General features: G+C 39.0%; 1 protein-coding gene and 1 long non-coding RNA gene across 3 annotated transcripts; both read right to left on the bottom strand.

The window, feature by feature from the left end:
• Window positions 1-49,312: 49,312 nt before the first annotated feature.
• On the bottom strand, window positions 49,313-56,126 carry LOC140251900 (uncharacterized). The gene is made up of 4 exons (XR_011903487.1): window positions 56,100-56,126; window positions 52,138-52,201; window positions 51,063-51,163; window positions 49,313-50,943 (listed from the first exon to the last, which is right to left on the bottom strand). It is a non-coding gene; the product is annotated as an uncharacterized lncRNA (long non-coding RNA).
• Window positions 56,127-66,687: 10,561 nt separating this feature from the next.
• SNCA (synuclein alpha) lies at window positions 66,688-126,613 on the bottom strand. 2 transcript variants are annotated; one of them, XM_072334829.1, is made up of 6 exons: window positions 125,893-126,613; window positions 124,392-124,537; window positions 117,969-118,010; window positions 111,847-111,992; window positions 68,756-68,845; window positions 66,688-67,308 (listed from the first exon to the last, which is right to left on the bottom strand). In XM_072334829.1, the coding sequence occupies exons 2-6, from the start codon at window positions 124,510-124,512 to the stop codon at window positions 67,276-67,278; spliced, it is 432 nt and encodes a 143-aa protein (XP_072190930.1). In that variant the 5' UTR covers window positions 124,513-124,537; window positions 125,893-126,613; the 3' UTR covers window positions 66,688-67,275. The 2 variants fall into 2 exon arrangements, with proteins under 2 accessions (XP_072190930.1, XP_072190931.1); XM_072334830.1 differs by having other exon boundaries at window positions 125,818-125,908.
• Between the last annotated feature and the right edge of the window lie 17,566 nt (window positions 126,614-144,179).

The following is a 144,179-nucleotide window of genomic DNA, read 5'->3' as shown; positions in this document are numbered from 1 at the left end:
CCATTTTTCATTTAACATTAATTGCATGCTTATGTTTTTGGGCAAGGGCCCAAACAGCAAAATAACAGCTTCTACCAAAAGCATGACTAGGGCTGAGCAGCAGCATCCAGGGCCATCTTGTTCTTACTGTTTGTGGCAATGAAAACCCCTAACTAGTTCAGATCCTCTCTCATCATCTTGGGCAGGTATTACAGAATAACCATATATTTCTCAAACTGCAATGTGAAGCAAGGGTGCAGCCACCTGTACTGCTTGAGAATATTAAACTGTTCAACAAGTTATGAGTGGCATTCAGCAGGTGTCAGTATAGGGGCCTGTCCTGTTTAATATCTTTATTGGTGACCTGGATGAGGGGATTGAGTGCACCCTCAGTAAGTCTGCAGATTAACACCAAGTTGAGAGGAAATGTCAGTCTACCTAGGAGCAGAAAGGCCCTTCAGAAAGATCTGGCCAGGCTGGATTGCTGGGCTGAGGTGAATAGGATGAGGTTCAACAAGGCCAAGTGCTGAGTCTTGCACTTTGGCCACAACAAAACTAGGCAATGCTACAGGCTTGGGGCAGAGTAGTTAAAGACTGTGCAGAGGAAACAGACCTGGGGGTTGCTGGTTGATGCTTGGCTGAACATGAGCCAACAACATGCTCAGGTGGCCAAGGAAGGCAACAGCATCCTGGCTTTTATCTGAAATAGCACTGCCAACAGGAGCGGAGAAGCAATTATCCCTCTGCACTCAGGCTGGTGAGGCCACATCTCAAGTACTGTAATCAGTTTTGGGCCCCTCACTACAAGAAAGACAGGGAAGCACTGGAGCATGTTCAAAGAAAGGCAACTAAGGTGATGAAGGGTCTGGAGCACAGGCCTCATGAAGAATGGCTGAGGGAACTGGGATTGCTTAGTCTGGAGAAGAGGCTCAGGAGGAGGGGGGAACATTATTGCTCTTCACAACTACCTGAAAGGAGGTTGCAGTGAGGCAGGGGTCAGCCTCTTCTCCCACATAACTAGTGACTGGACTAGAGGGAATGGCCTCAAGTTGTGCCAGGGAGGCTCAGGTTGGACATTAGGAAAAATTTCTCCCCTGAAGGAGTGATCAGGAGCTAGAATGGGCTGCCAAGGGTGGTGGTTGAGTCACCATCCCTGGAGGTGCTCAATAAATGTTTAGATGTTGGTCTAAGGTTCACGGTTTAGTGAAGAAATATTAATGGTATGTGGATGGTTGGACTGGATGATATTGGAAGTTTTTTTTTCCAACCATGGTGATGATGATGATTCTTTCTAAGGAAATATACCTGCAGATGCTGCAGTTTACCCTAACTGCATCTGTAGTTCTGCCATCTTCCTTTTGTTTTGCACCTCAGGTGCACCAAAAACATCCCATTGCCCCCAGGCAGACCAGGTGGACACTGTGCCTCTGCGTCTTCAAAACAGGCTGCAGGAGGATGATGGTCACAGTATCTGAGCACACCATGCTGTGCCACAAACACAGTCTTCTCAGCTTACTTTGGGTATGTTTATTACAGGATAAGCTCTTTCTTCTACCACAAACATTACAATAATTTATTCAGCAGTTATCTAATTTCCTTCTTTCCACTGATATTAACATCCTTAGTTCTGAAGTCATTAGAGAAGCAATTAACACATTTTTGTGTAGCTAACAAAAATAGGAAGAAATTTATTTGTTTGTATGTCTTACCTCAACATTAATAAGCAACAACTTAAGGAAAAAGATTAGTTCTTTCAAACATGTAATAAACACACAGAGAAAAATAACAGTAATTACCAGTTAAATGGCAAATAAGTACAAACTCTCCATTACTCTATTTCTCATTCCTGAGCTGTTTCTGTATATATATAAAAAAACATTTTAAAAATAAATATGGATAAGTGGTTCCTAGAAAATACAGTATTTGATAGCAGTGTTCCTTTTCCTTCCCTGTTTTTATGGCCTAAGGATTACTGTTGAGTTTTTAGCTGTCTAAGCAAACATAAAGGCATCCCAACCTATAGTTTGAATGTGTGCTATTTACTCCGCCTGCTGTGTTTGCATGATGGGATTCAGTCCCCTCTATTTAAATTCCCCGGTCATTTGGCAAAAACACTGAGAAGTGAAGAAGAATGATTTTGAGATAGCTAAATATCCCTTCTCCTAGTTAAATATGCAGGTCAATCCAAAAGTGTTTCATCAGTTGGTTTACCAGCACCAACACAGAGAATGTATTGAAACAGCACTAAACATCTTGAACAGAACAGCGAACGCATCTCTAGCACTCCTGGCATATCTATTTGAATTATGGAGACCTCAGTCACTTTGGAGAATTTGTCTTGGGAAAGAGAGCCTGCTTATTTGAGACACTCTACACTTGATCCACAATAGAGCTGTGCAATCAATAAAAACACATGCAAATTGCTATAAATGACAGTTACTTGGAAGCGTAAATTAAATCTGGATACATATGTTGTCAGACTGGTAGGCTGCTATGGGACAAAAAGTCTTTTCCCCCTAGTGTGATATTTGCTTATAAGTCTGCTTTGTAGCACAGCCTCTCTCTGCCAGATATCTTGTGAAGTGAGCCTTTAAAACCCGCAATTCTTCACCTTTCTGGGGAGCAACAAGCTTGGTCCAGTACTGCTGCAGTAACAGGGAAGGAGATAGCCAGGTTGTCCTGGGCAAGCAGTATGGAGCAACCCAGCTGAGCAGTGCCAAGTCACACACCGTACTTGGTACTTTACAGCCAGAAGTACAGCTAGCTGTTGCCAGCAACCCATCTCATCTTGACCATCTATCTGTATATTATGCAGTGTGCACTCAGCCCAGTGCCTGCTTCTCACACCATTTTACAGTGGTTTGCTTCTCACACTCCATGTGGTAGGGAGAGCAAATGACTCCAGAATGTCCCAGTCTGCTTTGTCCAAGCAACGTGGACAAGCTACTGTTTGTCAGTGACTCTGAAAATGGTGAGACAAGCATGAGGCAAAGCAAAAAGCATTTCCTCATAGTTGTGTAGGGCTGACAGTCCTCTGCTTCCCCCAGTGCTTCAAGCTACTGGTGTCTCAGCCATCTGGTGTGTGTTCAGGACTTTCAGCAGATAACTCCAGCCAGCCCTGGCAGCGCTACACACTTGGCCTTTGAAGCTGAAACAGGCTTTGAAGTGTTTATATAAAGCTGAGAAAGCAGAGGAAAGGCTACAGGAAAATGAGGGGGAAGGTGTGAGGCAGGAAGATGGCATGCTGGTGATGCAGAAGGCTCTGTACACATCTCCCTTTTCTAGGAAGTAGAAGATGGGGCTTTGCTCTTTGGCTTTATCTGTTGCAATCCCTCGTGGCACTCAGCCACAGGAGAATAAGGTGGTAGTAGTCATGGCTGCTCCTTATTCCCTGCTTGGGAACGGAAATGCAGATTTTCAGAGAAACATGACATGAAGCCCTTTCGATGAAGGAAGGTCTGAGCAGCCTTGGTTTCCTCCATCTCACCATCCCATAGCACTCATGCATGGCAGTGGGAAAGCTAAAGAAATCTTTGTGTTATGTTTAGATTAGTGTGCCAGCAACCAGCATTAGAACCAGGCTGTGCCTATGTAGTTCACATAGAGGAAGTTGCTGCTGTGTCAGCTCTCCCATGTGGCTTTCTATGCTGCAACCTGCTCTGACCTCACCTTACACTGATCTCCTAATGCAAGAAGCTGTAAATTAAGCATTAGGCTACTTTGTTTATACACTTCTATATATGACTGGCAGACATGAACCTATCATGGTAAATAAATGATTAATTCGGCCTTGTCAGAAGATGTAATTTTGTCTACAGATACAGTGCTAGTGTTAGGTTATCCATACCAACATGAATATCATCTTGGGTGATACATCGGCAAGACTTCCTTCTCAGAATTCCTGCTTAAGAGCTTCAGCAGTCATACTGAACTGACTCGACTTTTTTTCTAATGGGAATAACAGGATGCCAAACACTGATAGCATCTGAATTTGAGTACAAGTTGCTAGTTCAGCATCAAGTCAGAAGTACCTCAGAGATAAAAGAAAGTTTAAGCTGTTAGTTTTTATCAGCCCCTCAAGTATTTCCTGTAATATTTGTACTGAATGTAATAGAACTTCCACAAGACCCCAAAGAAGTTTCCCATCTTTTCACAAGCCATCATGCAAGTGCTTCAAAGCAACCAGCTGGAAATATTTTCTATTTCACAATGAAACATTGATGAAATTACTGCCTTCTCATAGTTCTAGTTACTCCCTGTGTGTTCTTCACCAGTTCTTTCCATGGGAGGTCTTTTCTTCTTGCATCTTCACATAGACATAAGAGCTTGTTGGCACAAGGTGGTTTAGCCTTGACTCCTTATCTGCAGTGTTCACAGCAGCTGAAGATGCATACTGTGCCACATGCCTCCTTGTTAAATACCATCTAAAACACCACCAAAATGAATGCCCTTGCAAACCAAAGCATGCTCATTCATTTGAATGCTATTTCAGTAAGGCTCTAGCAAACCTACAGCTTCAAATCTATTCAGGCAACAATGCATGGACGTCACAGTATAAATGCATTTCCTATATAAGAATCAAATATCTGCCCCATTAGAGCTGCAGTAACAGCAGCTCTGGATAGTACATATCAACATCAAATATTAGGGCTGCATAAGGTGACAAGGCCATATATAAAAAGTCTCCTCAGGCATAAATCAGGCTTATGACTTGATCAGCCCAAGCCTTTTTGCACACTAGCCCCTTTACACTGCAAAAGCAAGACAGGGTTACTTTTAAAGGTACCCTTGCAAAACCATGAAAGGAAAAGTGGAGAAAAAAGAAAAAAAAGTATGTTTTGCCTTTCTTTGCAGCCATTCTATTCACATTCTCCTTTTAAAACTCTGTCAGCTGCTGATGAAAAAAAACAGAACAAAACACCAGCACCTAAAGCCAACAGCATACTGTCCTTCCCATCTTCAACTCATCTTGTGGAATCCTGCTGGTCAAGGCCAGAGGATGGAGCCATGCACATTTGAACAGATTCAGATACACACCACTGAGCTGGTTTTGGAGGCACAAGTATCCACCACAGACCTGCACTGACTCATTAGTCAGTAGTTACACGCAGAATATAAACATGTTAGACTGAGGGAAAAAATAAACTTCCTCCCTTCCCCCCTCGCCCTCCCCCCCCCCCCCAAAAAAAAAAAAAAAGAACAAAAAAATCCCAACATCTGCCTCTTGCCTCTTAGGTTTTGGCCTGAAACACAAACAAGTTTTACACTAAAAACATGCAGGAAGAATCAGCTCCATAGAGAGGATACCAAGACATCCTTTCTCCAAATGAAACTTTTTATTACTCCCTACAGTCAACATATAAGTTAACATACCTATCATAGCATCAAAGAGTAAATTCAGAGGAACATTTTTCTGTAAGTGAAATCTGCAGATCAATAAACACAACCTTTCTGTTAGCCTCCTTTTCTCTGTAGCCTTCTGCCAATTTGGCCAGCAAGTTAAAAGAACCAGCTGCACATTCAGCACCTTTAGAAGCTAGTTACCTGCCTAGCAGAACAAAACAGAGGGTTGCAACTGTTCCAGTCACACCAGTAACACCATAGAAAGAGCGTGAGTTTTATCATCAGCTAGAGAAGCATATGAAATTACACCAAATCTTTCAGATCTTACAGAATAATACAAAGGTAACTTACAGGTGTGTTTCAGGAGATTAATTTATATTAAAAGCTCTATGATTTATCTAGAATAAAGAGAAATCTGGTGATTTCAACTCATTCTGGCTGAGAGTTCTACATAAATAATATTTTTGATTTCAGAAGGGACAGGATCTCATTAACTGATAATTTATATTTCTTGAAATTGAAAGCCCAGTCTGACTGCTGGGATTAGAGCCCATGGAATTTAGGGTCAGTGATAAAATGAGACTGCTGGTTCCAGCTTTTACTCCTAAGTGGTCTCCAACATGGTGGCCGATCAAACCTTGACCCAAAAATTCTTACTAACACACAGTTTAGATATACTACTGTTTTTTCCCCTCCAACAGCTGGAAACTGGTCTCGACCTACATATCCATTTTCTTTCACAACTGTTTTTGGCACCTGGCTATACTTAATTTGAGGGCAGTAAGAACATCAGGAAGTACCTGCACAATGAAGAAAAACCTAGTATTTCTCAACAATTCATGGAGGATGTACTTTTACAAACATGACATTAGGTCAGCACATCCTTACTCCATCTCATTCTTCATCTTCCTGTGATTATAAGAACTCACAGCTTGACCTGCAGCTCAGTATCTATAAATGGCTATTTCTAGAGAGCGATTATTAGTTGTTATGAGATGACTATGGAGCACCTGGACCCCCATAAAGCACACAGGCAGCTCTGCTCCTTTGGGACATAACCAATGCATAAGGGGACATATTCCACTTCAGGTTCCTTATTATTACAGCTCTGGAGGCAACCAATAATTGAGGACTGGAGAAGCCAGGCAGCACATAGAGAGAAAGATAATGAGAGGTTAACTTATCCTAAAGGGAATGGGAAATCAGACTTAATTTCTGAGTTTTCCATGGATTTAGTACAACCAATGTGAGAAAGTCCTTCTTGCAGAAGAGATGTGAGAAGAAAGCTGCAAGCAATACTGACCCTACTGGGAAACCGCAAAAATAAAACATTCATGTGAATAGATTAGGAGGATGTAACGTGTTCATTTAGCTTATAATCCTCCTTAGCATCAGACAGAGAAATTTATCCAGCAATTTCCACATCAGACCCAACAATGTTTATGTTATCCATGGTAGAACTTTTAGAAGGCCATCTGACCTTGTTTAAACATCCATTTGACAGTGACACTGTCAAGTGTCCTGTGCAAATTTTCCCTTGCAAGAATTTCCTTATTTCAGTATACATCCATCTGCTCTTCCCATTTGTTTTAGCATGTGCATTTAACCACAGTATTACCAGGTCTCATTATCTGTGATCCTTCTCTGGATTTCCCTCCAGGTGCTTGTATCCTTTCAAAATGATTCCAGGGTACACCCACAGAAATATCTCCATCCTCCACTTTGCTACTGATTTTTTCTCCTTGTGCTCAGGGCAGCTGTCTTAGATTTTTATATTGTATTGCTGAGGTTAAAAAAAATAAATGATGATATGATTTTGTAATGGCACAAGAGAGATAAAACTCCTATTTTGAAACAGGAAGGTCAGGAATACAAGGAAGGGGTAAAAAATCCTGAAATAAGATTTGCCAAAAAAAAATCTCTGGATGAAGTAAACTTATGTGCCTTTATGCACCTCAGTTGCCACAATTCTCTTAGCCTCATTTTTCCACTGACAGTCCCATAGGCAGACACACATTTTTATAAACAGCAAAAGTAGCACAAAGTAAAGAAGAACAAGGGAAATCAGAACTGACTACTATTGATTTTGTGATAAAGGCTCCATGGAGACCAACTGTTAATTACCTTTCCAGAGAAGAATCTTGTTTGCTTGGAGCCAGTGTTGTTTTTCCTTTCTTCTTCCCTATCACGTACAATAGTTTGTACTGCTAGAATTAGCACAGGATTTAAAAAGTAAATGTGCATTATGAATGAATTATTATTATTCATCAGCTTTATAACAGCACTGCTAAAGTCCAGGAAGAAAGAAGCAACACAAAATATGTACTCCTCATCCCAGCCCCTGTGGTAAAGAATAACAACTTTCCTAAGCAGAACTTAGTATCAGTCTGGACCTTTTCCAGCCAAATTAACACACATCTGTCCATCTTGTTTACCTTCCCCTACTGCACTTGCATCACATTTCCATTAATGACCTACTCTGCCAGATAAAGGGTTAGGCTTTCAGCATGGGGGAGAGGACACAACACAGTGTCACCATGCTCTGCTCCCTTCCCAATAAAGCCACTAAGCCCAGGCTGCACAAGCTGAGCTGTGCGTGGCTGAAGACTAGCTAGCTGGGACAAATGAGGCTTGAAAGCCATCTGTTCTCTCACCAGAGCCTGACATGGGCTGATTCAGCCCAGGGCATGGCTGCTGCAGCTATGCTGGCCTGCCCGTGTGATGTGAGCTGTTAACTTATGGCAATAACAGGCGCAAAGCCTCCTGACAGAAGTGCTGTTTTTTAAGACCTGATTCTCTTTAATAACCCAGAGAGGTGGTAGGCTGAGCTCTCCTGAGCAGCAGCCTTTGTACATGCTACCTAGGCAATTACAGATGCAAAATAACACGTGCAAGCAGCATTGCGCTGTTCCACAGTTCTCAGAATTACTAGGGATCATGCACAGAAAGCAGGAGTACACACAGCAGCAGGATGACATTGTTAAGCTTTGCAAACACACATGCTTTTCCCTGAAAACCTCCCTGCTGTTGCTGATGCAGTTTTGCTGGAAGCCCTGCTGCAGGGACCTTACCAGTTTGTTTTTTTTTTTAAACCTATATTGAGGAAGAAGATCAAAGAGCAAGGACTTCAGCAGCCACACAGCACAAACAAGCTGAGCACCTGAATGACTCCTTTTAACCAAAGTCTCCATTACAAGATTTAAAGCAGGTGGTGCTTCCAAATACTTTCTAATTTCCAACGCTCTCCCAGTTGCTGTCTGTGAGGAAAAAAAAGCTATTAAAAAAACCCAAAAACTCTGTAAAACTGGTCAGTAGTGGAGACCATACAGGTCACCATTTGAAGTTACAATCTGTAAGAGTGAACGGAAATGTGATTTTGACCCAAAGGGAGGACTGAGTGCAATAAAACTTAGAAATCTTCAAAGAGTGCATCTGCTCAGACTAAACAGTCACTCTCTTTCTGCCTAGCATGCATTTCTTTAGGTTTTCTTTGGACCTGTATAGATAAGTTAGTGTGGAAATAAGTAAACTGTGTATACTAGAAGCATTATGATCTCAGTTAACACAAACTGCCTCTCTACCTTAGCAAGGTGCCACTTACAAACAAGTAGGTGCAACCACAAGTTAATGATCTCTGCTGGCTTTTGATTCCAGATCTATTGTGCCTTGAAAAATATTACATCTAAAAATACCCTGTGTTAAGATCCCCAATGGGCTTTGAGCACAGTGTTCTGGAAATGATCTGTAATATTTCACACATTAAAAAACCAGCAGTGGCCTTGGTGAAGAACAGTTTTGCTCATTTGTATTTATACCCGTTCCCAGCCTTGTAAGGCAGCCAAGGTGACTTTGGGGGAAACACTGCTTGAGTACAGCTGGTGCAATCTGGACCCACAACTTTCCATGCCTGTCAGAAGTAGTTTGTATATTCATTATCTTGTGATGAGCACTGTGTTGTCAAGGGAAACGTACCAAGGGAAAACATACCCCTTTGGTGTATATCTCAATTTGCTCAGCCTTCTGTAAATCTCCTGTGTGCTATGTCAGTCTTAGGATAATCTGGCCTGTTTACTGTAAGGATTAGGCCCTTCTCCTAGATTACTGCTGTTTTAACTGTATACAGAATAACTGAGGAGACAGAGAGCCTGGTGGGAACTTTGCTGGGGGCAAGGAAGTACAAATGTTCTAATTGTTAACCACTTAATCAGGACCAGTCCCTAGGACAAGAGGCAAGAGAAGGTTCTTATTCATTGGGGTGCAGTGGCATAGTTGCCAGCAGGGCAAATAAACCCAAGAAAGTCTAGCATCAGCATCTGTCCTCAGCTGAAGTTAAAAAGCACAGGTCTTCTGTCCTCACAAAGAAGGAGAGCAGTGTATGAAGGAGAGAGTTGCAGCAGTTTGTGATCTGATCCTACAGACAAAAGAGAATCAGCAGCAGAAAGAGCTGAGACTTACCAGAGGTGCAGAACTACTGCAGGTTCATTTGGCCCCTGAAAGTTGGGCATACTTGGTCACATTGCATACTTGAAATAAATTCAAGGAGCTCCCTGGCTTATAGCTCTGTAGAAACAGCCCTGTAGCTCTTTCACAGGGCACAGGACAGCAATGCCACTTAGAGGCATTAAAAATATCTGTCTGCATTAGCAAAGGAACCAAGTGGATAGCAGCTCACCATGGAATCTTGACCTTACAGTTGCTTGCTTGCAAAGTGAAGCACCCCCCCAAAATGCTGCAGAATAAGAAGGATCAGACACCACTCACGTTTTCCTGCTCCAGCTCTCCTGTGAGGCTTGCACTCCGTTGGGACATGCTCCATCCCCGGGTGAACACCCGGAGCAGACATCATGCAGCCCTTGGCATCAGCAGGTGAGGCAAGGCTTCAGACACAACAGCCCACCCTGCCTCAAGAAGGAGCTTCATTAGGGCTGTTGAACTTGAGTGATTAACTACAGATAAGCAGGAGACGAATTATCAGAAAACATCACCCTGTCCTGATGGGCTTTTTTTCAGTGTTGGAAGAGACCTCCAAGATCATCTAGTCCAAGCATCCATCTGTCACCAGTATTTCCCACTAAAGCACATTCCTCTGTGTAACATCTCCACATTTCCTGAACGCCTCCATGGACTGTGACTCCACCACATCCCTTCCAGCATGTCCATTTCTTGACATGAAATCCTGAAACTTCAGTGGAGCTGTTCTGGTCTGCATTGATGGAGGGCCACTCAAGACACTTATATTTAACAAGTCTCACGTATTCTTATTACATAAAACGATAACACAAACAAACCTGAACTGAATAGTTCAAATGAATTTTGTCAATAATTCTGGAGTAAAAAGATATTGGCAAAACTTTTCAGAGATTGTATGTATTTTGATACCTAAGGAAGAAAAAAGCTAGTTTTATCTTTGCCTCGCTCTCAGTTTCCTGGAGTTTTTATACTATTTGTCATCACATCAGAGAGAAGAAGCCACACAGGCTGCTCTTCTTTTCTGGTCCTTCCCTGTCTGGTTAACTGTTTGAATATCAAGTTTCATAGCAAATCTAGACAGATTTTCCATGCCACACTTACAACTTGAAAGATAATCTTTTGGAGCAGAAATAAATGCAGAAAATTTCTTTTCTCCTGGCTGTCCAGCAGGAGAGGCCAAGGTCTCACAAGCTTGCACTTGAGGAATCAGATGGACCCTTCTGTGCCCAAGGGCTTCTAGATATATTTCTGACCATCACTAACTTGTTCAGTAACCTCTAGGGAAGTCACTCTCCTTTTCAATCCCTGTCCTGAGTATGTAGGGATATACAGTAGGGCAGGGTGGAAGTGTTCTCCTGCAGCATTTCCTTTCCTGCCAGGACTAAATATACTCAGAATGAATGTTTGTTTTTGGCAATAAGTAATGCAAACCCTGTTCCTCTCTCCCTGCACAGTTCCTGATCTCAACCTTTGCAGGAGAACAGAATTATTCCAAGGTATGTGTGATGACTTTAGAAACAGTGCATAAGCACCAGAGCTCTTCATGTTTCATTCTAATCCCATAGTATCTGAGGCTTTCAGAACAAAGTGGAGAATGTTTTAAGGCATAAAGGATTATACTAGGCAAGTACTGCAACTACAATCATTTCAGAATCAAAGAGCAGATAGTCTATGCACGTTCAGCTAGATTCAGCCCTGAAAAAGCTTAGTAATCTCCTCTGACTGTAGCTATTCCTGCTTTCCCCAAGCCACATACAGCCGTGCTTATTAGCTATAGCAGACTAGCGAAGTAGGTTCAGGCAGTGCTTAGTAAGAAGCAGCAACACTGAACTTGGAAGTCAAATTAGAAGAATAATATATATACACACAATATATATAAATATATGTGTGTATTAGCCCATGCTTTAAAGCATCATACACTAAATGACTTCAGTGACTCTAAAAGAGAATGAGAAATGTTTCTGCTCTGATATTCAGACCTTACTTGGAGGCCCTGTCTTGCAGTGTTAGACATAAGCAGGGATTTCCCCAGCTCTGCCACAGCTCCCTGTGCAGCCATACACAGCACTTGGATGCAGCTCTTGTTTTTCTGGGCTGGAGAGGACACTGGGGGGAACCTGTTTTCAGCTAGTGTATTTTCAGGAAAGATGTTTCATAAGAAGTAGTTACCTGTAGATTAACTGCTTTTAGGTGAGGGTTAAGCAGAAAAATTGATAATAGAGGCAAGCTTTAGCTGGAGGTACCATTCTAAATGGCCCTCTGCTTCACTTACTGGTGTGCATTGTGCACCTCTTTGCTGACCACTGTATTTAATTCTTCTCTGCAAGCAGTGTTTAAGAGAAGTTTGGCTAAATGTATACTTCTAGAAGGTGTAAGATTCCAGTTGAATAGTGATTTATATAAATTAGACTGTTTCCCCTCTAGTAAAATTCAGTAATTCTTGCCAAGACTTTGGTCACTGTTGGCCACAGTTTCCAAAGCTGTGATACCTGTAGCATCCTGCAGTTCAGCCTGTCTGATGATTCACACTTTCTGTTTATTGCGTGACTCTAAGTATGAACTATTTCTGCTACTGATTAACAGTTCCTATAACTTCTACACCTGCCATCCAAACCCAGAAATTCCCTCCCTACAACAACACGTGTGCTATTCCCCTACAAGGACTGTTGCCATGTGCCTTGTATTTGCCTGTTCTCTTTTTAGATTATTATTCCTGCTAATCATTTGTTTGCACCTAGAAGCCCAGATGGAGATAAGGGCTGCAGTATGCTGCATGCTGTACAAACATGCAAAGCAGCATTGAACATGAGGGCTTTCAGGCTGAAAGGACAGTAGAGATAAGTGGTAGAGCAAGCAGCAAGGAAAAAGGCATTACTCAGTGCCACTCACAATTTCTGCGAAAGCCAGGGATAGTGACAGGCTTCCCAAATCCTCACCCATAACCACATCCCGTTGGCTAAACTTCCTTCAACTGATACAGAGTTGAAGAGTCTTTCCTGTTTTGTGACTTGCTGTAACATGATGGAAAGCACAACAGCGACAGCAGAGCTGCAAGACCCCAGGCTACAGCAAGGGAGGATTCACTCAAACACACAGGTACAAAAATAACAGAAAGAAGCTACTTACCTTTGGAAGGTCACAGATCTCCAGACAAATACCCTTGCCTCCATTGTGAACCCTTAAATGAGGTCTGGGAAGGGGAGGATCCTGGCTCCACCCCTCCTAGTCACTCAGGTACATTGCATGCACCTGAGCTCCCCTGGGTTAGCCCTGCCTTCCCACCAGGTGCTCCATCAGTGGTCCCAGCCATGACTTAGCATTTACACTACACTTGCCTTGTGAATGAAAATAATAGGAAGGAATGAAACCAGTAACTACATGAATCATGATCACAGAGCAAGACCATCTTGCTTTGAGAAATATGGGCAACTGCATGATGTATGTTGCTTGTTCCAGCCTGGAACATCTGTTCTTGTGCCCTGATATTTCCTGAACACCTTAGGATTTTTATTTCTGTGTTTCACTTGTCTTTATGCACTGTTTTGTGGTCCTCCAGTGAAGGGATACCCAGATTTTCTCCTACGCAGATTTGCTGTTTAAACCAATTAACATGGCTAGAATATAATTCATACACACACAGCCTCAACCATTGCTCAGTTACTACTCCAAACTCTTTTCCTTTTTCAGACTGTAGCTGAGCACCAACAGCATCTGGAGGAATGACAAAAGAGAAATAGGACAGAGTTTACTTCAGCTAAAAAGAACAGAAGTCTTCTCTAGCATGACTTTGCAGTTGAAGCAATCCAACTGCTTCCATAAAGGGTATGCATTTTTTAACTCTATTGCTTTGTAGTTGTTTTCTTACATGCATTTCTCTTTGCATTCATGTAATTAACCTGTGAAGTGAGGAGAAATTAGTGTGCCACGTAGACAGATCCTTTGCAGACAGCTGAGAAAAGTGAGGCTATCCTGTTGTGACCATCTCTACACAGAGGGCTGATCAATGCAACAAGGAAGAGTTTTGAAGAAGGTGGCTAACAAGCTTAAAGTCGCAGCACAGGCACTGTAAAAGGAAACCATTCCTTTATAGAGGTGATCAGAGAAGAAAATGGAAGAAAACAAGAGATAAAATGGGTTGTTTATGAATTATTTGTGTCCCCAGAGATATCAGTGTCCACACACACCTGTGACTTTCCCAGGGCTCTGAGGCAGTCATGAAGATGAGGGCAGTATTTTTACTGTCCACAGGCTGTCCATGCACCAGAATCATTAAAGTTGGAAAAGACCTCTGAGATCATCTTGTCCCAATCCCTACCATACCCACTTAACCATGTCCCTCAGTGCCACATTCATGCATTTCTTGAGCACCTCCAGGGACGGTGACTCCTACACTTCCCTGGGCAGCCCATTCCAATGCCTCACCACTCTTTCAGAGAAGAAACTTTTCCTAAAATCCAACTTGAACCTTCAGTTGCACAACTCAAGGTCACTACCTTGTGTCCTAGGTTCTTAATAGCTGCTTATTTTCACCGTCTTTCACTCACACACCATCTTATTTAATGAAATAGGAACCACATGTATCCATAATTAAAGATCTAAATGATGAAATCCAAGGAAGCCTTGGAAGTAACCACTGCAGGGAGTAGAGAAGAGAAATTCTAGCTTGCTTTGCAGCACTGAGCAAACAGTGCTTGCCCTTTATCTAACCCAAAGCTCAGCTGTATGGCTCCTGGAAGACTAGTGCTCCTTGGAAAGCAACTTGCAGATTTTATCACATGTGCTGGCTTCTCATTCTGCCCTCAAAGTGAATCAGCACCTTGTGTCCTACCACCATAGAGCTGAAATGTATTGCTTTTTCCATTGCCATTTTCCCCTTAACACTGCAGGTGTCACTGTGAAATAGAAAATCTGTATTTAACAACTGCTGCAGTTGCTTTGTATGGAGAGAAATACAGCCAGGATTTATGGTGAGCTGGCTGTGAAAACATTTGATGATTTTTTCCTGTAATGATAGATTAGAAGCTACCCTCTATTCTAATACAGCTGGTTGAATTGTATATGGAGGTCATGGTTCTCATAGAACATACTGATGTTGTAAAGGCAGACTTTTCCCTTTCTCATGTTGTTGCCACTTGTGAGAAGAATGCATAGTATTCCTGGTCTGAAAATCTAAAGTGCTGCTTTGTATAAGCATAGTAGAGCTGTGACAGTTCAGTGATGTAAAAGAGCAATTTTGTTCTGTCTCCATGGGGACACAGGGTTGTCCATGGAGCTGTAGTTTTCAGGGATGCCTCAGTGATTCCGTGCAGAAGGAAGTTCAAGGGCTTTAATTAGGAGGGGATATCCAGTCCACAAAGTTATTAGAACCATAGAAATGATGTGATTTATCTCCAATAAGCCTGATGGGTCCTGTAGTATTATTGTTCCCTAGAGTCCCAGACCTGCCATGCAGAATTAAATTACAAGCCATAACCCACAGAAGCGGGTTATTCCAAGTGTGGATTGATAACAGCCAGAGATGCAAACTTGGGCAATTTCCTTCTCTCTTAGTATAATCACCTCTCTCACATTTGCCTTCCCTGTTCTAAATGGCTCTTGCTTTTTGTTTCTGCTCACAAATCAATAAAGAAGCATGGCTGCTAGCGATAGCCAGCAGCAGGTTCATCCCCAGCTTATTATGCCATTTTGGGAAATACTCAATTAATGATATACATTTCTGGAGCCTAAATAGCCTTGAAAAACCCAGTCCAGGACTTTGTACTCTGCCCCCCAAATCTCTGTCAGCACAGGTGTTTATAAAAGAATAAAAGACAAGCCTTGGTGGTGGGTAGTTATTTTTTTTATTATTTTTTTATTTATTTCACTTGTAATCATCTCTGCCTTTGAGACATCCCTAGGGACATTTTGTTAACATGGATTTTGCTACATAAATGGCTTAGTTCCTTTAAATGTTTTGTGTAACTTTAAATCCTAGCGTCAGCTTCTGACAGCAGGTGGCTCAAAGAGATAATATTAGGAGCATTTATGTTTGCAGTTAAAATGCCTTTATTCCATTTGTTCATTTTCTTTTAACGTGAACATGTTCTTTGCAGCATTATGGGTTACAAATGCTACAGGAGGTATTAAAGCAGTAGTGACATGTCCTAGTGTTTTTCTTTCTCCATCACTGCAAAGCCTCCGTTCTGTCTAATACAAAGTTTCTAGCTGCACTTCAGCCCCGCTATTTTCTGCCTGCTTCCCCCTTTTTGCCTTTTCCAAACTCAAAAATGACTTCTAAAACCTTTTCTCCTTGCATGACATATTTTCTAAACCTTTGCTCTTTCTCACAACGTGCTCTGGATTATACTCAATTGCCCTGTGTCTATCTGCATCTAAAAACTGGACCCACGCTTCATTTACTGTATTGCTCTAAATAGAATGGCAGAATTATAGAATCACAAAATGTCTTGGGTTGGAAGAGGTGTCTTAAAGACACCTCCAGGGGTGAGACATCCACGACCTGCTCCTATGCTTCACCATGGTCTGAGCAAAGAATTTCCTTTCCCTAGCCAGCCACAGAAGATGTCACAGGAAGCAAAGTAAAAGACATTGCCTGTGAGCCCTCTCTGTGGGAAGTCAATTGCAGCAGTAGATAAAGCAGAAGCTATAGATGAGCCATAGTAATTTGTTTCCATCTACTCTGCATCACCTGTGAAAACTTCACATCTCCTAAATATAACCAAGGTAAGCAAGTAGAAGACATCTAGGTTTTTCCTGGGCACTGCCATCCAGAAGGGAGCTGGTGGGTTTTCCTTCTCCGCAATTCTTTAGTGAGATAACTCGCTAAAATTGCAAGGTGATGGACTGTGAGCTCTTGCAGCATCTTTAAATATTGAGGGTTTCCTCCTCCTTTTAATTTTTTTTAAACTTTCTGTAGGCATAGGGAAGTTCTAGGAATTCATGGATCTCCTTAAGCAATTCTGATTAAGCACTCAAAGACAGGGAAATAAGAGTAGCCTACGTGCTAAGTGGTCCCAGGTTCCCACAGAGAACATAACCTGGCTTTAGGCATCAACCTACATGAAATAAAATGTAGAACTGTTGTCCCATAAGTGGAATTTTGTGCTTGCAGCAGGGAAAACATCTAGCTCAGCCCACTGCACAGAGATCTTTTCCCTGTGATTAAATTACAGCATTTCACTGCATCCTCATCTCTGGAAAGAAATCTAACTGCTGCAGCTGGGGCTACCTTAGCAGCTGATTAGTCCTTACAACCTAGGATGGGCTGCAGTCAGGTCTTATGCACCTGTGGGGTCCTCAGAATCACTGCTTCTCTCTCAGACATTCACATTTTTTTTCAGATCATTTCCCAGATGTCCCCTTCAGTTCCAAGTTCCAAGTGTCTTTTCCTTTTATTTTTTTTTCTCCTTTCTTTTTTTTCTTTCTTTCTTCTTCTTATTTTTTTTTTTTTAAACAGCAATTCTTGTTTCACAGCCAAGAAGAAAAAATCAAAAGCATTAATTACTAGTTCTACACACACAGTTTAAATGGTGAGCTGCTGTGCCATGTCCATCCCTCCAGCAAGTAGATGATGTTGATAGCGATCTATGCTGGGTTTGGAGACCCAGCACAGGAGCCCAGCTTTTGGTGGTTCTAGAGTCAAATGAGTCTACATTAATCAGAATAAGGATGAAAGACATGCAATACTACCTCAGATGTGGCAAATATCTTCATGTACCAGTAGATGGTGATCCTACCATTAGCTGCCAGCATTACACAGGGATACCTCAAATAGCATCTCTTTCCCTCTGTGCTCTGTAACAAGGTGAGCCCAGCCAATGTTCCAGCCCAGGTCCTGGCAGCACAGGGCAGAGGCAGGGTGTTTCCTTAGCAGCACAAAGGCTTGCTCAGTAGCACTAGTCACTTGGAAACTGCCCACTTAACCTCAGTTTTGTGACTCAAAAAGGGCTCTATTAATTCAGCTGCTCACCAGTAACCATTTTACAAATTTTGTGGTTGACCTCCATGGTCTGGCTTAAATGAAAATGGAGAACCCTATTTAGCACTTCCATAAGGCTGACCTACAGGAGTCCATCATTTGATATAAGAAGGTGTGAGCTAAAATGGAAAAAGCGAGAGGCTGTCAGAGTAGTCTCTGTTTTTCAGCATTTCCTTTACTGCAATTACAAGGCCTCCTTACTTAGCCATTAACAGACCAAGCTGAGCTAATGCTGAACAGCTGGTGTTTCAGACAATTCCTTCCTGCTCTTTCTACTACACTTTTGTTTTCTCTGTAAGCCACCTTTTGCATACCGTGTAGTAGTTTCACTGTTTCCCTTCTCACTTTGCAAAAAGATCAACTGCTGAACCATGGCAGGAAGCAAACTGTGCCAAGTTTGCTACAGGGTACTATCCAGGTAGCAGACAGAACCAGTTAGAGAATGGCAATTTAAAGATGTGCAGATATGCTTGCTGAAAATATGTACATATGTAGAATCCTGAGCACAGGATAGAGGTTAAAGGGGACTGGTCAGGAATAGAGCAAAAGACATCCTAGGATCAGGAAATTCAAAGACTTATGGCCGCAATAGTCAGAAACTGCCTTACAGATCCAAATTGAACACTTGTGTTTAAGCATTTAAGACAAGATTTTAAAGGTGTGTGTGTTTTTTTGTTTGGCTGGTTTTGTTTTGCCTGTTTATGTAATTGTGTGAACAGTCAGTCAGGGCAAGCTGGCTGATCAATGCACGAAGACAGGACAAAGCTATGCCACAACATACTTCTGCTTGATGTGTGTCTATGCATGTTTTCCTGAAGTCAACTGGGGACTGGAGCCTCTGAGATACGGTACTGTAAAAAGAGCATCACTCATATCAACTACTTTCCTACTATCCAAGGGTTCTCACAGCATTTTAAGCAGCATTTTTTAAGGATAAAGTAAGGACAAGCAGTTTTAAGTTAAACACTATTAGAAACTTGTTGTTTCCAGTTCCTGGCAAAGAGCAAGCTCCTGGCAATACATATGTGTTTATACTACATATATTTGATGGAATATCTTCTAAAAAGTTCTTGAAGCCTCTTTTAAGAGTGATGAAGAAATCTCCAGAAAAAGGTGACCTTTTCAAATGACATAAGCCAACATTTTAATTTTTTATTGGGACTGATAACTGAAGCTGTGAGCCATAATGGAGTCTTCCAAAAGGCTGCAGTCCTTGTCTTTAATAACTTTCTGTTCTGGGTGTATGCAGTTCCAGCACTGTGCTCCTTAAGTTGTGAACATCTTCATAGACATTACATTGCTAAAACTACCTACACTTCCTCTGGTTACACCAGCAAATGCTTCACAGAATCATTCAGTCATACTCTTGCCAAGATGCCACAAGGATAGCTCAAGTTCTCGGCAACTGTAGTGATAATAAGAAGAATGAAACCTTTTTATGAACAAAATCCATTAAATGGTTTCCAAATGTTTCTTCCTCTTTTTAATGGTCTGTTACTGTCAGAAGGGAGCTAATGCCTCCTACTCCATTTTAACAGGCTTTGCTCAGCATGTAGGTTCTCAGTTCACTCTGGGTTCTGCCCTGCTGGCACAGAGGGAAGGCTTGTGTACACTTAATTTCCTGTCTGTCTGACTCCTATCCAAGCATTGCTGCTGTTCTTGCTAAAATATTTTAAGGGCTTTGGTAGCTTTAATAGGAGAAACTTTTTTTTTTTCTTTTTCTTTTCCCTAAAAAAATGAGTCTTAGTACATACAACACATGAGATGAGGTATCCTGGAGGTGTAAGATCCTAACTTGCTTACCCAGGTGATACTGCATGCATTTAAATATCTTTCTAGGAAAATCTAAAAATGTATTTGCTAGAATAAGGGAATATCAATAGTTCCATGCTTTCTACTTCTCAGGCTGGGCAGTGTGTATCAACAGATATGCAGTCAACATTATCTTCTATTAGCTTCTGTAGAGTGAATTGTTGCTGTGCTACGCTATAATCTTGACCTCTACCATTCAGCTCATTTCTGCTTAGCACTCAGTGCAACACAGATGTTAGCGCACTAGAGTATATGCATCATTTTACTCACTTTTCAACAGCATGTGGAAGTAACAATGGTTTGAACAGAATCTGGAAAACACATCCTTACAGACCTGCAGGAAAAGAGACAATGTGCAGGCACTCTTCAGCCAAAAACTTCTGTGCCAGTATTTAAATAATACGGCGATGCAGGACAAAAGCTCCCACCTGCTGGTATTTCATGTTATTCTATTGCTATAACCATGAATGCTTTGCTTTTCTCCTGAAACAGAATTAGCATTCCCTTTCCAGTAGACATTCTACAATGCAACTTCCAAGTAGAAGAAAAGTTTTGGCATGTGTAAGGAGCTCAAAATAACTCAAGCTGGGAAGTTAAGTATTTCCTTAATGAAATAGTGGGAATGATAACTCATTGAGCTCATTTCTCCTAACTAGCTTTTGGATATAATTACATTTACTTTCCTCTAAGTAGCTTAAAAAAATAAAAATAAAAATCAGAACTCTGCACATTGTTTTCCTATGTGGCAAGTGATGGTAAACACTGATTTTAGGTTCAGTGAATTGTAAGTCAAGACTGATTTTATTCCTTTATCATTTGACTAAGTCTCCAGTAAGCCATACCTTGGTGGCCATTTCTTCATTACTGTTTCTGAGAAGTAGTCTCTTTTTCTTTCCTGTAGTTTAAGTATCGGATCACGTGTTCACCTGAGTTGAATTTGGTATGCCTTTTTTTTTCTTGTTCTTAACTGCTAGAAAAGATAATGGGTACTCAGTTTTTAAATGGTGAGGTAGTAGAAAATGTTTTCCTCCTGTTTTCAGCTCTGATTAAGCTACCACTTGAGCACTGTGTTCAGGCTAGGGCCCTTTGCTACAAGTAAGACACTGAGGCTCTTGACTGTGTCCAGAGAACGTTAACAAAGCTGGTAAGGGATCTGGAGCACAAGTCATGGGAGAAGCAGCTAAGGGAATTGGGATTGCTCAGCCAGGAGAAGAGGACACTGTATAGCTCTCTACAACTACCTAAGAGGAGGCTGTGATGCAGTGGGGGTTTGCCTCCTCTCCTAGGTAATAGCAATAGGATGAATGGGAATGGCCTAAAGTTGTACAAGGGGAAGTTTGGGTTGAATATTAGGAAAAACTTCTCTAATAGACTGGTCAGGCACTGGAACAGGCTGCCCAGGAAGACAGTTGAGTCATCATCCCTGGAGGCATTCAAGAAACACGTAGATGTGGTACTTGGTGGGATACCATTAATTGGGCAATATTGGTGGTAGGTGGTCAGTTGAACTAGACAATCTTAGAGGTCTTTTACAACCTTAATGACTCTATTCTATGTTCACCTTACCAGTGGCAAAATATATATAATGTTAAAATAATTTATTATGTTCTAAATCAAAAAAGGCAACCTAAGTCACAGTTTGTATTCTTTAGCACATAGAAGAAAAGAATGCAAAACTAAATGTTAAATGAGAGCATATATGTTATGCAATTCCCTTCAGGTCACAGACTTCAAAACTAATTATTTTCACAATGCTTTTTTCCCTCCCAGTAGCCCAAAATGACACACTTGGTTCATAACCAGGATTTTCAAACAAGCAAATAGATTGTAGGGGTATGAGATAAGTAAATATTTTGTATTCCTGAATCACTTTTGATCCCTACAGTTAGCAAGAATTATAGATTCTTCAACGAGTGCAGCAAGATCTCTGTAGTCTGCAGAAGGTTTTCTATTCCTATCTCAGAAATATTCTAAGAAATATTAGCACAAAATCTATGGAACAAAAAAGTGGAATCCAGAAACTGCAGATGACAGCCATTCTTGAGTGCTTATATTAGAATGATTGATTTATAGTGAATAGTTCTGAAAGAAGGAGAAAAGGAGAACAGGCTTTTGTAAGAGCCTTAAGGTGTCTGAATTATCTTCACGAAGAACAGAAAGCTCATATTTATCTTTCAAATAGTCCATAAAAATAAATGCATAAATTGTAACAATTCAAAACACATAGTATGCACATAATAATTTAATAATTCTAATGAAGCCTAATAAAATTTAAATTTTTAATAAATCTTATTTTTATATACAATATACTAAATATATATTTGTATATAATTTGTATTAAAAAAAATGGTCTCAAGAAAAGTTCTCCCCTGTTCTGGAAAACATACCTATTAAAAGAATGGAACTCACTAGCCATTCCTATTCCATCTGAGACAGCAGAGACTTCTACAACACACTGCTTTGAACATCTTCAGTGCTGGAGAATGAGTTGCAAAACTCAAAGGGATTTTGTTTTTTCTTTGTGTGTGTCTCATAAGCTCACAGAATAAAAATCCTGAAGTCTGGGAGAACATATAGGGCTTCTTAATAAATGCACATCAACTCCTTAAAATTGTAGGGGGTTGTATAAGCTGAATAAAATCCAGTTCCTCTGAAAATTCAGGTTTAGGAACTTCAGTCAAGAGCTCAAGTCAAGAGTCAGTGCTCTTCTGGGGACATTTTTATTTGTGCAGCAAAATGTTGCTAACTGCAGCTCTGGTTCTGCAAAACAATTAAATGCATGCTTAAACCACTGTCTGCACATGTGTTTAGCTGAAACAGTGTCAGGCAGTTTTCAGGTCCATTGCCCAGTAGATTGATGGTTTTAAAATATTCCATGAAAACTGCAGAAAATAACGTTCCTCCAAGCAGACCAAAAAAAAGAGGAAGATTTTTTTGTTTTTTTTTTTGTTTTTTTTTTTGGTTTTTTTTTTTTTTTTTGTTTATTTGTTTTCCTTTCCTAGGCAGGAAGGAAAACAAGAGTAGAAAAGCAATAACTGGGGCTGCTGGACTTGGATGGTGCGTCACAGCTGTGGGCCTGTTTTCTGTGTTAGCAGAGATTACAAATGACTTGCTGAAAGAAGAGTGGCTGCTGCAAAACAGTGGAGCAAATATAATTCAGGCGTTTTCTTCACTTTTCATTAGCACATTACTGAATTCACACTGGAATGGGAATGATCAACAAGCATGACAATAACATGAGCTGAAGAGGAAGTACATCACTCTGCCATGGCTTGTAATTACTCTACAGGACATGCACCACATCCAGACCTTGGTTGCTGTCTAGCTTTGTCCAGCCAATTCAAGCTCAACAGGCAGTGAATGAATCATTCCCACTCCTGCTGATCAACTGGCACTGCAGGAGGAGAGTACTTGGTACCATCTTTAGCTCCATGCACCAAGTCCATAAAAATAGAGTTACCTTAGTTGATTTTTATTACTCTGAAATCACAGAGCAGTTTTAATATATATGCACATTAGTTTATACTAGCCTGCCTAGAATCTCTGCATTGCTACAGGATCTGCAAGTGCTGATCCTTTTCAGCACAGCAAACTAACACAGGTTCAGGTAGTAAGGTGTCCCTGCACTATCATCTTCTCTTTCTCTGTACATCAACATTCAATCCACTGTTGTTTGAAAAACGGGGAACTGGACAAGTAGTAGAAAAGGGGACTTCAAAACAAGTTTGTTTTGAAAACAAGGAAGACTTCATAACAGGTCTGCATAGTTATTTCAGAAGTACTGAGAGATATGAGTCTTTCCTCATGACATATATATATATATATATATATACACACACACACACACACACACACACACAGACAAAACTAAAATACTGGTCAGCCTGGTATATGGGGAAGTATTACAAGAATAAAGAATACATGGGGAAAAAAAATAAATGGAGAAATACTGCTAGAACATTGTTTAGAAATGCACTAATTCACTGTCCTAGAAAATTTAGTTCAATAAGAAAGACACTTTTTTCTGCCTCTGCCTTTTATCCACAGTGAGTAGAAATATATAATTTTGTCTAGTTTCATTATGGGATGTAATCACTCTCCCTTTCATACACAGAGGCGTGCACCAGCAGAATGTCACATTAATCTCTGCCTCTCTTTTCTGCCGAAGTAGACCTATTAAATGTGAGATTTACTTTTGGTCTTTTTTAAACAAAGTAGAGGCTGTCTTACCCAATTTATAGAGAAGTGCATGTGTTTATTTTCCCATGTAGTAGCCATGTTTTAAAAACACCTAAGAATTTTATTTCCACACCTTCCTAAATTAGCTGGAGTTGAGGTATCAGTTTGAAGGTCTTAGTGTTACATGCAGTGGAAGACTGTTTATTATTAAAGGTTGTAGTTTCCCTAAATAAATCATAATATCACTATGATTTGAATATGAATAAGAAACCACATTTAAGAAGTTAAATGTTATTATTATTAAATATTTTATTAATTATATTTTAATGTTAATATAAATAATGTTTACTTAAGAACTATATCTACAAAACATTTAGAATTTTTAGTACTGCCTAAAGGCCCAGCATTAACTTAAAAAATAAACTCCTCATTGTCCTATTTGTTTACCACATGCCTCCTGGAGGTTTGTAAAGTTTCTGCACATTAAAGCTTCCACCAGCAAAACCCAAGTGAAATAAAGATGAAGGGCAAAACCTTGAGTTGCCCAGAGCCCACAGCTAGACTTCACATTTCCATGTCCCCGGTCTTTAGTGTACTAATGGGCATGTATTCTGGCAAGGTAAGTTTCATATTAAGGCAGTATGCCGTTCCTTCTGCAATACATTTCTCTTTTAACTACTAATTTAACAGTTGGGGGCTGCCAGAAGCCCAAGTTCTTCTCCTTCCCCTTTTTGAAACACTTTCACAGTACTGCACTGTTCCCGATCATCATCTACAACAGAATTTCCTTGACTTCTCTTGGTGTTGTTGGTAATTACACAGTCCCTAGACTGTAACAGTCACTTATTTAAGCATTAGGCAAGACATAGGAACCACATGGTGACAGCAAGTGACCGTGTCAAGAACAAGTCACATTTCCTAGTAACTCTGCTTCAACAAGGAATCAAACCTATAACACTTCCTTTTCATTCCACCTTAGTATAAGTGCAAAAAATAGTCAGCTGTCATCATTCTTGCCCTCCTGATCCAATAAATAAATCAGTGCTTTGCAGCATCTTCAGAAGTTGCTGAAGACCTTGAAAGTTCAGCACCTGAAATACTGTATTAAATATAAATATTTGCATCTTCAACTGTATTGGCACAACTTCATTCAGTTTTCTCACTATTAAATGTCACTGTTATCAAACAAGCTTTATTAAAACTTTTAGTTAATTCAACTGCTTACCAAAAGTAGCAAGAAGGATAAAGGACTTCTCAAAGTGAGTGCTGCCAGGGATTTGTTCATTTTAACTGTAAATAAACTAGTGGAGGGATAGCAGGGCTAAATCATAGTCCTTCATACTTTCTTACCATTACATACAAAAGAACAGCTATTGACCTTTTGCATGTAACTAAATATATTGGCATGTTTAGCTCTCTGTTTATACATACAGAGAGATGAAGTGGCCTATTAGATGTACCCAGAGTCCATCCATTGGATTAGCATTGCGGAATTTTGCCTTTAAATGCTAAGATTCTACAAAGTCAATACAGTATTAGAGCTACCACTAACTTCAGAATGGAGCAGGCATTTATGATTTTATGCATTTATGCCTAAGTAGATTAATACCCAATTTCTAGGATTTAGATTTGCAGCACTAGAGACTGTTGCAGTGTTAGAGAACAGCATTCTCACTGCATGAATCTAAAAGCATCTTATAAAATGCAGAGATGAAGTTACTGTCACTCTTTAGTAGATAGACAATTAGCCCTAGGATAGTTTGAACTTATTTACCTAAGTTAATAATCACACAATAATAGAGAAATAAACATAGTTTGGAATACACATTTTTTTCAAGTAGTCAACAAAGCATTAGATAATAAAACCACATGTAATACTGTAATGTGATGGGAAGTACAGCAATAATAGTGAAGTGGCACAATCCCAGGCTGCAGTAAATAAGAACAAGCCCAAACACAACAACCATAGATTCAAAAACAAAGGCAAAAAAATTACTCACCTTCAGAAAATCTCTGGTAGGCAGGGATCTCCAGCAAGAAAATCTTTCCTCCACTGGCAACCTTTAAATGAGGTCTGGGAAGTGGAAGATCTTGGCTCCACCCCTTCTGATCACTCAGCTTCATTGCATGCACCTGAGCACCCCTGGGTTATCTCTGCTTTCCAGCAAGTGCTCTATCACTGCTTCAGGCTGTGACTGAGTACTTCTGCTACACCAGAATAGAACAAATGTGAGTTCAAAAAATTAAGCACTGGTATTTGGAGATATTAGCACACACACACACATATTTTTTTTTCTTCATTATCCTGTTTTATACCCTTAGTCTTGAAGTACTAATGGTGTCAAACCACATTCATCAGCATTCTTCAGTATTTTTTAAATTACCGTTTGTTTTCTTTCTTCCTCCTTTCTCTTTGCTATCCTGTTAGCTCTGTGAGCTACATCCTGCTTCCAGCTCCATTCTTGTAGTTCTGCAGCTGTCTGCTGAAGTCACTGCTACAAATTCATTTGTGCTGCTTGTCCTTGTTTGGTTATAAAGAGCACTGCAAAATCTTAAATGAATATTTTGAGTTTTCCATGGGCTTCAGCCCAGGTTGTAGCACCTTAATAGAGGCATCTGTTGGCCCTAGCTCATGCCAGTTGTACACCACTGGTCTACTATAAGCCTATGTGGAAGGAAGGCCTGAACATCATTGAAAATGGAAACTATGTTTTAAGCTGCTTAAAAACAGAATTGCTAAACATTGACAAAATTGTCATTAAAGTCTTTCCTTCATTCTTTCTCATAGGGGTAATAATGGCAATTTTGCTTCTTAGTCTCAGCTGCCACTGAGCCATTTCAAAGCTCTAACATACTGTTACCATTTGTATGAACAATTCTGTCAGCAGCCAAGAACATGGAAACACCAGAGATTTCCAGTGACTTCGAGGCTTGAAGCTGCAGTGACAAAAGAACCATCAAACTGTCCATCAGGATGGCTCCTTGCAGGGTACGTTTATAGTTACTGAAGACATCCTACAGAGAAACAAATTTTCCCTTTCCTGCCCACCTCCAATAGATTATAGCATTGCTGAAATATCTTGTGTACATGAAGCCACAATATGTTTTCTCACATTATTAACTCCTGGGCTCTGTTTTTTCCATGCTGATTGGCAGCTTTTGCAGTAAGGCAGATCCACTCTTCCTTTTGCTTAAATCAGAAATTCCTGTTGTGCTGAATACCTGTAAAGTGCTTCCAAAGCATTTCTGTCAGTTCACCACCTCTGGCTGTACCAGGAAACTCAGAAATCCTGACCTGGCTGGAGGGCTGTCTCTCATCCATTACATGAGCCTTCATTTGACTGAAAGATGCTGAGTAAAAGACTCTTCATGCCTTATCACAAGCTGGGACTGTTGAACTGATTATCTGGTAGAGTCTTCATCCTGTTATCTGTCCATCATGCTGAAGAAGTACATACAGAGATCTCAGCATTGACTTCTAGCCAAGGAGAGTCTGCTCCTTGTTATCAAAAGGAAAGAAATGAGGATTATGAGGAAGTAGCCAACTCTGTCATGCTACCCTGCCCTTGGATGACCTCGTGTGGGTCTGTCCTTTCATTGCAGCCCATCTGCCTAGAGGAAATGAAACCAGATCTCAGATATTTCATCTTCACACTGGCTCAACAAGATGGAAGAGGCACAAACTGCCTCACCGGTATTAAACTTTTAGAGCAACGATCCCACCAGTTCAAGCATACAGCAGTTTAACTCACTGTGCTTCTGAATGCTGAGAGAAGGTAGTGCTACAAAAGAATTATACAGTTATTACTAAATCCTGGAAAGTTTCAGGTATTCTTATATACCATATTTTGCTCATTTCAAAAGAAAGGCATATAATTCGCTTCCAGTTTGCCATACTTGACTGTATTACTGATGGTGTTTGAACACGTTTAAGATCTTTCCCCAGCTGCCCTTTCCAAATATAAACCTTTTGCTGTTCTTTTTCTTTCCCCACTGTAAATCTTATTGTTTGGTTGTCTGCATGTCTTGCTCTGACTAAAACATCCTTAGCAGTAGCTTCCTCAGACAGTTAAATTTTATTTAAAGACACCAAGATATAAGTTATGAAAATAATCCAAATCCACTGACTCTAATTAACATATGGTGATCTTAAGAAAATCTTGTTCCTGTCATGTTTTATTGTGATATTAAGGGCATTTACCTCTCCCTTGTTAAGACTAAACAGAAAAGATATTCTGTTTTACCGTGCTGGGTACTCAGTCTAGTCTAAATACCAAGCTATAATAATTAATTAATACTGCTACAGAAACACAAATTACCTGTCAATTTTGGGCATAAGCTACATTGTCTTTGATTCATTTAATATGAGACAGTTCCATCTCAGCCCAAAGATATTCCCTCATTGTGCAAAACTGATCCTCTCCTTCTTTTGACTAAGAATTATACATATTCTTTGGATGATCTTCTGTGTGTGTACAGTACCCTTCTAAATACCAGGGCTTCTGTGGGAAGAGAATGAGAAATGTTCTCTGTACCAGGACAAGTGCTGCTCCACTCCTGCAATAAGACCTGCTGTAGGAAGTGCTTCTGCCAGGAAGAGCAGATAAACTGGAATACTTCCAGGAACTCTGGCAGGTCAGTATTATTGTAAGATGTTGGATACAGCAGGTTATCAGTATATATCCCAGTATACCACCATTATTCATTAATCTTTGACCTGTGTTTTCCTTTGGCTATTGTTACTAGGAAATTTCTTGTCTTTTGTTTATTTATTTTACTTTCATGGAGGGAGGATTCAGCTGAGAAACTGTAAGCCAAAAAGGAATATAACTCATTAATATTTTCAATAAAATGAAGATTTTATCGACCCTCCTGGAGATAATGCTGGCTTGGCACAGAATTAGCTGGGGAAATTATGAGGTCAAACATTTTGCCTGGAAAAAACTGGAATTAATCATGACAGAAATCTTGCCACCATCTCAACCAGTGCTTGGCTTTATTCCTGTTTTTAGTCACCTGTGTGGTATGAATCATTAACCAGGCTTTCACCCACATATGCAGTGCAACAGTCTTTCAATAGATCATAATTAGCATGGAAAGAAAGTTCTCTTGCCTCTACTTTTATGGCATGCAAACAAGTTTTGGAATGGAGCCAGCCTGCCTCAATGAGAAAATATCCTCATCTGCAGAAATGAGAGGAAAGTCAGAAGGGACTGTATGAATAGATATTTTCCTCCTATCCTAACAACTGAATCAATCAGTCCTAGCATCTTCTCTTCCAACTTACACTTCAGACACTTATCTCCAAGTCTGTGTTTCATTACTGGATTTTTTTTTTTTAATCTTGTAATGCCACTGACATTTTGTTTTCCTTGTATCTACCTCTGTTTACATTAACTCCTCTCCTTCAGTCTTTTCAGTTGATTTCCTACCTCACTTTTCTCTTTCTTGTGTGTTCTTATTACATCTTTTATACTTAATGAACATTATCATCACGTTATAGACCCCCTGGTAATGGGGATTTGAATCTCTTCAGGAAGAGACCAAATAACTAGTTTTAGCAAAGCGGAACAAACTTGCTTTTGTTACCCTGCTTCTCTAGCTTTCCTTGAGGGAAAATTCCAAGCACTGCAGTACAAAGATTGTGGCTGCTCTTTCCATCAATGAGACAAATCTGCTTGCAGAGGTCTCAGTCTGAGCCTTGAATACAACTGAGGCCAAAAGCATATACCAATGCCAGCCTGAAAAGTCTTCCAAAAAGCTTTAGTTTGACAGGAGCCCATCTCCCTCCCTGGATGACAAATCTTATATCTAAGTATTTCTACACTAACATCTTGTTGCCTTAACTCAAACCACAAAAATGTACAGGTCAGCTTCCAGGTGTTCTGGCGAGCACTATTTAAAATCTAATTAATGTCATAGAGGCCTTTGCTCTGATATGAACTAGTCAACTGTGAAAATGCATCCTTCTTGCTAGCTCTTTCTGACAGGTGTCACATTTGCTTGGCTAGAGTGTGGCACAAAGGTTTGCAGGATTGTTGAGAATATGTTAATTTATGAAGAATAGGAAATAAGCAAATAACAATAATGCACTTAAAAAAAAATCATATTACAAATCTGTAATGACTCCTTTTTTGACCCCCCTTTTTAAGTTAAATATCAACCAACTTCTTGGTTGGAAATGCTATCTGAACAACTATTATAGCTCACAATACCTGTATGAATTATAAAGTAGTAGCTACAGTATTATTTATCACATGTATTTTAAGACTCTAGCCATTCATCTCTGAGGATGCTGTATTTAAAACTTCAAAGGATGGCTGGGATCCATTGTGTTACAAAATTACATTTAACAACAGAATAGCATACCTATTAACTGCACACTTTTCTGTTACTCATTACTAAGTTTTCCTTTAACAGTTGTAACAACTGGCAGGCACAAATTGTTCATTTAACAGTGGGCAAGCATCACATGAATTATGAACACATTAGAATTACGAACATCTTCCCCTTCTAAGCCCCTAAAAGTATTGACTATTGCAGTCCTCGTCGAGGGCTCTGAGCAGTCTCTCTATAGCCACATCTTTGTCCCTCTTCTATCCCCTTTTTCATTCCTTTTCTATGTCCTTCTTCTTCCCTCTTCACATTTCCATGACTCTGCTCTACATTTTGTCACAACAGAAATCCTTACAGGGATTACTTCTACTGTTAAGCAGAAAGCCATCCAGTGGGTGAAGCATTCATTAAAATCAGTCTCGTTTTTGTCAGCTCTGTTGTGTGGATACACTTGCAGAGAGATCGAATGGTGGTATTTAGACTGGAGTTAAATTTGTTATGGATACCCATCCTAAACATTAATAGTGGTTGTCCTATGTAAACTAAAGACACTTTGAATACAGAGCCCTGTTGTTAGTCAAGAGACTTTCTGAAAAGTTAGAAAATGATCTAAATGTTTTGTGAGTACCTGAAAAAATAATGAATTATATTCACAGATCTTGGGATACACTGTAAGTGGTAATTTCAGAGATTTCTTCCATATTTACTATTCCAGGATATTAGATGATCTTGGCTGTACCCAGTTCATGAAGGTATCACAAATAATACACATTAATTTTTGTTTCCGCCTAGTAGCAGGACTTCCAGCAGACTACTATATTTTTATCTTTTAGTGACACTGATTTCCTTTCATGGAGCATATTTCCAATATAACAGAAAATATAAAACTACCTAATAACAGCACAGGAAAAACTCTCTGGGCTGACAAAGGAGCATTGCAGCAGCTGACCACGCAATCCTCATTTTTTTTGCTGTAACTGAGGAAATTCATCATGATGACAGACACACTTGAGAGAAGAGCCATAGTTTCTCTCCCAGTCACGTATCCATGGAGCACGTATCAGACACAAAGCTCCCCCAGCCCTCTTCCATACAAATGTATGGTTATTATCTGGCATTCAAAGCATAGGAAGCCAAACAGACTGTGGATTTGACAGAATACATACTATTATCTTTCTTCTGCTTTCTGTTCTGGATGAACACTCTGAATTGGTTTCTTCTAAAGCAAAATGTTTTCACTAGCAACTGATGTGTTTCCTCCACTGATATTTGACAAAGAGAAATGCTCCAGGCTTTGCATGGATGCATTTTCCCAGTTCTGGAAATGGTTCAATATTTTACTATTCTGAGGAATGCCTTTATGCTTCTCAGCAAGTACTGACCAATCAATTATTCCACCTTCTCTGCAGATATTCAGTCACTCACAAGCCTACCTCTTATTTACATTAGAAGCACTGCATCTCCTGAGTTAAATACATAAATACTTTAGGAATTGAAATAATTCAATATTGTGTTCTGATAGTGTTTTGTAGTCAAAGCCTTGAAAATGTGAGCAAAGTGAGTAAACATTACTGAAAAAAAAAAACAAAACAAAAACAAACCCAAAAATAAAGAACACAAAAGTTCTGTGACTGCTTGAGTGATCTGTGCAATAACAGCATATAAAATACCTTTTTCCTCAGAGTTATTTACAGATGTGCTGGGATTAATACACACAGATATGTGGACATCCAGCAGAATAAGCATAACTAAACTGAAATCTGGTCATTGAGATTCTGCTTTTCTTTATTTCAGCTCTGAAACACCTCTCAGAGACTAAACCTTGCCTGAATGTAATCTGAAGATGGAAGGAAATAAGGAATAGGAGACCTCATGAGTACATGCAAAACACAAGTGCTACAAATCTTCATTCATTACACAATGCAAAAAATAAAAGGTGAGCCAATAAAGGTGATAAGAACGGTGAGTTAAACTTGATAGAAAAAAACACTTTACTATATGTGGATGAAGAGTAGCTCTCTCTTCCACAGGAAAACCAGGCGTTGGAGACCTTTCAGAGACTACAAAGGACATACTTAAATTTCAGCAATATCTGTGTTCACACCAATACCCCTAGAAAGCCTTAAGTTTTCACCTAGAGTATATCTCATCTCTGACCTCTAGAGAACAGGATGGAAATCAATTATGTTGTATATGTTTGCTTTGAGGATTTCTATTTTCCTGTTTTTGTTGTTGTTGGAAAACTTCCAGATAGGAGTTGCTGGCCAACTTTAGCCTCATGGCTGCTCTGCTGAAGAAATCTCATGTTGTCTCCCTATGTTTTATTCTGAGCATTTCTAGAGATGAGTTTTTTTACAGAAAGAAGGAGATGTCCATATTGCACAGTGACTATACTGAAAGATGAGTGTTTACAAGGCTGGAGCTTCAACAGGTCCCAGAGGGAGGATTCAGTTCATATTTTCATTGGAATCCCAGAGAAAATCCTTAAACATGGTAAGCTCACAAAAAACATTTCCTCAGGTGAAATTCTGTTGACAATTATTATTATTAATATATATACATATATTTTGTTAGAGGAAAACACAAGTTATAAAAATTCCAGCAATATTGAAACATGCCATTTTTCATGATAACCCATTTTTCAGAACACTTTAGTTCTAGACACTTTATTTAGCAGTTTTCAATTATATAACAAAAAGCTAACTGTTCCAGAGTTATTTTTTCTGTCTAATGTGAATCTTAGTTAAGAAATCTCAAAACCCATAGCTGTCTGCACTGTTTGTTCTTTGCCTCATACTCAGACGATTTGTGTAATGTTTTTCCAGGCTACCAACTTTGGTGAAAATAAGGATTTGTGGAGAAAATCCTTGTCATAGTTCATTGAAATGATTGTGAATAAGTTGCTTAAAAACCTTTGAAAGTCCAACTCTAAGTCTCTGAGGGGTAATGTTAAGGTATGCATAGATATTATTAATGAACACAAGTTGAGTAGTGAGAAATGCATAATTAGGCTGTTTCTGATGTTTATCAGAGCGGAAGGAGCCATGAATAAAAAGCAGGTGTTTAATCAACATGTTGAGGCATGCATGCTTGTTGCAAGCTGACTTTCTCTAGCTCATTTAGACTGTTAATGTGAAGATGGAGCAGTGTGTGGAATGGCATGATGAAAGGAGGCAAGTGTGGAGCACATTTATCCCTGGGGGGACGTAAAGGTGCACAGCATTTCAGTGCCGAGACTGTCACAAGCCAGCAAATGAAAATGGAAGTATATTTCTGCTTACACTCCTCATGGAGCATGCTTGGAAAGAAAATATGTGAGCTGTGGTAAGGTCATGTACACTGCTGTCCTTTTGTCTTACTAGGGGCATGCTTGGGACTTAGCATGAAGCTGGATATTGGGTTAGTTGATTTCCAGAGAAGGCACTACAGAATGCCACGTAGAGTGATGGCTTTCAAGATAGTTTTCAAGAATGCATAGGAGGAGGAATGAAAACATTTAAGATTTCTTCCACTCTGAAAACACCCATCCACCTTGTCAGTCAGGGCAACTGGTAAAACAAAGAGGAGTGAATCTGAAAAGGCACAATTCAGTGTAGAAAAGTGAGACAACTTTTCAGCACAGAATAGCAGAAAGAACTGTGGACTATTGTCTAGAAGGATAGTTCCAGTTAAATGCCTGACCTAGGAGCTACATTTAATTTTTCATTCAACCAGACTAATCCTACTATAATTGTGTCTACATGCCTCTGTTAATAGAATGGCAGAAGCTCTGTGCTGCACATTTACATCTAAAGCTTCCCCCAAGACAGGGAGAATCTCTGGGTCAGGGAGGTTATCATGAAGCACTGACCTCAAAGACAGCTTTTAAGCTAATACCATACTACTTGGTAGATACTACTTGTATTTGATTTAAAAGTCTTCTGACTCATAGGAAAAGACAGTATTTTCACTGCATAGCTACAAAAACAAAACTTAGATAGAACTAGACAGAACTGCTAAAGAAGGCTGATTACTGTAGTTCAAGCAAATTTCATATGAAGCAGACGAGAAAAACCAGTTATCACTCTCCTGCCATGCATCCTTTTCTACTGTTGCACACAAAATACCAACAACTGAATGTCTCTCCCAGTGGGGAGTGTTTTTATACTCTCACCTTTTGAAACAGACTGTCAGGATGTGACATGGCCCTTCCATCATAGCCCTGTCCCACACCAGACAAGCAAGGCATTCCACAGACAGCAGCTGGGTCTGGCCTCTCCTTTCCATCAACGCGATGCCTATAAACTAAAGGTAAAAGTAGCCTGAGGTAGCTCACAGAGATATGTTTTCTGATAAGGCCTATGCTTTAGCTATGAGATAAGCAAGCATTCAAGCAGTTTTATATCTTTTAGGTCCACTTCTACATTTATACCATTTTATCAACAAATGTAAGATTCCTTCGCTTCGTGGTCAAGCTCATCTCGATAGAGGGGAAAAAAAAAGTCAGATATGTGTACAAGAACCCCAGGAACTGCCACAGAAAACATGACTATAAACACCTGGGCAGTGAACATCTGAAAAATATATACCAGAATCTCTGATCTTCACTGCAAGGCTCCAGATTTATAGCACTGATCCTCCCAGCAGAGAGAGTCTGAGTTCCTTCTGGATAAGGTAGAGTAGAAGTGTTTCCTTCCAAGGTGTAGGAAAGTGAAATGGACAGCTAGTGAGGAGGACAGCAGAAAAATAAGCTGTTCACCCTCCCAGCTTTCTGAGATATTAACTACTGAACACTTGGATAAATAAAAGCTCGTTCAGCTAATGAATCTTCTAATGAATACACTGAATAGTTAACACTTTTCACTCTTCCTAGATACAGATTATCTCTTTAAAATCATCATAGACCAATTCAGCTCTGGTGTGATTTCAGTGGCTTCAGTAGGGTTGCAGCATCCTTACAACAAGGCTGAAATTGTTTCTTTGTTCCATTTCCTTTTTCCTGACCAACCATAATTCCATTGTCCTGGATTTAACTCTTCTAACAAAACAATAATTACTGCATGAAATGTTTTTGTTGTCCATTTGCAAAGGGTGACCTTCCTTTTCCCTTGTAGAAGTTCCCAGATGGAAGTATAAGTTTTCACAGCTGAATGACTTTCAATACACAAACAAGAGCAGAGTGAAAACCTTGGCATTGCTATTATTGCTGATCTCTATAAACAATTACTTATCTTAATAGGGATTAATATAAGAACTAATCGGTTACAGAAATAAACTGAAACTGCCGCAAAGCCTGTCTTGGAGCTGTAATTTCCTCCAGCAAATAGAGCTGTGGAGCTACTCATCAAGTTGGGCACTTTTCATCAAGGTTACCAACAGCATGAAAGCGGAAAAACAGGGTATGCCAGTATTAGCTGGGAAGAAAGTCCTCTCAAAATCAGCAAAAAAGAAAAAAAAACAGCATAAGAAGACTGCAACATAAGACGACACAAAACACATGCTACATGTATCTTGTTAACAATACAGGCTTTACAAATGATTTCAAATACAGGAAAAATGACCAAGGCATGCAGACAACTAGAAAGCAACAGAATGAGGTAGGTAATCATTTTTACATGCTGAATTTTAATGGACAGACAGTTCATTATGAGCAGCAATAATACGGAACCAACTACTTAGAGATGCTGTGCACTAGCACAATCAGATTAAATGTAACCTTGTGAACCACTAATCAGATTACGTTTCAGTGAGCTAATCAACGCAATGTTGTGATTATGTGGAGTTTATATAGATTTTTAGAATAGAAGTAAAAGCTGTCAACTCAATAGAATTGATAATCTGACTTTTCTCATTTCTAAGATTCAACCTCAGTAGTGGGAGCTTAACTCAATCTTTTGTTATGTTCTGTTTATTTGCCATTCACTAGGATAACTTCATTCAGCCAAGCAAAGGGATCAGGAGAAATCTCTTCCCTGTCAAACTAGCATCATACTTTGTTGTGATGTGTGAAAAAAACAAAAAATAAATGACGACACATAGAAGGATCCATGTCTTATTTTTCTAAGGAGCAGCAGCTTTACAAAGATGCTAATAACAGCATCTCAGTCAGAGCTCCTTTTATCTGCTGGATTCGGGGCCCTGCAAAGTGTTCATCCTGTTCTGATGACAGTTAAGAGCCTACTCTATTTCAGCGTTGCCTCCATCTCAGCTACCTCCTCAGCTTCTCAATGGAGCTCAAAAGGTGGCTCTGATCTTCTTCTGCGATTTGTGGCTCAGTGTGGGATTTGCTCTTGACTCAGCCAGCAAATTGTGCTGAGCTGTGTGATTCTTCTGAAGCTCATATGTGCGGCCAGCCATAGCATGGCTGTTGTAGATGCAGAAATTTTCCATTCACACAATCCCTTTTATTACAGAAATGCCTTTGCATGGTGAGCATCTCAAACAAGCAAATACACAACACATGATGCATTAGTAATAATTCCTTGGATATGTGATAAAAGCTGTACTCCCACAAAGGGGAGCAGACAAACAACACTGATTGTGTTGTAAGCCCAGCCAATACCCTACCCTGGCTACTCCTAGACACAGTGTGGGGAGACAGCAGCCACCAGCACACCTCCACAAGCCTAGAAGAGCAAAGGGACAGAATGACAGACAGTGACCCAAACAACAGGTTCCTAAGGAATGAATAACCAGTCCAGGCCCCTGCCATTGCTCTTCCTGCAGACCCTCAGCCCCCTCTCCGGGTGTGTCCTTAAGCTGACATCAGCTTTTAATATACAACTTTAATTATATACGTATGTATATTGGTTGTTAATATACAGATGGTAGCAAAGATGGTAGCAAACGTACAGAAGTAATAAGCAAAGGGAAACTCACCAGTGGTGATGCCTTAACCAAAGAAGCTGGGGCAACCCTCACTGGAGAACAATCTCCAAGAGATGCTGCCTCAGTGGGAGTCAGCCCTTAAATGAGGTCTCAGAGGAGTTGGAGTCGAGCTCCACCCCTTCCGGGAGCACAGCTACATCACTCTCACCTGTGCTCCCACAGCTGACCCCACACTTGCCTCAGCTGATTAATCAGAGGTTCAGGCTGTGATTACCAATCTCCCATACAGTATGCATATTTTATTATATAATCCCTTGCAATATGTCTGTTGGTAGAAAACCTGTGCAAAGGGCTCTGAAAAGTGAACTCATCTCTTGTCTACTCTCATAATAATTTCACAGATCATTCCCTCTCAAGCCTCCCTTGTCTATGACAGTAGTCTTCTGAAACACCCCTTCTAGTATTTCTTGGTTGTCTGTTCATGTATGAACATTCAGACACCTCTCTTCTGACTCCTGTGTGCAGTTACTACTTCTTTTTATCCACTGGAAATTTCTCTTGATGCTTCCTGGGATCACATTTGCCTTTTTCACATCATTTAACTTTTGGTGACTCTGTGACCAACTAATACACTCAGGTTTTTCTAGTCTCTCCTCCTTAAGTCTCTCATCTTAACCTAGTTTCTCTGCCTGTTATTTCTACAGGCCAGACCAGATATTTCTGCAACCTTTGTGATCACTGATGCAAACTTATCCCATTCTCTCCACTGGCCCATTTATTCTTATCTTTTTCTCTCCACAAGACTATGTTCTAATTTCCTTAGCACGATCAGTATCTGCCTAAGCAGCATCAATTGTTACTTTATCATTGTTTTACAATCTTCTAATAACCTTTTTAATATCCCACAACTGCAAGGTTTTATCCTTTCTACTAAAATATTGTAATATTACTGCTACATTTTAATACTTAAAAAGAATAAGCAGACAAATACTACTGAAAGAAAATCTAAATGTTATATTCAAAGCAGGCCAGACGGTCTTTTCCATATTTTTTGAAGTTTTGAAGGCTAATCTACAAAACCAAAATTTCAAGTAAGGAAAGTTCTCCCTTGTTTCTAAAAGCAGAATTTGTTTTAGGATCTTTTGAGTTGGAAGGGATCTTTGAAGGTCAACTAGTCCAAGAGGGCTAATATTCTAAAGGGAGGATAGTTGGCATGGCTATCTTTGCTCTGTTTGACATATATTTAAATGTATGTTAAGCAAAGGAAGTTGCCAGAACTTCTGGAAAACTACAGAAGCTGAACATATATTGTAAGGAAAATACGCACTTCACCATCTCTATCTAGATAGCACCTTCATGGTGGGACAGGACACTGAATAACAGGGGCATATTCAGATCATCTGTGTGTTCTCTGGTGAACTGTGCATAATCACTGTGGAGGAAAATAGCATATTTATAGAAAATAATGGTGTTAAATTAATACTGTCTGAAGGGCTACAAATGATCTGACAATGGTGACTAAGACATTGTTTTGCCATTGGATGGGGTAAGCACAAGGTCACAGACACCAAGTCAAGGAAGGCTTTTTATCTTTACTTAAGTTTGAAGCAGTGAGATAATAAATGAAATGATACAGCAAGAATAATACAGAACAAGGCAATGCACCTAAGCATTACTACATGATGACAGTGACAGTGATTAAGAAAGTCACATTCCCAATTGCCATAATTGACAATTAAACTTTACTATCATCCACCAGATCCCACAGTTGCTGGGGAGCCTCGGTTGCAGTGAGGATTTGGACAGTCTTTCCCAGCAATTGGAAAGTCCTATGTAGTGCGTCCATTCATAATTGAGGTCTCCAGATTCACTGCAAGAGGGTCCAGCTTTCATGTTGTTGAATAAATAAGTTTACATGACAATTAAGCGGAAACATCTGGTTTCATTCTCCCTTTGTATTCCACCTCAAGCTCGGTCAGGGCTCAAGGAGGAACCAAGGAAATTTGCATAATACTAGACCTTGAAACTATGCTTCTAAACAAGGAAAGGTTAATACATACTCATAATGCTTTATCTAAGCTACGTCTCTTGCTAATGAGATGTTTTGTCCAAGATACATATTTTGCTAATGATCAGATACTGATGATGAATAATTCTGGGGTGCAAGTTTCATCTAAAGGTCAACTTTGGTTCATGACCTACTGTTCAGGCCTACTATTTCAGCCATTGAAATACAATCTTTCCTTTTATCGGTTCAAAATGTAAATTGCACATTTTTTTTTCATTTTCACTTTTGTGACATACTTTTCTCAGGAATACAGTTTTCTTTAGATGTATTTAACTTCTGCTAAAAACAGAAATGTTAAGTCCCTTGCTCAAACGTTTTAGGTATTCTTGGTATCTGTCTAAAGATAAGTTACAGACCCATTTTACTATTCACTTAAGCTTTATTCCAGTTCTATTTTGATCTATTTTATGGTCAGAAGAACCACTGTAACAATCACTGCTTAATCAAAATACGCTGGAGAATAAAAATGCCTAGTGATCACCTCATTCCTTCCTGTTTTTCAAGCAATGTTAAACATTCCCTGTAGATCCCTTGTTGATTCAACTATAACATAGCAATAAGGGTGTATGACCTAAACCTTGTTGTCTTTCCTAGCCCTCCTCTCAAAAAAGGGGAAAAAAAGAAAAAAAGACCACAAATTAAACTAATAGACTCAACTACAACAGACTGTAGAATTTTCAATGCGTAGATTTTTTCAACAAAGTCAAAATGCTGTCATCAATTACTTTGGAATTTCTGTTTCTTTTTGAAGAGCTCAGAACATCTGTGCATCACTTACTAACAGAAGAGAATTAGCTCCTAATTAACACACCTGCCACTGCAATTTTTTATCATTTTACATTTTATATTTTTTCCCAGCTTAATCTGGACTAAGCTATTCTAATGAATGAAGAGCTTTGCCTGATTCTTTTCCACTGTCAAGTTTTGTGTTGGCTAATATTAGTCTGCTATCTAGAAAACTAAATTCTTGGCAAGATTTTGAGCACCGATGCTCATGTACAGCTCTGCCTGTTAGACACCACATCCTGTTACACTGTTCTGGATACCAAAATGACTCTTGGTATTGTTTCATTTCTCCAGATACTCAGGGAAGACAAAAACACTTTTTTGTAATATATTTTGAGTGAAATTCAGATTAAGACAGAGCAACAGCAGAGATTTCTGAATACAACAGGAGCTTGACTGACCCTAAGGGAGGGAGCTAGTGTTTTATTTAACAGCACATAACACAGCAGGAAAAAAAAAAAAAAAAAAAAGGAAAAAAAAAAAAAAAGTATTAGTTCATAGCTGCATACACCTCACAACTGAGGGGTGTTTCTTTTTAGCTCTGTATACCCAAGTACAGTACATCTTGAGCTTCTCAAATATCAAATATACGCCAAGTAGAAAGCACTTGCAAAGTGAAAATACACTCACCTCGTAGGGTTAGAAGAATGGAAATTCCCTTTCTTTTCACCACCCACCATTTCATCCAGCAACAGCTGAACACATATTTTCACTGAATTTATATTCATACTGAAATTACTCCTTAGTAGGTTGCTTAGTAGACGACTGAAGGTTGTATATGTTGTTTGATGACTGGAACATGCTAGAAGAGTCATGTGGTAAGTGTCAAAGCAGACTCTGAAACACATTTAGCTTTAGCATTTGCTGTTTGTTGAGAACATATGCTTGTGAAGAAACCTCGAGGCTAAACCCTATCCTATCTTTAGGTTTGTATGCTTACATACATTCAAACAAATGAACAACAGATTCTCTAAGATAAGGAAAAACATTGCCATTGGACTACAATATTAAACATAAATCATTGTTAGCCCCTAAATAAGGATGTGGCTCAAGGTTAGTCTTAGCAGTGTCTACATATTTCCAGCTATTGTCTCATCTTCTTTGTGCATGTTCTACTTCCCACTAGTCCCACTAGTCCACAGTCCCTCATTTTTGCCCAGACTTCCTCTGGCCTGACCATCTTTATTATGTTCTTAAGGTCATAAGGGTTTGCTTTTCTCTTTCCATACTCTACTTTCCATAGTACAGTTTCCCATTTGTTCCCCAGAGAAAGAAAGATTTACTGTGGCTCTTTCTAGTTCACTCTCTTACAGACATGAGAAGAAAGCTCTTCTGAGCTGAAGTCATCCAATATTTCCTTCAACAAGAGGATTCAACACCATTCTCTCTGCCTAATACCTGTGTGGTATATTCATCCAGTTTCTTGTGCAAAGTAATAAGTGTCATGTAACCTAGAGTACCACCTAGTTCATCCACCAGGCAGTGTTTTCCATGTCCTGCATTTGCACACCCAGTGTAATCCCCTCAAGCAAGGAGAAGCAAGGGAAGCAGTGTTATTCTTTCTATTTTAACTGGGTATTTGCAAGCTGAATAATTTCCAGTCCATTAGTAATGTCTGAATATGAAATGAAGTGTGAAGAATTAGAGGTTAAACGATTTAACAGAAATTGCACTACAGATACAATAGATGGCTCTTCCTTTTCACTGAAGGGGTGAACAATAAAAGAAAAAAAAAAAAGAAAAAAAAGAAAGAAAACAAAAAGCAGAGCTGAGACTACATGAAGACTTTGCACGTTGCTATGAGTTCATGTTCCCTCCAGGCTGTTTGCTTGCTGGGCCTTAGCCCAGGATCTGAGCCAAATCTTGTTTTCTCTGCCCCTGTTCAGGTACATGCTGAATGTCTGCAAGGACCTGGGTGATGGTAAGCAAGTCAGTGATGACACTGTAGTGAACTGGACCCTGAAAGAATCTGGAAAGTCCAACTGTATCCCAGAACTTCAGGGTGCTGGTTCCCCTTTTGCATCCAAAAGGAGTTCCTAATCACAGGATCTTTTAGACAGGTAGTGCTTCTTGAAATCAAATTGTTGTCCTTGTCAGTAATGCCTGAGTAGTGGTTGTCTGGACTACCTTGCCTAATTGAGAGCAATGCAGAACAACTCAAGCACTTCTTTGCAATGATCTCTCCTGTTTGCTCAGGCTTATGAAATGCTCACCCACTGATCAGGTTTTGGAGACTGAGCCCTTGTCTTTTTCTCATCTTGTTGAATCATCGTAAGTTGTCAGGTTTAAAGTATTTCTATTAAATCATGGCTTTGAAATGTGTGTTCTGTGACTATTATGGAGTAGCAGAATGACAGACAGTTTTTGTGTCGACAGTAGTCTCATTTGATCATTCCTAAAAGTGCAAACAGAAAAAGGAATGTAAATGTTAGCTGATACGTCCTCGATTAGGCATGCTAGCTATTAGCCCTAACAAATATTAATTACAACTTTTAACAGTTGGCAAAGTGGTCTTGACATTTCAAAGGTGAATTTACACATTAAAGACACTCATCTCTGCTGTGGAGGAGGAATATGGCAAAAGATGAAAATGCATGCATAGAACTGGTGTGGCAGGACTGCTGCACATCTTGAAGACTAAGATGAATCTTAGTAAAGAAGGTAGTAGGTGAAATTATGTTGGACAGGGACAGAGCTAACTTGTATCTTGGGTACCAGCCCAAGAGCCAACAAAGTCCTCTTTTCGTGGCAAATGAGGATGCTGTGTCCATGGCAAGAAGAACTGGTTCGTGATTGTGTGCTCTTCTAGATCTTGCAGAGGTGAAACCAAAGATAGTAATGACTGTGTATGTCTGCTTACTGGACAGAGGGATGAAGAAAGTATGAAGGGGCTGATCCACATAAAAAAAATTAAGCAAACAAACAAAATGCAACAGAAGTTCACCTTCCCACCACGGGTCCATGAGTAGCAGACCAGCTGTGTCCATGCTGAAATGCTTTTGGCCTAGGAACTGATGGAGCTCAAAGATGCTATGCTTTGCAAGACAAACCGGTATGAGGAGAGAGGAGTTTTAACCAACAAACATGCTCTTTTCCCACAGGAAAATTTCTCGAGAGCTCACATGAATGCATTAGTAACAGACCAGCATTTGCAGTGCTGCTCTGGAGCAGTTTTCACCTCATTATTTCCCCAACACATGGTCTGTGGTTTTATGCTGTGTTTTGTTTGTATGTTTTTCCCCTGAGAGCTATGAGGTAGTGGGTATGAGCTGTATTGGGAATTAATCTTATTTCTATCCTCAGTCCATTAAATTGCTGTCATTTGGTCCACGGTTTGACCATTTCCTTTACCCTTGCAAGCAAAGCAGCCAGAACAGGCTGAGACTTGCGCCCCCTGCTGGTGGGGGTGTGTATGTGTGAGTGTGTGAGGGGCGCTGGGTGGAAAGAGCGCCCGGCACAGCCCGCTCCCCGGCCGCCATGCCTGGCACAGTCACCAGGTGGCGCTGCGACGTCGGCGAAGCGCAATTTCTAAAGCCGCAAGAAATTGTTCAACGCTGAGTACAACCCTTTGCTAAAATAAACCCCAACCGAACACTATCAACCTAACAAACAACCCTCCCCTCCCCCAGCAACAACAACCTTGCTTTTAGTACACCAGTGGTGGAAAGGGCACGTGTAACTTTTTTCCTGGCCTGTCAAACCCTTCACTGAATACTCCCTAATGCTGCAGAAGGGAAGTGAAAAGGCACAAATTGTTCTCCCGGAGCAAGCTGGAGGGTTGGTTCACGGCCCTCTCAAACACGATAACAAGAAAAAAATGTGGGTAGATTTTACTGAGGGAGGAAGAAGCAGTGACTAACCACGCAGAAAAGAGACTTCTATGAATGGGAGTCTGAGGTGCTGGTAAGAAGTGAAAGAGCATCGCCAGGAGATGCATTCAAGTGGACTTACGTTTTCCTGTGCGGCTGGGATTCCCTCCATGGTGCCTGTGTCTATGCTGGCAATACTCATCAAATGCAGAAGTTGCCATGATGGGATTTCAGGCAAACACCTATTCTGAAATCAAACAAAGTTAAAAGGAAAATGAGCAGAGAGGTACATAACATTACATAACCTTACATGCTGTGAGAGAAAGGATGGAAAGGGAGAATTTCACCCAGAGCTGCAGTCTCTCAGAATACAAACGTTAGCCAGAATACATGAGCTCAGTGAGTCTGTAACCAACCTGACCATGAAAGCCATCACGCATCTGAGGAAACAAAAGGCAAAATGCACCTGTTTGGGTCCTGCCACCTGCAGCCTGAGCAGTGTGCAGCTTTCATTTGACTGAAGAGGTGGAGAAGGGAAACAAGTCCATTATCTGCTACACCTGCAGACAGAGCTGCATTCTCAGTTACACTTCTATTTAAAAGAAAGTACAAACTGTTCTTTAGGTTAAAGTCAAAACAAGCAGCAAGAATTCCGTAGTATCCCTGAATTCCTTCTGAAATCTTACCATGAGAACACCCAGGAAACCAACAGGCAAACCCAGCTCATGGGCACTGAAGGTGCCATCATGAAGCCCTTATGAAGACTCAGACAGATCATGGCAAGCATTTACCTCCTCAAGCTGTGCCCTCTAGGCAGGTCTTTACATTTAGCTTCTGACTTAGAAGTAGGTTTTTGTTTGCCTAACACATTGTGCTGTTACATGTCATACAGAGGACAATTACAATAGCTGAGTTAAATTTAGTTTAAACAAACAAGTAAGTTAGTAATGAGAGGCTGGTAGGACTTCTCTAAGCGTAGGAGGGCCTGGAGAAGATCCAGCAGTTTTACAAATCTGAGAATTCCAACAGGATGAGAGAAATTAAATGTTGTGTTACTACAAATAAGTGTTCCCAAATTTGAAGCCAAGTTTAATACCACCTTTGCCATGGCCCAGAGTAAGGAGTGATACGTGACTTTGCTACTGCAACATGTTGCACAGTTTCAGCTTCTCATTTCTTTCCAGCCCTGAGGCTTCCCCTCCCACTCTTCCTCTCTGCACTAACCCAACCCTGCTGCCTGACATGTGATGGGAAAGGAAGGGGAGGTCAAGTTCACATCCTTTGCTTGCCATCTCCAGCTCCAAAAAGACTGGGTGCTTAGTTCTCTCTGCTACCAATGGCACAATCTGCTTCTTCATCTTCCTTTACATCAGCTTGCAGTTGTACTTTTCCTCCCTTTTCCTTCAGACATGTTTGGAATGTAGGCTCCTAGGCCATTCATACACAAAGGGAACACTACAACACTTTTGCCAAGAACCAAAAAATTCTGTAAGTTGTTATGAGTTACATCCTCTCTGTATGCCTGAAAAGCATCACATTGCTTCAGTGTTGTGCCATTTTCAGGCTAATGCATCTTGCCTCTCTGATGAATTTGCATATGGTAATGGCACAATTTTATATTCTAGTTTACTCTGGGCATCAGCTAGAAGAAGATGTTCAGCAATATCTTACCAGTATAATGTAGACTTCCTCTCAGTGTAAAGTGAATAATTTGCAGTGGGAACACAGGGACCATGAGCAGTAACACTGACCTTTGGATATTTTTAATCAGGATCTTACAAACTAGGCACTGCAAAATGAAACTAAAATTATCTTTAAAGATAATTCTTCAGAATTATCTTGAAAATCAGTGCAACCTCTACTAGGGCTGAGTTGGAGTTAATCAGAGAAGAGGAGTTAATGCCCCCATGCTATGTCTGGAGATAAGCCTTTTGTCATTGGAAATAAAAAGCTATGCATGATGTATTTAAGCTGTATAAAAACTCCCAGTTGGTAATGTGGATTCTGTTTTGAATTAAATAATTAAAAATGTTCTGTCCATAAAGCCCACAGCAAGAAATGTAGTAACATAAAATAACATGACATTTTAAGGTTTTGATTTTTTCAGGACATTTCTGGATTTCTAAGTACTGTATTAGCAAATCAAAGGTGTTTCAAGAGAACAAGGAATTCAGCAAGCCCCAAATATATCATCAGAAGCTCTTCAAGTTCAGGAAGCAAAGCCTGGAGTATTATGCATGAAGACTTAGTTTGACCACCTCATGGCTAGGGCCCAGTGCAGGTAATGCACTTTCCAACACCCTTGCAGTCTCCAGACTTACTGGACCTCACATCCCACACCACAGGTCCTTAAACTCTTGCCTTGCACCATGCTTTCACTGTACAGTAAGCATAGGGCTGCCCTGCAGTGCTTGTCTGTCATCACAAAACCAGAACCTGTCCACAGTCTGCTTCAGTTTTCAGAGAAATACCCTGAAATCCCTAAACCAGAGATGTTTGAGGGCTCTCAGAAACGCCATCATTTTCATAGCAGAGTTGAGATGGAAGAGCTGGAAGTTTGGGGCTGTTAAACTGTGTACAGCAGGGATGCCCTGGGGCTCCCTTGATGCTTTGTGGACCTCATTACTGGTGTAGAGAATATCCCTGTCCCCTGGAGCAGCTGCTATGTGAGGGAAATATTTTGGTTCAAATACACTGAGTACAAGTGCTTCTGAAATCAGATTTTCTTTGATTTCTGGTTCACAGATTTCTGCTTGAAATAGAACAAATTGAATTAAAAGAATTAAATAATGTCTCATAAGCTGTGGACCCTGGCTCTACAGTCATCTCTGCTTGGCGCTGTACAGTAGAATAAAAGTTGATTTGAGGACATCTCTGACTGCTTTCCTGCTAGTGGATAAAACAGTAACATGGTTACTGGGTTTAGCTGTATAGCTGCTTGTTTAGTTTCATGGATAGCATGAGGTATCTACAGCCTTAACATTCGTTCTCAAAACAGACATGCATGGTTTTGCCAGCATCAGTCAATTCAGGAATCTTTAATACAATGTGTGAAGTGGGAGTAGGAAATACTCCAGTTCTGATCCATTACCGTACTCACTAATAATATACTCTTTTCAGAAACATTACCTGCAGCAACCTCTAGCAGAGCAAAGAAGGAGGGAGAGCAATGAATTAACATTAATGCCTGTTAGTTGCTCCTTATGAAGTGACTAGAATGGTGAGATTGCTAAAAAGCATGATGCTTTCCTTCGCATTTTTTTCTGAATCATCCCATATCCCTCCAGGATTTCAGCTTCCTTCTCATTAACGACTTGGTGAAACAATTGCTGTACAAGCAGAGGTGGATGGGGAATTGAGTAGCAAATACTCACCTTCCTGTCTTCCTTGAGCAGCGTGCTGCAACCTGCTGCTTTGTTAACAGCCTGCTGGTATTCATCCTCTTTTTCCAAGTGGTATCTAAGATAGGCAAATATTTGTTTGTTGTTTGCAGCTTCTGAGAATGAGGTCAAGGTATATGAAGTACATGCTGTTTTTTTATACAACAGCTTCTGGTATGGGGTCAGTTGAAAACTGAATAATGGCTTATTCTCAAGTATTTCTTATTTTGACAGCTATTTCTGCTCTGAACATGAACAAAAGTGAACTCCTGAATGACAGCACTGCCATGTGCTCATAGTTTAACCTGCACTAGTTACCTTGACATACTAGCCATGGAACTGAAGTCACCATGGAGCTGGCAATGTGCAGCAATCATGGGATTCAGGAAGGAAGAGGTACAGCAGTTCTGTCCTTGCCCTTCTCAGCTTCATCCTCTTCTTGGTACCTCTGCTTCATTTCATAGGGCTTTTGCCATCATTGTCAGTAATTTCTAGCTCCTGTATAGCACCTTTCATCTACAGGTTCTGCAGAAGCATGCCTTCTGTCTTCATTAAATACCAAACGAGGCACTTGGGCTCTTCCTCCTTCTCCCACCTTGTCTGGCATCTACAAATCTCTTCTTGCTCTCTTGGCAGCCTAGTGGGCTAAGTCTTAGTCATCTAAGTAGCAGCTGTGACATGGGAATGCTTCACCAAAGAGCAGCAAACAAGTCCTTGTTTCAGAGAGGTATTTAAGATATGGAGTACCAGCAGCACTCCTAACTGAAGGCAGGCTTTGGTCAGTTCACCATCTAAAACAGCTACAGATTGAGAAAGTCTCTGCATCACTTAAATAATTTCCTAGGGTGATGTCAGCTAGTACAGGTAAGGGGGGGAATGGAATAAATTCTTTGAGCCTAAGCAGAGACTAAGTCTAGGCTGCTTTTGGAATCACAAAACCAATTTAAAAACAAAAGCAGTTATGCATGCAAAATTACAGCTCGCCTTCTGCCCCAGGCTGGGTACTACTGCACCATCTCCTCTTTAATTAAACATCTAAGAAAGTAAAAAGCTCAGAAAACCCAGACTTTGCACTCTCAAAGTTGAGGCTGACTTTACAGGCAGTGAGAGAAGGAACATGAGAAACTAGCTGAGACTGCTGTGATACAAACTGTGCTCAATCTCTCTCTTCTTACAGTTAGGAACACTTGTAACCTAAGAAAGGATAACATGCTCTTCCTCTGTTCAAGAAGAGGTTTCCAGAGCTTATACACAGACCGTAGCCTTCATGATGAGCACCCTCATTGCCTAACTTCAGTGCTTAACCACTTCTGCTCTCTACAGATTTTTAGCCATACAGTGGTCCCATATAAATTCAATTCCAGGTACCTAGAGAGGGTGCACTCTGCAAAAACTGTGTGTACTGCTCTGGTCTGAAAAGGGTGTGTGAAGAAGTGCTGCTGGGATATAACACATTTGTGGCCACCATGGACCCTTAAGCAGCAGGTGGACTGCAACATCCTTCCTCACATTGCCTTTGTGGATAATTGGCTCTGTATCTCCACAACAAATTGGAGGCATTATTTTGAGTACTGTTACAACAGAAAACTAAATATATATATTATATATATATACATTTGGCTCAATTTGCTTTGTAAAATTAGCTCCATAAGCATTTTTAGGATGACTTTCTAAATCCAATAAAGATCTAGCAAGTATTCATTAAAGTACATGAATTATGGGCAAAGATAGAATTTGCAAATATATTTTTGCTTGGCTTTACCTCACTGTTGGCACAGATATCTGGAGACTCTGATTCATGAACACTGCTTTCAGATGAGATTTACTTTTAAGACCAGAAGTACACTCACACTAAATGAACAACTTTGTGATGTGGTTGCCTCAGATCTTCTTAGAGTCCTGGCAGTTCAAGAGATGCTGGCTGTTAGAAAGCTTGCAAAATGCAAGTTCTTGCACAGTTTAAAGTGGTCTTTGGGCTTTTTTTACTTTATTACAGAATGCAGAGAGGAAAAACCAGAAATGCAGTCCTTATATTAAAATGTTTCCTAAAACCAGCTGATATCATTTAAAGAAAATGATTTAGAAAAGGCATACCTTTGTACACTAATCCTCAAGCAGTAGCTAATAAGCTGAGATTTACAAAGTATTCTGTCTGTGTTTCTGCTTGTTTGCTAAATCTTCTTTTCTTAATAACTTTGTGGGATTGAGAAGAGCTTTCAGGGTGCTTCTTCCCAATTTCAGGAGAGTGAAAAAATTGAGGATTCTATTAATAGTTTAATTGAACAGCTGGCTTAAATTAAATTGTAATAATCTATACTAAGAAGTTTGTAATTTGTCATGTTTTGATGCTACTTAATTGATTAAATTTGCTAGATGATTACCTTGAAGATGAACTCTCCTCCTATTTAAGTGCTGCACTCTATTTCAAACAAATTTGTAATAGTTTGGGAGATGAACTTTGAAGGCTATTTCTCCTAAGAGTTTGTTTTCAGGACCAGCCTAGTGTTCTGTGTACAGACCAGGTGCACTTCAACTCTTCAGCAGACAGCAGCATTTTTAATCTAACTCTCCAGCTTAGCAGACCTGCTCCTTCTGAAAGCAACAGCCAAATGATTGCATACCCTCTGATCCAGCATAAGGATACCTTAGCTTTCCAGAAGCTGCTCAACAGCTTGAGAGAATAGTCTACCTCATCACTAAATCTTCTGGTTTAATAAAGTTGTTCCCACTCATCATGTAGAATAGAGATGGCAGAGGCTGCTGGACCATACTCTATAGAAGGACAGAGTAATAAATATTACTCAACTTTATTTTCACCCTGTTTATATTTCAAGATTGACTATATTGTTTATATTACAAGATTGACTGCTCACATTTTACACATGCAAGCACACAACTTCCAACATCCCCCTTCAAACATCTCCCAGTCCAATAGGGGATCCCTATGGAAGCTCTGACACTTCTTCCAAGGACTGAGAGTCTCCACTCAGGGTGTCCCTCCTCTAACATTAGTTTGCATAGTCTCTAGTGAATTTATTTGATGAACTCAAAGACACACTTCACAAGTTTTCACTGAGTATCAGTGTGATGAACATCAGTTTTAAAATGGGATATGCACTGAAATGTGTCTAGACAATGGAAACGTGGTTCCACAAAGTAACAAAGACAGAAAACATACCAAGTGATCTGTTTGCTTCATCAAAATTTCTCCAGTTAGTAATGCAAATACTCAAACTGAATTGAGTATGAAGAACCACTGTGGGTAATAATTAGTGTATATTTTCCCAGAGTACCCCTTCAGCCATTCTCCTTGTTGCAGTAGCTGAAGAGCAAAGTGGCCAGGGTACTGATAGGAAATCTAACCAAAACCAGAGTTTGTATGGAAATCTAAGGAACCTTAATATGACACTGATCTTGTCAACCAGCACAAGGTAAATACTACTGAGAACACTGTGAATCTGAGAAGAAAAGCTTTTGATGGAAAAAAGAGATAAGTTCAGTACAAAAGAGAATGAACAACACCGTAAATTGCAGCAGACTATGAAAAAGGAGTGTGCTTAATTAAAAAAAAAAAAAACACACACAAAAAACCCTGCTTTCTCATGTAGGAACACACTGGCTGGGCTGTGTAAACATGCTGTCCGCCTAATCAAGGTTTACAAAGAGCTGGTTAGCAGTGAGAAAGTAAAAACCAAGGCAATGTGTCATTCTTTGATTTTGTAAATTGCCTCCTACTTCATCTTTTTTGTTCCCAGGCAATGAGCAGTCTCACGCTCCTTCACAGATTTGTAGTAAATTGGTCTCTTAATTTAGGAACCGTAAAACAATAGGATAGAGGTGAATCTAGAGGTCTGAGAGCTTCATCAAATAATGATAACTTGGAAGTTTTGCAGTGCTGTTGGTCCAAAACTCCATGAACTTTTTCTAATGAATTGCAAATTGAGTCTTTGCTGAATGGAAAGGGGAGAGAGTGGTACACCGAACATTGCTCCTGATCTGCAGGGGAAGAAAAAGGGAGATGAACTTCTACACTCACAACTTGCATATTCTGAACAACTTGTACATTCAGACTCCTACAGAGACCTATAAAGCCATTTTGAGAGCAAAAGCCTCACCTGAAGGGCCTCATCAGTTGTTGGAATTGACTTTGACAGACTTCTGCTCAGGATAAGAGGATCCTCATGGTACAGTGTATTCAGATACTGAATCAATCAGACTAAGGGAAACAAAAGGATTACACTCCAGAACACAAAGTCGCAGATCAGGCATGTCTCAGCATATTTTCCCATGACATAAAAATTGTCCAAGAAATCTGAAGAGCACAAACATCGGTCAGGTGCTATTCCCTAGTTTTGTACCTTTTCTGTTTCTCTAATTGGTATGCCTGTATGCCATTGATGCTGCAGACAATGTTTGCAGTTTCCAATTTATAGATACTGTTAGGCAGTAAAGATTTAGATTATGCACAGATTACAGCTGTTTTTTTTTTTTTTTTGTGTGTGGTTTTTTGTTTTTTTTTTTTGTAAATTTCAGACTATGCTTTCAGCAAGTCTTTCTTTTCTGCATGAGCCACCTTTTAGGGAATAAGATGCTAAAACAAAAAGGTGCAGTAATGCAAATATGAGTGACTTGATTCTCAGATGCAATCACAGCAACTCAAAGCTGAAGAGCTAGAGCAAAACAAACTAAATGGTTTAAGTACTAAAACTTTTTACAGTTTATAAAAACACACAAAAAAAAAGGACATGAGGGAGAGGAGTTTTGTAACCTCTGTACAGTCAGCAGTGAAAGAGATTATTGTGATTATCCTGCATTTTGTGAATCAGTAGTGGTCCAATGACAACAGTAAACAGAAGCTTCCACTGGCACCATAATCAAGAGAAAGCATGAAGCTGTGAATACAGCTTTTATATTTATGCTATCATTTCTTAAATATGAAGTTTAAATTTAAACTTTTTGGTAACCAAAAAACAGAAATTTTCTAAAATATATATACTTTCATCTGCTATTTTGCAAAATATCTTTAGAGTGAGCAGCATACATAATCATTTTTGGCAAAGACCAGATATTGCTAATCCTACTGCTTTTTGTTTTCTTTTTTCTCCTGTCAATATTTTTCCCTGCATATTTCTGTCAAGGAATTGCAGAAAAAAATACAAATATGAAAAGCACCAGAAACCAGATGTTTACCTAATGATGAGTTTCATTCTCATTCTGTTCCTGAATGTAACGGAGCCCACTTTCTTAGGAAAACCTAGAGTAAAAAAAACCAACCTATCTGTTGTCTGCTAATCAAACAGTGGTTATTTGTACCTGTTTTCAAGAGAAGAAAGTCAATAAGTCTGTCTGCAGCAGTCACATGACAAGTTAATATCAAAAGATATGTACTCATTCTGGCATGTCCAGCTGGCAATTTTTTTTCAGCCCAAAATTCAAAAAGAAAGATGACCTAGAGTATATAACAGGACAATTAAGTCAGCATCAGTCTCAAGAAAAATCGTGGGGGAACTGTGCTACAAAATTCAACTGACATACAGTTTAAGATGAAATTAATGCTATCAGCACTGCTTTGAGGAAAGCACTCATGAGAATCAATTGTTTGTTTAATAGAGAAAACTACATGTGTGTAGCATAGCCTACATAGTTCTTGCGCAAGTGCTCAGTTTGTCTTTGCGGCAAATTAGATAAATAAAAACTAGCTCGCAGAAATAGATTTGGCCTGACAGGATGACAGATATCAAGAACACAGTTTTATGAAAGAGCAGCAATTGAAGTCACAATGTGATATTTTGGATATCACAATATTTTGGAGTATATAGAACATATTAGGTTCGATAAAACTCAAGCTCTCCCACCAATGATCCAAAAGTACTTTCAAAAACTTTGTTGACCATATTGTCAGATGACAAATAGGGGTACGATTAAAGTGCTGTGACTAAAAAGCAGTCATACAGAACATCAGAAATAATCTGAGAAATTGGTCTGAAGTGCAAAGTACCACACAGAGGTGGCACTTAAGACAGAACAAGCCTCAAAGATGGCAGCCTCCACTCTGGAGTAGCAGCTCAGCAAAGACTCTGCATGATATTTAGAAATCATACCCTAAAGTCACAGTGCCTGTATAAAGAAAAAAAATACCCTGCAGCAGAAAGAGGAGTGTATGCTAGAGACATTGAGATAGGTGTTACATGTTCCTTTGCAGAGATTTGGAATACATAAAGAAAAGACTTCTCACAGTGATCCAGGAGACAAAGAACACACCTTGCTCTTGCAAGATATAAGGAGAACAATGTTTAGCGAGCACAAAAATGAAGACTGGAGGGTGATGTGATTACAATGTACAAGCACCTCCCTGAAGAGAAACAATGATTTTGTGAAGTGCTCTTCTGTCTAGCAAGGAAAGGCATGACTTGAATTACTTGATGGGAGCTAATACCAGGGGAAAAAAAAAAAAAAAAAAAAAAAAAAAAAAAAAAAAAAAAAAAAAAAAAAAAAATCAAAGAAAGTACAAATCTTCATCATAACAATCATTAATCAAAGAAAATTATGAATGAAAGCAACTGATTCTGCAGCTCTGGATACATTCAAGATTGTGTGCCCTGCAGGAGCATATATGAATGTAGCAGAGCTCAAACAGTGGCTAAAATAGCATTATAGCCTGAGCCAGGGTAGTACAAAAAGGACTCTCACTGTGGTCCAGGCACTGAGAGGAGTGACAGTCTCCAGGAGCAGGAGCCATACTCTCATCTGCTGGTAATGGACTAGGGCACAGCTTTGCTTTTCTCTCCTCTGACATAGACCCAGCCCACATTACCCTCCCAACAGCACTCACTGAGAAAGAGCTTTGGAAATGAGTTGTGGTCCCATATTCTCTCTGCTTCTCAGATCTTTCTCTCCCTGGTACATAAAATGTAGGAAAAATGGTTCAATGCTCACTCTGCTAATTCTGTTTCTTCCTAGGAGCATCTCTCCTGCTCTGGTGGCTCAGGTCCAAGAGATACCCAAAGATGCCATTCAACTTCAGGAGCCTGAACACTGTTACACCACCAGTGCTTCATGAGCACAGAACAAATGGAGGCATCTCTTACCCCTGGAAATTAAAGATCATCAATAAAATAGTTGCCAGCTTACTCACAAGTGGAAACAAGCATTCTCACCATTCACTTTTCTGCAGTATTCACATGGATCTGCTTTGATGACAATTAAAGCAGCACACCAGCTAACAAATTAAATGTGTCAGAGCATAAGGGTAATGCTTTCATAGGAAAAGGAGCAGGCACAGCAGTATAAACTCAGCTGTGTCTTTCAACAGGAGCAAAGAGAAACTGTGTGGACACAAAGGTGTCCCAAAACAAAGTCCCATGATTTCAGTCAGTTGAGACTGAGTGATTAGTAGCATTAATGATCCTGGCTTTTAGGAAAATCTGGCATCTTGCACAACAGATACAAGAGCCAACTGGACAAGCATCAATACTCCGAGAGCAACAGCAGCATGTGCTACAGATGGAAATGATTAATGCAGAGAGGTTCACAAATGAAATGTTAACCCACACTGCACTGTTTCAGATTTTGTCCCTTTCAGTTCTTTGTTTGATTCCCTCTTGGCAAGATTTCCCTGAATTGTTCTCCAGGTTGATATCCAGGGACTAGATCTGATTTGAATAAAAGGTATCTTAACAGAAGGCAAAGCAATGGGAGTCTCAAAAGTCAGCTTTCAGCCGCGTCAGCTCCAGTCCTGGCAGTAAGTCAGAGCACATTCCCAATTAGGACCACTAGGGGACCACTGACCAGAGGATACTTGGCATCTGTACAAAACCCTCCCCTACCCCACTCTCATTCATTCTCCCAACACACCACCTTCTCAGAGTCCTACAGTAACAGCAATATGTTGATGGTCCAAAGCACAAATGAATGGGTTAGACATGCATACATGAATACATTTTACTTTTTCAGGAAGTCTTCCCGAAGAATGGAAGACAGCAACAGACTCTTTCCTCTTCCACAGAGGGACAGAGCTGTGAAGATTTACCTGCAACACAGTAAGAGATTGGGTATGCTGCCTTCTCTGAAGCACGTAGTAGATTTCTGCTTATGTAAATTAAAAAACAAAACAAAACACAACACCAAAAGCACTAAGCAAATGATGTTACTTACCAATCAGTGGAGCTATTAGAAAGAATTACACACAGGAAATTTGCATCTATGACTGGACAGCACTAGGGACATTAGAATTTTGAATACTCATTAGGCTGAAGCATTTATGCACTGCCACCCTATGATTAATAACATTATCAGCAAGGTTGACAATATTATTAATTGCAGGGATGAGCACCAACTGATCAAATGCTGCAGTGAAAGCTGTTCTGTGCTGCTTGGACATGGGGCACCCAGGGACCACTTCTCTGAGGCAACACAGTGAAGTCACAGGCCATGAGATGGGAAAAAACATTCCTGTTCACCCCATTCTGACCTGAGTCAACTACAGGCTTAGAGATCTAAAGCCTAAGGTTTAATGCCCTTTTCAACCCCCCATTGTTGCATTCACAAATAGAGTGATGGTTGCATTATCTGGCTGCTTTCCAGGCTAAGTTGCACAGTGCAATTGCAAGAACACGGCTCTCATGGCCCAGGAGAACTGGGGCTGTAATGCATTTCAAAACAAATGTAATCTAGTGAAAAACAGCAGCCCACAGTATAAAAGGGTGGGCCAGGAAGCCTTCAAACAACAGCTATCACAATGCTGCACAGGCAGGCAGCTCAACTGCACCCATATTAAAGGTGCCTTGTTGTGTACCCTCATGAGTGTCCTCAAGCCATGCACGTCCCCACTTTGTCAACATACCATAACTGAGAATATGATGAAGGAAACAACTAAAATTAGTTACAGAAAGAAACAGGTTTTGGTAAAAAAAATCAAAACATATTGCCACCTTACTATTTGCATTGATCTTTATCTTGGCTGCTAACACAGCCAAGAATATTACTATAAAAGGAATAGAAAAAAAATTGGACTGGGAAAACAAAAGATGGGTGTAATGTTGTGATGCAATGGAAAACACAGCAATGACAGCAGAGCAGCAAAGTCCTAGGCTGCAGCAAGTTACTCAAATGCAACAGCTACACACACAGAAACAAAGAAAAAAATTGCTTACCTTCAGAGGACCTCTAGTAGGTAGGGATCTCCAGCAAAAAACTCTTATCTCCACTGCCAACCCTTAAATGAGGTCTGGGAAGGATCCTGGCTCCACCCTTTCTGGTCACTCAGCTGTACTATATGCACCTGAGCTCCCCTGTGTTGTTCCTGCCTTCTCACCAGGTGCTCAGTCTCTTTTTCAGGCTGTAATTTAGCATTCTGGCTACAGTGGGTAAATATACATATTAATTTAAAATCTTTTAAAAACACAAATCTGCTGTCTTGGAAGAAGCCACGTCCTTCCATTTCTGGTTTGAAAATAAAAGCTGTAAGATACATAAAAATAAATAATGTAAGTAATTAAGGAGTGCTGCCCTTCACTGAAAATTTATATACCATCAAGGCAGAGATGGATCTGTGAATGCAAGGTGTCCTGTGGATATCTTTTGTCAGTGTGTTACCACCTGGTATTATCAAATCAGGTCATGTAGAACTGTGCCTGTGCTTCATTGTTACCTAGAGGAAAGTGGCAGCTTCCACCATGACCAAAGGCTTTCAAACCTATGGCTTACCAAGGCACTGACTAACCAAAAGCCAGAAGAAGCTGGCTTTATTTTTGTGTGTGTGAGGCAATCTAGGTTAACCAGAAAGGTATAGAAAAAAACATGATTCATTTTCACAGTATGTTTTGTCTTGTGTGTGGTTTAGGAAGTCCTTGAATCCTTACTCCCTCTCTTTTCTCTTTTTCCCTCCTGTGGGAGGCAGGAGTTGAATTAATACCTCTGCCCAGCTCTTTGTTGCTCCTCATTCTTGGGACAGGTTTCTTGGTGACTCCCTCCAGCCCTATGGCTTGTGGCACCATACCTCCTCCTACCCTGCCCCAACACACTGTCTGTTCCTCATGTTCTGTGCAACATCTAAAAATGAGAGAGGATAGAGTATCTGCTGCTGCAAATATGCAGATACTGAATTCTAAATGACAATCCTGCACACCGAACAAAGCAGGAAGAAGCTACTGTTATCCTTGCTTCACTGGTGGCATTAGCAAACAGTGGCAGAAGAGATATTTTAAGCCCTGTGCTCTAAAATACAAGCAGTTGCCCTTTCTTTCATTGATTTCCTTAGGGGTTCTTTTCTCAAGGTACTGATAAAGTAGAATAAAAATGATTCTCCTGCTGTAAGGCAGGAGAGTGCAGAGGCTTTATAGGGACAACCTTTGTGAATGAGATGGAGGTCAGGCAGAAGATAAGACACATATTCAATTAAGTATGAATGGCTGACTATGCATTAATACAAAGGAGCAAAACAATACCAAGTATTTCTTTCTTTTTTTTTTTTTTTCTTCCTCTCAAAGCCTTGTTTGGCTTTGAAATCTTTTTATACAGTTTCATGTATTGTCTGATACCTTTTATTAATAGGATTTCTAAATAATTTTTGTTTCTTTATTATTTTTCACTCCCGTGAGAACAGTTAGCCATTACCTCCTCAGCAGTTCCCAAGATTTTAATAGGGCTTTTCAATAGATTCAACCTTTTGATTAATTGCAGTCTCTCATCACTTGAGTTCAAAGGATATTTGCACATAGTCTTAGATTGCCTGCCCCTGTGAATTGTAGAAGTAGCAGAATTAAGCACTTTGCAGATAAACTTAATAAATAGAAAGGTGCTGGGTAGGCTTAGGAAATGATGGAGTTAGTTTAGGAAGGAAATGAGCTGATGGGAAGAACAATATTTTTGCTGCCTTTTTTCTACAAAGCAGTTCATCTCCATGGAAGAAGCTTACTTTCATCTTCTGACAGAAACTTGCTTTGGCAGTTCTTGGGGGGTTGCCTCACAGAGCATCCTTCAGATGCACTTGCACCACAGAGACTTTTACTGATTTCTGCTTGTATTGTTCTTGCAGCTACTGGAAATTTCCTAATGTGTACCATGTGCTATCCTCCAGCAGAAGTGATTAATGTTTTATACGGGAGACATTCTGGTGGTTTTGAAGGCATTTTTGTTTTTGTGCTAATGGGTCTTGTGTTGGCTTTCCCTCAGAACTATAGCTGGCTTTTGCAAAGATGGATTAGAGGCAGTAGGACAGCCAGTGCAGGAGTCTCTGTCTCCACGACCTTGTGTTTGTCGATTCTACAGCAGCTCAGGACTCGCAGCCCTCCATTGAGCTGCCTCAGCCCAGTGGCTGGGATTGAAGCCCACAGCTGACACCACGTGCAGTGACGCTGAAATCTCAAAGTCTAAATTTTCTGTCTGAACAAGTAAGTGAGGCTTATTTTTTAGTTATCTTTGGAGTTAAAACTTTGGTACAACCACATTAATGTGCTTGAGAAGAACCAGACCAGGCTAGAAATATAATACAGTAACCAGGAACTTGTGCAAAGGCTATAAAAAACTGAACTAAAGCAACAGAAACTTTCTCCCACCATGTTTTCTGGACATGATTCCAGCAAAGAGGTATGTGGGAACTGGGTAACAATGAGGAATGAGCACTGAGAAGCCAAAAGCCAAAGCTGTGTTATTTTACTAAGAACAAAATTTACATTTGAGAAATCAAATACTCTATCAGCAAATCTTCTCTTGTTCTAGAGTTAAAAACCAAATTTGTATTGCAACACTCCAGCCCTTCTCCTCTCTCCATCTAGAAGTAAACTCATTAGGCAAAATTTGGAATGGTGATAAAAATGTATAAAGGGGTAAGAGAGTAATGGTACTCCCTTAAACATAGTCTATCTTCAGTTTCCCCCAGATGCTAAGGAAAAAACAATGAATTTTATGGAGGCAATAAGAAAACAAAGATAATTAAAAACAAACCCCAAATCCTTTACAGTCATGATGCCACTGTAATAGCTTGCTCACAGGAAAATAAAGGCACTGTTTTCCATGTATGGGGAAAGTTGTATTCCTCTCAGGACCAGAAATCAGTGGTAAGTGTTCTCTGCTTTAGTGTTTCTATGCAACAAAGAGATTCCATCCAAACTACTGCAAGGCCAGAAACATTCTAGTAACACCAGTCTCCACGCACTGAGCAAATATTGTGTTGACAAAGCCCTGCATTCAGGAGTTTTTCCCCACAATATTGAGAAGTATAAGGACATTCAAATATTTTAGGTCTGTGGAGAAGGATTATTACAGTTCTGCAAAAATGATTTTATTAAGTTGGTTCCTTCCTTTTGCTTTTGCAGCAGGAGCACCGTGACTGTGCTGTGTACAGAAATCTAAGAGTGCTGAAATAGCAGGAGGCTTCCTGGGAAGTGGCTGAGCCTCAAAGGGCAATTTCAGAAAATGCGTGTGCTGTAACCGAACACGCCAGGATGTTTTTAAAGACAGTTTGCTTTTATTTTATATTCTCTTATTATTAACAATGCTCCTAAGATTTAAATACTGTACACAAAGTCTCTGTTGAGAAGTGAAGTCTTTGTAGATGAAACAGTTTAAACCAACAGTTTCCCTTCCTGCAAATTTCATTAAGACACCAGCTGTGTTTGGCAGAGTGAGTGTTGCCTGAAATAGCTCCTCTCAAGAAAGTTAAGGTGAAGTTGGTAACAAGACAGATCTTCTTGGATTAAGTTTTAAAATAAAAAGCAATAGTTTGTGAACAGCTCCATTGAAGCAGGCATTTCAACTTTGTTCCTGTGTTACCTTCAACTTTATGCCAGGGCCATCCTATGCCACTGCTTATGCCAGGGCAGTCCTATGCCACTGCTTCCCTACCTTCTTTTCTTCTTGGAGCATCTCTCCTTCCTTTCAGCCATTGATTCTCCTTCGTCAAGCATCTGCCCTCCCTGTTCTGCCCAAATAGCTCTTAAACCTTTGCTGTGCTGACCCTCAGCTTCTTCGATTATGCTCATTTCTGTAGCTACTTGTGTCTCTGAAGTGAAATGCCCCGAGCCTTGAGTAGGGAACAAATACATAGAACCTATTCTCTGAGAAATAAGATCTGATACATTTCTGATGCACAGCTGAGAAGTACTTCATGCTATTTGTGATTTTTAAGTAAAGTCTGCAAGATGTTAACCTAAACATTTGTATTTTTGGATGATAACTAGAATAAGCTAGCTGATTTTTTAATTTTATTTTATTTTATTTTATTTTCAGATTGTTCACATTTTGTTTGTTTCCCAACCAAATTGTTGGCAAAGGAGATTAAAATAAAAAGGACAATAAAATCTCACTTTTCCATTCATCACAAAAACATTGATTGCTGCTCTTTAAACTCTTCAAGAAGCACTTCCAATGAATTTAGCAGTGCAATTTAGGTTAAGGTAGATACTCAAAGAAACTGGAAAAGTGCTCCAGAATACAAAGAAGCTGTTTTCCACCACTCAGCCACCAATAAACTCAGACCTGCAGCCCCACTCACTTGAGGTCATCTTCAAGTTCCAAACAGTCCTTAGTGTAAAATATAGCTTAAGTCCAAATAGAAGACTGACTCATACAGTACCAAATCACACAGTCTTCAATTACAAAGAAAATATCAGCAAGTTTCAATAGCTCTCGCATTAGGATAACTGCTTGCCGACAGGAGAGAAGGAATGCTTGACCTATTTATTGTATGTAGGAATAAAGGTGCACCTCAAAGTGCTGCCTTAACCTAAGTTTTCATATCTTAGCACTGAGCAAATAACCTAAAGCCCAAAGAAGCTGATCACTACATAGAAAACCTTGGCTTGTACAAATGTTTTTTCATAGACGAGGTAGTTATCAGATTCTATTCTATTTTGCAGTCCCAAAATACCTGCTGTTAACATTCATCTTCTTCTAAGAATATCAAAGCACTGCAAGACAGAAGAAAAATTCTTCTATGCCTTCATATATTTAATAATTTCCAGACTTAGGATCTTTATTACAAAGCTTTTGTAGACAAGAAGAGACAGAAAATTCCAAATGGGTGAGTCTATGTCTGTGCAGTCTTTCAGAAGAGCACATCTGGAGCAGAGAGGGAGACAGAACTTGTGAAAAGAAAAACCTCTGATAGATCGATTGCATGTCAGAATCTGTCAGCAGCGTGACTCATTTGTACTGTAATAAATTACTCCTTTTCTAGGCTTGAATTTTCCCACTTCATGTTTCACTACAGCACCACATGAAGTAAGCCAGTGCTGATCACCCTGTTGTGGGAACGCCATGTGTGGTTAATCATTAGAAATATAATTTTAGAAATGGCTGGAGAAGGGTGGTGCAATGCACAAATAAATAAGTATTAAACAAATTAATAGAAACAAGCAGCAGGTGGGTTAGAAATTATTGGCGTGGCATAATTGCATTATGCTACTTTGCACTATGTCATCAATGTTTCCTTTAAAATGCCACTGAAGAGCTAAGTAGTCCAGCGTGAGTGTGACATGGAAGAGACTTGCTGAAACCCAGGAGATGATGCAAGAAATATGATTCACTAATATGAAATAAAGGCTTTTGATATACTTACTGCACTTATACTAGTGCAGAGTTATATAATTGTTTTTAGAGCTGCTTAAATAGAGATTGTCTCTTCTGTTCCATTCTGGCAGATGTTGTTTTCCATCTGAGTTACAGGCAACATGTGACAAAAGTATCTCGCCTTCTAATCAACATTAATTTAAAAAATCAAGCACAGGCTCTTTGGTGTGACTGCACAGAAGTACTGAGTGAGCTTCTAAGAGTGTGACCACCTCTCAAGTACAACGAAAACCAAGAAAATCATGCTGGTCATTTTCCTTGCACTGGCCTGTGTCAGAGACAAAAAAAAATATAAGAGTTTTTAAGTACCTATATAAATATGCTACTTAATTACATGTGAAGTGTTTCAGGTGGCAGCACAATTATCCTGACGTCACCAGAAGGTGCTTAGACAAATGGTTATGTCTGTCCGTAACTCTGATATTTGTGTTTCTGTGTCCAGCAGCAAATGACCTAAAGTCTTGACCTGGAAATTCCCCTGACTCTTTGAACTCTTCATCAGCTGTGTGAGACACTTCATGTTGGGTACGGACATGTAGCACATAAAGCAGAAAATGTGGGGTAGGAAGAGCAGCAACAAAAGAGGGTTGAGCAGGCACTACACTTCAGCTGCAGTGCTTCACCTCCACTGAGAGTCTGGCTTTCTGGGTATTAATCTTATACAATTTTACTGCTAGATAATAGGGGAAAATAAATGGTATATGATAATTTGGTGAATCATTCATTCAAAAGGATCTTGTACCTAATCAGATTCTCTGCTCTTCAGCTCTTTATCTGCTGACCTTAGTGGTAAATAACATTTAAGGAAAGATAAGTAGGCATGTTGGAGCTGTGAATCAGATGATTTTAACTTCTTACTAAGAAGAACCTATACATAAACTGTATGTCGAGAGTAGGTAAATTTTAAGGTATATTCATGCATGCTGTTGAAAGATGTTACTGGTGTTTAAGACACCCTTCCTAACAGAATTAGACCCAGAATTTGGGGAGATCTTTGTCTAAAATAACAGCAAAGATAAAGAGCCAGTATTTGTTCTGACAAGGGGGATGGGCATAAATACTTCCATACAGATAGTAAGGCAGGCAGTTGTAAATCAGATTCTTACTGCAGAGGAGAAAACTGGTAAGATGTTAGAAGAGTATGTGATGCTAGAAGTAATATAGGTAATTTGAAGCAAATAGTGGACTTCTGACATTTAAAACTAGCAATTCATGGTTTTTCCCTGCATTGTTGTTGTTTATTTGCATGACACAGGGGATGTGCCAGATGTTCTGAAAAGTCACAAATACACATCTCCCCTTCAGCTTTGTAAATAGCAGTAAATCCATTTAAACTCTTTGTGAAATATCATTCTTGAACCTGGTACCGGGCTCCTGGCCCAATCTTATCTAGGGCCTGTAGGTATTCTTTTAGTAGAGACAATAAATAATACAACCTGAAATACCTGGGATTTCACGGGTGTGTAACTACTATGATACTGAGATCTGAAGTAAGCTGCAGGCCTGCTGAGAATTTACAGTCTCATCAGAAAGCAGAAAAAGAACACCAGTAAGCTGGCCAATAAACTGTACATGATAGTCACAAACATTGTTTTTCTTATAAATAATGTGATTTAAAATGGCAGTGAAAGGACACCACTAGGTGAACATGGATGAATGCTGATGGGAAAGTGGTAAGTTTCTCAGCTTCAGGAATCTTTTCTCAAGCAATAGATAAAGACTTGCATACCCATAAAGACTGTTGCATAGCTCCCTTGGGAAGCTGGTAGTTCTGTTTTCAGTATAACTGACTACCTGAGGCATCTGTGCCTGAAAGCATTGTCAGGCTCCACACTATTCTTTATCATTAGCTCTGGACCAAGAAGTCCAGGGGAGGGAGGCAGGACAGCAGCCAGAAGCTCTCATGCCTCTTTTATTTATCTGCCTTCCCTATGCAGCCAGAGGGCCTCTCTAAGTCAATACTTGCCATGTCTTTAGACAACAGTCATGGGAGCATCCTGAGGAGGATATGAGCTGTGGTTTTTCTGCTATGTAGAGAGAGGGTCAAAGAGCAAACCTCAGCTCTCCAGGCATACTAGGCACAATGACTGGAATAAGATTTTCCACTAAAATTGACATCTGGCTACAGGGATAAGGTACTACCGGGTCCTTTGAAAATTAAGCAGATGAATGTAAGGAAAGAAAAAAGTGGGACTGGTGAATAGAAAGAAAAATAACAGAAGTTGAGACAGAAAGATACATGTTTCCCTGCAGTTTCTATGAGAATGATGCTCATAACAACATTCTTCTTGTTGAATTCCTTAAGTTAACCAACAGAAACAAATAGGCTCTGTGGCTTCTTGCAAACATGTCTCCTATGTAGCATCTCAGAGAAGCACAGTTGTAAATTTCACCTGTTCACCTGATCAAATATTAACAGAAAATGCCAAAAATCCACTTTTAATCCTCCACTGGAGGAAGCATTTTCAAAGCTTTTCTTCCAATGTGGAAGAAATCTCATCTGACCTAGTTTCCTACCCTGTTTGTTACCTCTTGGCTGTCTCATCTGAGGTCCACCTGCTGTCTCTCCATCTGCCAGCCTTTTTTAGATCAGATGAACCTTCTGAGTTATACATTAAATGTCAGGCAGGCTTGAGAAAAGTTGTTTACATCTACTTTTAAGCAGACTGTATTTTCCATTAAAAATGCAGCATGGAGACACTAAAAACAAAGATCTCATTTGTTTTTGGTTAGCGTAACTCAAAAACAAGCCTGCTTACAAGAAAACTGATGCTATTTGTTCAGAGCTGTGGATGTTCATACAGAATGTAAATCAGTGGAAATACTCCCTTTGTTTTCCGAGCATTAGGGATCAGAACACTGGATTATCAGCTCCACTGTGTGCCATCAATCTGACAAAAAGATGCAGTACAATCACTACTCCTGGAAACCCCCAAAAGTAAAGGTTTAAAGGGTTATCTCCCTAAATAGCATAGATAGAATGATGGGAAATTCATCAGATGAATATGCACTGTTATGCAGTGCTAAACTTGTGCTGGATCTATGGATGTTGTAAAGCATCCATGTTAAGTCAATAGGAAGCTTCAAAGTACTTTGCACAGAGTCTTAGTGGTAATGAAGAATTTAAGATCTTTAACGTTTTATGTGTAGGCATATCTTCTGTTTTGCTCTTGGATGAATTTCAGCCTTCAGATGCACAGCCCTGCACGCTCAAGTCTCCCAGTCCTTGGAGTGAGTAGTCTCTCCTCTGATCCTCATGGAGCTGATGAACCCACTAGTCTTGTCAGATGATTCCCTACAAGAATCACAAAGTCTAGAGTGCCCAAGATATGAAACCAAGGATGAGGTTCTTGAAGAGATGCAGACATTATACTTCTTGAGTTTAAGACACTATAAATTATCTTAACTTTTCTACAGCTATCTTGAGGAAATAATGAGAAGTCACAGTGGGGGGAGGAGAGAATTTCTTGCCCTATTCCTCATGCAAATATAATAACTTGAATGTCATTATACCAAAAGCACACAGCACAAGTATTAACACTATGATTTACAGTAATAAAAACATTATTACAAGTGTTTAATTAGTAGCCATTATAAGACCAATTAAGGCTGTCAAAACGGAAAGGAAACAAACTGTGCTTTTTCCCCTGGAGAACTGGGATACAGTGGGACTCATTATTAACCCACAGTTTGAGGACAGAAGACTGCTTTCAGTTAGAAATAAAATCTAAGCTTCTAGCAAAAAGTGAGCTGAGAGGTACATCGCTCTCTGATAGACATCACTTAAGCAAATATTATCACAATACAGTACAAGCATTTTTTAATATCCAAAGTCCTTTAAAAAATAAAAAATTGAATACAGAAATAGCTGTTTAGTTCAGCTTTAGAATCAGACAAAATTCTGACATTTGCAATCCACACGTCACTATTCATTTCACTGCAGGAAATAAGACAAAAAGGCATTTATTCTACCTGGAAAGGATGGTTGGACAGCCCTTAAGGAATCTAATTAAAACACATCTTGTTACCAGAGCAGTGTATCACACTGTGTTACCATAGTAACCAGGATCCCACAGACCATCAGGGTCATCTGAGGGCATGCTGGCAAGAGGCATGAGAACTACAGCAAATGCCTATGATACATTTTGAAGGAACAGCCTGAAAACTCTGAATAACTTGCTGATGTTAGCCTATGAACGACAATAATCTCTACATACTCAGGAAATCGTCATGTCTCAGGATTCAATTTATTCTTATTACTCCTTTTTAGGACATACTATTTTTCAGATCTTATTTAAGAAGCCTATGACTTATTTGCAACATCTGAGCAACAAAGCAGTTTGACTCCCTAAAATAGGAACAATAGAGCAGTTGAGTCCTGGGGAAGAAAAACGTTAGAACTATATTTTATATCTAGATGGCTGTGTCCAGTGTCTGCTGCAGTATACCAGGCATCTGACCAATCATCAGGATGGCAGCTTTGTTACTGCTTTTAGTGGCCAGGACTCTGCTATCTCACTAAGGAAAAAAAAACAAACACTATAATACTGCATCATTGAGCATTTTTCCTAATTTCTTCCCATAGAATAGAAAGATCCTTTAACAATATTAATAATTACAGAAGTGTGATCGTACATTGTATGCCATCCTGATGTTTATTTACCATGGAAGCAACCAACAGACATTAAGATAGACAGATAAATATGTCCAGGTCAAGAGATTCTTTTGACTCATTGTTTGTGAAGAAGACCGCAAACTGACAATGGTTTGTTGCTGATGGCCATGGAAAAGTTCTGCAGAAGAGCAGGGGGATTTTGTCTTCATTATGTACTTTACCTATTGATGAAAATATCCACAGATTTTTTGAGATGATCAAGGAGATTATAACAGTTTTTAAACAAGAGTTTGATTGTAATTCTTATGAAAAATAATTTTCCCCAGAAATACCGACTTGGGACTTGAGGACAACAGTGGAAATTGGAAGGCTAGTTTTCACAGCACTGTAAGGCCAGTCCTGATACTCACATTCTTCACTCTGCTTTTTGTATAGAACAGGCTTGTTTGCTTCTTTTGTTCCCCCCATTCCTTTTCAGGAAGCCACACAACCTGAATTCTTCAATGCACGCTCTTGGAGAGAAAATAAGCTGTCATAAATAACTACTACCCTTGAAGTTCATTTTTAACAGGTTACATTTTATTTGCTTCAGTTGAACGCCATTATTTACAGACACAAGTTAATAAAACACATCACAAAACAATAAAATTTCAACAGTTAATATTTATAGGTGCATAGATCATGCTCAGTTACTTTTTTATATATATAATACATACACATTTACATAAAGCTTTCACAATAAGTCTTTTCTGCACAGAAATAATAGTCATAGGAAACAAATAAAAATTGTATCATAAACAATATCAAAGTACTGACAGCCTATCAACAAAACATGTACAGAGTTAGAAATAAGCAGTAGACACTTAGGTGTTTTTATTTAGTGTTTTAAGTTTTAAAAGTGAAGCCACAATATCCACAGCACAACAATGACCCTGCCAACCAGCTTTCATTTCAGCAGGAGGGAAATGCTGAAACAAGGTGGATGCAGTCACAGATATTCCAATCATTGCTGATGGAAGACTTCAAAATACACTGTAAAAACTGTAAAAAAATGTTACGACTGGGCACATTGGAACTCAGCACTTGTACAGAATGGGACGTCTTTGTTAGTAGATTTCAGGAGATATAAAGGAAGAAAAGATTTCTCATGCTTCAGGTTCATAATCTTGATACTCTTCCTATAAAGGAGAGCAGAAATCAGTGCTACTATTTCAAATAAACACATCCAAACATGTATCTTAACTTCTACTGATTGTGCTAATCACAGTGGATGCAGTGAAAAAATATTATGGATTTTTATGTGATTTTCCAGATCCTCTATTTGACAAACTGTGGTCTTAACAGGAGAATTAAGATTTAGCAGTGGTTAACATACCATTCAGTTATCACAAAGACTTACAGTAATGAATTTGTGACTGATTCCCAGCAAGCATAATGAAGAAAGGGAAAATAAATAAAAAATCACCTGTGTGTGAAGTCTACCTACACTACTCTTTAGCCTTTTTAAAATTATGTGTTTTTTTGCAATCCCATTCATGTGGATGAAAGCAAGCTGTTACATTTAAGCTGGCATCCAGCAAAACAATTGGACAAGTTCTTCAGTGAGGATGATCACAAACACTTGAGAGCACATAACTGGGCTGCTCAGTCTGCTTATGGTGAGTTAAATGAGCCTCTTTTTGAAGGATCAGGAGTGCAAGATGTTTTACAAAAGCTCATTGCAAAACACTTCAGGCCTTATGTGGTTTACTGGAACACTAGAGGCAGTTAAATCTCTGTGCTGAACTGTTAACATGCCTTTTTTCAGGCTCATTATCTATATGACTACAGGACTTGATTCAGCTCACTCGGAACTACAGAATGATCTCTTCTGGTCCCCATTGACATAGTGAGAATTTTGTGAGACAACCCACGTCAACTCACTTAAAACAAGAGAAGAACCTTTGAACAGTACACCAGGTGCTGCAAATACTCTGGAAACCTGAACAGCAATCAGAGATCAGGTATCCATTTAACTCTTCACTGGATCTAGTTCTAGATGTCTAACACCTCTGGTTTTCAGCCTGACTATCTGCACTACTGCAAAACTGCCACTCCAAATGCCGATGCATCATAGTATCATATATTGTTGTAAAGCTTCAGAGAGCATAATCAGGATTACCTCAAAACCCTATAATTAACCCAATAATTAACTCCTATAATTTTAGTTATTACACTCACAGCTTAATGCAATTTACAGCATGATGCGAAAAAAAAAAAAACCAAAACACATTAAATGTCCAACCTATTACAAGAATTTATGGAGAAGTAGAAGTTTCTCCCCATAATCCGTACCAAATGGAAGAAGTTACTGATGATTACTCAGAAAGTGAAGCATGCATGTTTTGAAACAAAGATAATATTTTCTCATTAAACTTCAAGAAATTGACTTTTTTTTTTTTTTTTCCTTTTTCTTTTTTTCCCCCAGCACTGTACCTCAGAGAGATTTTGGCCAAAGACTTATTTCTCCTTTGACCCTGCAGCTCATGGTACCAGCCCATCCACACTAATGCAACTCTAGCATTCAGTACCCTATCTTTGCCTTTCTCTTGTGGGCATGAACAGCAAATACCACAACAGATTTACCTCTGGAGGCATTTCATAAGCCTCATTCTCAGGATCCACAGGAATATCAGTATTATTCACCATTCCTTCCTGCAGGAAACCTTCTTCATTCTACATTTAAAACAGGGAAAGAAAAAAAAAAAATAATAAAGTGTCAGATCAACTGCTTACCTTCTCATTTATTCCAATGCATATCTTTCCTCCCCACACAGTGGATACTGACTGTAAAGGCATGCAGAAGTAAGAGGAGGCCAAAAGGAATTGGATAGTATCAAGACACAGAAATGAAATGAAATGCATTTTGTTTTTGGCAGATTATTCACCCTCCTATACCTTTATTTCATTTTACAGTTTTTACTCTTCTCGTATTACATTTCAAAGTGGCTAAAGGAGGAAGAACAACTATAAGTTATTGCATGTTGTTGTCTTTTTTCCTACAGTTTTAGAACCTAACGATATTGAGAAACGTTTTTCCCTTAATTATTCATATTTTTATATCCTTTATTATGTCGAGTAGCACCTTACTCTATGCAGTATACTTATGACACATGACACAACTTCTTACATTCTTCCTTAGACATCTATTATTGACCATTAAAAAGAAAGGCATTTCTATCCACCTCTCCCACCTGTCCACCTTCTCTGTAGGGGTTACTAATGCAGAAGGTCACATAGAAGAAGTAAAAGTTTTACCAGAACAAAGACTGCTGGAGTTCATCCTAAACTGTAAGAAAATTGATGTGAAAACCAGAAGATTATCTCAGTGGAACTATTTTGACTGTACTAATTTATAGCAGCTACCAATCTAGACAGAAATGTACTAGAAAAACCCTAACAAACTCAGGAAAAGAAACAAGCAGTCCTGAGGCTAGTAGCGTGGAAAGAAATACAAAATTACGTCTGTCATAAACAAGACTAATGAGGTAATTTTTCAAAGTTCATAATTTATAGGATAGTTACGCTAAATTAAATTTAGGATGTAGATAAGAATGAATAAAAGAGCAACTAAATTGGAAATTCACCTCTGCCAGTTTAACAGAAGATACAAAATAATATGCAAAAAAAGTGTCATTAAAATGACTTTACTTTAACACAGTATCTGTCATGCTCCCTTGATGATTCCTGATGACTACCTTAACTTTACAGGAGATGAAGGGCATGGAGTGAGCACTACATACTGAAGAAATAGTATTTTCACTGGGAGAACTGGATTTAAGACTTTTTCATTCCTTTGACAAACAACTATTTGGAATGTACACGAGGGAAGATTAAATAAAATGGTGTGTGCATTAATCTTCACTGTTATATTAAGTAGCTCAGCACTGGAAATCACTTCCCAGGGCTCCTTAAAAAGTGTGGTGGTTGGGCAGAAATACTTGGAACAAATTACTAGTATACATGGTCATACAGCACATTTGAACTTGATTAAGTATTTTTATTGCATATTTCTGTAGTTGGACAGATTCATAAAGTGCTACAAGACTTCAAGGGCACACTGAGACTGATGAAGTAAATGCAAAATTTCAGACTGAAGTTGGAAATGCTTAGCACATGACCAAAATTTCTCTAACATTGTAACTGAATTCAATTAATTTCTTTGCTCTTTTTGATACTTTCTAATAGTTATCCTTTCCTTTAGTCTTCTTTATTAGCTTCTTCATACGAACATTTTGTACATCACAGTCCCATAGTATTCAGTAGTACTAGCAACTCTACAATGTTAAAATTTTGCAAACACAGCAAAAAGAAGATCTGCTTTGGCACCCTTGCCTATATATTCACATCTTTCACCCTCATCTTCTAGGCACACTGCAGGCAGAATTTATTTCTATTATGTAAATTCTCTTCTCATGCTCTTATTTCAGACTGCTATTGTAAGAGTGACCAGCATCAGCAGCTCAACTGACTGGTTTTCCTATCTGAGAAAAGTTACAATAGGATACAACTGCTTTCCTGGCAGAGAAGCATACAGTCTTTTGGTGAAATTCTCATATATATCCAAGCATAAAAAGATCAGTCCAGTATGAAGACATACCTTGCTCTTAAGTGGGATCAGGCATCATTTTTTCATATGGAAGTAATCAGAATTGTTTGTGCAAAGCCAATGCACAATATTCTGCCCAGCTCACACCACACACGTACCTGCTATAAAGTAGCATGCTGTGCTGCTATCTAGCACAGATAACATGGATACATGGATACATTCCACAACTGAAAAGACACAGATAAACAGAGTTGCTAATAACTTTCTTTAGTCCTGTGTTTTCCAGAATGAATTATTTCCCCCAGAAAATAACAGGACTACTTACAGTTCTACCCTGGTTTATCAAAATGCTCAAACTCCTGAGATTATTTGATGTGCAATATTTAATTGCCATTTCAAAAGCATATTTTTAACAGCAATTTATGCCTGGTTACTTCTCTGAGAAGTAGACTCAACCCCTATCAGCTCTGACTGAAATAGCTAAACTAAGAGTGTGAGATGCAAATAGTTAAGATGCCTCATCTAATGCACCAGATCTAAGGGCCTTGAGCTCCTCTCTCTCTCTCTGTTATTCCAAAATACCATTCAATTTCTGCTCTCTATCATCAAAGAACAGCTTTGGCTAACAACTGGTACATCAAGTGAAACTGTGCCCCAAATCATCCCAGTGGCTGCACAAGGCAGAAAAAAATGCAGTTGAATGTTATCTGCGGCAGGAAAACACACAGCAAGTGAAACTGCTAGCACTGCTAGTAATGACAAGGCAAAAGATTTGCCAGCAGAACTTCAAAGAAGAGTTTCAGTGCTCGTATAATGCTTGTTTTTAGGAACCTCTGAACCAACTGCCAGGGTTATAGAGACACAGTGCCTCAAAGAGGCAGAGTTTATCATCTTCCCAACTTCCTTTATCGAATTCCAATAGCAAGTTCAAGATGGAGAACTATGTATGGCTTCAGATAGAAGAACCAACAGCACTAGTAAAATACAGAGTAAAATACAACATCAGTGTTTTTCAAATTCACAAACCATACTAAACCAACAAAGGAACTCTGCTAGTAAGGACTTGTCAACTTTGTAACCCAAACACTACTTCTCATCTTGATGTCACTGCTGTTCAGATGAGAATGCTGTCACTAAAGGTCACATCTGCTATATTAACTATGTAACATGGGTGACCACATCAGTTTTAATGGCTGCAGTCTCTGCTTTTCACCTATTTTCTCCAAAGTTAGGGCATCACAGAAATAAACAACCTCCCCCAGTAACACAGAGCTGCTGACAGTACACATTATATCATTATTTATTTCCTTAAAACAAAGAAATGCAATTTTACTTTCTTGTGATCAATACTTTCATGTCTCAATCCAATTATAGAGGAGGAAAGCCACCTTACAGAACAATGTTCATCTTATTATGATTTTTTTTTTTTTTTTTTCCCTTGAAGCTGCCTCCTGTCTTTTTTAAATCATACAGAAGAACAATTCCAGAGGGAAAGCTTTTAGTAGAAAATGTGAAAAGCTAAACATTAAGCTTCTGAGAGGTTAAATCAATTTTGAAATGGGGAATTTGAGCTTTTTGCAGGTATGGTATTAAAAGAATGGCGAGGTGAATGTCTGCCTGTCCCCCTGAGGCCTCCCTGAAGAATAAGCAGGTGTCTGTCTGTATCTTGTTTTGAAATAAAGACATTCTGGAAGAGACTTTTACTTCAGCATCCTCCAGTCTTGTGCTCTCAGATCTGGAATCATATAAATTAGGAATTCTTCCCTTGACAAAGCTTTGTGATTATCAGTCTTGGATAGTCCAAGACCTACATGCCATCAGGCAGCCTCGCCAGACCTCATTCACTTTCCCCAGGAACGAGGGGCTCTCTCCCCAAACTTGCTGCGCTCAAGCAACTTAATGTCACTTTGTAAACAAAGGGGAGAGAGCAGCATGCCATGGTAAAATTGTTTATCTGCACGAACATGAACACCAGTTCTAAATTGAGGAAGAGATACAACTGCTATACAAAAGCAGTAAAATAAAGATATGAAGTAGAACTTGTTACATTATTTACTGCAATGGTTCCTAATGATTGACTCCATCTTCACTGTAGAGGAAAGCCCTGATAAAGCAACGTGCATGACAGTGTTAACTGACCCACATCTGCAATAGAATATTGAGCTAGTTTTAAGAAAGCCTCCCCTCCCCTTTCTTTTTGTAAACTGGGAAAAAGTTAAGGGGTTTCTCTTATTTCCTTTCTTTTGGTTAAAATCATACCCTCTTCCTTCACTTAACTCTTGTAACACTCTTGTGGTAGAAGTGGAAAAATTGTTTAGGACTGTCTATGCTCGGAAAACAAATCAAGTAGTTTGCTCATACTCCCACACTTTGGGCAGCACCAGGTAGCAGAACGGTAACACTTAGTCTTCCCAGTACAGGAGCATGCATTTAATCTTCTCAGTGATGTGTCTTTGAGTGCTAAGTTTGTTTCATCACAAATAAATGAAATATTTTATCTCAAGACACAGACAAAAGCAATTTTAAATGGAAGCAGTGTAATTGTAACCCAACCTAACAGTAGATGTAAGCATTATAATTTACTATCTCCCTGGTTATCAGCACATTTTCTCTTTCCACTATAAACTCTGAAAAAGTGTAACAATCACATACAGCCTCATAATTACTGGAGAGTAATTTCACCTTGAACAATTCTGTGCTCTGAGATAACTAAAGCAGAGTAGCTGTATGGCAGGAAATAAGCGTATACGGCTGGTTCTGAGCAGCTTTCAGATAACCCAAGAAAGGTATCAGCCACAGTTGAATAATAAGGAAGGAATAGCTTAACCCCAATCACAAGATATGGGCCCACTAGAAAACTCACAGAAGAAAGTAGTTTCTAAGTAGAAATAATTCCCTTGTGGCTACCAGCCTGCAAATGAGGTTAGGGAGGGGTGGACCCTGGTCACATAGGTGAATTGCTCACGCCTGTGTTCCCAGGGCTGGCCTATGCTTCTTCACCAGGTGCTCAATCACTGGTGAGATTCTCATACAAGTACCCCAGTGTCAGCTCCTCTAATACTTATATTGTCAAGTGGAGATCACCTTGGAAATCAGTCTCACTGTTCATTGAGGTGGGAAGGCACCTCTGGAGGTTATCTAGTCCATATCCCTCCTCACAGGGCTGCTCAGGTGCCTGGTCAGGTTTTGACCATCCCTACAGCCTGTAACTAAGCAGGGCTGCCTTAAGTCCTTACCGCTGGTAACTGAATTTCCCTTCTGCCCATGCCCATCTCATTTTAGTATTATGCACTTGCAAGATCTTCACTCACATAAATTTTATTACAAAGTTAATAAGAAAAACCTGGGGATTCCTAAATGAAAAATTATCTTTTGCATACCCTCCAGTGCAGTTGTTTTGCCTGCTGTCCAAATGTATCTCTTCTTACAAGATGAATTGCAACTTTCTCTGCTAGCGGGGTTAAAATTCCTCTTTGTAAAGGAAATCAGTTATATTTTTTCTTTTCCACCAAATGTCAGCTTACTTTAGGGGGCTGGGTACTTGAGCTAAGTGAACGAGTAACTGCCGTTTCCATTTGATGACTTATCTTTAACAACTATTCTGACCATAAAGCTCAAATTACCTGAAGGGTAAAAAATCCTTTAACAAAATAGCAAATTCCAAACCATGTACATAAGAAATAGGTGTTAAAATGGACTTAATTCATTTGCTTTCTAAATCCTAATGTATTCATAGTGTGAAACTGATGCGTCATAACTGAGTTGTCAGGTCAGCTTAGGATGCCCTAAAGCCCCTGCCCGCGGGCTGCAACAGCCAATGCTGAGCATAGCTGGAAGCCCCAGCTGTGAATGAGAAAGCACTGGAGGCAGTCTGGTGATTTTATTCCAGTGATAGCGGGACACGAAGAGCAAACATACCACTGTGCTGCCTAGAAAGAAATAAATGCTTTTAATTATCCCTATACTAAACATCTAGGTGAAGAAAATGTGGAGAAAGCATCATGCTTGCATGCAGCCTGAGAGTGAAGGAATTTATCTGTGCCAGTTCATCACTCAGAATACTAATAATGAGAAGGGGCTGCTACTCTCCTCCTTAAGCAAATAATGTGAGCGAAGAAGAGATGTTCAATTAAACAAATGTCAGAGCAATAGCAGGAGTCCAATGTTTTCACGCTCTTCAGTTGGGAGTGACAAGTGAAAACAGTAAAGACTGAGGCCTATGGAGAGAAGAAGACTGCCTAAATGTAGTTACACATCCATCGTGATGCCTGCAAGTGTAAACACCATTTACAAAAGTTTATGTACTGCTGCAAATTCCTAAAATCGAATTTCAATACAACACAAAATTGTGTATGTTTTATTTCTTCCTCTTAAAATCCCCCATTTGTAAAGATGGGGCTGAGCTCATTTCAGAATACAACAGGAATATTTTTGTGAGCAATCAAATTTCCTAAACCCCAGATTTGTGTTTTGCAATAAATAGGCCTGTAAAGTTGCCAAGTGAGAAGTGCTGATATTTTGTTACTTGCTAAGAAGTGTCCATGGCTGATATGGAAGGAGCTGCCCATCACCCAGATCAGACCCGCAAGTGACACCCATTCCAAAGTGACAGCCAGTACATTAGTTACACATGACTTGAAATAACCAGTTGCACGGGGCTGACTCAGTGTGCTATTAGCAATGCATGCAGATGCATCCAGAACACACAATACTCCCAGCTTTATCCTCTTCAGCCTTGAAACATTCAGAACTCCACTGACAATATCGAGCATTGCCAGTGAAAATTCCACTGCTAGGAAAAGAAAAAGCTATGGCTTTCTTTTTTTTAGCAGCAGGAATACTGGCTAGCTAAATATCAGATGTAGGAGCATCATGCACAGCTGTGGGAAAGCCCCAAGCTCTCAAATGACTGGGGTCACTGTGGCCTTGTGAAAGCTGCACAGTTCAAAACTCCCGGCAACATAATTGAAGTGAAGGCTGGGAGGAACAAACATGTCAGATTTTTTCCACTTTCTTAAAAACCTGCATATTCTCATTGTTAGTGCCACTGCTTCAAGCCCTTTTAACTTTAGTAACAGAGAGAAAGATTAGAGGCTGTGAGAAGAGTCCTTGCTGACTTCTGTTTCTCTCCATGTAACACAGCCTAACAGGTTCCTCGCTGCAAGTGTCATGTGCTCCCCAAAACGAACTCAGACAGAGGTGCCTGCACTCTCCTCTGAACCCTGTGGGATTGAGGCTGCTTTGCATCACTGCTCACACAGTAAGACAACAGAAATCCCTGAGGCCTTACAGAATGGAAATGAGGGACTGGTATTTTGGGAAAGAGCCAACTTGCACTCATCTTTGCAGCGAAAAGGAAAAAGTGTGGAGCTGAAATACAGAACACTCAGCTGAGCTCAATGGCTAGAGAAATACCCCAATAAAAAAAACTGTTTGAAGCCAGAAAGAGAAAATAGAGAAACAAATTCAAGCCAAAATCAAAACAAATAGTATCAAACTATTTTTTCTTCCCGAGTCAGTATAATTTTCCTAGTGGATGTCAGGTAGCTTTATTTTACTAAAGGCTTTGCTGTGTCACAGTTGACATTCTCCTGAACAAGGTAGAGAAGCAGAGGTCAATAAAAACATTTTAGAGTGATTGTAAGTAGCTGTGTTGATAACAGACATTCAAGCATTCCCAAATTGGAATTCTCTATCACATATAATTTCACAGACACCCTGTGTTCAATAACACTAACATATTCATTCAGGATTTGGAAGAAATACTAAAGCCAGTACTTACTGTATGTTTGCACTTCAGCATTACAGAGGGATAATAAACATCCTACATTTATTTTAGTGGTCTTACTACAATTCAAAATTATCAGGACAAAACTGAACAAGTGACTGAAATAGGTAAGATGCAGCTCAGTGTGTTAAGATGCTGTACTTAGGCACTCACCAAATCAAAGGAGAGAAAACTGTGCACAGAAAGAATTATGAAGTCAAAGAATAACATTAGCCAACAATGTCACGGTTACTGCAAGAAGGGCAGACCATCCTCTCAAGTCTTAACAAGGCCTGGGGGGTAACTGGCTAGGACAATTACCAGCATGCCTCCTGAATACAGACTGCAGGCTACACTATGCATGTTAAGAAGGATGTTGGGAGATCCCCAAGGAGAACAGCAGGAATGATCATGTCCTAGAATAGAGAGGAGAGACGAAGGGACCTGTCAGGAAAATAGAAGTGAACTAGGTTCGTGTAATCCTAAAGGAATCACTTTAATTAGAAGTGTTTAAGAGGTTGGTGTGCTGTAGGAGCTCTACGGGATTAGCTAGACCTATCTGACCCCTAATGCTGTGGAGTATTCTGTGATCTGTATGAATTTATCAGGAATGACCTCCAAGTGTGACACCTGAGCTTTGTCTTCATTAAATGAAATGAGAACATAACAGTAAATAATATTGATTGATCTCATTAACTAAAGCAATGACTTTGCAGCCAGCATAGAAATGAGCAGCTATGTTCAGATGTGCCTCTGCCAGAATTTATTTAATGTTGGTAAGGATTATTTAAAATAGCATAGTCCTAGTCTATGCTTCAAAGTTGTACTTTACTTAAGACCACTTGAAGATCGCAATCGCATTCCAACATCCCATAAACTTTTAGTGCAGATAAATTCCACAAATAATTGCACACGTTCCTTAAGTACACACCCTCTTTACAAAGAATAAATTAAATGAGGAAAATAAGTTCATTTTAACAAGGTTTCTACCTCATACAGATATCATTATAATAAATAATAACTGTGTTTTCTAAAAGAAAAATTTCTGAAATGTAATTGTTTGTCTCCAAAAAGTCCCCTGTACTGAGCTGCAGAACTGGCTACCCTCTAGCACAGTGGACAACACTAGCTTTGACTGTTACACATTGCCCTGCAGGCAGCATACATTTCAATTCTGCATCACATACATTTTGTATCAGTATTTTCACTGAGCAGTTCCAGTAACATGCACTGAATGATCTTTGTAGGTCCCCTTCAACTCAAACTATTCCATTCTAACTTGATGCATTTCCAAACTTCATATTTAAAAAATGCAAATAAAAATATAAGTAAGTATAAATGTACACACAGAGGCATGCACACAAGCATGTATTTAAACGTGAGAGGAAAAAAAATGATGCATGCTCCCCATACAGATGATGCACAAAAAGCAGTTGAGGCAAAACCTTAATTCTGTTTATTACATCCAGAACAAAAATCTAGTGGGACGGACAGGCTCAGCATCCATTCATCTGTACTTATACAATTAAATTAGTGACAAGAGAACTTTCCTACTGTATCTGTGTAAAAGAAGATTGCCAATTCATACATAAAGGGAAAGCATTCAAGTAAAGAGCGTTCCTAACATGTTTCAAGACACTGTGGAAACAAATTTACACGAGTCACAGAAATCTTTTGGAAATGGGAAGTGAGACAATAATTTTCCCAATTACTATTGCAGAAATAGAAACCTTTCTAGACTGAACTTGGTTTTTATACTACTGCTGATCCGTCATGCAAAAGAAAAATGCTCCAGAGCATTTTGTTGTGTAGGTGATACTCCCATTTCTCAACTGAGTTAGACTGAACATTTATAGCAGGGGTAAAGTGTTATAAATTGGCTTGTATCAGTACAGTGACTCAGTGATTACTGCACAAGTGGGAGGATTTCAAGCATTTGACATTGCTCCTCTTATTCTTGATGTCACAAAAGCAAATGTGAGAGAATTTAAACTCATTTTTATCATGTTATTTTAAAATTGTAAAAGGGACTTTGATCATTCAAGAGCCTGTGAAATATTTAGCAGGCAGGGAGAGAAGATTTTTTTTCCCTATGAATGTTTAGTTACTTTCAAATATAATACTCATTTCTTCACAATGTCATCATTTCTCCAGGAAAAGAAAAAAATCCTCAAATTAAAAATTGATATTTCTCTTCAACTTTAATGAAAAGACAATTAATATGAGCAGACATGAGATGGGGCTGTGAACCCCATGAACTTCACTATCTGTTTGCACAGAACACGTGTGCATATCTTTGGGACTATCATGAAATAAACTATAACTTTGAAGGAGGGCACAGCAATTAAGTGCCTTGTAAATAGTGACAGCATTAATGCTACCCTCTTGAAAAGTAGGATACTTGTCCAGCCAGCACCAATACAGTAAAAGCACTTAAACCTGTTAACCCCATTGAAGTGTACTTGATTGTGTTTCATCATGATATGAATCGCACGCCATTAGGATATCTATCATTTAATCCCAATGGGCTGAAATTAAGCACCTGTGAGCACTGTGACTAAACTCACTCTTCTCAGCTAGGCTTTCCTTTGCTCATAACCTAAGTCGAGGTATCTTCTTCACTCTCCCACACAAACATTTTCCATTGCTCCTGGTTGCAAGCTGCCTACTATGTTAATGACTCATCCCCACTGTAAAGTACCAGTTCAGACTTCTCATTAAGCAGCTTAAGCATGCTGGGTTTCACAGTTAGCTTAAAGCCTCTTGGAATCACTAGTTTATGAATAATTTAAGTTTGAGCTTTATAAACACAGGGAAGGAATTTGGACACACCAGAGCAGGATGTTGGTAATGACCCTTAATATTCACAAAAAATACCTTGTGATCAGAAGCCTTTCTTTCAGCCAACTCCAGGGTACTTCCTGGATATTTATCATCAGTCAAAATACAGCTTTCAACATGAGATTGCTAAATCGGGTGAATAGCCAGGCAGTCACCTCTGGTGACATACTTCTGCAGAGATTTAGTACTGTATCACTGCCTACCTTCCTGTAGAAAAGCCACTACCTTGTTCAACGGTATAAAAAGCCTAGAATAAATAATGAAAACACTGCACTGCAAAGAGATGGGAAGGAAAAAAAAGGTTTCTAGGAGCAAGGTTTTAGAGACTCAGGTCTGCCCCTTACAGAAGTCAGACTATAAAGATTACAGAATCAGAGAATCACATGATAGCATCGTGAGGCAGAAGGGACTTATAAGGCTGCAAGTTGGTGATCCTCAACCCTCCAATTTAAGATCTCTCTGCTCTCAAAGGTATCATCACCTTCTCCTGATGTTTTGTCATCCACAGACTTACCTAGTATATGTTCAAGATCTGTATCCAAGTCACTGATGAAAACATAAAAAACAAACAAACAAACAAAAAAACACCAAAAACTGGCCCTAAAATGGAGCCCTGTAGAACCCTGTTAATGGCTGGCAACCAGCCTGATATCACCCCTATTGTTACAACCCTTTGAGCAAGTCCTGTCCGTCAACTGTTCACCCATCATATTATGTTTTAGCTTAACTGTATAGTGCACATTATGTCCAGAAGTATATAATGAAGAACAGTATCAAAATCTTCACTGAAATAAAAAATTACATCTCTGGCTTCCCTTAGTCAATTAGGTCAGTAACTTTGCCATAAAATGAGATGAAGTTCATTAAGCATGACTTTCCCCTTGTGACTCTGTGTTGTCTATGACCAGTGACCACATTGTCTTTCAGGTGTTCAGTTTCATGTGTTGGGAAACAAGGGGAAGCATGCCAGCCCATCTGGTCTGCAGTGATCTCAGATTTACAAAAGCCATCTCTGCTTCCCTTGAAAAAGCCAGGGCTAAGGTTATGGAGTCAGACATTGTCACTCCCAGGCCAAAGGCTTCCTGGTCACCCTGTGACACTATGCCAACTCCTCCTTTGTTCCCTTCTGTTTGCTATGGTTATAGTCGTGCTGGCAAACATCAATAAAAGATAAATACAAATGCTCCTGCTAGCAGGAGTCACACATTTAATATGATCTTCCCTCACAGCAGAAAGGTAGACCATATTAGATTAAATTAGATTCGCAGCTTCTTCTTTACAATCCTTTCAATTTCAGTTAACTGTTTCTTAATTATTTCCGCAATAACTTCACTTTATTTTTTTCAAAAATGACTTATTTTTATGACTAACCACAAAACAATTTGGCTTCATACTGTACACCAAAACAATTTACACACAAACTCTAGGGTAAAGAGCACTGTTAGCAAAAGCATATGTATAACTCATGTAAATTTATGTTCACCCACAAGTCAAGCCATCAGTTTGTTCTCTGCTGAAACTTCAAAACACTGTCAGTCATGCTGACATCCCAAGAGGCTTTACCACAGAGAATAACAGAATAATTCTCCCTTCTAACTTCTTACACTGATCAATGAATCATTTGATATAGAGATTAGAGCTAAGAAGACACAGCTGCTCAAGAAATTCAGTTGATATGTATGCGATACATCAAGACTGCATAACATCTTGACACACAGCTTAAAATTTATATTTTCTAGGTATTGAAAATCATATATTCAGCAAATATATATCAGTAGTTGCACTGACTTAACACTACTTTCCTACCATGATCAATCACTGCTTATCTATCTAGATTAATTTTCCATAAATCATTGCAGGTCTACATGCAAGATTTGTTAAGGTTTTTATGTAGTTCTAATTGAACAATCAGATATAAAAATTAACTAACTGGAATACAAGCTAGTTATACTAATAATACTAATGCATTTTCAGAGAAGGGCTGGTCAATCAGTCACAGTCTCACTTGGCTTCTCTCAGTATACATACACAGCAAAGAGTTGAGGTGGACCTGCTTATGCAAGGTTATAAATGCCTGCACAGTTAGGTAGACAATTTTCAGAGGACGGTTTGGTTCTGAACGATCATACTTGTTTTCTTCTGAAAAACAGATGCTGCTCAACAGCAACTAACAGAGTTTTGGCTGTACACACCCCATATTCAGTTTATTAACCAGTTTATACTGTGGAAAAGGACACAACCTCAGGAACTCTATCAGGATGAAAGTTCACATCAAGAAATATATAGACAAAAGTTCATGAAAGAACAGTAAATATTTTAAAGCTGATGAACCTCTGTAATGCAGAAGAAAGAGTAACTGGCATCAAGTATAATGATGAGAACGATCCTAGGAAATGAAATATATTCTTTGTGTCCAATTGTGAGGGCTCATACTGCTGCTGTTTGTCATTTCCTTGGCTTTACACTGTGGAAAAAAAAATACTAACAGTGTGGAAATCTTATCTCTCCTTCTGTAGCTATTTCTGAAACAGCTGTTTTGATATTAGGTTTTGGTTGGTGTGACACAGTAACCTTATTTTTATCTTCTGGTGTCATTCCATCATAACTGCTTTTTTTCAATGAGACAGTTTTAAACCTTACTTAAAAAAAAAGTGTTTTTTGTTGTTTGTTTTTTTTTTAAAATTTAATCAGCATCACTTCCAGCTTATTAAGTGCTTACAGCCCTGATGCCCATCTCAGACATTCTAGCACATAAATTCAGAGGAGAAAAAGACAAAAGCAATGAACATCTGTTTGGGAGAGATGTAGACTTCATAACAACTAGGTAGGAAAACATAGATGTCATTGAATATTTGGTCTAAAACAGTGCAGAAAAGTTCACTGGCTTTGCTTTCTACAGTCGAGCCACAATATTTATTGCTTTACCTGAAGGCCTTACAGCATCAACTGGTTACTCAGCTGTCACTCTGCAACAGGCAACTAGCCAAGTTTAATTTCAGAAATATTTCCCTGCAGTGTGACAGGCAAGACAGATGGAAATAAATTGCCTTCTGAGCATGAAAAATATATATTTACTGATGAGGTAATCTGGACATAAGTGAAAAAGTTTGTTTTTTCTCCTTATGGGCACCAGCTCTCACAGAGTTAGTTAACTTCAGCTCATACGGTTTGCATCAGCCAAGCCACAGGGCAAAGATCTTCATGGCTTACTTTGTAAAGGAAGGGCAAAGCTTACCTCCTGCCAGTATCAAGCCACAAAATCCTATAACACAATTAAGACTAGATATAGCAGGTTAAGTGAGCAATCCTCCAATGCTTGTGTCTTGGAAACACCGCTTCATTTCTTTCCAGTGGACAAGCACCCACAGCTTCCCCACTGGAAGTGTTTGGTCTTTCCTAAATAAATACCTTTCCAGCACAAAAGTGGTTGAGCAGAGGAAACAACATACTTTTACTAATGTTACATAGAGATGGCATCTCACTGTCAGACAGCAGCCTCAGACCTGGTCTCATCACAGAAAAGGGCTGCCCACAGTTGACAAAACTCCCAACAATTAATTCAGTTGGGCTCACTTCTCAAGCAGCTTTGATTTTCTGCCTGAATACATTTTCTTCCACCCCCCACCACCCCCAGCAGCCATTTGATGGCTGGACTAGATGATCTTACTGGCCTTTTCCAACCTTAATGATTTTATGACTTGTTGTCTGTTTCTCAAACTCGTGGTTCTTCTGGTCGATGCCACCCCAGTTAGGGCCTCAGTCCCAATCTCACTGTGTTTTTCAATACACCAAGGCCTGTTCTCACCTGGTGTCCAGACAGCACTGAACTGTTGCAATGAGTGGTCCGGTGTCATTACACAGAACATGTCCTGGCTAGAACTTTGGCAGCTACTGGGCTTCTCTCCTCCAGATCCTGAATGGATTGTGTACCCCAGCACCAAGTTAAATAGTCACTGCTGAGCCTCTTGCATCAGCTCCTGGTAGTCTGCCAAAATGCATTATTGACCAGACCCATGAGAACTCTCAACACACTAATTCAGTGAATATCATTGTTTCTGCTCCACCTCTTAGATTTTACATTTAAACTGACCCCAAGATTTAAACATCTTTGTAAACTACCCATGAGGTATTTAAGAACTCTTACCACACACCGCATTGATCAAAATGCTAAAGAAGATTTCCAGTTCAAATTAAACACCTTTTTATTCCCTCCCACAACAAATTCTTTTGCTTTAGTCATGGCAGTCTGACACCACTCACTAGTCCATATCCAACAATTTGTAAATTAATAATTGTCTTCCTACGTAGGAATTTAACAAAGTAATTAACTCTAGAGTCTCAGCTTGTCAAAATTCACAGTGAAATCACTATGCAGAAGTCCTACACTGAATTTCCATTGTAAAATTTGTTCAGAGTAGTTGTACATATTGGTATCACGAAACCAGTCTGTCTTTACTGATATGACTGCCACAAACAACATCCATTAATGTAGTTATTTCAGCAGTATGGCATTTTCTGAGACATTTCCTTAAACTTTTGTTATTTTAAACAGTAAAAGCTTTTTTGACACTTGGGATGAAGTTGCTTGGAGAACTATATCAGTTTATCCCTGCCTTCTATATATAATCAGCTCCTCTAGCTATCATAACCTCTCATGTACACACTGAATCTATCCGAACTTCCCATACATTCAGAAACAAATGTAACCTTGCTGGGGTACTATTGATCTGCCAGCGCTTCTCTGACATTTCTTCTCTTTTACCATCAATTATTAGACTGCATTAAGTTTATTCCCTCCAGTGCAATGTGACTGCTGAGAAAGAACCTATTTCAAAGCCTGTAAAGTTCACAAGCAACAAATGTGCTGTGATGCTTGTTGTTCTTCTAAATCTGCACAGCAAGAACTGGCTCCCAGTCTCTATTCTGGACAGCTTCTAAATTTCACAGGTTACTTCTTGAGGTCCATTTGAAGTGGGGAGCGGTGAGCTTTGCACCGCTCCAAAGCCAAACAGTTCCAGTTGCCATGGTTTTGAAGTCAAGAGCTTACCATATTTACTTGAAATTTCACTTTCCTTCAGCAAATTCTGGAGGGAGAAGTTAAAAAGCAAAAATAAAATACTGCTGATACAAATCAGTACCTTCCAAGTGCAAACAGTAAGTGCATGAGAAGATGCTTCAGACACTATGCAGTGACATTAACATATGTGATCATAACAATCTGCTTCTATGCTTTGAAAAAGTTAGTGCTTTTCTTTTTTGGGGATGGGTGGGAAAGCATTAGTACGAAAATAGCTACAATTCAGGTAATATCCTTTGAAGGACTATACAAAAGACATCAAGGCAAGAAAAGCACTCAGTAACATGAAACACCATCTGCTTTCCTTTAGCTTCTGAAGTGTAGCAGCACTGTCAATATTGCCAACATTAGTCACTCTCCTCATAGTACTGGATGTTTCTCTTATGCTCTCAGTTCTCAATCAAAATTACACAACTACATCTTATTTAAAAGAAATTAAGAAGAAACTGGATACTTAAGAAAACTGAAAAAATTCAGAAGTTCAGAAAAATCAAGTTAAAACTATGTATTTAGATAGTTAAACCTGCATATTTAAACAGATTTGAACTAGAGAACTAATTATGATAAAATAATATGTTAATAAGATTATTAATAGAGTAATAAGCATACTCCAGGGAACATTTTTTGAAGCAGTTTCCACATATTCAAAGGAAGAAGCAGTCTTAAGAATAGGTTATTGAGTTAGAATCAGATTTTTGAATACAGACACAATATTTCAAAGATCCCGTTCTAAGCCCCACTCTCATATGGAGATAGCTTGTGAAATTAGTGGGACACCCTGACTTTGTAAGCCACAGCTTTCAAGCACTGTCTCACCTAGATCACAGGTCTCACTGCCTCCTCATCCAAGCACAGCCTGCATTACTACCTAGGAAAGAATAAAAACTCTGCCTTTCCTGCATACTTTACACTTATCAGTGTATCAGTCACTTTGTGTGACTCAGCTGCCTCACACCATTTTTATTTTTATGCAAAGTGAAGAGAAGTTTTGCTATTCTTGAGTGGAAAGTATGTCACAGGACTGGCTGCTAACAGCACCTAACAAGTGCTTTGGGCACTGTGCTCCAGCCAGACACCAGCATGTCTTTGACTGGTGAGCAGAGAAGGGCAGCCCAGGCCATGCTGCTCATAGGTGCTTTTAGTCAGACTCAGCACACTGAGCCCAGAGTGGTTTGGACCCCATTCAGTCCAGAGATCATCACAAGTCAGGAGCTGCTCCTGGTGACAATCTCTCAGCAGCATCTATACAGTAGCACCATCAGTCTAGGCCTTCAGTAAGAGGCAAAGAGACAAAAAACAAAACCCTATCATTCTGTTCAACTGCTTGAACTGGAAAGTAAAGGCTGCACTATGTAAAACTAGTTAGACCTCCACACGCTGCATTACAGCTCGTATCTTTGAAAGACTTGAGGGCATCATGACTAACTCATGAAAGGTCTGCATCACCAATAATATCCACCAGTGACAAAACAGGGTGCTTTCCAGCTTCCAGCAATTTGGAAGCCATTTTGATGCCCTGTGTGATATGAAAAATAAACATACACAAGCCCAGATGGCTGGCTCAAGTGAACCCTGGGACAGTACAACATGAAGACACTTTCCATGACCCTCATGCCTGTGTACCTAGGGCTTCCATGGGAGCTTGGGCGCAGGTTGTGAGGGTGCCTCAGGCCAGGATGGAATGCTAGTGTGCTTCCCTCATGTCAGGTATCTCTGAATTTTGATAATGTCACTTCAGAGTCTTGTACCTACTCTTAAATTCCTTGCAGGACTGGGGACTGTGAAGAAAAGTGAGAAAATGAAAACTACCAAGTATCTTATTTATCCCATTACATGCTATCTGCACAGTTGTTGGATTTTAACATACCTAACAGCACTCGTGGGAGCAATGCCCCACTTTCACAAACTGAAGGATAAGAAAATTAAGGCTCAGCTTCTCAGGCTTTTGAATTTTTCATTTTTTTCTACTACTTAAAGCATCACATACACAGAAACTGAGAGAGTTTCAGCTGACAACGATCCTCTAGCTCACCCTGTTTTAACACTAGCACCCTGATGCCCTGATCCTACTCAAAATTTTGCATGCACATGCCTAAGTTAACATACTCACACTAAAGAACCTAAGCACACACATGGTATTTTACAGGAGACAAAATGTGGCATTACTCAGTCCAATTTGTAGGAGGCAGTGCTCAGGGTCACTTATCATTTGCTTTCCTTTCCCTCCATCCTTTCAGATGAATTATCAGTGAGTACTTGGATATTCAAAATGAGACTGCTTTTAGAAACCTAATTCTCAAGGATTAGGAAGTTAGCCCTCTGAAAATCAGGCCTTCCTTCTTGGATGTCAGTGCAGATAATCTGAAGCAATCATTTAAACTGTGCTTACTTTTACACCATTAATTTTAAAACTTAGAAGGGAGAGGACAGACTATGAGATCATCTGCTTTGCTGTCCGCCAGCTGCTACCGTCAGTATAGATGTCAGGGAGAGGAGACATGCATTTGACACAAGCAATCTATTCTCTTAATTTACTACGAATCAGTTCAACAGCTGCTATTAACAGTGGTCACCAACATGTGCTCAGACGTAATCTCTAAGCTCATCCATCACCAAACACCCAGACTTCAACATCTTTCTACAAATAAAACAAACTTCTATTATATTGGCATAGTTTCAAGTTCATACTTTACCTGTCAAAAACATGTAAGGCCTATGCTTGGAATTAAGTAAACTGCCCAGATCGAGAGTCACTGGCATTATTTCCTAAAAGTCCTGTTTGTTTTGTATCAGGCTTTATGGTTGCAAGATTTTCAAGAGTAAAACCATCATTTATCTCTTTGGTTTTACCATTGAAATCTTAGAAATTATGATAAAAAACAAAATGCGAGGCTACCAGGCTTACTACATATCATCTATATCACATGGATCCCCCTCTAGCATCAACAAAATCCTTAAAAAGTTGGAAAGCAGTTAGCAAATAGCAGCAATATTAGAAAGCATCTTCATTTCAAAAAACAGCATTACAGCAAAATGTAGATAAAGCCAAGAACATAAAAGAAAAGCACTATCACCATATAATTTCTATGTCACCAAGCCTTCAATTACGCTGTAGAGAATGAGGAAATTTCATCCTCCGTTCTAGCAGGAAGAGGAGAAGCAGGCAAACAGAACTGAGGAACAAAGGAAATGGTTTTCAAGAGCAACCACGTAAGTAGAGCAAGCAACTAGTAAGTAGCTACAGAAAAATTGCAAGAGGAAAATGAGATTGAATCACTGCCCTGGGTAAAAAATAAAGATAATAATAAAAAAATATGTCCTGCCTTCTTATAGTGGCATCTCCTGTGTCCAAAGGTAAGACAGATGTGCTACTCTTCTCACCTCTTAAAGTAGAAACAACAAGGGATACTATACACTATTTCTCTACACATGTACTATAGAGAAGACTAACCTTCCTTTCCCCTTCACGCCCTAAACTTTTATTTATTGTTTTAAAGGGAAAAACAGTAACCACATTTCTACAGTGTTCAAATTAGTACTGCAGACTTTTTTTTTTTTTTTCCTCTAAGTTATTATTTCCTGGTTATAAAATGTTTCTTTAAAACAAATAATGACAAAGGAAACATCTCACAGTACTTTAAGTGAAACTATTAAGACCTTTCTCTTGATCACTTCGTTCCTCTACCATTTCTGATGAGAAATGTTTGAACTATGTAAGGAAACAGATTCCTCAAACACTCAAATCCAATGAAGACATGGAAAGAAAAACAAAGCTAATAAAGAAAACTTCAGACGTTCCTATATTCAAGCTAGTTTCCTTTCACTTTGCTCTAATGCTTCAACATACATATTTTTCCAATCCTACTTTTTATGATAACAGCGGAGTTACATACAAACTAATGTCACTATGGGAACTGGACTCTGTTTTCACTTATCACTTTACAGAAAGTAGATCAATGTAGAACAAATCACCCAGCATTAACCTGTCACACACAGAAGTAGTTCTGGGTGGAGTGGTTCTCAAGAACTGCAGCAAAGATTATATGCCACTGTCAACCATATCCACGAATTCCTGTGTTCTGAATGTTTTACACTGTGAAGATGTATGTCTGCAAAAGCCTGCAACTTGTTTACAACGGCATGACAAGCTCGTGCATTACATATAGACAAAGCAGAAACATACTACAAGCTTTACACATAGGGAAACAGGGCTTATCAAATCCTCAGTAACTCAATGCAAAGTCTCAGGAAATTTGTGATGGAACAAACCCATTCCTCCAGCTTTTGCAGCAGTCTCTGATACACATTTCAGAACACATCAAAATGCATCACAGGCATTTTAAGCTCAAGGAGTTCAAAATTCATTTTTCCTAGGTATGAGCCCTTGATGTATCTTAATCCCACAGAAATTGTTTCAGTGGGCATTTTCACTATGGAAACAGCTAGCATTCAGTATTAACCATTCTGTTTATGAAGAACTCTGGAATAACCTGAAAAAATCTTCAACTTGATCCATCCAATCTTGAATTTTCTTCTTGAATTTTCAAATGAACGTCACTATCCTCATTTCCACAAACAGAAATTACTTAGCATTTCTCTGCAGAATGAACATATTTTTTAATTGTCTTTTGACACCTTAGGAGGAAGGGCAGGCTTCACTGAGGAGTCACCACCTGCAAATGTCATTTCCTATGTATTTTTTAACTTTCCTCTGACTAGTTGCTTGCCTGCTAACAGGCAGACTATTATAGAATCATCAGATGTGCTTCTTTTCATGGGCAAAAGATCAAATTGTTAATGATTACCTCTCAGAATTCCAGCAGCTTCACAAGTATCTCTCAGTTCAACTGGAGACACCCTGGAAAGTCCTTCAGATGTTCTGTATTCCCCAGTCTCATCATATCATGGAATTATTGAATTTTTGGAGTTGGAAAGGCCCTTTAAAAGTCATTAGTCCAACTCCACACCAACAATCAGGGACATGCACAGATAGATCAGGTTGCCCAAATCCTGGTCCAGCCTTGCTTAGAGAGTTTCCAGGGACCACACATCCACCACACCTCTGGGCAACCTGTTCCAGGGCCTCACCACCCTCACTGTCAAAGACTTTTTTCTTTATATCCAACTGAAATCTAACCTCTTTGAGCTTAAAGCCATTTTTCCTCATTCCATCACCACAGACCATACTAAAGAGTCTATCACCTTCCTTCCTGTAGCTCCCCTCTAGATATTGAAAGGCTGCTATCAGGTCACCTCGGAGTTCTCATCCTGTCCTGATAGAAGAGGTGCTTCATCCCTTGAACCCTTTTTGTGGCCCTCCTCTGGACACTCACCAACAGGCCTGTCTCCCCTGTACTGAAGACTCTGCATCTGGACACAGTACTCCAGCTGAGGCTTCACCAGCACAAAGTAGTGGACAGCATCACCCCCCTCAACCTGCTGGTCATGTTTCTTTTGATACACAGCAGGATACAGTTGGCTTTCTGGGCTGTGAGAGGCTCATGTCCAGTTTGCCATCCACCAGAATCCCCAGATCTTTTTTGGCAGGGATGCACTCTACCTTTTTATCTCCCAGCTTGTATTGGAAGTGAAGGCTGTCTTGACTGAGGTACAAGTTCTTGCATTTGGATCTGTTGAACCTCATGAGGTTTACCTAGACCTACTGCTCAAGCCTGTCTAGGTCCTTCTGAATGGCATCTCATCCCACTGGTGTGTTGCCTGCAGCCTTCAGCCTTGTGTCATCAGCAAACCTGCTAAACATGCACTCAACCCATGTCAATGTCACTGATAAAGATATTAAAGAGTACCAGTCCTAGAACTGACTCCCATGGGACACCAGTTGTTACTGATCTTCATCCAGACATGGAGCCATTGACAACCACTCTTTGGACTTGATCCTGTCGCCAGTTTCATTCATTAAACAGTCCACCCATCAAATCCATATCTTTCCAGTTTGGAGAGAATGTTGTGGGGCTTTTTGTGTCAAAAGCCTTACTTTGAACTGCTACAAAGAAAACCTACCTCTGTGTGTTTCAAATACATAGAATCCTTGGTCCTCAGCAAGGAAAAGTGACATATGTGACAGAAAAAAAGTTTTCCTTTTTTAAGTATCAAAATAATTCTGCTTAATGTAATTATTTTATTTATTTTATTTCCCCCAACATCAGTTCTCACTGGGGAAAAAAGAACCCCTAGCTATTTCCAGACACTTTCTGCACTTTGGAGACCTTGCTGGATTTTCGCTGATGACTTCATGTGCTTCACACCACTTTCATCTTTTATCTGTTGAACTCATGAGTATTTCCACGTGCTGTCCCTTTTCTTTGAGTAATGCAGATTGCTTCTCCAGCCTATGTTTCTCCCTCTGCTACTTCAGCTGCTGTTTCTGTATAGCTGGTTTGGTTCCATTATTCAGGCTAGCTCACAGTCTCCATTATTGATTTCACTCCCATGCAGACCTTTAAAACACAAACACAGCCTAACAATCAGTTATTTTTAGTGTCTCATTGTATTAAGTACACTTTCTGTCCTTCTGTAACCTCTGGCATACTCTCCTCACTTCTGTTCATTGTCCTTAATAAATAATATAGGAAAAAGCATACTATTATTGAATTATCTTCTGCTTGAATGTTTAAGAGGTGTTGTTCTTTTTTCTTGCAGGAAAATTTGAAACTAAGTCCTCAAAGCACTGCTAAGCATACCACTTGTCATTTGTTGACACCTCCTTGAGAGATTTGGTAAATGTGCAACCAAAGTAAAGCTCTAGTAGATGGTTTCATCAGCTGGCTTTTTATGTCATTAAAAAAACACAAACAGAACCATAACAGAACCACCTTCTTGTGAAATATGCATCAGAATGTAATTTAATGGGGAGTAAGTTAATTGAAACATAAGAGGTGCTAAACATTCAATAAAGATACAAATATTATTAGGCCAGCATAACAGACAACACATCTTCTGAAGTTCTCAAATAGGGATCATTCCATGTGATGTAGCTACTATTCATACAGACAGGCAAGATCTTATGGTTTTTAATTCTTTTCTCTGCCTTCTCTCAAATGCTCTATAACACTTTTGGTAAAACTGAAATTTTATCTATCTTTCTCTGAGGCCAAAAGGAAAGAAACCAATAAAAGGGGTTGGACTCAACGATCCCAGAGATCCCTTCCAACTCCTATGATTCTATGATCTAATTTATAATCCAGTTTCAGGGCTACATCATTGTAGTTTGTGGAACAGTATGTCTTTCAAATTAAACATTGAGGAATTGCTTTCCCAACAATATGCTGCATAATGCAAGACTCAGATTTACTATGTTTTTCAGAAGTCTTTACATACCGTACTTGTCTATTCATACTGTACTGAATTCTCCTTTTTAGAAAAGGTTCCTAAATGTTCTGTGCTAACAAAGATGACATTTATAAGTCTTACCATGAGCCTTTTTTCTCCTCAGCTAATTTTATCATGGTAGGAGTATGTCAGTTATTTATGGCACGCATTTGGGTGGAGCGTGGGGTTTTGATTGCCAACTTGAGGAACTTTTGTTGTTGGACTTCTTGGCCAATTCTCTGATCATTTAAACGTGTATTAGCCTAGTGGAATGTATGTTAGAAATATCTATTTTAGGGCAGTTCTAATTAATCTCAAGTTAGTCACCTTAAACTTAGAATCTTAATTACAGGTCACTCAAAAATTTCAATGAGCAATATCTTAATTTTTAACTCTAAATTGACTTATTTCATTTCTGCTGAAACAGAGACAGAGCAAGTAGCTATTGCCCTCTGAAACACTCTAAGACAAAGAGCAAGTCAAGTTTCCCTTTAAACTGGAAATATTAAAATTTCTAGAGTTATATACAAATAATACTTCACTGAATTACCTTCTCCACAGTCAATGACAGCCTTCTGCTACGCAGAGCACAATATCTGCAGACATTGACAGGGTACATTATTTCAGTTTTTCAAGCAAACATGGCTTCTGCCCTTTTATAGTCTTGAAACTTAGAGTAAGAACATCAGATCCAAAGGCAGTCCTCCCTACATTCACTTCAGAGAATAGAGTAAAATAACTAGGACAAGCCTACGTTAGCTCTTACATTCTAGGTCTTGGACACCTTATTTTTGATTGTTTTTCCATGGACAGTTCTCTGCAGAGAAGAGAAAAAAATCTCAAGGAGTGTGTCAAGTTTGTAAAAAGAAAAGGGTATAATTCCTGCCTATGTTTTCTTCATGAAATTTTGGGAAGCTGGAGGTTTTAAGGATTAGCACCCATTCTAGGTTTTCCTTTGAAGAGTTACAGAATAACAGCATACTTCCAAACATCATAGCTACAGCACTGCAAACAGGAAACAGCTTCTGAAAACCAAGAACTCTAAAATTTAGCTACAATTTTATCACATTTTCTAGAGAATACTTGACCAGACCTTCAGGTGGCTTAAAATAAGAGTCAGTGAAGATCAGTAGACAACCACAGGTAGTCACATGGTACTTTGGCAAAGAATGAGACACCCATGGAGGGCATTTGAGAACCACTCTATGCAGGTCTTATAGCTACTCTCACAGAAGAGAAGGGTAAGCTTGCAACCAACTGCATGGATAAAAGATGTAGACCACCACTATACACAACTGAAAATCCTAGGTCCAAAGGGAAGCCAAATCACAATCAATAAAACACATTGCCCTGTTATAAAACCATCTTGCCAGACAAGTTTGCTTCTTTTGCACAGAATTGAAAAATTAGTGGAATTAAGTGGGCACAGTTCAATTGATATATTTAGATTTTAACAAAGCAGACAGTTTTGTACCTCAAAATTTTAATTAAAAAATAATTTATTTGAATAAAAAGAAGATGTATGAGTCAAAAGTGAAAGCCTAGAAAGAAAGAATAAGTGACAGTGGTTCAGTTTGAAGGAAGATGCCTCACATCAGTTACTGAAGAGATTTTAAAAACATTTTTATCATGATCTATGGCAGAAAAGACGGCGTAACATTCACGAGTTTAGAAGTGGTAGTGAAGTGGAAGGAATTCTGAATACTCAACAGATCAGGAACACAAACATCTAGAAACTGAACTCCAAGAACAAAAGCTGCAGAATGTATCTCAACAGTCCTATCTGTATTTGATCAAGTCAAGGAAATAAAGAAAACAAACCTATGTCTACAACTTGTTAGTAGGAAACATAGAAATCATGACACATGTATAACTGTTCCAGTTACATTATGCAGTCTGTGGTAACAAAACACAACTCCACTGAATAAGTTGCAGAAAAGCATAGGATTTTTCCTTCTCTCCTACTTTATTACAACATGAATATTCTTACAGTAAGCATAACAACCAGAAACCCAGTAGGCTATAAACTGAAAACTTCATAAATACCACAAATTCTACAACCAAAACCTTCTCACAGAGCATTTAGTTAAGCTGTGAAACTCCTTTCTGTAAGACACTGTAGTTGCAGAGCGTTACTTGTATGCAAATAAGCACTGGACAAATGGAGGAGTATTGCATAGAAACATACTGCTTCCCATACAACACTTCCAAGTGTGAAAGTCTCTCATTGACAAACCCCTTGGGGCAAATGGGGAATATCGGAGAGCAACACATGGCAACCCATGTCCAGCATCTTTGATTCCTGCTGCCAGTAGTGAATGTTCACTGATGTAATTTTCAGGAATTTCTTGGGTGTATATAATTGTTTGCTCCTCTAGAGCAATGGGATGTTATGGACTACTTAATATGAAACATTTCTATTGTTACAAAATGTTATTTTAGACAGAACAGTTTCCTGACCTTATCATATCTCAAAATCATCATATTCATTCACTCCGAGCTTGTTCATCATGGCCAAAAAGCTAGAACAACAAAAACATATCCAGTAGCTGCAGAATAGTTCCTAGACAAACTACAATTGATACTCTCATACTCTCACCTTCTTAGACATTTCAGGCTCAAGTAAGGCCATGACAGTACACTTCACCTGAAGCTCCAGCATTCAAATTAGACTTAATCCAAACATTTTAAATCAGTAGGCACTGTACACAAATCCTGAAAACCCTTTTCTTTTATAAATCCACAAAGCCTTTAACACTTCAAAAAATTTCAATGACTTGCAATTTCAACAAGCACAAAAAAAAAAAAAAAAAAAAAAAAAAAAAAAAAAAAAGATGACAAGACAATTTAAATCTGACACTGTGGGCATAGGCCAGCTCCAAACCCTCTGAAGCAGCAAAACCAAGAAATGCATTTGAGTTTGGACAAGTCAGCATCAGAACTGAATTCAACATTATTCTGTGACACCCTCCTAAGTCCTTGTATTAAAAGCTTTTAGCTAGAAACATGGTTCGAAGGGATTGCTGCTAAGCTTTGTTTTCTTGTTACTGCAAGCAACCTAATCTTCAAAAAGCTAAAGACAGACAGTCATGACCCAAATAAAATTTTAATTATTTTCAATTTGAAAGGATGAGTGATTCATGAGGTTTGGGCTGCGCATGAGAAGAAGGCTGGCATCAAGATTTCTTTCAGCGTTCAGAAATCATTGACAGCACAATTTCTAAAATGCTGTAGAAGTGCTTGTGAATTTTAACTAATGCAAATAGAAACTGTGGAGAAACAAGACACTGTCCAGCTCCAGCAGCTAAAACCAGCAACACATCTCTCTGGGACAAACCTCAAACTTTACTTATTTTCACCTAATGAGCTCAAGCATCCTGCAGTGATTATCTGAGGTTTTTCTGCACTCTCAAGCAGAGGAAAAGATCAGCAACAGTTTTCAGCATGGAAAGCCTATTAAACCTCAGGTTGTCAAGAGAGCCCTAGAAGGCTTATTAGGTCATCCTCTAAACTCTATCTGCAGGTGTCTGAATTGCAACTGATGTAGTGAACCTATACTCACATACCTGTCTAATGCCAGCAGACACCTGGGTTGCTCACGTTCTGACCAGCATTACTAATTGGACTAAGTACTAAGTGCATCCTTCTGCCTCCCAAACATCAAGAGAATTCCAAGCTTCCTTCCCCAGATTTCCAACAGACTAGAAGCATTTGTTCTAAAGATGACAAATGAAATTTGACTTTTAAATACTCTGAAATACATAATCTGCAAGATTCTTTAGAGTGCAAAGCAGGTAATTTTTATCAATAATTTTTGTCTCCCAGTTTAATGGGTTACTCTTCTGTTGCTTTTTTTTTTTTTTTCCCCCCAGGTAAAATTAAAAACCTCTGAATACAAGTAAACCCCAAAAATACTGTATTTTTCCATCCATCCAAATTATACACACCTCAAGATAGCTTCAGACAACAGCACAGAGTTCTTCACACAAAGAGAAATAAAAGTTGTGGTGTATTCTACTCACAGACTTTGATTTAGCTTATAATGGCTCTGAAGGAACAAAACAAGTCACAAGTCACTGTTGCCAGTTCAGGCTGTCTGACTACATATTAATTATATCCAAGTAGACACCAAACACTTGTTTCAGTTTTTCAGCTCTTATAAGTGTCTAGTTCTGTTTTAGCTAGTCCTGTCTAAACGATGTGACACAGAAGAAAGACATTGTCAAGAAAAACATGCATAGAATACTGCTATCATAGTTCATCCTACTGCTTGTGAGTTCAGGTAGTAAACACTACAAGTACAGACAGCCCAAGGAAACAAAAACATCTCGGTTCTTTTTACACAAAAATCCCTTTCTTTCTATTTGCAGACATATAAAGGACAAAAGTTAAAATATACAATGCCCTAACATCCTGTCTTCACAACACAATTGTACAAGCTCTGGTATGCTTAGCATCTATCCAAAATCTCCATCACTGCACAAAAATTGTCTGCTTCTATGGCAGTTTGAAGCAGCTCTGGTAGTTGGTAGTTTGTTGCATTGCCAAGATGCAAACTGTAAGATCTGGGAAAATAAAGGAAGGAAAAACAGGGAAAAAAAAAAAAAAGGAAAAAAAAAAAAAAAAAGAAAGAAAAAAAAGAAAAAGAAAAAAAAAGAAAAAAAAAAAAAGGATAGGAAAGCACTAAGTTATCACTACAGAACTCAAAAGTTTATGTACAGAGGAAAAAATATGTTAATAAGGGAAAATATGTTGAAAGGCAGCATATGCTGTCTCTGACTGTGGCACATAGGATAAGTTAAATGGGTATTGATACAGTAGTACTTCAGGAAAGCAAACGATGGCCTGGGTGATTTGTATAATAGATTTACTTACATATGGGGTTTTTTAATTATTCTGTTTTATTGTGGAGTAGTTCTTTGCAGTGCTTGACTGAACGTTTTTTCATACACTCACAGCTAAAGAACAAAACAGTTCCTCTGACAAGAACATCCTACTCCCCAACTCCTGAGCTTCCTAATCTTGTTACTAGTAGCACAATTACATCAGTACTGATGATTGAGAAGTAGAACAGAGTATTCAATTTGAAATCTGGCCTTTGACCAAATTATCTCAGATCCTCAGACGTTCAGTCTCAGTACAGACTAGAAAAACAAAACTGTTGATATGGCATAAGTACTCAAAGGCCAGAGCAATCATGAACAGAAAGCAAAGCGAATAGAAAACAAGTGTTTTAGGCTTGACTGAAATTGTTCTTTTCGGTCTTCTCCCATCTTCCCCTTCTAAACTCACTCTCAAGGAGTGCCAGTTCATGCTGAGATGGCTAAGAAAACAATTAGATAAAACTGACCAAAGGAGTGAATAAAGCTGAATCACAACCTTTGCTCAGCTGTCATCATACCAGCCTTGCCTTTTTACCTCTAATTGTTGTTTAAAATTTTACCAACCTTCAAAGGCATACTAGGTAGAACAAAGAAATAATGGTATAAGCTGGAATAACAATCAACATACTTAAAACAGCTTTTATTCATGAAGTCTCATTTGAAATGAGATTAAGGGATGAATTGAACTGATCTTAACACCATTCTTCCATAGCATCAATGTGACCTTTCTTGCAGCTCCATGCTATGTGGATAGTATCTGCCCACTGCTTGATGTATCTAAATGTAGCACCTGCTCAGACAATTAATGCTGACCCCCACAGTAAAGTGAAGAGGAAGACAAAACACTCTAAGGAAGGACAAAGGACAATCTAATATTTCCAGGTGTAATTTTTCTTGTATTAGAAGTGACATCTCATTTATTTCCAGTCTCTAGAAACTTATTTCCAGTCAGTGTTCAAATTTTGACCACTAAGTTTTATTATTAACAAAAATCTGAACATCTGTGATCCATGGCATACATTTATCTAACAGCAGGAGCTCAGCAGAAATGTGTCACAACTATTCTGAACACAGAACCCAGAAAAAAATCCGCAAGAACTCCATATGGATACATCCCAAGCACATACCAGGCTTAACAAAACTAAGCAGTACGTATAGTCAAACTATTTAGAGACATGACTGAAAACATACTGTTGTGCAGAGTACTTCATCAGTTACTCTGAAGGTAGACTTGCACTTCAGATTTTATATTATCAGTATGCTGATTCACTTTTGCTTGTTTTCCCCTTACTTCATGAGAAACTCCATCAATGTCAGATCAGCTTATCTGCTCACCAAAGCACTACTGAACAAAAGAAGAGTGTTACCCTTACTTCTACTTTTAATATATTAACATAAGTTAATCTTGTCTAGCACACACAAAGTTGATAACAAGGAGAATGTAGTCATGCATGAGCACATCCTTCCAGTTATTTATTTATTTTTCCTACTGTATAACCCTCTGGAAAATATGTGCCCCAAGTCTCCCCTAGTGGTATTCCACTGACTGTGCTCTGTTAGACTGTTCTCTAGCCTCTTGAGCTTGTAATGAAATAAATTGTGCTTCTCAAGCTGCACAGTTGAATTCAGACATCACCAAATGTGGAGCACTGGTCAGGCTCCCTCAACCCCTAGCTTAGCTTAGAATCTATCAGATGATCTTCCAAACTCCTATTCTGTTATTACTCATCCCAAAACACGTATGAAAACTTAATGCAGTGCCTTACTGGATGTAAGAAAGCTCCTCCTACACAAAAGGAAATAGAATGTCTATACTTCTTGCCTCCCACCTCTCAAATCAGCCTCAGACCATGGCAAATGCCAAATAGTATCTTGTCAGAGCAAGAGGCACTCTTTTAACAAAGAGAGACAGTGTTCAACAAATGGATGGGTGATTCAAAGGACAGACTGCAATGTCTGGGAATGAGCCAGGCAAATTCCTTCCCCTCTCCTTCAGAAGAAATTTAAGTTAGCAAGTTGCCTAAGCAATTTGAATACTTTCAAAACAAAGTTGTCTCACTAAAAAAAATAAAATTAAAAAAAATCAACAACATAAAACAAAAAATAGTAGCAACAAAACCTCACACGACACCAGACATCAGAATTATTTTTCTCCATAAAGGGTATGAGCTAAATGATTTCAATACACACACAGAGAGCTTACCAGAGACCAGATACTAAGCTGTTACATTAGCTTTAAGCACTCAACTACTATTCATACTGCTACAAGGCCAGGCTCCCCACCCCCCACCCCCCCATGCTGCCTTTGTAAAACTTCAGTTGCCCTCACCTGTTCAGAACTTTTAAAATAAAGGCCCCCACTCAGACCTACAAGCAGGCATGGCTTAAAATATCAATGATTTCAGAAACCTCCAGGTCTAACACCCACGTCTTTTGACAGCTGAGCACCAGCTATTGCCACAGAACAAAGCAAAGCTGATTGTGGTGTTTAATGCAATGATAGCATGCATTTTAGAGCTGCAGGGAGAAGCAGTATCTGAGTTAAAGAGGAAACTTTACCTGCTGACTAATTTTGTTTTCCTTTCATTGACACTATTACAGTCCATTTATAATGACACACTAACCTACTTGGCTTACCACATACAATCAGGTTAACAAGATCTATCAGCACAAACAAGGTGAGTCAGCAGCTTTTAACAGTTTTGTCAATGAATGCTGCCAGAACAGATATAGAATCATTTAATCATAGAATCTTCAGAGTTGGAAAGGACCTCTAAAGGTCACCTCATTCAAATCCCCTGAAATGAAAAGATATACAGAATTGCTTTGAGCATTGTCCAGACTCCCCTTGAAAGTTTCCAGAGACCAGGCACCCATCACATCTCTGGGCAACCTGTTCTAGTGCCTCACCACCCTCACTGTCAAAGACTTCTTCCTTATATCAAACATAAATATACCTTCTTTGAGCTCGTAGTCACTTCCCTTCATTCTATCACCACAGACCCAGCTAAAGAGTCTATCCCCTTCTTTTCTGTAGCTTCCCTCCAGATACTGAAAGGTTGCTATCAGATCACCTCAGAGCCTTCTCTTCTCCAGGCTGTACAGCCCCAGCTCTTTCAGCCTGTTGTCACAGACTAGGTGTTCCATCCCTTGAATGTTTTTTGTGGCCCTTCTCTGGACATGCTCCAATAGGTCTGTCTCTCCTGTACTGATTACTCCACGTTTGGATGCAGTACACACAGTTAAATCTCACCAGCACAGAGTAGAAGGTCTAGATCACGTCCCTCAACCTGCGGGCCACTCTTTGGATGCAGTCCAGGATACAGTTGGCTTTCTGGACTGCAAGGGCACATAGCTGGCTCATATCCAGCTTGCCATTCACCAGTACCAAGTAGAAGCACTAACTGTATCCCCTTTAGAACCACCTGTCATGATCAAAACAGGTATTTTTTTTTTTCTAGTAAATTTTAAATCCAAAATTCTCCCAGGCACAGAAAAACTTCAACTAATTGTACATTTATAGCAGTTGGAGCCAGCAGAGCACAGTAGCATGGAGGCAATTACCATCACCACAGATATCTTAACTAGTTACATTCATCCATATAAGTATGATCTACCATTCCCTGTATTCTCTTCTCATGCCTGCAAACCAACAGGAACAGCCAAGTATGATTCCCCTAGAAGAAGCCTGCAAAGGACTCTGTGTAGCTGCTCCACTTCCCATAACACACCACACATGAAATCTAGAGGAAAATCTGAGTTAGCTCAGGAACAAAGGACTCACACAGAAACAAACTATCCTTGTTTAAATGTCATCAACACATTTACCACCCCAAAAAGATTTCAGAGCTAGTCCTACATTTTGCCTTCTTTACTAGTTCCATTAATTATTCTCTTCTCACCTCTGAGCACAACAAGCATTTTCAGAGTTCCCACCAGCTGCTTGTGCCAGGGGAATTTCAGACTGGAATTTGGAAAAAATTTCTGAAAGAGTTTTCAATTGTTGGAACAGGCTGCCCAGAGAAGTGTCAGAGTCACCAGCCCTGGAGATAATAAACGTGTAGATGTGGCACTGAGGGACAATATTCAGTGGGCATGGTGGTGATTGGTTGACATTTGGAATTGATGATCTTAGAGATCTTTTCCAACCTTAATGATTCTATGATTATAAAGCACACATCTGAAATAAAGCTCAGGGAAAAATCTGCAAAAGAACTGAGACTTAAAAACCTTATATCATAAATGCATAGATGGCGTGTAGGAGGTGGAAAGAAGCATTACTAAATCTGTCACATTTCCTGTGAATTATGAGCACATCACCCCTTCCAAAAATAGGCTGAAGGAAACATTGTGCTGATGACCATGAATAGCAAGCTCACCACACTTGTTTAGACAGCAGTTCAGCTGTGTTCAAACATAACCCCTCCTTCAAAGCTACTAAAACAGTTTTTATTATAAAACAACAACAAAAATTACACAAAACTTCTTTGAAATATTGATGTTTGGAAAAAAAAACCTTCTCATTTCTGAAATCTGTATTTTAAATTCAAAGCTAGCAAGATGAACCAACTGGCACAAACAAAACTCCTAGCAGAAGTTTCCAGTTTCTGCCTGACAGTCTTGCAGCCCTGTGCTACAGTCTGCCGAAACAGCCAGCATCTCCTTCTTTTTCCCTTTTATCTCTATAAACATATATTCTCAGAATGGGGCTGAATACAGCCTGTTTCCATCCAGCACCAAACAAAGAAAATGCACTTGAAATAAACTTTTAAGAACTTGGTGGGGATAAGGAGGGTAAATCTTACTCCAGTCTGAGCATCAGTGTGAAAGATTTGTATTTACATTGACATTCCAGTGACTTTTCTCTTGACCTGTTCAAATACTGTTCTCCAGAGAGGAAATGAATTCAGCCTTAAGCTCTGTTCAATCTCTGATGTTTCTCTTAAAAAACGTTTACATACAGCATGCCTACCTGAACTCTGATGGTTATAGCTGGAGGGACTTGTAGGATGAAATACTGCACGTGCAAAATTGTGGCCCAATCATTAAACCTGATACAATCAGGAATCTATAAAGCAGCAGTTGTTCACAACACCAAGTATTGTTGAAGTCAGATCGGGGTTAAACAAGCATCTTCAAATGTAATTGTTACATAGCTAAGATACACTGGGTGCTAAGTAGCAAATTGAAATGTTTGATGCCTCAGTACAATGTTGTTATTTTTTAACTGCCACAAGTATACCAAGCAGAATGTAAGTGGTTCATGTACACCTTATTTATAAACAGCAAAGAGGTGTACATTTGAAAAGGCTATGACTCTTCTTAGACACTAGAGATCTTGATTCAAGTTGACACTCAAAATGTAACCCAATCAGACTGGAGGTTTTGTCAGTTCTAGTGACTACATACATGATTAGAATTAAACCACAAAGTTCAGTACCTTTGAAGTATCAGCTACGTATAAATCATCTGCTTAGTTATAAATATGTGAGGAAAAAAAAAATAAAAAAAATCAGGAACTGGTTAGAAGCAATCAGAAGTCAGTTCTCAGTGCTGTAAATGTAGAACTCCCAGGCTCTTTCCTAAAAGCTCAAAGTTTCGAAAGGTCTGATGTCCAGTTGTTCAGATATTAAATGCTCTCAGAGTATTTTTCTCTCTACCTGTTACAGGCTGCTCATCTTTTTACTTGGGGTTGAAAGAGAAAGGAGGGCAAAAGAAATTCTTTACCAGCTAAGCACGAGTTGACAAAGCATAAACAAACAGCTCTGAAAGCAAAAACCAAAAGCTCGGAGGGCAATCAATAATAAAACCCAGATGTCATATTATCTTGGTCTACTTCCACTCTTGCAAAAATCAGTGTTTCTGGAGGACAAATTCAGCAGCTTACACCTCCAGTTTCCACACGGGATATTTTGCATTAGGCCACTGGAAAAGAAAGGTCTGAAATCGACCTTTTCTGATGTATTTCTAAGATGTTCAATGTAACTTCCTCCAGTAACAAGTTTTAGTCAGTAGATACTTTAAAAGCAAACGTTTTGAGAAAAGTACTTTAAAACTGGAAAAAGAAAAAAAAAAAAAAAAAAGTACTTAGAGACAGGTAAGACAGGTACCTTAAACTGCTATCATTGATCCTTAACACAGGCCATTTAACTTCCTTCAAGGGACAGATTTAACACAGCTGAAAGCAAACGAGAGCCAGGTGTTAACACTATTTTACTGTAGAAAAGGTAGGTCAACGTGTCCTCCTTTCTACTTAGTAATATGCTAGTGGTTTTGGAAAAATTCCAGACATTCACAGGTTGCATACCAGCTTTCATCTAGTAGCAAAAACTCTACAGGAAGTTTCATCAGTGGTCAAAGTGACCATCAAAAGTGTGTATCATATGTCACTGGTATTTGCTAATTACCTATGGTTCTTAAATTCCCTTTCTGCTGTAATAACTACAGTACTACAAGTTAAGTAGGCAATCCTCACAAAAGCATTCTGATTTTTTTCAGATCCTTTCCCTCTGTTACAGATGCCCTGTTTGTTTAGCTCTTAAGATGCCACTGGGCTATTATTCTGAAAATATAGACTGGGCTCTCTCTCTCTCCACAGAGAAGTATTTCTTCTACATTTTAGTCCTGAGTACATTTTTCGGTTTATACTACTCTAATCACCACAGCAATCCAGGACCTCATTGTGCTGCTTATACCCATTGAGCATCCTACTGCAGTGCTCAGAAAATATGGTAGCAGACATAAGGACATGTTGCAGTCCTTTGACAAAACATCATTTCAGCACCTGCCATAAACTTCCATTACTAGCTAAAAAATAAAAAACAACCCATCAGCTGTAAGGTTTGCATTTTACTGTATTAGGAAACAGCCTCAGTTATCTTCATAAAGCTTCTCAAGATAACGACTTCCAGGTAAGAATGGAACGAATAGCATTTAATCTCCCTACTTTTTGAGGGTAAAACATATAATGTTGGTCAACAGAGGAAAGGAACACCAAAACACAGCAGAAGGAGACAATTATTATATCCTAGTAATGTTTACAGTCTTGCAAAGTCTGTACCTCAAGCTGCTCAAAAGTACCACTACTAAGCCTGAACAATTACCATGGGTTACATGGAGCCATTTCCCATCTGAAATATCAGAATTTCCATGCAACAGTGTGCAAGTAAGAACAGGAATAGCTGGCATGACTATCATCCCCAGATGAACTTAAACACGTTTCTCTAAGTAAACAGCACCTTCCTGAACATTTAACATGGATTTGACAACAATTTAAAGCAGGAAAAAAATATATCACCATGAACAGCACACAAAATCCCACAGATGGCTGCATTGGAAAGGCTAGAACACCATGAAACAGAACGGGTGCCAGATGAGCCTGAGAGACTTGCACAGCTCTGTATGCACACAACAGCCTGGAATGTGCTACGGGGGCACGTCAGGTCGGTCAGGAAGGAAATGAAAGATGGAGAATTTAGGAGGTGGATGAAAGACTGGAGTAAATACTATGAGGAGAAAAGAAGAACAGGCTGCAAACAAGCAAACCCTTACATCAAATGCAAAGTCACTCTCCTGATAAAAGAATGAGGAAGGTCTTCTGCATCTTCTTCAAAAGTTAATGAAAAATTGTGTTTTTTCTGTTGTAGATACATTTATATATATTATATATATAATATATATATATACATTTATATATATTGTAATGACACATGCACAACTCATATTGCAAAATACATTTATCCTTTGAGACCAAGGTGCATTGGCACATTCAGTTTAAGGATGGGGTACTTAATTTCTTCAGGTTCAAAGCTAAATCTGCAGTTAGGCAATTGCTTGGGAATACAGATCAATATGAAGTCACCCAATAGCTTTACAACCTAATTTCTCTGTAGGTAATTAGGAATGCCTTACAGTCAACAGCAGCAAAGGCAGCAGGTAGACACAGTATCAGCCTGCACTAAAATGCTATCCCATAGTGAGAAACCAGAAGAAAGTAAGCGGCCTTTACATTTAACTCATAGATATTTCCAAATTAATGAAGAGCAGTAAAGTCCAGGATATCAAGATAAAACCACACAAGAAGTTATCTCACCCTGTGACTCAGACAACTCAAGTTCTGTTTTAGTCATAGGTGTCAATACATGCAAAGGCTACAATACAGAACACAGCCTTCCTCCGAACACTGCAGTTTTCCCCTGTGAGGAAAAACGCTGACAATGTGCCGCACAACAGGAAAGGCATTTTCTCTACTCACCAGAGAAGTCAAGCAGAGGTCACAGCTCAAAACCTCCCCTGCATCTCCACACACTGATCAAACACCAGAACTTTAATACTTCTAACTGGAGGTATTTCATCACCTATTCTTCCTAAGTTCTTGTATTTTCCAGTGCAAATTTCTCTATACATCACAGCCTCAAAAGTATTTCATATACTGTTGTTCAAAACTGACATAAAATTGAGCTATGTATGTCCAGAAATGCTGCCAGTAGGTGCACATTTATCTGCTGAGAAGTGACAGGACAGATCTCAAAGTGACAGAAAGGAAAATATATGGGGTTTGCCTTTGTATTTTTTGTTTAGTATTTTCTGATTTCTGTGGTCTTCCCATTTCTCAGCCTGTTTCCTGTGTGTTTTGTTAGTATGCTTCACATAATGAAATTGCACCTAAACATTAGACTGCTTCAATAAGCACTCTGTAATGCTCTTTACAAGGCCATAATGCAGTATCAACACATGCTGCATTTAAAGTAAATGCATGTGGCTTGTTTACATGGAGACACCAAGGGAAAAACAGCTGCTTCAAGTGGCTTCAATTGCAACTATCCAGTTTTGGATTGAAAACACAAACTGATGAATCAAAGCCATGCACATTTCAGTATGGAGCATTCATACATGATCACAATGCAGTTTCACAAGTCTTCTTGGCTTTCATACCTCTGGACAGCCTCCATGATTCCTGAGATTTCCCACTCCAAGAACAGATGTGCAATGTTATGAAAGGGAGATCTGACAGTGTACATAAAGTCCAAAACCTTAATATTGTCTAGCTGTAGGTGCCTTATATTTTAGAATAAATAAAGTTCCCTGTATTATTTACTTCAAAAAATGGATTAGCTTTTCACAAGCATTTTGTTATTCAATATGCTACTGGTGACCTTGGGATAAGAAGAGTTCAAACCCTTGTAAGAAAGGCCTAGACAAATATCAATCCAGCTCGCCCATTGTCTAACAGAAGCATCAAGTTTAATGACAAGTCCTCTTACTACATGAATTTGAAGGAAAAGCTAACAAATGCTTTCACTTAACAGGAGCCTCTTGAGGTTCAACTCATGAACAATGCAGAGCCCTTATTGGGCATTAATCTCTCCCCTCATTCTTCCACTTTCACTCCATCTACCTGAATTAAAAAAGGAAACAGCACTATATCCTGATAAGTACCCTGTTTTGCAGCAAATATTCATACATTATTCATAGATAAAGAAATCAAAAGGTAAGGGGAAGAATAACCCTATCTCAAAGTATATGCCCCTCATTAGTGACAATTTAAATAGAAATGTAAAAGCAAATATTGTCTGATAGATGCCCAGTTGTGCCTAGCCTACATGAGCAGACCTACTTATCTAATGCATTTATCACACTTGGGCCTCCCCAAAGAGAACACTGTCTGGTGCTCATTCTACTACAAAAGAAAGCTTTCTGAAAACACAGATTGCTGTTACTATTGCTACTACAGACAAAGCATGAGTGACAACATTAAAACCACAGGTGGGCCTGAACTGAACAGCCAGAAATCTCATTCTCTGCAATGCAAAGGCAGAATGGGCACTGCTTGCGTTAAGTTCAGGCCCTCTGGCTACTTGGCAGACTCAGAGATCTAGATTACATACAAGTAATCATAAGCTTATCCATTCTCTACTTTGACCTTGGATTAGAGCCACAAATGGCAAGAAGCAATGAAGAGAAGTAGTCAAAAGAAGGCAATTAAATACAGCTGCACATGCTCAGACCACTTGGCTTACAGCACCTACAGAAAGTATTTAGGCAAAAGCTATTTCTGCATGTAACACTGAAATCTTATTTTGAAGTTCTTTATTCGGAATGTCACTTTTTCCTCATAAAAACCTCTAGAGGAAAGGAATAAACCTGCTTATTGTATCAAGATAACAACAGTTTATGTCTCACGTACCTTACACTAACTGCTCCACTTTTTCTTGGGTCAACTAGCTAATAGCATGATACGTAATGGAAAGGTGGAAGAACTCACTAATTCCCTTCCTGAAGGATGAAATAGTATATTCTTGTCCAGCAATTTCTCCCTTGAATTTTTGAGCTCACCTACAGACTGGAAAAAAGATGTGGAACGGTGATCCCTCAATGAGGCAGGTCTTCTGCAAGATATGCTGAGCAGAACATAACGAAATATGAATATTTTGTCAAAATGAATTGTTTGAAACAAAACTTTGAAACAGACCTTTATTTATTTTGGAATGTTACTCACAAAAAAAAAAAAAAAGTGCATTCAAATTGGTTTTAAAAGTTTCAAGAATATAAAACCAAAAGCATTATCTTATATATCTTAAAAATAGAGAAAAAATGAGGAAACACTTGTTTGAATTTCACCATATTACTTCAGTGAAATACACAAATCAGTTCTAAGCTTTTGGATCTCTCAGCATAAGAAAATGCATTAAAAAATTTCTAAGTAGATCTCTATATTTTTACACTGCAAAATATAAAGTGAAAAAAACACCCCAAAATAAAATGTTTTAAACTAAAGGTGGTAAGTAACACTTCTTTGAAGAATACTCAGGAATTCTTATATAGCAATTTTCATGTTAAATGCAATTAAGAAAGACTTTTAATTATTGAAAAGAATGCCTAATGCCTAAATTAGACATCATCTTACTTTTCCCTGAATGCTTGGTAAATAAACCAGTGAGCTACATTATCACCTACATAATTACCTACTTATACATTAACTTCTACATTATCTGCTACTATAACTTTGTTTTCACAAGTGTTATTCAGAATGCAATATGTTACATTAAAAGACACGCTGGAAAGAAAAGAGATTTAGCATTTACACATACCAAGCATGATCGTAAGAATAATGCTTGTAACTGTTTGCCTTAGTAAGATTCTCTTCACAAAATCTAACTAAACTTTTGTTTTGTTCACCAAAAACTATCAGGTTTGAGCTTGATTGTTTGTTTTGTTTGGCTTTTTCTTGCTAGAGTAGTATAAATAAAACTATTCATCACAAAAGTCAGAGAACTAAAACAGACACTCTCGCAATGCTAGAGAACCAAAAACATGAGATGGCACAAATATAGGGAGGTTAAGAATTTCCATTATTTAATTACCATAGCGAGATGGAAGTGTAGCAATGACAGCAGAGTAGCAAAGTCCTAGGCTGCAGTAAGCAACGACTTGCTCAAATGCAGCAGTGGGCACAGAAACAAAGGAAAGAATCTGCTTACCTTCAGAAGGCCTCATGCATGCATGGATCTCCAGACAGATACCCTTACCACCACTGCCAGTCCTTAAATGAGGTCTGGAAAGAGGTGGATTCTGTCTCCACCCCTTCCAGTTATTCAGGTACATTGCATGCACCTGAGCTCCCCTGGGTTGGCCCTGCCTTCCACCAGTTGCTCAATCACTGCTTCAGACCATGAATTAGCATTTCCACTAGAAATTACCTATTTGGAAGCATCAAACTAGATAATTTGTATTTTGTTCTCAGGCAATATTATATAATGGATAATCAGTTGTTGTTGTACCTTCATTATTATCTATTTATATATACACACCCTGAGCTAAAAGTACAATACACAAAGTATTTCACAGCTTTCTTAACTTAAAAATAACATGTTCATTCCTACAATAAATGTAATAATTATTAATCTGACATTTTTCTTCACTTCTTACATGATTATTTGAGAAGCACTCTCTTACTATACACAGATGAAATGGACATGCAGGCATGGTATAAATGTAAAACACATCTAGTATCAGTATACTAGATTATATTTCTAGTATATTTCCAGTATTTCTTTCTATTGTGGTTTCTCAGCAGAAAGAAGGCAGCATGAAGAGATTATTCTCTTATGCTTCCAGGATGAGCTACAATAATTACAAATAACAGGTATTATTGCTAGTGGATGTTGAAATTAGGCTTCCATTTCCAACTAGATTATAAAGAGTTATCAATTTTTAATTGTTTCTGTGCAATATCCTCGCATACACTACAAATAATTCATTCATAGATCCATGTTCGCTAGACATGAAAACTTTTGAATTCTAGATCACGTTACAAATTTTTTGTCATTTTTTGAAATACTACTTGCAGTGCATTAGACCTTTCAACTTTAACACAAATCTACTAACTGAAACCACCTTTGCTGCATTAAGTAGTGAGGTTCTGCCAGTGTGTATGCCCTCTTGGGCAATTCTATGAATAGCACTCACTATCAGCTGCCACGTTGTCTGGCAGCTTGGTGTAGCCTCAGCTGGATGATTGTGCCTGCTCTTCATGCATTAGATGCTCTATCTTGTAACTTGCAGTGCCCAAGCAAGTGCTGTCTTGCACACAGAATGACTTAAGTTGAAGAGGATCTTAAAGATCACCTAGTTCCAAACCCCTTGACATGGAAATGATTGCCAACCACTAGATCAGGCTGCTCAGGATTCCATCCAGCCTGGTCTTCAGAGCCTCCTGAGATGGCACATCCACCTCTTTGGACAACCTGTTCCAGCACCTCACCACCCTCTGAGTAAAACATTTATTTTCCACATCTAGTCTAAATCTCCACCCTCTTAGTTTAAAACCATTCCCCCTTGTCCTATCACTATCAGACTGTGTAAAAACTCAGTCCTGCTTGTAAGCTCCCTTCAAGTACTGGAAGGCCACAAAAATGATTCCCTAGAGCCTTCTCTTCTCCAAATTAAACAAGCCCAATTCCCTTAACCCTTCTTCATAGGAGAGGTGCTCCAGCCCTTGGATCACTGTGGCCCTCCTCTGGACCCACTCCTACAGTGGGACACAGTTGCATGCTTCAGGACAATCCCAAATAGATGCCTACTAGAAAAACAACGTTAAAGACACTGGCTAGCCACACTCAAGTTCAAGGAACAAATTTGCTAGCACAGTCTATTACACCCAGTTTCAAGTAACCTGAGGATAACAAAACCTAAGGAAAGGCTATCTTATAGAAAAAGATATAGAGAATTACATTGAGATTCACACTATATGACTCATTTTACCTTTCCCTTATTTCTGGAGGTCTCCTAGTTCCAAGGCTGAATACAGACACTGAAACTAAATTGGAATGGTTTTAGATGATATTTTTGAAATGGTTATTCATCTCCTGCAAGACCAATAAGACACGAGATGCAGTGGAGCCTGTTAAGAGCTGTAGATACTGATCAGCTAACTAGCCAGCCATGCTGTGTCGCTGACTGAGAAACTCGGCCTAAAAATACCAGTATCAAGAATCAAATGAATGGTTTTCTCTATCACAAGAACAAAGCACCAGTTCAGAATAACAGTGCTATTTATAGGGCTATGGAATAATGCGCATCACATTATGGATGCTCTTTAATTTCACAGATGAGACTTTATTCTGTTACAGCTATCATAACTCATATGTAAGCATTATAATATACAGAATTAAATCAAAGTCCATAGAGATTTGCATCATGTTGTATAATTATAAAGCACTATAAGCTTACATTAAAGATGAAAAATATTAGTTATGGTCAATATTAATGTAGGCAGCTGCACATTAAAGCAACAACGATCCTTATGGCATCAATTAAAAGGGTCATAGAACTACCAGCAGAAAAGAATATCCTCAGTGCTAAAGTACCAAAGAGCTAGTGGTAAGCTTTAGCAGAAACTAAGAGTGAACACTACCATGTTCACTCCATACTCTTTTGTCCCTCTGGCAAATTCATTAAGTACTTAAGTTTGTAAACCTTAAAAATAGCTTTTATAAAGAACCATGGGCACATCAAAAGCAACATTTTCTTTATATTTGAGCAAAAAAGGGCTAAAAAGTTCCCCCAGGAAGCCTCCATTGAAAAAGAACAAAACCACTTGTGAGATGTTTTCCAGACCAATCTATCACAGAGGAGTGAATGCCTAGCACAGTGTAATACCACTTTCTTCTCCTGATTTAAGTACCAATAGTCTTTATAAGGGAGACAGAAATACACTATAATAACAGATGAGGATAAAGAAGAGCATTTAAGGATTCAATTTTAACAGCATCTCTGGACACTAAATGGAAAAAAGATACACAATGGAGCTTCATTTTAAAAATCAATATGACACCCATATTTCTATGAAAATACTAGTATTCTTCAGAACTTCATTTTGTTATTGTACAACACAAATGTTCATACACAAAGTAGTATGAAAGGAAAAGTTCAGGTTTTTTTCTGGGTTATTTTTGTCTCCAAGCAATAATATACATATTTTAGAAAGCATCGTTTCCATCAGTTGCCTAGGGTCACTTTCTTTCTAGCGTAAGTGGAAAAGCGTGACTTCAGTATACTAGCAAAACAAACAAAAAATGCAGTAAATCTTGAGATTGTACAAATATGTAATGTTCACTTCTGCACTTAAATAGAAATACCTACAGTTTTTTTGTTTTTTCTCCAAAATACAGTGAGCTAGAGCAAGTTTAATTTCAAGAGTTCAAAGCTGTTCAGAAAAAAATCACAACTTCATGACAGTGTATTCACAGAATGCAGGGACTGTCCAGCTAGATCTTGACTTTTAATGCATCTAACTATTCAACCCAACTAGTTTTTTGGTACACAACCTTATCTGCTTTTTATCTGCACACAATACAAATTGTGCTGTTAAACTTGAAATTCATCTATTTGACCTTTCAGCTCTTGTGGGTTCCTTCTCAGTCCCAAGTTAGTTGGAAAGAAAAGCAAAAAAGGAAGTTATCTTCCCATTGGGCATTATGGCAGTCCTACAGTTGTTGGCCCCAATTAGAAACTACTCTTCAGTTCTCAACAGTTTGACAACCTACTGCAGGTTATCAAAATTCAAGCTGTAAACACCAGCAATTTTTCTTTGCTATTCGTTTAGTCTAGCACAAACTATTCTGCACTCACACTACTAACTGAGGCAAAAGGAATAGCTCCATCTGCCCATGAGTTCAGAGTGGCCACTCATGATTTACTTCATCTGGAAAAAAGCATAAACAAACCAACCTGTTTAGCCAGCTGATCCTTCTTCACCAAGCCAGTGGCTGCAGCGATATTCCCTGCTCCTTCCACTGTCTTCTGGGCCACTGCCGTCACCCCTGTCACCACAGCTCCCCCAACATTGGATACCTGCTCTTTGGTCTTCTCAGCCACTGAGGATAAGCAGAAGATGGAAAAACATTACAGTTTTGGGAACTGTAAGTTACTGAGGTTTTCAGAGTCACATATATCACTTGCAGCACAATATCATGGAAAGCCATATGGCCATTATACTTTGAATGCCTCAAGCAGATCTTCAGTAATGAATCTTTCAATCTGATCACAGTGGAGCAGGAAAGGTAAAAGCAAGCCTCATCTGTGGCCCTTATTACACCCAACTCACAGTGTAATGTCTAATTAGCTCACTTCATATAGCACAGTTTGGAAATGCATTAAAATTAGTTCAAACACCCCTACAGCATGTCACATGGCATAGAAGACTCATTTATTTTAAACCGTAGACTCAAAAGCTATTGATTACTTTTCTTTTTTTAAAGTACGTGACTAATAAGAAAAACTACTATTGCTTGACCAGAGAATTTCTAATACAGCATTTTATCTGATTTTCTGAGATTTCCGCCTCACTGCTGATCCTTCCATCCATAACATACAAACTACAAAAAGAATGAATGCCAAAAATGCCTAAGCAAACTGGATTAGTAACTAACTTCAATGCCTTAGGGAAACAAAAACTCATTTAGCCTACATATACATCAGTGGCCGACATTCTACCTTTCAGAGTATTACTGGATTCTTTCTGCTCATTCATTCCCAAGGGCTCTTCTCTGACAGCAACTTGCGTTACAGAAAAACCCCTCTAAGAGTAAAGAGACTGAATGAATTCATGCCTTCAAGTAACAGGACCAGATTTTCCAGAAAAGAAAAAAAAAGAAAAAAAAAATTAAAAATTGCATTTACTTATCTAAACAGGGGACTATTCATAAAAAATATCCAGCACGAAGCTTTGTTATTCTAACTAATCTTGTATTTTCTCCAACCAAGGTTCCATCTGACCCATAAAACGAATTCATAACTCTCTCTGCATTCTATATGAGCACAGGCCGGGTTTTACCTGATATACAGGCTAACCTTTCAGAAACTTTTTTATTTTTTTAAATGTGCAAAGAAATGATTTCCTACAGATAAATTAGATTTCTTTAACTCCTAAAAAAAAATAGTGTCAGCTTTATATATCAGAAGGGATGCTGCATAGATTGCTATGACTGATATTAAATAATTGCAAAGGCTAGAAAGGTAGTAAAATCTCATCTCAGGTTGCATTGTGTCAGGATCTGAATAATAAATATCTGTTGACAGATAAAGGAAGCAAATGATTTAATTCTCATTTTAACCAAATTAGTGTGGAAAAAAAACAAACTACACAAAACAGTGCGAATTTCTAGGCATCCAAAACTGTTGACAAATTTCTAACCTGTTATTTTTCATTACAGCTTATCACTTGGTACAATACCAGTAAGCTGGTTCTTTAGTAAAGTACTGCCTTTCTGAGCCATTGATGTAAATCAAGCAAACTATGCACACAGCACAGGTTTGGAAATGCACTAGTACTAGTAGGAAAAGCTTTTTTTTTTTTTTTAGTTTCTAAAGAATGTGAAAACACTACCAACGTTCCTATTACCACAATGATTTTGTAAATAAGCTCCAACTTCATAAACCTTTAGCTTCATAACTCCAGTGACATGTGGAAAAACAACAAAATAGGTTTCCAGTATTACAAGTTTTATTGCTTACACTAAGTAGTAACAAGGGAAAAGCATTAAGTGCATATTAATTAGTTCTGAATGCAGGGGTTCGTATCAACTAACAAAATTAAACTGAATACCAGGTTGTTCAATGATTTTAAGCCATTAAGTCTTTGACAAATTGATGTCTGCTTTGCATCATGCTGCTGAAAAAGAGTAAATTGACTTCTGAAGAGCTCTACTGCATTGTGGCCTGATTACTTGTGTCCACCTGTGGAATAAGGGATTCTGGAATGAGATTCAATTGCCATACCAAGACTAACATTGAAATGGAAGTTCTAGTACGAACTATCACATTCTGCAAATAACTAATGCTGAAAGTTTCATTTTCCTCATCATAGACAACAAGGTAGTAAACTTCTAACAATCTTCAGAACAATTCAAAACAAGAACTTGTTCTTATCTATTTGGATCACTGCACATAGATGAAAATGACATTAATTCTTACTAAATATACTTTCCAGGATGTACGTCAGACAATAAGATTGCCCTAGGTACTTGAAAAATTCATTTATAAAGAAGCCATAAGTAAACCACGGTTTCTTTAGTTAATACATTTACTGTAAGGTACCAGACAAAATGAATGCAACTGGAATACCAGTGAATAAGAATATGAATTGCATTCTACTTTTGCTTCTTTATAACTGCTAAAACTGTCTTTTCATCACACTTCAGGAAACTGACATCTGGTAGTAGTACTGAGGCTGAGGGCTTTTTGGCCTTGAGCTTTTCTACATGCCAGAGCTTTACTTTAACTACTGGGACACAGTCTGAAAACATCCCATCTTGGATGCTGCACATTTATAGGCACTTATTCTTGGGAGATGAGCAAGATGGATAAATCCCTACACATTTGTCAAGGCCTATAAGCATGTTAATTAAGCAGGCAAGTCAGATACACAAGCTCATACCCTCATAACACCAACAAGCAACACTTCTTTTTCTTTGTAAGTTTTGAGAAAGGGTAACCTGACAAATAACAAGCTCACAGTATTCCTGAGAATCACAGCCAGGCATCCTCATTTTGCAGCATCTTGAAGTGACTAAACCTGGTAAAAAAATCAGGTCATACTTGAAAGCAAGAAACTCCTTAAACCTTGTTAATTTCCAGGTTTGGAAAGCCACTGACTGAAAAGGATGTTTCATTGATCAGCACTTTGAGGGTTTTACACCAGAAGCTAACTATGAATAGGAAAACTAGCAAGACCCTGGAGCTCAAACAGTAGGAAAAAATGGACTGAACAACAGAAAACACTTTCATTTAGATCTGCTATTCTATTACGCATTCAAATGTCTCTAGCTTCTTAAATCAATTTTCTTCAGAAAAATGCATTAATGCATCTTGAGTTTCACATCAACATGCTAGCATGTATTAAGATCACCAGAACTGGCAAACTCCTAGTCATATGAAGAAAAAAATAATAATAATAATAATTAAAAAAAAATTTGATTTGATTTCTAGAATGACTTCACCAGCATTTTTTCAGAGCATCTTTACATTGTAAATTAAAACATCAATTCAGTGAATCCAAATGTTTCTACCTACCGTCCTCTACTTCCCAGAACAGCACCTCATGGGTTTATTTCTTTTATTGCTCATCCTCTCTATGTCCAAGCAAATCCCCTGTTTTTATACTGCCAAGTCCATACTGCTCCATTTTAGAAATCATGCTCTCTGAATTTCATAGTAGGTCCTCTCTTCTCTCTGTCCTCTGCATGCCCTCTGTCCATTTTTCATTGTCATTCAACAGCCAAACTCCTCTCAACCAGTTGAAATGAGTCAAAATTACACAAACTGTGGCACAGTAACTATTATTTTCAAGCCTTGAGTTACTCATTTCATAAAGTAGATGAGGAACTTTTTGCCTAAAATTCCCAGTGATAGTGTTGAGCATCCTACTTATACGCATAGCACAGAACAGATGTGTTCTCTCAATGCTTTGATTTATAGTCTGTTATATATCACGCAGAACAAAATTTAATATATCTTCAAATCTGTCAAAAATCTCGTTCTCTTAGTTTAAATTTCCTGTCTCACTACATATATTATATCAGATAAAAATGGAGGGAAAGGAATCACCCACTAAGCTAGCCTGCTACAGAAAATCATTACTTCAAGTTTCTCACATGTGCACATAGCCTTGACTTCTGTTTTGATGTAAAGCCCAGCTTAGTCAAAAATAAACTGTTAACTTGCGTGCAAGTGTTATCTATTGTTGTTCCCACATCTGTGATCATATGGGATATACATGCCTCAAATCTTATTCTACAGCAATTCTCAGTTGGTTACAGTAATGATCCTCCTGAATATTTCCCTTAATTTAGGTCTGAGAAGCTGAGATTTCAAACCTCTTAACAAGGATATAAACTTATTTAGCCTGCAGCTAAGTTCTGAAGGCCTGTCAGAAACATTCTGATCAGCTGTGCTCCTAAATATACACTTTGTTTGCCTCTCAAACATTTGAGATGTGATATTAAGTACTGTCAAGTAAAATCTAACTACAGTTTATTCTTTGTATTGACCTATATGAGCACAGATCAATAATAAACATGGCTGTACAAAAAGCAAAGGAAAAAATAAAACCCTTTTCTACTCCTGTTTTCATTTTTATTCTATTTATTTTTAAGAGGAGAAACACAGCAAATTTCTTGACCAAGCATTTTCTACAGATCTCCAGAAGTCTCATATTTTGCGGAATAAAGTTACACATTCTACTCAGTGCATTATGGTCAGCTCAATTTTTCCTGCACTTCATTTGCATTTAATATTTCCATTCATTCTGCCACCAACTAATTGCTCCAAATTATTGGTTACTGGTTTCAGTTTGTATTAAAAAAAATAAAAATAAAATGATCCCTGTAGATCAGTTTGAAATGCAAATTTACTCCTGTTTGGTGTAAAAGTACCCACGTAAAGATACATGGCCAGCAGTAACTTGAACATTTGAAAGTACAGTTGCTACTGAGAGATTATGCAGTTAAAAAAAAAAAGATTTGAAAATCTTCCAAACCATGACAAATTCAAATTAGTTTATCAAAACTCTGAAACATGTTTCATTCCTACAAGCTATTTCCCTCCTATCTTCCCACTCAGCCAGCTCTTGGGAGACATATTGATGAGTCACAGTAATCTTTTAGGAGTGGAGGGAGTGATGGGGTATGTCCAATATTGTTGTTTCAGTAAGACCTAATCTAAAACATCGCTATCTGTGCAGTGTTGGAAACAGTTCTCAGACAAGGATGAAGAACCACTAAGAATACCAGTAACCAGGTATTAAGTTAACGAGAATTTTCTTCAGGCACAGACCATCACAGTATAGCTAAACGCTATATTAGAGTTACACTTAGCTATACCAGAGGCAACCAGCTTAATGGTAGCTTGAGTATAATCATACAGACTGCAATTGGCAGCAATGACTCCACTGCAGAGCTAAGTTAACAACTATATAGGAGAAACTCCCATTTTCCATCATGGCTTTAGCTGTGAATTGTCAAAAAGACTACTGCACAGACAAGCTGCTGGCACTTCTTTTGGCCTTAACTGCAAACCCTCCAAGCAATTTTGCCTTCCTACCCAGCTCTTACAGCCTCTACTATATAAAGGATTATTTGCCTCCTTCATCTGTTGCATTAATTCTTTATCTTCTACCAGCATTATGTCCTGACTAACTCCACAGGGTCCTAATTCAACAGATAAACATCCTTCAAACTTATACCCAAGTCCCTCCCAACAATACCTTTCACAACCCTCTCCTTAAGTGGAATTTATCTTCTCCACTCCCTCCTCCAGATCCCACTAGTCTTCAGTGGGATCCTCAGATCACAAGGAAACAGAATTAGACAAACATACCAGGCTTTCAGAAATTCTTCACATGAAAACTAATGCTTTTTTTTTTTTTTTTTTTTTTTTCCCCTCTAATGTCTACAAGCTTATAACTCTCCTACATGGAATATTTTGGCAATAAACAAAGAACAGAAAGGAAGTAATAACTTTGATTTATCTACTTCTACAACTGCAAGCTGTTTCCTTCTGTTTGGAATCTGGTTTTGCTAGCCACCTTGCTCCCACTAGTATGGCTTAACTTTGATTTAGAATATTGCTTAGAAAATCCTCCTGACATATAGACAACGACTTAAATATTTCACTGTAAAACATAAAACTTTATGCAGTTTAAATAAATACTGCTTCACACTTCCCTCCCCCTCCCACCCCCCTTTTTTTTTTCCCCTACATTTTACCATCCTTCAGACATTTGTGTGCTCACAAAGAAATGCACAAAATTTTAATAGAGTAAGGTTTGGTTAATGGAGAGATAATTGTCTTACCTGTTGTGACACCATGAACAACTCCTTCCTTGGTCCTGGAACCTAAATAAAGAGTAATATTTAGTTGAAAATACTTGTTCTTAAGTACTGGAAAAGACAAGATGAATAATAAGGCTGAGTGAATAGACAGAACACACACAGTTGCATGCAGTATTTCCAAATTAATTCAAGTGAAATTAAGTCAAGAGAAATTTCATCTCAGAGAAGGTTAAAACTATCAATTAAGAGCAGCTACTTGAACACATAGTGACTACAGAAGAGTGCTAATACTGCAAACACTTCCGCAGTTCATTCCCTGTACACTGACTTCCTTGCCATTCTCTTAGAAGTCATGTAATTGAAGTCTGACACTCCACAAACTCACAGGGACAACTGCACAGAAGTCATCTTACTGTTAACATCCTAATGAGACTCATGCATGCATTTTTAGATGATCACAGCACAAGTTCCCAGAAGATCCTTGCAAATTCTAACAACTCTTGTTCAAATCTTGGTTTCTAGGGAATTAAAAAGCATTACTGAGCCCACAGAAAGACCTAGTAGATAAATTCACTGGAAGCATGTAAAATGGCTGGATTTAGACAAAGAACCATCTGAAAGGGAAACATTAGGTAGCAGACAGTACTTAAAAGTGCCAAAGGGGTCAAACCAAGATTCACCTAATCTGCTGCTCTCCTTATCACAGGCAAGAATAATCAACAGAAAGATTCTGCAGATAGAAACCTTGAGCTTGTGCAACACTGAGAAATATTATAAGACCTATTTAAGCAATGTAATTCTGCCACCCTGAAGACCAAGCCACATTCTGGAATGCCCATGTAAAAACATAATGATAATATGACTTATTTTAACTACCAAAAAAGATTGTATATTATGATTTTTTTGTTCACATGTCACACAGTATCTCAGACAGTACAATTAGTATTTGACTTACCACTTTAATACCTACATAATTTTAGCGTATTGCTACATAAAAGTATATATAAACACAAACTGATAGTAGCAGAAACACATGAGGAGATAATGATAAACTAGCAGAAATACATTAGAAGAAAGCAACTTTTTTCATAATTCTTTACAATACCATAAATAAACACTGAGATAACATATTAGTTCATTCAACAATACCATTCGCCACTAGTGCCAATTTGTAGAGCTTAAAACCGTGTATTTATGGCACTACTGGATTGATTAAAACATTGAAAAGACTCTCATCTACGAGCAAGAGCTTTATTCCATTATAAAATTAAATAATATTGCTGCATCAAGTAAAATGACTTCCTGTTCCTTTAGATAATGAACAAGTTGCGTAGCTAAGAAACCTTCCTCCTTTACTTTGATTTTTCTCTTTAAAAATGAGTTGTTCATTTTCTCTCAGTGAAAGCATTTACTATTGGAAGAACCATTCATTTTGGTAAATCCAAGGCGTTAATATTTACAGTCTTGTTCCTAGGACTTCAATTCTCAATTTTTCAGCACCACATGCACTGAACAGCACTAAAAATACATGTGGAATTTAAGCAATGACTAGTTCCACTGACTGCTACAAAAGGGACTAAACACCATTTTAGGCTTACGGCACATCTATTCAAACATTTGACATTAACAAGGTACTTTTAAATTTATTTGTAGACCTGACCAAAGTCTCATTCATCTCATTGAAGTTACTGCCTGCAATCCAAGCCATTAGCAAATGCATACCTGTAAATAGCTAGTATGCAGTTCCCTAGAGCTGAGAATGATGAAGGTGGGAGATAGATGGTATGACAGAACTCCCTGGGGACCTCTGTAATGCACTTATCCTTCAGAGGAATATCCACATGCCGATTCTTACCTCCCATAACACTGCTATAAGCACAGCTAGTCTAGAAATGCCAGTCTCTTACTGTTGCCAGATTTTATTTTAGCAAAAGCACAACTTGCTGACCTGTACAGAACAAACACATTTACATAAATAACCAGCTAAGCTGTGGTCCAGAGCTTACAACATTATTAGAGCTAAATATTCAACTCCTGCACACTTGAATGGAAGTAGCTGTTTCTTCAGTCAGAGCTACAAGAGGACCTAGAAGAACATTAGGACCTGCCAGAACAGGTCTATAAATACAGCAGTTGAATTTGTTAGGACAGCTCCTGGCTGGGACTGAATGAAAGCAGTCATCCACACTGTTTCCTTATAGAAACTACCTGTCTTTCATTCTGCTATTTTCAAAACATCAATAAACCACCTCATCATACTCAGCACAACCAGGGAGAACGGAGAAATTAGATGAGAGGTAATCTGACACTGACTTGTGCCTACTTGGTTGAATCAAGAGCAATAGTAGCACATGGCATGCTATTTTTCCTTATTATAATATATATTTGAGTCACTCAGAGGAAACCAAACACACAATTTTTGTCTTTAAGTAATTATCCAAAACAACAATAGACACTCTTAATTCCCTTACGTATTATCATCACATCAGTTTGTCAACACTCTCATTTCTGGGTCCTTTGAGGGATGAATGAAATATATCAAGCAAGCGTTTACTGAGATTCAGACCACTTAGAGCTGAAAATGGAGAGACATAAGCCCAAACAAGCGGAAGGATAAATCGTAACTTAAGGAGAATACTTGCTCCTGAGTGCTGAAGTCCACTATTCCACAAGATAGACCTCTAGCCCCCTTGACTCCTTCACAAATATTATCTACTACCGAAGGAAAATAAGAAACCTTGGGGAAAGAAAGTACAGCAAAGGAATTTGGATGATCCTGCCAAATAGGTCATGAGTGCACTGATCTATTCTAAGGCCATGTGCCAACTGAGCACAAGGCAATAAATTCTTCTGCCACAAACTTGTCCACTGATAAGCTATTCCTGTTTTCTGCTATAGTATATCATGGCTATAAAGATCAGATTGGAAATTTCTGTTCCTGAACATAGCACAAGCACTCAGAAATCAACTGAGCACAGATGTTAGCTCCCTGGTAAGAACACAGAGAAACCCTTTAGCAGCATATCACTGATGGCATGAAGAGCACTATCCTTACTTACAGATCTTGGCTTCAAAGTCAGTGTGGGTAAGCACTGCCACTTCTTTTCTTCACTGCTTCACACCAACAGCTTTTGAAGGATACACGGAGACCCAGTTTTGGAACTTATGATGTATCAGTCCTACTTCCTAATCAACAAACAGGTCATTCTTTGAAAGGGAAAAAAAAAAAAAAAAAAAAAAAGTCCTGATGCTCCTTCTGTAGGAGTCAAGACAAAACAACTTCATTTCATCTAGTCAGTGTTGAAGGACATCAGTAGAGGAATTCAGGAAAAAACTAATGAAAATAATGAAAACATACTACAGACTGTATTAAAGGATATTCTAGGTATTAAAAAGCCAGACAAAGATCATAGAATCCTTAAAAGTTGGAAGTGACTTCTGAAGGCCATCTAGTCCAACTGCCCTACAATGAACAGGGTCATTACAGCTAGATCATGTTGCCCAGGGTGGTAGGTGGTAAGACTCCCACATGGAAAGGAAAAAGAATCCCAATAATCCTCCATGAGACTCCCTCTGAGCTGTATGTTTCACACTTGAACCTAAACAGTAGCTATTGTTAATAGATTCTTACTATGCAGAAGTTCTTTACAATCTTTATTATAATAGTTAACCATTACCTGGACAGAAAGATACACATTTTCATTATTTACTTAAATTACACTCCCAAATTCCTTAAATTCTACTATCTAAATTAATCTCTTAAATAGCACCACAGCACCTTAGGAATCTAAACCAAACAGTTGGTTTTTTTTTAAACCTTATTCATTTTCTAACAGCAGTGGAAGGCTGAATGCCACAGAGATGACTGGTGAAACTAAAAATGACTAAGAGAACCCTCTTAGCCTAATTTTGTCAGGCTCTTTGCAAGATGTCAGGTAGTTTTCACAACAGAATCTCACTGTCTGACTGCAATTTCTATCTGAAAAACCAGCTACAGAAGGAGGAAGAAAGAAACCTTTAGAATCCCTAACACACTGTGCTGCTCCTTCCCTCTGATTATAGAGGGTGGGTTTTTTGTTTTTGTTATTGTTTTTTTGTTTGTTTGTTTTTTAACCACCTTCCAGACTGCAAACATTATCAGCCTACAGAAACAAGAGATATCACATCAGTCTTTGTTATGCTGTTCAGGAGAAGAGCTGCCCCTGCTGTGTGCTTGGGAAGCATAGAGACATCCCCAGCTCAGAAATGAAGGGGTTCTGGGCAGCCTGAACATGCTGATTTGGCAGGGGACACAGAGCTGTGACCCAGTTTCAGCTACCCTCTGCCAGAACCTAGCCCGCACAGAGGTCCCCAAACACCACTACAATTTGCTGAACCTATTGGTTACTGCTCTGATGCTTACCCTCCTTGTTTTAATTCTGGCTTTTCCAGTTGCAGCTGGAGAACCCAAGGAACCAATAACCCAGCAATTTTATTGCTTGGATCCATTTCCTAGCGGATCATTTTGAAAACTCAGTTATGGAAACCTTGGCTTGCTAAACCCAAGCATACACCAAGACACATTACCTGTCAGAAACCTTGAGGAGCAGTTCTAATGAATGTGCTTTCTGCCTACATGACTGAAACTGCATATAGCTCTTTCTTCCTGAAAAGCATTTATCTGCTGCAGGAAAGGTTCTTGCCTCACATCCCTGCAGTTGCATGCACAAATCCTCACTATGGCTCAACGCTTTGCTGTCCAAGGTATTTAATTTGTGAAATAAATAGCAAGCCTCCCTATGAAGCTCAGCATTAGCAAAAATATCTCTGAAGACAACAAACAGGAAACCTGTTGCCTCTGGGAGGACAGCTAGTTCCAGATGTTATTACAATCAGGAGAAGAGGTCAGGGACAAGGACTGTTTCAACACACAACACAGGTTTCTAATACAAAGAAACCAATGACCCTAAAACCACACTCAAGATCAACAATTACAACAACAACAAAAAAAAGAAATTTAAAAAGTAAGCCATACCCTGAAAACTGATTTTAATATCAAGCATAATGTGCAGCAAACGAAGAGCTATTTTGATGCTGAAAATGAGCAGATGCTCAGTTTAAAATAGATTCATCTTACAACTGCTTTTCAAAATGACTTCCATCTCTGTCGGCAAAAGCACCACGCTTAGCTAAGGCTCAGCAGGAGAAAAATACATTCCAAATGAGTAGTCTAAACTACGTGGAGTAGTTACAGATTGGCATTAACCTGCAAGGTCAGAAGGAATCCTGGAAAGATGTACAGAAACATCAGTTCTTCCATCTGTTTGTTTGTTTTGTTTTTTTAAACTCTGTTCAACTTCTTTTTAATATTTGCACACACTTCCCCAGATACAAGCAACATCCATTACAGAACTGACCTGCTGCCAAATTATAAAAAAAGAACAAATCCACAGAAAAGAGTGTATTTTCCTTCCCATTCTACTACCATGCAATTGAAATTAATTTAAAAAATAAAAATAAAATAAAAGAAATTCCTCCAGTTTAAATGACCTGTTCATATGTTCTTGGCAGCTTTTTTTCCTGTTCACGAGACAGTACTTTAAGGCCTGGTAGTTTCTAAGCAAAGATGATGATTGTGCAGTCAACAGTCCAATGTGAGATTTGAAAAGAATCTTTCCCCAGGTTCCATTCAAAGTACTCGCATAGTCTGGATAAGTCAACTAACATCTGCTTCCCATTTTCTCCACTGCCTCAGTGACCATAAAGGTTCTTCTTTGAGTAGCCATGGAAAATAACTGCTGAGGATATGCAACAGTAAGTATAGAACACTAGGTTAATTTTGAAAGACAAGGAGCTGACACCTCACCATTCAAAATGTTACTGCTGAAGATTTTTATTTAGTGAAGAAAGAAAACAAGCTCCTTTCTACAGTTGTCAGTTGTACAGTTGTACAGTTTGTACAGTTGTCTTCATTTTATTCTAGGAAAAGCCATTGACATGTCTTAGACTCAGTTCCAGAATCAAGATCTCAAGTTTTTTCTTTTAAAATCCTGCTTAAAACTCAGGCATTCTACAGGACTCTGTGAATTTACCTCCCATAGCAAAAATCTTGAATAAGGCCAGTCAGTAACTTGCATTGTAAGGCCTCTTCCACCAGGCAAATTTATCCTGTATGATATTACAAATGCTGCCCCATGATGTAGCCACACACAACCAGCACACACAGTTACAAGAACCAAAAAAAGAGACATGACACACAACAAACAGCAATCAAACAAACAAGCAACAATCACCAAAGACCTGGTGCTCAGGAGAGTTCAAATCTCATCATGTTTACTTTGCAGTTAATCCTCTCCTATGAGTGATTACATATTTCAGAGAAGAGAGAGAATTCAGCTCTTTCTTTCAGATGAGCTGGGCTGTCAGGGTACACCAATCAGCAGCACAACCTTACTGCCCACCTACCCACATAGAGGACTCCTTCTTTCGTCTTTCCTGCTGCTTCCGCCACTCCCTGCTTGGTTTTTTCTGCTGCTGCTACAACTCCTTCCTTTGCCTTGTTAAGGCCCTTCATGAAGACATCCATGGCTGAAGGATTTCTTCACACAAAACTAGAAAAGAAAAACAACAACAACAACACCCAAACACACTTTGAATAATGGTTCTCATCTTTTTTTTTTTTTTTTGCCTGAAAATTTTATTAAAACTGATCATACATCAAAGTACTTTAAAAATGTTATTTATACTCACATATTATATAACTTCCATCTACATCTCTTTTAGCAATATACACATACCTCTCTGTATCTAGTATTGCTTTCAGTATTTCAGATAGAAAAAAACGAACAAACAGATAAATAACTAGAAAGCAAAGGAGCTCAGCTGCACAACTCAGGCAGTTCTCATTTCAAGTTGCATTCGCTGAAAGGTACAAATCCATTCCTTGCCTACCACCATCACCTCCAAAGGACAGTTTCTTGTCTATTAACTACAAGATCTAATCCCATCATTAGCTGATGCTCCACCTTCTTATTCAAAGGAAAAGCTTAAAAACTAGCAACTTCACAAACGCTTCTAAATGAGAAACATTCACTCATTATTGTTCGAAGAACCACTAGTGTTCCAGAAGGACCTGAGCAAACAAAAAACTGCTTTCCAGTAACCCAGCATTTTGCATTCAGCCCATATTGCTCTGCCAGCACTTGAGTTTTCAAAGGGGATCCTGCACATGCATCAAGACTAAGGAAAAAAATATATGAAAAAGCAAAGGCAAGAATATGCAACACTAATAACACCGCACTACAGCTAGCAAGTGAGTTCTATGGCAGTTATACAGCCCCACGCTACAATTAGGCCACAAAGATAGCAATTAAAGCCAAGACAACATCCCTTTCACAATCCCGTCACCGACAGCCCCTTCCCTTTCTCCCCCTCCCCCTTCCAAACGAAGCACTGCCTGCTACTTCTTTCCCTACGCCAGAGGAAGGGATGTCTAGGAAGACAGTGGGCAGCTTGCTACTAACCCGTGGCAATCAGAAGGGCAGAATCCGTGCCCCACTGACACCGTAGACAGCACCGAAAGCAGGTGTGGGAGCACCTGGGTGCAGAGTGAGGGAAGAAAGCAAGACATGGCTACGTGGCTCCGTCTAAATAAAAGAATGGGCACCTGTGGAGGGAGGAAAAAAGAACGCGTAGGGCTCTCCCACACGTATGTCTCCGTATCTATAGGGACTACCCGAGGAGAAGGGCAGGGCTACGTGAGCACATAAGCACCCAGCGGCTCCCGCACACGGCAGCCGCGGCGCCCGTTGGTTTCCCCTCCCGTTCCCTCCCTCCTTCGTGCCCAAAGGAGAACACGTTGGGCAGCAAATGCACCTCTATATCAACGCACCTGTCCGCACATCCACCCCTGCGGTGGCCCAGCCCCAGGGGGAGCAGAGCCTCTCACGCACTCCCCATCACTTACCGCCGGGTCCGCCGCTGCAGGAAGGAAGGGGGAGGCAGGGTAGGAGGAGGAGGGCGAAGCGCGGAGAGACCTGATGGGAGCTGCCCCTTCTCAGCACATCGCCAACTCTCCCGACGGCGGCGCGGCGGGCAGCGAGTGTGAAGGAGAGGCAGGGTGCGGGGCGGGGGCAGTAGGAGGAGGGGCCGGGGGCGGTGGGGCGGCTCCCAGCCTCCATCCCCGTCTGGGTGGGAATGTGCTGCGGGGCGAGTATGCGTCGTGACGTGGGGGTGGGAGGCGAGGATAGGAAAGAAGAGGACAGGCTGAGGTCTTGGTCTCCTCGTGGCACCACCTGTCTGCTGTTCGCCCCGGGGGCTAAATCACAGTACTCAGAAGCAATGCGAGCAAGCTGTTGGTAGTGAATTCAGCACACCTGTTTCGCTTCACCCACGGCTCAGAAAACGCCCCCGAGCTCTTGGTTACTTTTCTTCCTCTTGTAAGTCTTCAGGCCGGAGTGACTTGAGGTGAATGCTCTCAGAATTCACGCTCCCAGCTCATTTTTAAGGATGGCAGGTAACACTCTTGTAGGTAAAACAAGAGCCTTAACCCCACTGCAAAATATAATAAGATCTTTATCCAAACAAGGATAAGAAGCCCAGCCTCACACCTGTTGGTCTCCATAGCACTGTCCATTGTACAGACCAGAGCCACTGCATTTCCCCTCTTGGTCTGTTACACACAAGTCACTTTTCTCCAGAAAGGGAAGGCAATGTCACTTTTCTGCATTGCTGCAGAGCGTAGGCATGAAAAGCCAAATTCAGTGGAAAACAAGGTATTAGAACAGATGGACCTTCAGCATCAGTACATCAGTCAGCATGCTGTACAGATCCTGCAAAACCTTGCAAAAACAGTTTGTTCTGTCACTGCACTCCAAAGAAGAAGCAGAGCTTGGTACAGATGAGACACAGGGATGTGAGTTGCACAAAGCACCTTCCATCCATCATCCCAGGCAGGCAGCAGACAGGACCATGTTTTTATTTCCGTTCTGAGCACACAGTGCAGAGTTTTCTCTTTTTCAGGTTTCTTAATGTTTCTTTACTGCTTGGTAAGCTTTCTTGGGATTCATTCCACTACTACATTTAACCAAGCAAACATTTGGTGAAATGTTGTATTTCTTTGTGTGAGAAGGTGCTGAATGAGAACACAAACCATTCCTACATAATTCTGCACTCCTGAAAACCCTTAACAAATGATCCAGCAGTTGCACTATGAGGCAGCACATCCTATTCATCATGAGCTGCACATTCCAGCTTAATGATGCAAGACCTGATGTGTTTCCTTCCAGTTTTGTGGGTGAAACACAGGTGTAATATTAGACAGTAAATCCACATAAATGAAACTCATATGCTTTCTGCATAGAGACAATGTTTTTCTTCCCAAATGTTACAAGCTGTCATGGTTTTATGGTTTTTGTTATCAATATTCCATGTTGTAACCTCACATAGAGCACTGGCAGTTAAAGTGTTAATGCTCCAGGTCCATGGATTGTCAGTATTTCCAGGTATCTGGTTCTCAGAAGAGAAGAGCTACATATCCCAGAATACTTTCACTGTTCTGTTTTGCATTTAAAGGGAAAGATCCAACTGTTCCCAAGTCATGAGATGCTCCTCCTTTTATTCTTCTCTCTGCCACATATGCTCCCTAGCTGTGTCACCTTCAGCATTAGAGTAAAGCCTTCAGTTTTAGATTCTCTCAGTTTGTGTTACTAGCTTCACTTACAATTCTATTGTATTATATTGTATTATCTTTTATTCTGATATCATATTTAGTCACTTAGTTTTTCCTCCCTTAGCTTACTGCTGTTGTTTTTAGGTCTGTCTCCCTACCTTTTCCCCCTTTCCCTCTCCTAGGCTATGGGTCCATATTTCCCCCCCACCCCATTAGTCACAGAACCAGGCCAAACCAGCCCCCAAAACATTGACACAAGCAAAAGCAAGCAGGGAATGTTACTTAATGCCAACTAACAATTAATACTGGGTTCAATATCTATGAGACAAAAATAAAAACACTTACCACTGCTCCCTCATTTCTTCTTTCCACTCTCCTTCCTCACACTATATTGCATTCCCCCAGCATGCTTGATTCAGTAAAGCAAAAGGGTTTCTCTTAGGTGCACCTTGTTTTCTATTCAACTTCTACAGTCCTTTGGCTCTCCCTTGCCTCCTGCTTTCAGGATGCAGAAAAATTAGAGCAATGCCTATATGAGAAACAGGAGCTTACCTTGAGTTCTCTTGTTCTGCTTCTAAAATAATAAAATATTAACTATAAAGGCCTAATGACAATAGGGTTTTCTGCTGTATTGCAGGAAACCTCAGACATACTGTAATAGGGTTACACCTCACCCCTTAGAAACTTCCCCACTAGTTGAACACAAACAAACAAACAAACAAAAAACAAAACAGCTCATAAACAGAGAGAAAAAAAGGAAAGCCAGCTCCTAAAGGGAGACACAGAGATGTCAGAAGAGCTCCATGTTTGTTCACACTTACTCAACATACTGCCTTTACTGTCAACTGCTGCAATACTTCGCGTCACTTAGGGTTCAGTGGAAGCCAGTCCATCAAGCATTCTCTTTCTAATTCTGAGGCTTGGAAGCTTAAATGCATTACTATGCTTTCATAATAAAGAGAGAACATTGCACTCCTTATATGTTTTCTACAAAGTTTAAAGAAGCATGTTTGTTTGTATCCCAGCACAATAATGTTCTTTTCCATGCACTGCACAATCAGACAGAGGCATGAAGTTCCACTATTAGACAAAGTAACAGCTTGTTGGTTAATAAAATCATGTGGCCAAATACAGAGTAGTAGAGATAAGAGGGATCAGTTTCCAAGTCAGAAACAAAACTTTTTGAACACCATAGTGGTTTTTTTGCAACTGAAAAAACATTGCAGAGTAAAACCGATCAAGTATATGCTGTCTTTAGGTTAAAAAATGCCTATGTAAAACTTCAAGAGGAAACACTGGAAAGATGTCCCCTTGAAATAGTAAGTTGAAAGCACTTCTACATCTGTTGATGCAGAGTGACTCACGTGTGCTCCATATTACCACAGCACTGATATATGATGTTACTCAGAAGAAAGGTAACTTTGAGAACCTGAGAAGCTGCAGAATGGAAAGAAACTGTCTTAGTTTATGGTGACAATACAAAATGTTAGGAAACGGGCAGGTTATTTGCAGGTGACACTTGTTATTCCACTGCAGGGTCTTTTTATCGATTGCAGATAATCTGAAAGCTGCCTTAATTTCACAAATACATTAACTGTGTAAAAATGCATTTTTTCTCTGCAAATATATTTCATTCTTAGCTTTTCTTAAAGGAGAGGTTACTGTCTGTATTTAGACTTGAAGGAGAGTTCAGGACAATTTCATGCTCTTGCATCACACATCTGCATTTCTGTTATATCTCGGGTCCCTGTGAGGAATGTTGCTCTTCTCAGCTGTGCTAGGTTTTGAGAACTCAGAAATATGTAGTTTCAAAAACATGGAGGATAGCCTCTCATTTATATTCAGGTAAGCCTGAGACTTAATATATATATACATAATATACAAATATATATATATATTTAAATACCTAGCATGATCACAGGTGTTTTGGTTGTAGCCTAATACTTCATTACAAGCATTTGCCACGCTTGGTGTTTTCAGTGATGTTTACTCAACTGAAACATAAGCATAGCTACCTGCATATATATGCATATTTGTACATATATAAGAGAGAGGGAACATTTGGTAAGTATTTATATTAAAATGTTTTAACTGAGACAAATGTATATGCCAAAATATCATATTGGAAGCAAGTATACACTTTAGCATGTGTGTACCGATGTGTATTTATGCGTACTTCACTTCAAAAGTAATTCTTTCTCATATCCATGGAAGCTACAAAGAGCACAGTAACACTCTTTGGTAAATTCTTGACTGCAGAACACTATTTTTTTCAATAGAGTCACCACAATTAACTATGTATTTTTAGGAGCAATGATGAAGAGATTGCATGCTATGCTCAGAAAAGTCTACATGGTCACCTGGAACATATTTATCTTTCATGTCACTGTTGTTATGGCTGAAACACACAACCTACTGCCTCACTGTGCTCACATTCACTTTTTGGTCTCCATAAACATTCAGCAAACATTGATGAATGTCAGTGGGTGCAATTCATGGAGGAATTCAATTCCTCACCTTTGCTTGATACGGACTTCCATGTAAGACAAAGTTTTGTCAGACTGCCCTTCTGCTGTCATCTATTGCACAGCATCAAAATGTAATGGAATATTGGCAAGAAAGCTCAACTTCTACCATCATACCACATTCACTTCTGACCTTGCTGGCCAACATATTAAAACTGGAAGCATTACTTTTGGAGCAGGCTACATACATATTTAGAGAAGGCTGAAGTACACCTCAGACCTCATAAATACCAGCTCAATTGACACAATCCTGATAGCTCTTTAACCAGTGGAATGAGGGTTCTCACAACTTTGCACCATCACCATTACAAGCAAAACCAACCCAGCCTTCTACTCCTTTACTTGCAGCCAAGGTTGAAATTGCAGAAATAACACATTTTACATGAGCAACGATAACATCTCAAATTAATGACTTTGTCTGGGCTAGATATTCAGTGTTTGTGTAGAAAGCAGCTCCACCCCCCTGGGACCTTAAGCAAATCCATACTCTGAAAAGCAACAGCTCAAGCAGTAAGGAAGCCAACACAGCAGCAGTGCGTTTCTACTCAGAGACACGCAGTACTTCAGATGAGGTCGACCAAAGGATCCCTGGCAGTCAATGCTGTTTGTTCTTTAGGATGTTTCCCACTATGTAGCACCACTGAGCTGACTGTGAATGAGAGAACAAATTCTCTTCCTCACACACGATGTAATACATTAGCCCTATCTGATATAACTGACTGTGCTAATACTAGTGAAGTGGGAATTGTCATGCAGGATCAGCTCTGATGCCTGTCTAGTCTCAAATCCTGTTTCAGATAGAAGCCAGCAGTGAAAGTATCCAAGGTCAATGATAACATAGTATGTTCTGAAGCAGCCTGCTTCAAATCTAGGTCTCTGAGCCAGTGCAGTCACAGCACATTAATTACCTGGATGGCAGCGTTTCTCAAGAGATGCATCAGGAAAGCAGCAGCTTTAATTAGATACTAATGTTAGTTACCAGCAAACTGTTCAAACAAGTGCAAAACTCAGACAGCAGCATACTTCATTCCAACCTGTCTTCTTTCTACAATTTGTAAGGGGAATTAGACGGCATACAAAAGTAACAGCTTTTAAATAGGTTGTGGTTTTGACAAAGATATTAATACACCAGAAGTGTGGAGCAAATGAGCAATCTATGCACAAGGCTGCATCTTTACAGGAGATCCTTTTTCCATTTTGCCTACAAAAAAAGTTTGCTTTATTGCTACAAGTATCTGACACAATAGAAACACTGTATCTGATGGTCATCAAAACTTTCTACGCAGGAAAGAAATAATTTTATTGAAAATTTGGCATGTGCAAAAATACATATATGCAGCAATATAAAAAAAAGTAAAGACTACATAGCTTGATTTATGTTTTGCTGCTTTAAACCGCAAGAAAAATTGGATATAAGTACTAAGCATTAAATACGAGGAAGCTTCAGATTCAGATGATACTGAGATGGCAGATACTAACAGATGAAAAATAAAATCTATTGAGCTTGGTTTCAGCCAATACAGGTTAGGATTTGATTCAAATCTAAATACAAACATTGTTGTCCTAGCTTACTCCCAAGCTAGACAAATACTTGATTCCTGGAGGATTTTAGAAGGAAAAAGGGATAAGTATATGAAAAGGAGCAGTAAGTGAAATAGGTAAGCTACTCACACCTAAAAATCATCAGTGATCACTGCCTGCCCAGGTATCAACTGCCCTAAAAATGAGAGTTTGGCATCTCTGTGGCTTTTTCTTCCTTTCTCGGTGAACTTACTTTAGGGTGGATTGTTTCTTTCCAGCTTCTGCTGTTATCTTCTCTACTGTTTGCTGTCAAGGTTTGCAAGTGTTCAGCCTATTGCTAACATAACACAAGATACTGCATTAGTCACTGTAATTTCAAGATTCTCAGAAAACAAACAAACAAACAAACAAAAACAAAACAGTCTGATCTGCTGCACACCTTGAAGATTACTGCTTTTACAGTGGTACAGAACTGTCTGCATCAAGATGCATTCAACTTAATGCATCCTTTTGTCCACCACACACACGCACATTCAGTATCTTCTCTCCATGCTGTCAGGAGAGGTGCTACTCTGGGTTGGTTAGGAAAAGCAGAGACTAAGTGCTTATGGCCCTCATCAGGGCACTCTAGTAAATAACACTGATTTGATCACAACCTTTGATAGGCATTTATACATAAATTGTTCATAAAAGGCTAATGTGTTTTCAACATCTCTATCAATTTTTAGTAATTATGTACTGTAAGCATATAACCAAGCAGTAAATTTTTTTGTACCTGTGACATATACTTCTTGTGACTATCTTCTGCTGGAGTCTTCATAACCACATTTCTAGGTACATTTGAATCTCTGTTCTAATATAAAACTCTTACAGAAGCACTTGAAAAAGGGCATAAATCAGCACTGTAAAGAATTCCCTTTTACTAATCAAAGGCCAAATGAAGCTGTCTTTGATCAACTTGCATGCTCTGCTGAAGGAAAGCATTCCCCCTCATGAATGAACTGGTATGTTCTAAATTGAAGGAAAAGCTGAGGTGGTTTGGAGCCTATTTGAGAACCTGAACAATTTTGACTGATGTTTTTCACATAAAAATCAATGTGAGAAACACCTTAAATAAGTGAAGGGAATTTAGTGATTTTAGAAGACTGCATTTCAGACATTGCTGCTGTTATATGTTATAGATAATGTTTCACTCTGTGAGGGTCATCTGTGCTGTGAGATGACAACACTCTAACTATGAAAAAGTGAGATTTTGACACTTCATTAAGACACTCCAACCTGAAAACACTGTTTCCAATGTCTTTAATTTTTCCTTAAGCCAGTTATATTTATCCCACCCAGATCCTTCTGAACAAGGACAGTGCTATAGTTTAGCAGTTTTAACATGTTTTTGTTGTCCCAAGCCATCTTTGACTACATTTGACCTCAGTGACTCCCATTTGCACTACTTGTCCAAGTGAGACTACTAACTTCATGAAACACTGAATCCTCTTAGAGACCATGAAACTAACTCTACATATGGCCTGGTATGAGGTGCTAAGTCAGCCAAAGTTTTGAGGTTGTTCTATTCACAAAAAACCTTTTTAAAGATGATCAAATACTTAGAAAACAACTGTGATTTGTATAAAATCTACTCAAAACCAACAATAACCCATACCTTCCTCCCTCCCCAAAGAAAACACAGATGAACCAACCAAAAATCATATCCATAAAACCTATCAGATTAGATTAACCTAACCAATTAGCCCAACAGAAAATAAAAATAGGACTTACCAACTTTCTGAACAACTGTTTTGTCCTGGCAGCTACTCTTATTTCTAGGCTACTTAAACTAACTCAACTCTTGCACACTTCTCTCTGGTCCTTGACAGTTCTTCATCCCCATCAGAGGTCTGTTAGCTGCTCTGCATTCTTCAGTGGAGTCCCATAGAGTGAACAACCTATAGACTTTCAGCTCTAGGCCTTGCCTCGTGAAGAGTCAGTAAACTCACAAGAGACTGCAATCTCTTTCTGATCTCTAAAAGTCCATCCTGGGAAGTCTTCTCTGGCCACATCAACACTAACGAGTAGTAGAGTACGGTAGGGAAAGAGCAAGTGCACAACATACATATTCTGAATAAAGATCTTCCAGACTCCAATTTGTTCCAATGGACAGACCCAAGAGCAAAATAAACTACTCTATTTTCATTCAAAATGAAAATCTTACCTATTTTGAGATTGGCTTATAAAACATACAAGTAAGTCAAGGAATGTGGGTGGTTTACTTCAAAAGTACATTCATGATTTAATATAAAATGGTAAGGTAGAATCACTGATGCAAATCTCCCCTAATATTACACTGTGAATAGGTATATTTACTTTAAATGGGCTAAACCAATTCTGAAAACTACACTTGTAATGCAATGGAAAGCCCAGCAACAACAAAAGAACAGCAAGGTCCCAGACTTTAGCAAGTAAGAACTTGCTTAAATACAATAGCCATAGACACAGAAATAAAGGAGAACAAACTACTTATCTTCAAAAAGCTCCAGTTACACAGAAATATCCAGACAGATTACCCTTACCACCACCACCAGCCTTTAAATGAGGTCTGGGAAGAGGTGTATCCTGGCTCCACCCCTTCTGGTCACTCACGTACACTGCATACACCTGAGCTCCCCTGGGTTGGCTCTGACTTCCACCAGGTGCTCAATCACTGCTTCATGCCATAACTTAGCATTTCCGCTACAACTCTTCAACAATGAAACAATGAATCCATCAACACATTTTGTACAACTCATTTCCTTTTCTTATTTTCTTGCGTTGTACAAATGCACATAACTATAGAATGAGAAAATGTTCATTTCATATCACTTAGAGAACACTTCTTAACAATTTATTTTCTTGGTAAAATATGGGATTGTAGGAGACAATGTCCTCATACTGTGTGATAATTCAGTATAGCTTTGTTGTGGAATTTCCAATAGAACATGGCTATTGTGTTGTAATTCTGAAACAGTAATATCTTTTCTATGTCTAAATTGATTTGCTATGATTGAGAGAGGAAATTGGGGTTACTTTTAAAAACAACTGACATTGCTAACTTCAAGTATTGTGTAAAACACTACCAATTTACATATAAAAAGATTTTCGGAGATGCAAGAATTATGGTACTCCTAGTACAGTATCAGTTGCTATATTTAGCAAAACAAACAGATGTTAAGCATTTTTCTTTCTTTAATGAGTTTTCCTAGTCCAAGATGTTCAAGAACATTATAAGTTCTACTCAGTAAGCAAGCTACATACCTGAACATGAGCTACCAGTTGTTTCTTATAGAGAAATTATTTTATCAGACAGATGAGCAGACATAACCCCTTGGAATGTAATTATTTGTTTCAGCCTTACTACATTAAACTATATAATAAACTACATGCACTTTTACAGATGTAATTGTTGAAAATTTTATAATTTTAACTGAATGTTTAGTAAAGCCTTGGAAAGACTTTTTGGGGGTAAATAAAAAAAACAACAATCTGTCAGGAAAACTGCTTAGTATTTGATATTTTGAGTATCCATCATAAAGCAGGCATATAGAAACAGCATTTGATTTCCAGTGTCATCCGTCAGTGAATATTTGGAACAGAAATATATATAGAATAGGGAGTCACTTTCAATGAGAATTTTAGTTGTGAGATTTACATACTGGTTGTTAAGGTAACAGAATGAAGAACCAGGAGAAATTTTCATTTAAGCCTAATTCTCATTTAACTCATTTTGCTTGACTGGAGAGTTCAGTATCTAAAAACTGCAAAAAACATAGCAAGAGGTTGAATACTGAGGAGTGTTTATCCACTGGAGAAAACAGTTTGATGAATCTGCTCAAGATGTTGAACTTTTTCAGCCACAGTATAATGATACATTCTTCACTGTGAGTCTTGCACATTAAAAAGAGACTAGGTAAGGTTGTAGCTGACAAAGTATACTAGAAGATAAGAAATGTGGTGGCACAGCACCTTGGAGCTTAGAGCCTAGCAGACAGATATAGAGTGAAGTTCCTGATGTTAACTGCAGTTCACATTACTGGAAGGAAGACCAGGAAGGCTGCAAACTAGACTGAAGATGATTCAGCCAAGCAAAGCTAGGAGATAGCAGCATGCATGAGGCAAGCAAGCTAAAGTCTTGACCTACTTGTAAGTCAGACTTACTAAGTCCTTTATACAAGCAAATGAACCTTTCCCTACTTAAGCCTGCTAATGTAAAATAGCCTTTACTGGAGGGGGTCCCTTTGGTTGCATGCAAATTTATACCTGGAAGCTATTGTCAAACCTTAGTAGGATAGAGTTTTGTACCTGTTTAGTCATGCAGCCTCCCAGATTGAGATTTCTCACTTTAGAATATTCAGATTTTTCTACAAATACCTGTGCAGACATGTTGAAAAAAAGCACATTTAATCTTCATCAGATTCTCAGCTAGAAAGACCTGTCTTTGTGGACTTACACCAACAGATTTTTTTTTGTAAGAAATATCTTGCTCTCTCCTTAAAACTACAGAGGAATACTGCAGTTTGCTTTATGCTAGCCTACTGTTTCTATCTTGACTACTAAATGCACTGCTCTCCCAGTTAGTCCTGTTCTCTCAAACAGCTTTGGCTCTCCTAGTTTTCTTTCTCTGCCATCAATAGGCTGTCTGTCTGAAATTAGTAATCACGGCAACAGATAAAAAGATTATCAAAGCCTGAATTACAATTACATTACCCATCAGTCAGCGCTCCATGCTAGAATATATGACATTCTTCGTATACACTCAAGACATTACCAACTTGGGAATGCGATTTCAGTTCAAGAGCTGAGCTCTGTTATTTCCCCAGATTTACAAGGGACCACATGATACAGCTGCTTCACTAGAAGAAAGAACCTTCTGATCTGAGCATGGTATTTAAATGAACAAACATTCTAGATCTTTCATTAGCATGAAGAGGCTGCATGAACAATTGCATGGCTAAGGAGAATAGGGTTGGAGCCCTAAAACACCAACAGCCTTAGCTATCCTAAGTAACCTCATCCGTAGTCCCTACTCTATGCTGTTATGTTAACCTAAGGATCCTAACAAATAAAGGAACACATTGCTCACTTTCTCTGCATATGATTTCTTCAGTTAATTACTTCTACATTCCAGAACTCACACACAATGTGATTCTCACCTTCATGTTGAGAACTATCCTGTCAGAGTTGACTTCTCCCAACAAAGCCTCATTATCACAACACAGAGGAAAGAACACAGAAGCAACTAACAACTTAAATAACAGTAAGAGACATCTGGCAAGGTTTGATCTAATCAGCTCAGTTTTATTTGTGTTCATGTAGCAGAAATGCTATGTCACAGCCTGAAGCAGTGATTGAGTATCTGGTGGGAAGGCAAGGCCAACCCAGGGATGCTCAGGTGCATGCAATGTACCTGAGCAACTAGAAGGGGTGGAGGCAGGATCCACTTCTACCTAGACTTCATTTAAGGGTTGTTGTTGGTGCCTTTCTGGAGATCTTGCTGTTCTTTTGTTGTGTGTTCTATTGTGTTAGTTTACAACCACACTCCATTTTACAATTGGTCTTGATGGTACTCAATTCAGCTGCAATTTAAAAGAGCAGCAATGGGATTGGAAGTTAGAAGGTACTAATGTAACAACACAGCATATGGATTTAATAATTTCATTTCTTATGAAGAATGTTCTCCAGGAAATAGTAAAGAAACAGTAATCCCATTGTAGGAGACAAAAAAGCAAAAGAAAAGCTCGTATCTCACTGTCTCAAAATATTATTTACAATGAATGTATAAGTTGAACCAGAGCAATCTGAGTTGTACTTACATTATATATTACTGCTCTATGCTAAGTGTACCATCTATTGTGCACAGGCCACGTTAAAGATCCTCAGGATAGGAGAGAGATCAGTCATGCATTGAGTGTCCTAGAAATGCAAGCAATTTTGATCAGAATGACTCTACTAGATGAAATTAAATAATGATAACATAAGCATGCCAACAATCTCTGTATCTTTCTCTCATGTTCATGTCTACAGTATCCCTATTCCTTAAACTTGATTCAGACAGCAGTGTGGCTGAGTACTGTGCCATGCTGCAGACAGAGCACACAGCATGCATGTATGTATGTTACCTAAATGTATTAGATGCCTGCCATGGTGGGTTATTCAACATCACAATGTACCTTTAGCCATATGCATTTACATAACCTACAATGAATTCTTGAGTGGATTTAGGGAGGCTGCAGCTGACTGCTTTAGGTACATATATTTAGGTATGTATATTTTGTTGCACAGCAACAGCTGCTATCCCAAAGTGCTGTTATTGTTTCCACTCCTCTATCTCTCACATTTATCAGTTAGGAGTGATTGAAACTCAGCAAATGTGTCTGGCAGTGGCAAAACAACAGTGAAGCAGAGCATGTAGAAATTGAAATGGGACTCACAGGGAGAATTTCATTATTGCAGGGGATGAGCATAGCTCACACTCAGTCACAAGCAAGTATGTTAGGCCACGAGCATAGCTCATGCTCAATCACAAGCATGTATCTTTGGCTGCCACCTGACAGTAAAATGTGCTACTCAGTTCAAGCAGTTTGCAAATCCAGTAGCAAGCCATTGTCATTTCATTTTACTGCGCCTTGTAAATTTGTCAAGCCTGTATTTCCCAGTGGACCATACAGCCCATTTCATAGACCCAGAGAGCTTCCCAGGCAGCCAGGCACAGCTCTGTTCTGTAACATTTTCTTTGGATTTTCATCTGCAATGCATGCCATTAGCAATGAGTCATTTTACAAGAAATGAGATTGTAGTACCCCCCATCAGCACCTAGAAATACCCCTGGTTAATGGCCCTGTTTACTGGCAAGGCTCGAGTAGGACTGCAGCATGCACTGACATTTTTCCCCTCCTAACCTCAGTCTATTACCAGCATGCTGCATCCAAATTGAAGACTAGATTGCCTGAAATCTCCATCATTTTATCACACTTCAAATCTTATCATGAGCAGATAGGAGAACATACCTTATATGCAAGACCAAGAACTTGCTTTTAATTTAATACAAGCCTAAACCATTTAATTAAACAATTACTTTTCATCTAGTTATGATGGTACTTGCACAGCTCACAGTATTTGGAGTTAAAAATGACATACTCTTGCACTGCTCCTCTGGGCATGAAAGCTGGTAGCTTCAGTGAGCAGGCAGTGAGTTACAGCACAGTCAGCATATCCCGTTGGGAGAAGAAAGATGTGGATGTGGATTCTTCCTTCTCACTCTAGAGTTTGGCTGATTTTTATGTTTATTCCCTTCAGATTATGGCCTGACAATGTGATTTCTACTGAAACCCCAGGGTTTTTCATAATAGATGTTTCCTGTTCCACTGGGTAAGGGAAATCATGGATTGAGCTTTAGTTTTGAAGGGAATTCATTCCCAAATAGGTTCACATTGGGCACTCCAGCAAGATATGCTCCCAAAGTCCCTTTCCTAGAACTGCACCAAGTTTGAATGATTCAATGGCTCAATGCTTGGAAAATGTCTTTCCCTTTTCCTTTTCAGTGTCTGAATATTATGTAGAAGGCAAATCTCAGTGCTTTCCTGACAAGGATCAGGGAAGCTGCCTGATCTTTACATAAGCATTTAAAGGCAATCCTAGAAGATAGATTAGACGAGCTCATACTGCTGTACCTCCTGTAGGAACACTGTGCTCAGTTTCATGCTGAGATCTTACGCTCTCCGGTAGCTGGTCCTAACTTTCAGCTACAGACGATAAAACATATTGGGTTCAATTCATCTCAAGTCTAGTTCTGTTGATAGGAGGGAGGAAAAGAGTTTCACAAGAGCCTTTGAAATTTAAATTCCTTAGCTTATAAAGAGGAATGATTTTACATTTACTTTTATTTCTTCTGTAAGAGATTTTTATTTTGAAAGCTTTTTCTCAGTTATTCAATTTGTTTCTCTTCGTTCCATTTCCCTTTAATCTTTTCACCAGCAGTGACTAGTGTGGCAAATAAAACACACAAAGTTATTAATGTGCAGATTTTTCTAGTGGTAAAAAAGCCCATAAATGTTTTGATGAAACAAGACTTTATTATTGTTTCCTTTTTTAAAAAAGAAACATTTTCTGTAGATCTTGCTCTTGGGGATTCAGTTGGAAAGTGTGAACGAAAGAAAGAAGCTGGCGTGAGAAACAAGAAATCACACGTATTCAATTGGTTCAAGGATTTTGAGATCTTCCATTGGAAATCAGCTACTGTCGGCCTTTACCTCTTGCTCTTATCTCCCTTGACTCTCTTTGAACTTCCAGTTTTTCTCTTATTGATACAACTAAGAAAGTGAGACCTTTCAAACCCAAGTGCTTGTTTGACACTTACTGTGTCACAATTACTATACATGAGCATACATACATATATTTAGATTTAGGACTCAGTCCCAAAGCTCATTATTTTCTAAATTAGGCTCATTCAGGCTCCAGTCCAAATCTAAACTCCCAGCTGCAGCAGCACATTAGTCACTCCTCCTTTGCCTTTTGGTTCTAAGAAAAAACATTAGTCACTACAATAGATCTACAATTACTCAAATTGGAGATTACACAGAGAAGTTCCTCTTACTCTCCTTTGGTTTTTTTCCCAGGGCATGTCAAAACTGATAACTGATTATCTAGGAATGGAATTGATGACATGTGCCAGGGAAAAGTCTCACAAATCCATTTTCCACATGATGGGGAAGGTTTCTCTGTAAATTGCAGGAGGATTCACTCCTAGATGATCTTTAAGGTCTTTTCAAACCTGAGCAATTCTATGACACTATGTTTCTCCTTGAAAATGCAGAGTGCTTTGAGAAACCTTCTGTATACATAAGCTTCACATTTTACTAAGGTTACTGGAAAAACAAAGCGCAGCCTTAAAGTGCAGCACACACACTGTCACAGACTGAGGTTTTAAATCCAGGTTCAGAGACTACAGGAAAGGGTAAGTTTTAACTGATTTGCATTTATTTATTTATTTATTTATCTATTTACTTTGACAAAATAAATTCAGGTTTCTAGCTTTTCCCCATGGTTATACACCATTTTTTTTTTTACTGGAAAACTGAAGTATGATCTCACTGGGCATATCCAGAAGTAATCTGCCTTCTTTTCAGGTGCCAAATTTTAAGGAACATAAACCCCCAAGCATTTTATAAGAAAATAAAAATGATGAACAGCATTCTAAAATAATTCTATAAAAGAAACGGAGGAGCTTAAATTAATATCAGTTCAGGAAACTGGCTCCAGCCAGTCATTGCAAATCACATTAATCTCTTGTGAAGGCATTCAGCATCTTCAGCTCTTCTACCAAGCCTATGTTTGAAATATAAAAATCTTCTTGCTGATCCAGCTGGACAAAACACTTCTCTATCACGGGAGAGAGAGAACTTTTACAATCCCCCTGGGGTGTGATGCAACTGGTTCTGGTTTGGGATACTCAGCTTCTTTCTGCAACACCTGAATGAAATTAACACACTGCTATGTCCTGCCCCAGTGGGAAGCACTGGTAAGCACCAGGCAAAACAACTTCCTTTCCCCACTGAACTACAAAGTAATTATCCAATCAAAGCTCACTACAAAATGTACAGACTGACATTTATTCCTTGAAGTCCTAGGAAAATGAATGTAGGCTTTCTATGTTTGGATATGCAGGGTTTTCTTCAATATTGATTTCTCTTTGCTCTTGCTCAATGATCCTTCTTCCTGGAAAAAGCAAATGGGCTTCCACTGTCCCTTTGAGAAACCATGACTCTCACTCCAGACTGATATGCTCAGGAGATAAAAAAAAAAATAAAAAATCTATTTTTTCCATGAAATACATATCTACAAGAAAAGTGAGAAAAGAGTGTGGTTGTTGAAAACCAAGTCTGTATATTTGCCATGGAAACAGCATTTATAAGAAACACAGTGATGGGAGGAATATCAACTATTGCCTCAGTTCAATTATTGCAACATGCAGGCACAGCCAGCTGCAGGAGGTTGCTCCATACACAGCCTGACAGGCTCATCAGTTTTATTAACTTGGTAATTATGGGTTGTTTCTGTCTGCAATGCTTGAGATGCCCCACATATCCTTTGCTCTATTCAGAAAATACAAAGGATTAAATAAAAGGTAGAAAGTGAAAATGGGAAGGTGCCTTGTTCAAGTTTTTTTCCTGTTTAATGCCTTGTTCTTCTTTGGTCACTTTTCCTTTCCCTATTTCCTTCTTTTTGCTACCAAAGCCATAATGGAAGCTTCCTGATTTCCCTTTTCCTCCCTGTTGATGTGAGCAGAAATACAGCCAAACCAAGCAATCAGTTTGCCAAAGGAAAAAGAAACACATGCTGAATGCAGTCTGCAAAACAATGATGATTCATGCTCTGGATTAATTAGCAGCATTTGATGACCTGTGCATCATTAGAATAGAGAAGGGTTTGGTTGCTACCACTGTTGGGATAAATGTAATTTTCCAGTCCCCTGCCACCATGCTGTTTTGGAGAGTTCTACATCTCTCTTTGTGGAACTATCTTCTACAGTGAGAATGCAGTCTAGTGGATGTTTGAACATATGCTACCAAGAGAGAAATTACTGCTCCAGTTTTCTGTCAAAGTCTTGGCTTCCTTCTAGCTTTCATAGAGCATTATTGATCAATATAGTAGGAAATAAGCTAGCACGGGAGCTTTTCAGTGCTTATCCCCGGCAGCACTGGCTAGCTTTTCACAGAGTGTTTCTATCAAAGCTTTCTTGGTAGCAGATATGTGTGGGAACTTCACACCACAGACAGATTAAAAGTGCATCCAAGAAATTTCCAACCTTCAGAAATGACTGTTTAGTCCACAGCTTGCCATGCTCCCATGAATTAAATGCAGTAAGGCAGAGCCTTGGCTCTGGGATTTAGCCAAGCTTTTCTTTGTGTTGGTTTAAAGCTATACACGTAACTGTTGTTCTCCTGTCTTTGCTGATTTCTAGTCTCTTGGGAATGTGTTAGTCTCCATAATATTATGGACATTCCACAAGCGAAACTGACTTATAGCTGACTCCACTGAAGGCTGCCAAAAGAGGCTGTGATGCTCACTGAAGGTCATTGTGTTCATCACGCTTTGGAGGTAGTACAGGGAAGGAAATGACCAAGGTTGGAGCTCTGTATCAACATATTACCTCTTTTGTTCCAGGAAAATTCCAATTGGTTTGCAATTGGAATTGATTTATTTGCGATTTTATATCAGTTCTGAAGAGGACACTCTAGAAGCAGCTCGCACTTGGTGAATCTCCCTCTGATCATTTCCTTATGTAAATTCCTGATAGGCTGCAATTAATGCTGGTTTAGAATAACATCTTGTGTTACACAGCCTTGATTGTGAAAATAACTTTGTGCCCTGTGAAGTACTGAAACAACTTAAAAGAGGTAGGATAAAATGTCCTCAAACAACCTCAGTTTTAAGATCTTAAATGTTTTATGGAAGAGGCTGCTGGAAATTAAAGTGCAATAAAAGGGAAGAAACGGACTCAGCGATTCAAGATATTCCTTTCAGCTTTGTCTGTGGGTGGGATTGAGTTAGTCGATTTAGAGTTATGTATTTAGAGGCCCATAAATATGGGTCTGCATTTGAAATAGGTGTCAAAAATAGTAAGCTTCTAACACCATCTTAAATGCTCTCAAGTACTCTGAACTCAAAGGGCACATGTATACCATGGATCATACGCCATCTTTGTCAGGATAAAAGTATCTTGTATCCAAGAGAATCTAAAATGGCACCAAGTGCTTCTGTGTAAGTAACAAAACTTTACACCTAATCAAGGCAGTTAGTAAGCCAATGTCTATAAAGCTGTTTTGATCATCCTAAACTAGGCACCTCTGTTTAGTCTAGGAGTACTCTAAGATCCATCTTCATTAATGGTCAGGATCATGGGTTAGAGCATATCCTTGGACAGTCTGTAGATGATAAAAGACTGGGAGGAGTGCCTGATACACCAGAGGGTCATGATGCCACCCAGAGGGATCTCCACAGCTTGGAGAAATGGGCTTATAGGAGTACAGTGAAGTTCCACAAGGGGAAGTGCAAAGTTCTGCACCCAGGGAGGAATCAGCTATTTCCTGTGTGGGTAAACAGGCACAGGTTACCCAGTGAGTTTGTGGAGTCTCCTTAGAAATCCTCAAAAGTCAACTGGATGTTGTCTTGGACAGTCTGCACTGAATGGCACTGACTGAGCAGGGTTTGGACCACTTGGACTGAGAGATGCCTCTGATCTCATCTGTTTACATTATCTTAATTCCAGCTAAAGTACAAAAAGCTTCTCCATCTGTTCTGTGGGCAGTATACATACTGAGAGCTGAACCACATGCTTATCTTTCCTTGGTAGTAAAGTCCCTTGTTAACTGTTGGAAGTATCATCAGTGTCATGTGGTTTCTGGACAGAGTGATTAATGAAAAATTTTTATTATCTCATCTGAATGAATTCCCCTGCCTAACTCAGTTCATTTTTTACTCTGTGATAGGAAATTCTGTTTTTCTGTTGTT

This window comes from Excalfactoria chinensis, chromosome 4, assembly GCF_039878825.1.
Source record: "Excalfactoria chinensis isolate bCotChi1 chromosome 4, bCotChi1.hap2, whole genome shotgun sequence".
Lineage (NCBI taxonomy): Eukaryota > Metazoa > Chordata > Aves > Galliformes > Phasianidae > Excalfactoria > Excalfactoria chinensis.
This window is presented reverse-complemented; position numbering and strand designations above follow the sequence as displayed.

Bases quoted from the DNA above. Each gene is read 5' to 3' on its own strand.
- SNCA (XM_072334829.1), bottom strand. From the start codon at position 124,512: ATGGATGTCTTCATGAAGGGCCTTAACAAGGCAAAGGAAGGAGTTGTA. The intron at 111,993-117,968 runs GTAAGACAATTA...GCTTATCCTCAG, and splicing joins TGTTCATGGTGTCACAACAG to TGGCTGAGAAGACCAAAGAG. The intron at 68,846-111,846 runs GTTGGTTTGTTT...TTTTAAATGTAG, and splicing joins AGGATCAGCTGGCTAAACAG to AATGAAGAAGGTTTCCTGCA.